Source organism: Quercus robur, chromosome 12, assembly GCF_932294415.1.
Source record: "Quercus robur chromosome 12, dhQueRobu3.1, whole genome shotgun sequence".
NCBI lineage: Eukaryota > Viridiplantae > Streptophyta > Magnoliopsida > Fagales > Fagaceae > Quercus > Quercus robur.
Window position 1 is genome coordinate 2,944,790 of NC_065545.1, and position 144,179 is coordinate 3,088,968.

Below are 144,179 nucleotides of genomic sequence, written 5' to 3' on the forward strand. Positions count from 1 at the left end.
AAATTGTACTTATACTGTAGCTTCGGTTTTTGTCATATTCTTCTTGGCATAATGGCAGTGTTTGCTTAACAAATAGGATGACTTTGTATTCAACTTTGCAATGCAATTTATTTTGCATGATCTAAAAAGATGAAATACCTTTCAAATGTATTTTCACAATTAGTTTGAAACAAATAGAAAATAATAACAAATCACAAATAATTTTTAATTCTCTTCCCCACATTTACAAACTTGTAGACATAGAAAGGAATCATAATAATAAAACCATTTAGTCTTGCTGTCAAAAGCTTATCTTTCAAGCTGTGCATATTTTTAATCTCAGTCTCTCTCCTTCATTTGAAGGCGTCTCTGTTTCTGGATTTTGTGATTCTTGCCATTTTGGTTCTGCTTAAGACTGTATGAGTCCCTATGGTGGGAGGGTTTCCGGTGATGGTGACTGGAAAGTTGAGGCGTGGCCTTGTGCAATGCATGACAGCCTCAGGGTTGCCTCTAGACCCACTGCCCACATCTACCCTCGCAATAGTTGCTGTGTGTTTGATGGTTCTGACCTTGGTTCAAATGGTTTGAAGCTTTTATTAGGGTTTTTTTTTTTTTTTTTTTTTTTTTTAAAAATCGGACTGATGACCGGTTCACAGTTAAACTGGTCATCATGGTTTCGTTTTAAAACTTTGCTAGTAACAAACAAAAATTGTTAAGAACTTCTAAACCAAATAGAAAAAGGACATAAAATTGGTGTCATGAGCCTCTTGTACAACCCATTCTAGAATATCTTGAAATTACCAAATTACCCTAGTGAAACTTAATTAAAACTAATCTTGGAACTTTCCAACCTAAAGAAAGTTGATACTAAAAGTCAAAAATAACTAAGGTAACCTATGAAAGATGCAAAGAATGTCCCACATCAAAATTGGACGACAATTCTTTAGTTTTTGGGTTTTTAATCTTGTTTTTTCTTGATCACTTTGCTGACTGCATCAACATGTTTCTTGCTTGTATGGTTTTGCTGAAAAAGGAAAATAAGGAAGCTTTGGTTTGGTAGAAAGTTGCCATAATGACTAATGGCTTTGTGCCTAATGCCCAAAGGAGTAAAGACTTGTTAATAGAATCTGAAGAGTCAATTTTTGTAAGCCAGTGTTTTAATGTATTTCAGAATGGAGGTGCTTGCACATTTTATTTTACTCGCTAATAGTGTTTTGTTTCCAGTTCTTTAAACAGTGTTCTTTCAAGTATTAACAGTTGTATTTGTGATGGCTATGCATTGGACCAGGTTGCTTCTGTAGATTTTAAAGACGTCATGCTTGTTAAAGCATTATTAACTGCTCGTGACATCTTGCTTGAAGAGCTACTAAAACTTAGCCGAGCAATTGACCAAGCTGTTGATTTGACTGATTTTATATCCAACATGGATGATACAAATTTGTTTGGTTCTGTCCTGAAAAAAAATTTGGGTGCTGCAGATGAAGTTTCAGGACAAGGCAAGCCACGAAATGGTCTTGAGGTCCTTACTTTTCAGCAGAGTATTCTTGATTCTTTTTTTGTAATTTCCTCTGATTCTAAGGTTTTGTAATGCTTACTTAGTAATGTCTTCTGTTCTTGAATAGAGAGCAAATGGTAGTCTAGATTTTCGAAGTGAGGAATTGCTTCGCCGCTTATCTAGGGGTGATTTGTTGAACTCTTTTCATTCACTGGGTGATCAAGTGTCATATTTATGGAATACTTTTTTGCATTTCCACAGGTTAGATTTTCTCCATATCCTTGAAATTGTATATAAACTTTGCCTGATTTTACTAATTTTAATTTCAAAAGTCCATTCAAATTCTAACATTCAGCAGTGTTATTAAAGGATCAAGGTGCATTATTAAGGCTCTAACGTCACTATAGCCTGGGTGCAAAAGCACAAAGCCTAAGTGGAGTAAAATGAATGTTACTAATTGAAAAGTAAATGAAATAGCTCAGAATATAACAGTGAAGTAAAATGAATGTTACTTTAGATATATCTACTAAATTAGTCAATCACACTTTTAAAAGAGATGTCAATCAAACCCTCAAAGCTTAAAATCAGCAGCTGAAATTTTATTAAGTTCAACAATTTCTCTATATGAATTGTATTAAGTGCTGTGGTTATTGGTGGTTCATCCATGAGAATACTTTTAGAGGTCAATATTTATGGGGATTGAGATGGTTAGCTAGTGGCTAAATAGGTTTTTGAGATAATAAAGGGGATTTTTGCCAAGATCCCAAGTGGTTACTTAGATTTTTGATAAATTCCAACTTTCAAAGGAGCAGCCTGAGTTCATTTAAAGAGTTGAATAACCAGCTTGGGACCCCTTTCTTGGTGGATTATGACATCTCTGTCCATGGCCACAAGTTAACAAAATAAAGACTTGAACCTGTGATATGGTGGTTGCCTATGCTCTTTTTAAGCTTTTTTTCATGCCGAACTATAATTCATTATTCTAGGTCTAATGAAAGGAAGATATTGGAATTCCTGCATGATGCATGGGCTAAGGATCGGAGAGCTGAATGGTCAATATGGATGGTACACTCTAAGGTTGAGATGCCTCATCACTATTTAAATAGTGGAGGTGATGAGTCTTCCCATAATGGTTCCCATAAAAGAGTTTCAAGTTTGTGGAAGTTAACTGATGATGTAAGTGCTCATATTTGTACTACATTGCTTTATTACCACTGTTTACATAATGTTAATCTTGGTTTACCCTTTCAACTACATGGATAAATAGTCATTCACTTCAGTGTCTGACGTGGGAACTCTATTTTATCTGTACAGCCTGCCCAAACTGCAGCTACACGTGCTGAGCTTCATAGGCGAAGTATTGCACAGATGAATGTGAGTAATTATTCTCAAATGGATTTCTTTCTTATCCTTGTTTCCTGTATAATTGGATTTCTATAAATAGGTATTGCTTCATGCAGATCAACAATCGGTCAATTCAAGACATGCAAATATTTGGAAATCCATCACATATTCCTATTGTAATTGTAGAACGTGTGATGAATGCTAGGTGGCGCTCTTCTAGTGAAAATTCATACTTGAGACATTTCGATGTGATAGATTCGATGGGCCCACTCACTGGACCCAGCTCTGCAGCTGCCAACAAGAAATCTGGTTCTGGCTCACTCCAAAATGGTCGTGTTTTGAGGATTGTTGTCTTTGTGCACGGGTTTCAGGCAAGTTTTACTCTACAGCCTCGCCTAAATATGAACATGCCATTGCTTTTTTGTATATCATTCTCATTGTGATGTTTCTAGAAGTTGCCACATTGAAAATCTTATTTGCTAATGTAAATTATCTTTTATTTCAAAGTAATACTTGTCAGGGTTCTGAAATCGCTTTTGGTTTGAAGTTGCTTCTTACATAATTGAAATATATTCATGTCTTATGACACTTCAATGAGGTTTCTAGCACTTTGTAAGCCAGTGATGCTCATCAGGGAAATTTTGAAAAGAACCATAAAGCAATGGTACAGTACATTGCGAGCATGCTAGCTCCATTCTAATTTAATTGGTCATAAACATGGTACATTTCACTTCAAGTTAATTTCACCATGCTAGGAAAGGTTCTTGTTTCATTTTACCAGTTTTACAATTATTAGGCTGAAGGGTATTGATAAGATCGAATTTTAACATTACTAAATATAGTCCTTTTTCCTTTTTCCCACGATTCTTTTCTGACAAGAAATGAAATGACACAAGGTGAGTCCAGTGAGATAGGGAAAAGATATTTAAGCTATACATACATACATAGATATATGTATATATATATATTTCGGGTTGGGTTCAAGTTACACCTAGTGTAACTCTAATAAATGTTAGGCCACCTAATAATTTTTTATTGAATTCATATTTTGAAAATCCCACCGTTGGATTACATATTCTATATATTTTTAACTTGCATACCAATTTTTATGTCAATCGAATGTTATTTACCATTTGATCCATATACTTATCTTTTATTTATTATTATAAATTACAAAACCTTAAATTTAAACAATTGATTGATAACATGGTTATTGATATTTGATTATTTTGAAAATTCGCAAGCATGAAGAATACGAAGATAATGTAACCAACAGTGGATTTATCAAAATTCACATCCAATTTAAAAATATTGAGTGGTGTAACATTGTATAAAATTATACTAGGTGTAACTTGAACGCAATCCATCTATTTCACCCTATTTGTGTATCAGTTGCTAAAAGGATAGAACTTTATTTGTTAATTTGCTGGTCACCACAAAATTAAGTTGCACTACCCTAGAAACTCTTCTTTGATAATGAAAATGTCATTTGAGAGCATTCCAGCCAAACACCTTCAAATAAATTACAGAGATTAAATTTCATGCTGTTATAATCGCCACAACCATGTGATGTAGGACAAGGGTAACAAACATAATCTGATTGATAACTGTTCGGGCAGATCTGGTAATACCCCTGTTTTGAGGGTTTAGGGTTAGGTTTTGGTGGGAAATAGGCTAGAAAATAAGAGGGATATTATAGGGTTTCCAAAGGGGACAAGGATTAGTAGGGTTTGGGGATGAAATAAAGGAGAACAATCGAGGTTTGGGTGGCTGTTCCTGTGCTGTGAACAGTGATCCATGAACAGTAAAATAAAATAAAATAAAAGATAAATATCTATGAATCACACCTAGACTTCCTAAGCATCACACCTCAGAGAAGATTGCATCACACAAACCATAAAAGAAAGCTTCATAGCTCTTAAATTCTGAAAACATTCATTCTATATATTTTATCTATCAAAAAAAAAAAAAAAATTTGAAAACATTCATCATCTCAATATAAAGCATTACAACTCTTTAAATAGAAGTCTAATACCTAATCCTAGTTGAACTAGGATTTCTTAAAACCCTAATAAGACTTGGACTTGGACAATTGGACTCCTTAGGCTTTTTACCACTAAGCCTAACTAAATAACCAAACTTAAAATAAAGCCCAAAAGATCTAATGGACTGTTAACACAGCCCATTCCAGAATATTATGAAATTACGAAATTGCCCATGATACATAAAATCAAATAAAATATAATAAATCTGTCTTCCCATTGCCTCCTGCATCATTTATTGTTGGCATGCGTGTATATCTTGTTAGTATTTGAGGTAGGTTTTTATGGTATGTGTCGGTCCTGTTCAATATCGGTAATTTCTTGGATAAAAAAAGTGAAGAGTGTAGACCCAGTTTGGTTATCAGAACATTAATTTTGAAGTCTATTTTATTCATGTTCTGTACTGCATTGTGGGTAAAGCATAGAACAGAAGATTAATTTTACCTGTTACAACTCAAAACACTGTAGGGGCATCACCTGGATTTACGGCTTGTTAGAAATCAGTGGCTTCTGATTGACCCAAAGACAGAGTTTCTTATGTCTGAAGCAAATGAAGACAAAACATCTGATGATTTCAGAGAAATGGGACTAAGGCTTGCTCAGGAAGTGGTTTCTTTCGTTAAAAAAAAGATGGATAAATTTTCAAGATCTGGACGCTTAGGAGACATTAAGCTTAGTTTTGTGGGACATTCTATTGGAAATGTGATTTTAAGAACAGCATTAGCAGGTAGGACCATAGCTTTGGATGCCTTGATGCTTCGTGTTTCTAGTTTGGTTCTAACTCTGCCTTTTCTTTTTTTCTTTTTTTCTTTTTCTTTTTTTAATTTTTATTTTTATTTTTTGCAGAGAGCATTATGGAGCCATTCCTGAGATACTTATATACATATGTTTCTATATCTGGTCCGCACTTGGGATATCTTTATAGTTCAAACTCTTTATTTAACTCTGGGCTGTGGCTTTTGAAGAAGTTTAAGGGCACACAGTGCATTCATCAGCTTACTTTCACAGATGACCCAGATCTCCAAAATACATTCTTCTACAAGCTGTGTAAGGTAATGGACATGTTCTTCTGTTGATCATGTTTAGGTAAAATATACATATATATATATATTATTTAACTTTTCCCCACAAAATAGAAAATGAGAGAGATTGCAACATAATATTTAATTTATTTTCATACCACAACAATGAGATTCAGGCGTTGTGTATTTTTTGCACTCTTGGGAGAAGATATAAAATTGTGATATAAGTTCATATGCAAATTTAATGTATTTTTCTGACTTCCAAAGTGAATAATTGAGGCTAGGACCTATTAGAGAGAGAGGAGGCTATTTTCTTGCAACCTAACTCTTTGTTTGAAGCCTCAAACGGTTCTCTTTCTTATTTCAGCAGAAAACACTGGAGAATTTCAAGCATATCATCCTGTTATCTTCACCTCAGGTATCCCTTCCTATTCAACAGGCTTATTTGGAATGGTCTTATTTCTTCAGACCCTTTGTTTTCAACACATCCATTAGGGTTGCATTCTATCAATATTTCTCTTTTAAATTTGTGTTTGGATTTTGCTAGCACCACTCATACTTTTTCTTTGGTAAAATCTCCCGTCCTAATAATAGTCATGCTCTTATATGCTGGAGCGTTGGGACACAATATTCTGTTCTTCATTTTTACATTTTGGAAGATTTAATGTAGGCCTAATATTGAAAGATATGGTAATGTTACTTTGTATTTAATGATTACCAGACTGACTTTTAGAAGTACTAGATGGAAATGCAACTACATGACAGTGTTCTTTCTTCCCAAATGGAAAAGCTAGGAGGATTTTATGATAAATTTTAATAAATTCTGATTGGATGGAATTCAGTTTCTTTAACATTTCATGAAGTTAAAGTCATTTAGAAAGACTTGCATCTTCTTTTTACTGCTATGACCGTTTTTTGCATTTTCTATGTGAATGTTCTTTTTGATATTTGACTCGTCCAACCTCAAGGGATTGGCTTAGTGGTTCCTAAGGTCTTATGATATCTATGAGATCCTGGTTTGAACCTTTTGGCAACATCTTGGGGCCACCCCCAAGGGACGGGGAGAATACACATGTCTCAGAGAATAGTCAGATATTCGAAGAGATCTGGACACTCTTGTTATAAAAATAAATAAATAAAAGGATATTTGACTCATCCAACAAAGAAAAAAGTCCTTATTGATTACATCAATTTTATATTTGAACCACTTCTGTTTTAGTTGACTGAGCAAGTAGGAAGACCTATTGAGAAACTTTTTTGCCTCTTCTTTTTACCGTTTAGTGTCACTTTTTCTCCATTTAATGGGATGCTATTAATTCATTATCTCTCAGGATGGTTACGTTCCATACCATTCAGCCAGAATTGAAACTTGCCAAGCAGCCTCTTGGGACTTCTCAAAAAAGGGAAAACTATTTCTAGAGATGCTAAATGATTGCTTGGACCAGATACGAGCCCCTTCTTCTGAGCAGCGAGTATTCATTCGCTGTGATGTCAACTTTGATACGTCCTCCTATGGCAAGAATTTGAACTCCTTCATCGGACGTGCTGCTCATATTGAGTTTTTGGAGTCTGACATTTTTGCAAGATTCTTAATGTGGTCTTTCCCTGAATTATTTCGTTAATGGGGATGTGGGGAATCTGACTGTCTTTGGCATTCACACTTTTTGTCTTTCAGCATCAGAGACCAAGAATGATGGCTTTCTGGGGATCAGATGTCTTAATAATTGCAGTCATGTCCTTGCGTATGGGAAGGGCCGGGTCATATGTAGCCATTGACCACTGTAAATTACTGGCTTAAAGCGGGTTCCAAGTGAAGGAAATTGAATATCTGGTTAGCTGAATGTGAATCATGTTACCGAAAGGTCTAGGGGTTGAGCTAAATAGTTCAAACTGGGACGATGTTAAGGTAGACCTTAGTTTATTTCTAGAGACAGGCTTCAAGAAATAGTGATGTAATTACAGAGTAGGTCAGGTAGATTCCTATTTTGTTATTATACTTTTGATGCAGTTACTATTAGATACAAGGATAGTTTATTGTGAACAAGAGTAAGGGCCACGACTCATGCATACAATTTGTATGCAATAATAAAGTTTAGTGTAACGCCTTTCTTTTTGTCCATTGCCTTGAACCTTCTCAATACGCCAGTTTAAAGTGATTGATGAGCATTTTATTGGGACTTTTAGGCAGTTCGAGAGGTTAAGAGCAATATTTATTTATAAAATAGTCTAGCGAGTGACAACCTTTCTTGAGCATTTTCAATCGTTCATGGCTCTTGCCTATATAATGAAAGGCAAAGTTACTCATTGTTGGTTAGTGCGATACCATTTATATGGCAACCTCCCATCCCAATGAAAAGAGGTTGTGAAACTCGTCTATAATTGGACTCCGTATTACTTTCTCCCTAGCTATTTTCAGAGTAGAATTCTTTGGACTAAATAAAAAGGTAATATTAGTAGTAGGGTTGTAAATAAGTTCAGCTATTTTGGACTTTGAGAAAAAATCGTGGAATGTTCATTTATTTAACAAAATTAAGAATCTAATTTGGACTTGGAAAAATTTTGTGTATATTTGTTATGTAGCAAAATCAATATCAAATAAGATTATAAGTGAATTAGAATCGATATAAGTTTCTCTCTCAAATATTATTCTTTATTTATTTTTGGAGAGATCTCTTAGGTATTAATCTATCTAATCTAATTTCCCATTTGCCTAGATTTGTAAAGAACTAAAAAAATGAATCATTGTATTTATTTTATACAAGAAAAAAAGAGTTTATCCAATAGCTCATAAATAAGATCAAACTTATTAAAAAAAATTAAACACCACTCAACCTAAAAACCATCTTAACCAATACTACAATAACTTAAAATAATAAATAATAAAAAATTCACAACAACATTAATGCATCATGAGTAAAGCACGATCTACAATTCCGAAAATGTATATTTTGTATCCGCTACATGCAATTGCTGTGAGTCTCTCATAATATATAAGTTTCACTAATTTGTAGAGTTCACATGTTATAAGAGAGCTTGTAGTATACAAGTATCCTTTTATTTACATGTTACACTTTTAATAATTCTAGTGGCATTAGAACTTGATTTTCTTTTTAAAAATCTTTTTACAATAGGGATGAAAAAAATAACAATATCCAACTTATAAAAAAAGAGGCTGACGTGGCTGACTTTTATTGCTCTATCAACCATACATAGACTCTCTCAAAAGTTTTTTTTTTTTTTTTGTTTGGGCATAAAGTTGACAATTTCAGTCTGCTTTTGTTGTGAAATTAAAAAATTACTCTCTTTGTTCTTGACTATATTGGGTGAATAAAATTTGACTGGGTTATTTCAGATAGATCATGATACAGATTAATTCGTATCCAAATTTATCTCCTGAGTAATTTGTATACTACTAACGAATCACTGCCAAATCACTCGTCCTTATCCTGAAATTCTGCACTTTAATTGGATCTTATAATATTAGTTATTACCTACCTTTCGTTTCAAGCGCCAATATATCCAATACTAAATATAAACACAAACAAAAAAAAAAGAAACAGAGTGAGCTCTGTCAATTTTCCTCAACTTCATTCTAAATTTAAAACTCATCTCTTTTGTCTCTGAAACCCAGATAGAATCACTTAGACTTGGTATTGTGCTCCAATGGAGGAATTGTCTCTCCCTCAAGACTCATACTTTCTTGGATTTGACAGCTCTACTCAGTAAGCCACTATTATCTGATCGCTTTCTTACTCTATTTCTCCCTTCATTCTTTGATTATAATCACCAAATCAGAAGTACCCAGATTGCCATTTTGACTGCTTGATCTTTTTGTGTTAATGGGTTCTTTTAATTTTGATCATATTTCATTCATTGGGAAATTTATGAGGGTTTGGAATTATTTCATACAATGGGATAAGACTGTTATTGATCAGTGGCTTGTCTCTGTTTTTTCTTTTTCTTTGGTCTATTACATTTTTATATTTACAATTATTTGTGTGGGATTGGAATATTTATAATCTGAATTGCATGTTTTTTTTTTTTAAAGGTCCTTAAAGGCAACTGTGTTGGATTCCAATCTCAACATTGTTAATTCAGAGCTGGTTCATTTTGATACTGAGTTGCCTCATTACAAAACCAAAGATGGGGTTTACAGGGACCCCTCTGATAATGGCAGAATAGTCTCACCCACATTAATGTGGGTGGAAGCTTTGGATCTCATGCTTCAAAAACTGTCGAAAAAATTGGATTTTGGGAAAATTGCTGCTGTTTCAGGTAGTGGACAGCAACACGGTAGTGTGTATTGGAAGAGTGGCAGTTCTGCAATATTATCTTCATTGGATCCCAAGAAGGCATTGGTGGATCAGCTTGGCAGTGCCTTTTCCGTAAAGGAATCGCCTATATGGATGGACAGCAGCACTACTGCACAATGTAGAGATATTGAAAAGGCTGTTGGAGGAGCTTTGGAATTAGCTCGACTTACAGGGTCACGTGCTCATGAAAGATATACTGGCCCCCAAATTAGGAAGATATTCGAGACGCAGCCGGAAGTTTATCATGACACTGAGAGGATATCCCTTGTTAGCTCTTTCGTGGCGTCTCTTCTGATTGGCTCTTATGCTTGTATTGATGAAACTGATGGTGCCGGGATGAACTTGATGGACATAAAGCAAAGGGCCTGGTCTAAGTTAGCTTTAGAGGTTTGTTGTACTTTGGGAGATCTTGGTTCATGATAAATCCCATGATTCTTCTGGAATCAATTTTGTTGCTTTTAGAAAAATTGCCTTGGAGCTTGAAAATTAGTTTGATTTTTCCTTTTTAATTAATAATCATTGATTTTTATAATTCTTACAGGCCACTGCCCCTAATTTGGAGGAAAAACTTGGGAAGTTAGCCCCTGCCCATGCTGTTGCTGGTTCTATTGCTTCCTACTTTGTGGAGAGGTTAGCATTATATTTTTTATTAATCATGGTTTTGATGTTCTGTAAAATGCAATTTTTGGGCATTTGATTAATTCCAATTTCGTGTGTTAACTCTTTCTATGCATTAGGAATATATAAACTTATTCCACTCCTGAACAGTTGTATTATTTTAGTTGTAACATAACCTTCGAGTGACATCTGCATTTGATTACCTAAATGGATCAAAATTGCATTGAGAAGTATTGTGAAATTTGGAATAAGTATGTCACAGAGTTATATATGTAAAATTGTGCATCTAGCTTGCAGAATACATTAGATTGACATCTAGAATTTCATTTTATCTACTTTCAGGTTCCACTTCAATAAGAATTGCTTGGTTGTTCAGTGGTCTGGAGACAACCCTAACAGTCTTGCAGGTGCATAACCCTTTTTCATCCATAACTTCTACTTTCATATTTTTTTTATTAGAAAATTCTTTTATACACCTCTAAACATCATACTCTTACCAGGATATATGGTTGATTTCTATGTAATTTATGTTATTATTTTCCAAAGTGCCACTGGTTGCCTTTTTGCTACCTGTTTACTTAAACCACAGGACATGCTTTCCTGACAAATAAACTTAGCTATTTGCAAAGTCAGTACAGAGCATGTTTAATATATTTATTTTGGTTTTTGAGTGAGTGGTATACTCAACAGAAGGTCTTCTCTAAATGTTTGTGTTAAACTTATTTTAAACAACAATTTAAACTCAAATGATATCTCCTTCCCTTGTAAGGATAAGGTGGAGGGTGAGGTCACGGGTTCAAGATCCACCAATTGTGTCTGTAATCAGTCTCTCTGATATTCCCAATGCCAGTTTGGGTATATAATCCGATTTCAAATGTTATAAATATTAAATAAGTGAAGGCTTTTAAAAATGTTCAACTTTAGCTTGTTAAAAAATTTACTATCTTAGACACCAAAGAGCTCTTGTTCAGATGGCACTTCACCCCCTTGTAAGTCCTCAAGGTGGAGGATGAGGTTGTGGGTTCAAGACCCACCAGGTGCTGTTTAACTTACAAGTAAAAAAAATAGTCTTAGACAATTGATGGTTTTTAAATGTGTGAAACTTTTTGAATCAGCTTCTAAACATTGGAAACTTTGTTGAAGATTTGAATTAACTTTTTATCTAACTAATGTATTTTGAATCATACGCTAGCAATGGATCTAATGATCAATGCATAAGATGTTATATAGGTTTTTAGTAATAAGTGATAATTGAAAATCAAAGAAGGCAGTATTTTTTTCCTTTAAAATATTTACAAAAAATTTTCTCTTTAGTAAACTCCTATCAAATTACTAACCATCTGCCCATGTACCCTGATGACTGGAAATGATTAAGGATCGAAATTGTCAGTATACACTGTACAGTGAATTCATAAGTCTCCCAAGTTAGTGTTGCAAGACCTATTCGAACTAAGACATTTGCTTGAGATGGAGAAATTGGCTTATTTATACTTGGCTATTTGTAACGGTTCAGTGCTAGTTGGTTTTCCTTGTTTTTAAACCTTTCACTTTTTCAGCTTTATATCATCTTCCCACCCCCAACCAAAAAATGAAAAATCTCTTCCAAATGTTCTAATATGGCTTGCACTCCTATCATTTTATCATCTAAAAGCATCTTGATCCTGCAGGTTTAACCCTAAATACTCCAGGAGATTTGGCAATTAGTGTTGGCACTAGTGACACTGTAAGTTAAACATACAATCCTAGTTGTCCGTGTTTGAATTCTTAAGCTAGAATGTAGAGTAGTTTATTTTGTGACCACAGACAGAAGCATTCCTTGACAGTTTATATGGAGGTACACATACCATCATCATTAGGTGCTGATTAGTTTTAATATGCATAATATAAGAGTCATAAGCTGAATATTAATGTTACTTTCTTACCACTGAAGTTTCAGTTTCTATCTAGACTGATATAGGTCCCTTTATTGTAATCTCTTCATGCTTATTGCTCAGGTCTTTGGGATCACTAAAGAGCCTCAACCTAGACTGGAAGGACACGTTTTCCCAAATCCTGTGGACCCTGAAAACTACATGGTAATGCTGGTCTACAAGAATGGTTCCCTTACTCGTGAAGGTAATACTTTTTTCTAATACATATTTTTACTAATTCCAACAAGCAATATCTTTTGTTTCTTAGAGTGACTCTTATCTTGTTGTTAGATGTGCGCAACCGTTATGCGGAGAAGTCTTGGGAAGTTTTCAATAAATATCTTCAGCAAACTCCACCTTTGAATGGTATGTTATGTCCTGCTTTGATTACTTATCCTGGAATTAATTGTTATATTTTCGTTCTTTGCTCATTTTAGTGTCTGAACTAGGTGGAAAGATGGGTTTCTACTACAAGGAGCATGAAATTCTTCCTCCCCTCCCAGGTAGGTTTTAGAATGAGGCTATGCATATTTGTCCAATATCTTCTGCTGCTGAATTTCCCCCCTACTTTGGTTTGGTTTTCAATATACAATACTTATACTAAACTTATAAAATGCATTGAAAGCACTAAGATCCACCATTAAGTGGTTTCCACCAGAATATATTATTGGAGAACAACTGGTTAAAATTATGGTTGTTTCTGATCTGACAGGTTCATGAGGATTTAAGTAGACCAATAACGACTCAGTGATTAGTTAGACACTTAGATGGAATTATATTTAGTTCCTCCCATGGGAGTAGGACCAACTATGGGCTCCTTTTTTCTTTTTCTTTTTAGATTTGGTGGCATATCCAAATTGCAGCAATGGCTAATGGTGCATATCCCCTTAATTTTATTGTAAAATTTAAAATGAGAAACTCACTTTCTGTTTATGCTCCCAGTTGGCTTCCATCGCTATGTACTTGAAAATTTCTCAGGCAACACCTTGGAGGGTGTGAATGAGAAGGAAGTAGAGGAATTTGATCATCCTTCTGAGGTCAGTTATTGAATCTTGATTGTTTACTTTGGTAGATGAGATCCTACATGAACTCTTCATGAATTACAACCAACTATTTCCAGGTCCGGGCATTAATTGAAGGTCAGTTCCTCTCAATGCGAGCTCACGCAGAAAGATTTGGGATGCCTTCTCCTCCAAAACGAATAATAGCTACCGGGGGAGCATCAGCAAATCAAAGCATCCTTAGCTCAATAGCTTCCATTTTTGGTTGTGACGTCTATACAGTCAAAAGACCTGGTAAGAAGAATACACCCAATACTGTGATTTCTTGTTTATGTTAACTGTTAGTTTCTTTTTAATCTTATCTACATATGTGAAATAGTAAAAACTTGATCACCCTGCATATCCTTGGTCATATTACTCCTTCAAGACCCCAGTCTAAATAAGTCCCTTTTCTAAGTTTCCCAGTGGCACCATATCCTAATCTCCTGTAATTTTGAGCAGTGCCTGATGGATTAACCTCTGGATCATCTTTTTTTTTCCTCTTAACAGATTCAGCATCCCTAGGAGCTGCCTTGAGGGCTGCTCATGGTTGGCTGTGCAGCAAAAAGGGCAGTTTTGTACCCATCTCATCCTTGTACAAGGACAAGTTGGAGAAGACATCTCTCAGCTGCAAGCTATCAGTGAATGCTGGTGACAAACAACTGGTTTCAAAGTATGCCTTGTTCATGGAGAAAAGGGTCGAGATAGAGAACCGCCTTGTGCAAAAGCTCGGACGTTGGTAAAGTTAAAAACCGGCTATAGTTTAAAATTTCGAATGTAACCACAATGATGTTTCACTAGCATCATTTGGCTACCAAATAAATTTAGCGGAGCATTGAAAAGATTCATCATTGTTTTGAGCTGAATCTTACAAACATTTATTTAATTATATTTCAGTAAATACATAAAGGTGGATATAGGCTTTTGGGGGTTGAATCAAATATTTTTCCGCGTGGTATGGAAATTCTTTTTGAAATATAATTAGTATGATTCTTTTCTTTACTTGTTAGCACTAATTAGTTTTTCAAATCTTGAGAAAGTTAGCTATAAGATTTGAATTTTTCAAAAGAATATTAATAATTCACAAATAGTTTATTTTTGTCTTTTCTTTTTTTGATTAGTCCAAGGAATCTGTTGGTGATGATGCTACAGTTATTACAAACAGGAAAAGTCTAAGATCACATAATTTTTCACAATTTCTTGCCACAATTGTGATGTGGCAGAGTGTAATTGGTAAAGAAAAAATGGTGAGTCCATGTGTAAATGATAATTAACCACTCACAATCTGCTACGTTAGAGTTGTGGAATATTTGTGGTCTTAGAACCACTCTTAAAAACAAATTTCACACCATAATGCTTGCACACTGATATAGTCATTTTTAACACACACAATAAAAATTATTATTAAAACTCTCTCAATTATTTTGTCATCTCATAACATTGAATTGAATAAGAAATCAAAAGAAGGGATGGAAAATACTTGATTAGACGACCTTTGATACTTTGATAAATTGAGAAAGAGATACGGAGATTTCAATTTAAAATTGCTTTTTTTTTTTTTTTTCTTTTTCTTTTTTTTAGGATTTTACAGATTGTCAATTGAGGGAGAGAGGGAATTAGGAAACAGTTGGGCGGTAAAATAGTACCGGCTCATTTTGCATTTTCGCGCGTGGCTTATTGACAAGTTTTCAAAAAAAAAATTGATGTGGCACCTTTTTTAAAACTCAACCGTCGGTTTAAAGAATAGGTGATATGACATTAAAAGCAAAGGGATGTCATGTTATGTATTAGTAGGGGTAGGAGGCAAGTTAGACCCCAAGGGTGTATGTATTCCTCCTCTCACATACGGGTGGAATTCACACTTTTTGAGGTCCATCCCATGTGAGGGGGGATATATGCATGATAGGTTTTCTCCAACCATAAAACTTTTCACAAAACATATGTTGAATACTAATCAACACAAGAAGTGAAAGAAGACCTTCCAACCAAGTTTAACTGTTAGAGCTTGAAAATTTGTTTCCCAGTTGCACCTCCATTACAGTTTTCAATTAACCACAAATGGAATTTGGCACCACGTACTATGTAAGAAATGTTTTTTTTTTTTTTAGATATAAGTTAGATGATAATTTTATTAAGAAAGCCCAAAGGAAAGCACATACAACAGAGAGGGGAATATGTCCATCAACATCCTTACAAGGGGCCTAAAAAGGGGGATGGATAAGATGAGTTGGGATCCCCAAGTTGAACAAAAGGAAGTCCAATAGGCCAAAGAACGAGCTAGGCCATTGGAAGACCTGGGGCAAAAATTAAATTTAACATTAGAGAAAAGGGGGGAGCAAGAGTTGTATATAGGCAATTGTGGCCCTGCATTCCCATAAAGGAGTAGAGCTGGGGGACAATTGAGTCAATAACAGTCTTAGCATCGCCTTCAAAAATAGCCTGATTAAGATCAAAGCGGGCTGCAGTGGAGACTGGAGATTGCTAGGAGAGCCACTTTAGCTTCGGCCCAGGCTAAAGATGAGAATGTCTCTTTTGCAGTGGTAACTTAGAGAGGACTTGATCATTTGAGTCACAGAAAACTGCTAAGAGTAAGTAGTAGAAGCGATGGCTGCATCAAAATTAAATTTCACCCAACCTAAAGGTGGAGGTTCCCAAGTGGGGGCATGAGGGTTTAATTTGGATTTCCAAGCCTGGTTGATATCCATAGCAAACACCATGGGGGATGAGGAAATGTTTTCGAAAATTAACTTTGTTCCAACCCCGCCAAATAAGATCGCAAGTTATTGCTGCCAAGAGAGAGCATGTTCAGCTTGAGAGTTGATGCCGAGATGATGTCATGGGTTGATAATCAATTTGATCCAATCTGGGGCTGGTTTTGTTGGAATTGATGATAGGATGAGAGGTTTGGTTGTCTCCAAACAATGGTGGCATTTGGGCACTCAAAAAGAATATTTAAGAAATTCTTATCATCAAACCAAGATCATTTTTTATTCTATTTAATCACCTTAAAGTTTAAACTACCATGACGATAGGAAATAGAATATGTATCAGAGCGAACAAATTTAGCGAAGCATCACGACATACAACTATTCCAGAGCGAAAGCTTGATAGGTTCCAAATCATAGCAATATAAACATTGATACAACCCCCAGCAACGACATTAAAAGGAAATAACCATGACAAAAACCATCTTATTATTGTAGACATACAAAAGAAATTGCATCCAACTACTAGTATTCATCTCCTTCATCACCGTCCTCTCCCTCAGCAGACTCTGCACCGACCTCCTCATAATCCTTCTCCAGCGCAGCAAGATCCTCACGAGCCTCCGAGAACTCTCCTTCCTCCATACCCTCACCAACGTACCAGTGCACAAAGGCACGCTTGGCATACATGAGATCAAACTTGTGGTCAATCCTAGAGAACACCTCGGCAACACTGGTTGAGTTAGAGATCATGCAAACAGCCCTCTGAACTTTAGCAAGATCGCCTCCCGGAACAACAGTCGGCGGTTGGTAATTGATACCGCACTTAAACCCAGTAGGGCACCAATCAACAAACTGGATTGTGCGCTTAGTCTTGATGGTGGCCACAGCCGCATTCACATCCTTGGGCACAACATCACCACGGTACATCAAACAGCAAGCCATGTATTTCCCATGGCGGGGGTCACATTTTGCCATCATAGAAGAGGGCTCGAAGGCACTATTGGTAATCTCAGCCACTGAAAGCTGCTCGTGGTATGCCTTCTCGGCGGAGATGACAGGAGCATAGGAAGAAAGCATGAAATGGATCCTCGGGTATGGAACCAAGTTGGTCTGGAACTCGGTCACATCAACATTCAAGGCTCCATCAAACCTCAAAGAGGCAGTCAGGGACGAGATCACCTAAATCAAAAAAACACACATCAATCCCCACATTCATATTTCCAAGTAAAACTAGGAGCCGATTATTACCTGAGAGACAAGGCGGTTGAGATTGGTGTAAGTGGGGCGCTCGATGTCAAGGGATCGCCTGCAAATGTCATAGATAGCCTCATTGTCGAGAAGCACGGCGACATCAGTGTGCTCGAGGAGGGAATGTGTGGAAAGGACGCTGTTGTAAGGCTCTACAACGGATGTGGAGACCTGTGGTGAGGGATAGACAGTGAAACCAAGCTTCGACTTTTTGCCATAATCAACAGAGAGACGCTCCAAAAGTAGCGATCCAAGACCAGATCCGGTACCGCCACCAACAGCATTGAAAACCAAGAAGCCTTGTAGACCAGTGCAGTTATCTGCAAGCTTTCGGATCCTATCCAAGCAAAGATCAACAATCTCTTTCCCAACTGCCATAAATTAAACAACACAGAATAATTTGTCAACAAAAGTTAACAATCAAGAGGTAGAACATAGTGTAAAATAGCGGAGTTTCGAAAAAAAATTACTGGTGTAGTGGCCACGGGCAAAGTTGTTGGCAGCATCTTCCTTGCCGCTGATGAGTTGCTCAGGGTGGAATAGCTGGCGGTATGTTCCGGTCCTCACTTCGTCGATGACAGTGGGCTCCAGATCAACAAAGACGGCACGAGGAACGTGCTTTCCGGCACCAGTTTCACTGAAGAAGGTGTTGAAGGCATCGTCTCCTCCGCCGACAGTCTTATCACTCGGCATCTGGCCATCAGGCTGTAAAACAAAACAAAAAAAAAAGCGCGAAAATTCAGCAAATTAAATTTACACATAACTAAAACCTAAAAATTATGATCTACCACAATATACAACAAGATCTAGTTATTCTGTGACAAAATTGAACTCGTTTCGAATCAGATCTAACGAATCGCGTAACAGAAAAGAAAAATTATTACAATGCGAGAAAGGCAGAAGTGAAGAGCAAACCTGAATGCCATGCTCGAGGCAGTAAAGTTCCCAGCAAGCATTCCCGACCTGAATACCGGCCTGACCGATGTGGATCGAAATGCACTCTCTCATTTTTCTCAGATACAAAAATTTAAGAGCTAAACTCACAGAGATTATCAAAAGAAAAAAAAGGAAGATCAAAGATGAGCGGCGTTTATCAAGACGCCTTTCAAAATGTGAGCTGAGAGTGAGACTGAGAGGCTTTGGATTTTATATCTGGAATTTTTTTTTTTTTAACTTGGGTTAGTTGACTGTGGTTAACGAAGGGTTTGTTTTATTGATTTTTTGGGTTGCTGACAGGCTGGACTAATTGACCGTCTAACCGTGGTTAATTGCCGCCGATTTTTTATTTTTGATTTAGGGTGGAAAGAAGGTTTGGGTTTTGATTTAATTGCGAGAGTGCCATTGGGTTATTGTGATTGAAGGGATGAGAGAGAGTGATAATTTTAATGGAGGATAATTGTGTCATTTCGATTGTTAATTATCTGGGACTGGTAGCATGTGATATCTTCTTTCATTGATGGACCTGTATGGCACATGCATGTAGTTGGGCAGGTTGGCTGTCAGGGAAAGGGAGGTCCTGCATTTCTGTCGTTAGGCCCACTACGTTGGGTGAAAGAGTTTGGAAAATAAATAAATAATCTCCTTTTTTTTTGAATAAGTAATGTGCTGAAACAATCATTAAACCTTCTAGGGTCTATGGGTCAGGTTTAGGGTCAAATCGCTGCTCAACCCGATCAACTCGGGTTTGGAGTGAAGCCACTCGTCTGGTTTTGGGTCTTCAACTGCCCTGGCCTCATAAATCCAGCAGTTGGATTTATGGAAACCACTAAGTTATGGCAAAGCTCTAGTTCTCAATAGAATTTTGATGGATCTCTCTAGATTTTGCAAATATTTTGCCAAATCTAACGGATCTCATTAGATCTAACCAAAATCTCAAGAAAAATGATGATGTTTAACAATGAAATTGGTCAGATAAATTGGAATGAGATTCTCTTGCAACGATCCGCCACTCGACTTGTGGGTGTCAAATTTTCTTAGCAAAGACCTGCCATCAACCGTTATCAAATCAATTGATTTCTGGTTCGGATAAGCTCACATCACTCAATTTTGTTGAGTACCAGATCTAGTGCAATGCCTTGTGCATCCATAGTGACATACATGGTAAAGAGTGTTGAATATCTCTTGTTTATCACATAGTTGGCTAACATGCCACCCACCCTACTATACTAGGGATAGCAATTTAAGTAGAAATATCTAAGGATCCTTTACTCTTGATTTAAGGGATTTTATCGCACAAGTTGTAATCCTTTAGTTTCTCCCTTCCTTTTATATATATGTAATGAATTGTTACAAACTACACACCAAGAGAAAGAAATATATTCTATATCACTATGAGAAATAATATGATTTGGTGGATGACAACTAGAAAAGAAGCAATGCTAATCTCACTCTCATTTTTTTTTTTTTTTTTTTGAAAGCAATCTCACTCTCATTTGTTTTTCTCGTCTTGATATTTCTTTTATTTCACAACAAATATGGTGCTTTTATAACCAAACTCATCCATCAACCCATCATATATAATAGGGTCATTAAATGACCCCTGAAATTTTATGAATCACAAGGTGGGTTAGGGTCAATTAGAATGAGGCAATTGGCCCAAGTCCAACATTACCCCAAGGCCATAAAAGATATTTAAAACAAGTTAAGCAGTAACTCAAAGAAAGTGAGCCTATTCATGTCATCTAAAATCCAAAACCCTTATCCTATTGTTTGAGAAAATCTAAAATCACAACTTTGTTATAATTTTAATGTGACAAACTGTGAGTAGTAGGTCTATGTAAAAGTGATAGACAATCACTCATAATTTGCTACATCAGAGTTGTGGCATAAAAAATTGTGGTCTTAAAATTACTCCTATGTATAATAGTCATACAAGCAATGTTATATACATAATAAAAAAATTTAAAAAAAAATTGTCAACATTTTTTAAACCTGCTGATGTGGCAAGTTTGTAACAGTTTTCACAGTGCAATTACCATAATTGCACATTTGCACTGCCCTGAATGTCAAATGTGGAGGTTCGTAAACGGTGGCTTCGGTGATTGTTGTTGGGTTGATTTCCAGCCAAAGAAAAAGAGCTCGTATATTTTCGTTAGGTTGCATTACCTCATATGCTGCAAAAGTGATGCTACCCATATTACAAAGTTTAAACTAGAGTAACTTTACAAATTGATGCATTAACTAATCTAAAAGGTAATAAGAAATTGATTTATTATGTTGTTGTCTGGTAGATAGGTCGTCAATTACGTTTTTACCACTTTAAGTAAAATTGAATCAATTGATAATAGTTTTGACATTTTCTATCGCAGCCTCCAAATTCTATTAGCATAATAAAAATTAAAAGTGATTTATTAATCAAATTGAGTCTGGTCAAGATTCTTGTAACACGATTGAATTTCAAAACTATGCTAATTAAGAAACCACTTATTTGCCAAGAATGTGATGGGAAGCAAAAGGAGAACAAGATAAAAGAGAGAGATCGGTATTCTAGTTCTATAAATACTTAGCTTGATAAACCCGACTGACAAAGATCCCATTCCCTTTCCCAGGCATTCTGTATCTTTTCCATGACCAAAATTTTCTAGGATGGCCAACTTCAATGTGTCACTTTCTATGTAGAACAGATTCGAGCAGTCAATAACTTCAGATCTTGATCTTGCCTTGAAGTTTGCCACCTTTCCAGTTTCCAGGGGACATGCAGGTCCTACATATTAGGGAAAAAAGAGAGAAAAATATAAAAAATTTATTCAATATCACATAAGATCTCTTCATAAATCAATTATTAGAAATATATAAATATAAGATAAAATTGATAGGAAATCTCTTAAATCAATGAGAATTCACCAAAAATATTTTAGAAGATAATGAAATAATACAATGAAAAGATAACAATGGAAAATAGTAATGATGATGATGATATCCAAATTTGTAATATAACAATTCTTGACTATATAAAAAGATTAAATTATTTTCTAAATGCCTGCATCACTAATTTAAATTTTACTGATAGTACTTACAACAATTGTTCATATATATATATATATATATATATAATTTGTCAAAATTAAAATCGATTTGGTCACAAGGATATTATGTGGATTAGGATACCTTATTTTGTATGTCTCATTTGGCATGCCAATTTTGTTCCTCAAAATTTGAGACACCGGTTTGATAATAAGAAGTTTAGTTCCAGTACCTTTTCATAAATAAATCAAAAGAAGCCACCAATAAGAAAATTAGAGTGACATGGCTTATGCCCAATGCACTAGACAGAATCCCATGCAAATTAAGAAACATGAGTTTAGCTATATCACGATAAGGAGCATTGAAAGCAACATTATCCTATTTTGAAAACTGTGAACAAAAATGATTCCAATGCAAATGTAGTACATAGTGGTTGTTAACATCATAATTTGTTCATTTTCAATTTACATGCAAGATTCTAAAAATTCCACACACAAAAAAATCATATTTTAATCATGGGATCATGAAAATGTAAAAAATAATCTAATTTATCCCATTTGAATATTGGTTAAGTTAATCTTCCTGTTTAATAGTCAAAATAACCAAACTACACGTGAATGATCAAACTTTAACTAAGTTGATCGATGGTCAAATGAGCTCAAAATTCCACTCAAACATCAATTTCTATCACTTTACGTCCAAATCAATGTTTTCAAATATTTCCCCGATGGCACATTTCTATTTGTGCTCTCGATGCTCATCTGTGGGGGTGTGTGTATAAGAGTGTATGAAGTAACCGTCAATCATTAAGATTTCTTAAAATTGTGTTTAGTCACCTAAATTTTTAAAAGTGGTGGTTTTTTTCAAAATTTAGTTCCAATACGCTTAAATTAGATAAAACCATATTTGGAAATAGAAAACAAATTCAGGGATTCAGTTAAACATGGGGAGTGTGTTAGACACCCCACGAAATCTGCCCATAGTCGAAACCTAATTTTGATTATCCTTGAAAAAATGTGTGCTCTAATATAGACAAACTACTTGCCCAATCTCAAGGGCACATATCCCATGATATCATGCATGTATCAAGAATATTACATGTGTCTTGATATCCATGGTTTTGATTTAGAAGGAAAAGAAAAAGATTTTAGTTCGAAAACCTTGATTAGCAGGGGTTGATGTCAAGATGAACAAGAATTCTCAACGTTGCCTATTGCAGTCATAATTTGGGGGAGTCCCAACTCCCAACCACCATTAGGATCCCATCATTTTGTGACAAATGATGTGGTATGTCTCTTAATTATATTTGAACTAAAGGATCACACAAAGGGAGACATCATGCATGATCTTATTTGTTACCAAGGTTTTGTGAAAAGGAAAAGCTTAAAACCAAAATTTTGTTTTAAAAAGAATGGTTTTCGAAATGGATAAACCATAACCATAGTTTAATTTTTGAAAAAAATTTAGAGAAATGGAAAACCATGAGAGTTTAATTTTTTGAAAATGTGAACTGTGGAAGTATAAGATTTTTTCAATGGAAAATCATAAAATCATATATTTTTTAGGAATATGATTTTCAGTTAAAAATCAAGAAATCAAGTTGAAAACAGAATTTTAGACACTATTTCGAATCAGAATTTTTGATAGAATTTCTGAATTTGAGAAATGGTTTTTGAAAAATATGATGTTTTCTGTTGAAAAAAAAACTCAGTTGAAAGCATAATTTTAAATAGAATTCTTGCGTTTGAAAAAGGTTTTAAAAATTCTGATTTTTCAGTGAAAAATGAAGAAACCAATTGAAAACAACTTTTTTATACAAAAATTTTACATTTGAAAAAAAAAAAAAAAATTGGTGGAAAATATGAAACCAGTTGAAAGCAGAAATTTTGACAGAATTTCTATATTTGAAAAAAGTTTTGAAATATATATAATTTTTATTAATGGAAAATCAGGAAACCAGATGGAAGCAAATTTTTTCACAGAATTTTCTACATCTAAAAAATGATATATTTTTAATGAAAATTCAAGAAACCAAATTGTTTGAAAAAAAAGAGAGAGCAAAGTTTCAACACTAGCTAATGAAAGGATGTTAGAAAGCATAGCTGGATAACATCTACTCAGCAACACCATCATGTATGCATGGTCATGGTCAACATGAAAGGATGTTAGAGAGCGTACCAAGAGAGCATCAAGATCAAGTCCCAAATGCATGTATGTATGAATGGTCATATTAATATGAGAGCATGTTTTGAAGCAGCGTACTGCGTACCTGTCTAGGTGGACAACATTTACTCAACCATACCATCACGCTCCATCATGTCACAAAAACAACACAACATCAGGACAATCATGCAAATAATGTGTAGTGGCACGGTAACAACCAGAATGTGGGCAAAATTCTGGCAGGATTTTGGTAGGGTGCCAGTAGTCTTGTGAGCAGTGTCTCTATAGGCCTTTTTTAGGGATTGAGATTGCAATTGCACCCCCCAATTAACTCATTTTCTTCACAAAATTTTTTAGACTTTTATTATTTAATGGTTAAGATTAAAAGTTATTTTTTTCAACTCTCAATCTCAACCATTTATTACAATTAGGTCAGGTTCAATAGCTACATGATCTTAATCCGCCTTTTAGTTATAGGGTACTTCTACTAAGCTAATCGCTCCTAAAATGGTAGTAGACTAGTAGCGGTCATGTGGAAATTCATTGGCTCAATTTTTAGTTTTTATATACAATTTTTTAAAACTTCATTTTTTTCCCCCGCATTTTTTTTTTCAAATTTTTATAAGGTACAAGTATACTCTGGCAAACTTTCAACAAAAAAACTAGATAAGTTATTCTCAAATAGACGTCTAAAAGAGCCAACTCACTGCAACAACATGATAGTATTTTCCCAGAGTTTTTGGTCCTATGAAATTTTTTCTAGGCTAATCACCCCTAGGATCATTGTTGTTAAAACCCAAAACTTAAAGCTCCAAGGTCTAAGTGCTTCGCTTGGCCAAAGCAAGGCTCATTTAATAAAGCACGCCTTAAGAACACTTTCTAAAGAAGCACAAAGTACATGTAGACACACTTTTTTTATTTTATTGCTAAAAAATTATGAATGGTTGAAATTTAACTTCTTGATCTTAGAGGTTATGACATGGACCATTAAATTTATTATACAAACACTATTCTTAAGGTGTTGTATTACACTAGAATTTTATTTATTTATTTACATGTCAAAAGACAAACAAAGTTAATCACTATTCTTATACTTTTTGGCCATTACCTTTTAGATATATGTTGATTAAATTATAAACCTCATTTAGTCATAACTATTATGATTATGTATATTTACAAAGCACAAGAGAATTATATAAAATGTTACGTTTAAACTTTCTATGACTAGATTATTATTATATTGTCCATTGATTATTATTTTTAATTTACTATATAAATTTTGTTAAGAAATTGAAATACTTCAGCAAAATTTGAACTTACAAACATTATACAATTGCAGTTAATGTAAAATATAAAAATTTGGAATTTTTATTTTATTTTTACCATATGTTATGATTTCTATAGGAGATTATTAGAAATTATATTTGAAAATGTGCACTTTACTTCAATTAAGCACACGCTTGCACTTTGTTCCTAAGCTCCAAGAGTTTGTGTGCTTTAGCTCGGACATACTAACATTGCCTAGAATGCTCAGCAGTTGTGGTCAAGTGGGACTTGTTTCAGCCACTACTTGAGATAAACTGTAAGAGACTATCACACTACTATATGTAGACATCTCATTTTACAACGTGCATTTAATCTCATCCAAAAAAAATTCACAATGAAAAACCGAAATGAATATCCAACCAAGCAATGCAATACAAGTATGTTACAGGAGCGAGAACTATAAAGTCGAGGCAATTCCAGCATTACGAAATAAAACAGGGACAAACTACTCATAAGAATTAGGAATCTAAAGGCACAGATTAATGCTATGTGACATCATGATTCATAAGAGCCATAGCTACCTCTAAGTTGCCAGATGGACACCAAACAATCAGCTGCAAGTGCATAAGCACAATGCACACTCTTTCTTGACAAACAAGGTGCAAGATAATGCTTGAAAACTGGTAACAATAGATCTAGATGCACTGATGATGTAGCTGCACCATCAGTTTTCCACCCCCCCAACTCCCCAGGCAGCGGGTCTCCTTTTTTCCCAACTACCAGCTGATTTTCATGAAATAGAACAGAATCAACATGAGACTCAATTGGTGGTAGCCAGGCTAGGTATGATCTAAGGGTCAATTTGCCGTATGCAAGACAGAAGCATAAAATGTGAAGTATACTCAGCAACCAGCAAGTCCCATCCAAACATAAAAATTAAGCTAGGTGTAGTTGAAACACAAACTATAAGTAGGTAAGCTAAAAGATAAAGTGGGTAAACAATATCTTTAGTTAGGGTTTCATCCCTTGATATGATAATTTCAGGATTTAAAAAAAAGAAAAAAAAAGTGAAAAGACTAATGTAGTTTTACCTGGTAGGATTTAGATTAAATAAATGCATGAGAAATGAAACAGAGCACCACCATTTAATTACAGAATTGACCTCCACATGCAAGCATGGTTCTTTACACTTTTGTCGACAGAAATCAAAGTGTAGCAAGCAAAAGCATCCAAATTTGAAGCATTCTTTGCCTGTGGCTTTGATTCATAAAGACCATAAGTGGTGCACAGATTCCAAAACAGAACATCAATTTGGCTCACAAGTCTTTCTAGAAAAGTTTTGGAGTTGCATTTTTTACCAAACATACATGAGAATGGACAACAGGACTTTGCACAATCTAAAAATATAAGACAACAGAGAATGCAATGCAATAATAATTTGTGAAGAAGTAACCATGGTCACTTATGACCTTTTCATAAGTCAACCAACTTCAAATTGTTATTGCAGCAATGATTCATTTAGCACCAGCATATGAGTTAGGATGATGTTTTTGACCATCTGTCCATTTATCTTTTTCCAAATATGGTGAGTGGATCTTCGTACATAAGGAATATTGATATGATAAAATACAACAGAGAAAAAGATTTAAAGGTAAATATGAATGCAATAATAATAGTCATACACCACACTCAAGGTTTGTGCTTGGAAAAGCTTTCCACCTTGGACCAAAACAACTATATCATAACGATTATAATAAGAATATGTGGAAGATGCTCAAGTTCCTACCGTCATAAAATATATTCTCCTGTAAATAGCAAGGTGGGATTCATGTCATATTGAAATGGCTCCACTGATATTCCCTAATGTAAAATTAGTAATAGAACTTTTACCAAAACATATTGATGGCAGACATACCAAAAAGATGATAATTTGTAACACAACCAAAGTTAACACCCCCCCCCCCCCCCCCCCAAAAAAAAAAAAAAAAAAGTCTCAGCCCATTTGCTTAGGAACATTTATGGACCAGATTAAATAAAATGATTAATAGCATCAATTTCACAGACTATACAAGGATGGAAGACTAATAGAATCAACTGAAAATTCTAGAAGAAACCCAATAGACTAATTTCAAATGGTTATTAAAAGCAAATTGGTACAGCTTCAACAGTCACCCAAACATAAAGATTTTTTTTTTTTTTTTAACAGTAATAAAAACATGGAAACAAATATTGAGGCAGCAAATAAAAGAACCATATGGTTGTGTCAATAAAACCAACTCTGATCAGTATATGGAAAATTTGAGAAGAACATACATCATCGTCATCATAAGAACATTAACTATAGAAAATCGGGTACATGTAAAAGAAAATACAAAAAAGACATTTTCAAATGTTGTAATACACTTTTCATCTTCTTTCGCATTTCAAATGAATACCCATGATTGTTGATGAACCGTATGATGCTGTTGCTTCTCCTCCTCCTCCTCCTTTCTTTTCAAATCTCAGCAAAGAAGAAAAAAAAAAAACAAAAACAAAAACAAAAAAACAAAAGGGTGTGAAAGTTTTTTGAGAGAAACTATATATTTGATATATGATATATTATAAATATATATAGATATATATATTGCCTGGCTCCATCCTGTCTGCCTTTTTCGACGCAGTGAGAGAGCTACATTGTACTGCTGCTCTCAAATCTGTGTAAACCCAAAAAGGACCTTGGAGTTAGAGATGGATAGTGAGAGTGTACCTCTTTGAGAGCAAAGGGCAGCTTGGTCATTGCTCAAAATGGAAGAGAAAGACGAGTCGTCCTCCACAGCCATTGCACAACAGAGATGCTAAAACGAAAGAGTTAGCCAAGCCCAAGTCCCCAAACCCACAAGCTCTCCCTCTAAACTCTCTGGGTTTTTGTAATTTTTTCTTGGGTTTTTTTTTTTTTTTTGGGTTTTTTTTTTTGGTGTTTTCACAGAAAGAGTGAGTATATAAGGTTCAGTGTGGAATAGAGTGGCTTGTTTATTTGATTGGTTGAGAGAAGTAGTTTTAGGCAGGCATTAAGCATTTTTGGATTTGGGGAGGCCGGTGAAAAGCCATTTTCAACTTTCTCTTTGTTCCTCTCTGCCAAGAGACTCACCGTTTTGTCTTTCTCCCCACTCTCTCTCTCTCTCTCTGTCCATTTATCCAATGCACCCAAAAATATATATTCTTTAAAAGAAAAGAAAAAAAAAAAAAAAAACAAGAATTTTCAAAATTTTAATAGAAAGTACAATAAAACATCACAATATTATTACTTTCTTGTTTCGGTTATGGTGAGTTCTAATATAATAATATTTTTTATTTTATTTTATTTTAACCCAACAAAAGAGTCACACCTTAGCTATGTTATTGTTAAAATATTGTAATAATTTGTTGGGTCGGTATAAGAGCATCTCCAATAGTTTCTCTAAATTTTTGTAATATTTAAAGAATAAACAGTGATATTTAGTTTTTATCTATCCACTTTTTTAAATACACTTCCAACAAATTCTCTATCTCATTTAAATATTATTTTTTTATTCATTATTTATTATTTTTTTAACAACTACATATCTTCTAACATTTTTTTATACAACACATCATTATTATAATAGAAAAAATGTATTTGAAGAATGATGGGCTACAGTTCATTAGCAAAAAATAATTCATGTTTGCCGAAGCTGTTGGAGCATCTACAGTGCACCTCATTCTCCAAATTTTATCTACTAGAGCCAGATGCCCAAACAGTTGGAGATGCTCTAATAAGCAGTAGAATAAAAATGATTAGCCATCTATTTGAAATTTGAAGTTCTGGGTCTGTTTATTTACTATAATTTTTATTAAAGCATAAATCTTTCCAATGTCTGAACTACTAATTTAGTGAAAGCATAAAATGCATGTTGTTATGATTTATTGGTTTCTATGTACAACTTATTAAAAAAAAAAATCAATTTAGTACTAAGAAAGTGATATTTTATCATCCCACACATCATATTAGATTTATTAATTAAATTTATGTTGAAACCCACCATTAAATTGTGTGTTAAATATTACATTTAAGGGCTTGGAGTCAAGTCAAGAGGGACGGTTTTTTTTTTTTCCTAATTTAATTTTTTTAAAGGTGAGTGTAAACTTTGGTTTGGCTTCAAAAGCATGACTTACTCCATAGTTGTCAAACCGTGAATCATATCATGAATTTATTTTTGATTTTTTCATATCGTGTATCGTAAGATACACAAACACTTAATAAAATTTATAAAAAATTATAGATATACACATATAAATGGTATATTCATTATAAATTTTAAATATATTCAATTAATCATTAATTTATTCATCACTTATGTAATAATATTTAACAAGCTAACTAAATAAATCAAACTAGCATGTGTTTATAACATACACATTCAAATTGCTTAAATTCAAAAGTGATAATATATTACAAATGACCCAAAATAATAATTTATTTTCTTCATATTGCCTAATAAATCACATCTAAGTCAATGCTATCATCATGTTTATCATTTTGCATACTTATTTCTTCATTATAATTTTCTTCATCGTCATTAACATTTACTATCTCTTATTGTTCTTTTTATTTTAATAATTAAAAAAAAAAATCTTCTTGGCATTCTAGTTTCTTGGACTTATAACAATAATGACAAAAATAAAAAAAAATATTTATATTGTCAATTAATATCTTATTCATAGATAAATTTGCAAATATTAAAGTGAAGTGTAAGTGTGTATTGTGTAGTCCAAATTTTATAAGAGAAAGAAAAGAGAAAAAAACTCATGAAAATGTTATTTTATTAGACCAAAAGTAAGTAACCTAATAATTTTGTGTTAAAAACAAGTCTAACAATTTGTTAGATTCAAATAAAAGTACAAATTTTAACAAAAAATCTCATTTTAAAGCATTTGTTTATGTATCGTATGATACGTATAATTTTACGATACGATAAATATACATACGATGAAAAAATAAATTTTCTTCATATAAATCATATATATATATATATATATATATTCACATTTTTATCATCTAATCATTTGCATTTTTCCTACTTTCAAGGTTTTTTTTTGTTTTTTTTTTTTTTTTTACTTTTTGTCCCTATAACAAGTGGAGGAAGGGCATTCAAACCTAAGCTATCTTTCTTCGGAGAATTAGGTAGTGCTATTAAGCACCTGAGCTCAAGCAAGGGTTGAACAAGGGAGTTGGAAGGGGGATGGGCAATTGCCCCCTCATGCCCCACCAAAAATTTACCCTCCCCTCTATTTTCTTTATTATTTTATTTTATTTATCCTTTTATTAAAAAAATGTTACCTTCTAAGAGTGTTAAAATTTCAAACTTTTTATGTAATTAGTTATTACTTTTCATAAAAATGAGTGTATAAGTAATAAATTATTTTAAGTCAAACTCTAAGATTTTAGATATACAAATGGTTATCTGTGTTTTAAAATTGTATAATTTAATCGTTTTATGAGTTTAACAAAAACCAACATAAATTGTACTTAAAATTTATCAAATTACTAAAAACCATTACTTGAGACATATAAGTTGAATTTTGATGACGAGAAAATCATAACACGCCTTATTCATATATTTAAAAATAAATAACAATAAAACACAATAGAATGAGTATGTTATCTTTTTTTTTTAATGAATTTTTAACATTAAATACCACTTAAGGTCCATAAAATTGACAATTTATTGTCTAGGTTAGTCCTAAGTATTATTGTTATTATTATTATTATTATCATTGTGGGGGGTTTTTTCCCCGCACACTCAGCTCATTGTCCTCTTTGGGGAGCCAAGCCCGCAAGGATCATGTGGCCGAGTGGTACACCATGCCTTGCTCCAAGGGCTTATAAGGCATGCGTGGGGCGCTTCTCTAACCGATGTGGGACTAAGGGTGTCAAGCCTCAAAGAGGTGAAAATCCCAAAGACCACACTCGGGGACGAGGACAAATCCTTGCGGGCTTGGCTCCCCAAAGAGGACAATGAGCTGAGTGTGCGGGGAAAAAACCCCCCACAATTATTATTATTATTATTATTATTCAATTATTACAACAAGTGGGGATGCAAGATTTGGACTCTGATTCTCATTATAAAGGAGACTAGACAAAATAAAATGGATTGAAAGTAGGAGAATAATAAAATTTAGATTAGAGGGATAGTTAATATGAAAATATAATGAGATAGATTTGAAATTTAATTTGTGACACTCAATGCAAAATTAGAGTGAATTAAATTAATTTTTATTGAAATTTTCATTTAATTACTTAATATAGATAATGTGGTGGGCCTTTTTTGCATCTGTAGGTTGGGTTGTCTCCTGCCACTTTACGACCCAATGATTCTAGGTAGGAGAGTCAGGACTGGATTGACTGTAACACACCCCAAACCAGCTTGTGCACAAGCTAGAACCCCTTTACTAAGACCTTGGACACGTGCCCATGGCGAAGGAAACTGTTACAAAAAAATTATGGTAGACAGGTGTAATATGACAATAATAAGAAGAATATGTTTACTGTCAACCAGAAAAAAAAAAATGAAAAAAGAAGAAGAAGAAAAAGAAGAGAAAAGCTAAATCATGATCTTAATAAAGGAGGAGATAGTGTAGTGATATGAATGCAGCAAAAATGAGTTAATAACCATGATAAAAAGAAAAGGAAATAATATTAATGTTTGATCAATAAAATAAAAGGAAGGATGGTTAGTCTGCTGTGCTTGATTTCTCAACGGAGTCAAGTCCAAGAAGGGAACCACCCTTCAATATGGGCAATCTCACTAGGACGTCTTGCCACAGAAATTGCCCACTTTGAGAGAATGGATCTAGATGGCTTTTCCTCCAATTCCTTAATCTTCACTAGAGAGTAGGCTTTTAGAGGGAGAAGGGGAAAAACTTATTTTGGGGTTCTTGCTTAGGCTCTTTTAGGGGAAATGTTTTGCTGGGATGACATACCTTCTCTTACCTCTAACTCATGGCCCACCACTCTTGAATTGGCTGGGTACAAGTGAGTGGTGCCTGAGCCTTGTGCGTGCTCCATTTCCATGTGTGTCCATGGCTTGTTTGTTGGTCATGCGTTTGTCATGACTTGAGGGCTTGTCTGCACGTTTTGCTACTCATTCTTGACCTCTTATGGCGTGGATGAGTCTCTAGGCTTTCATTATATATGTCTTACTTCTTTCCTGGGCTGGGTCTTGCTTGGTTGTGGGCCTATCCTTCTTCAATCCATCCCTTAACCTCTTTACAAGTCAATTGACACTCCTGCCATGCCATCCCGTTGTTCCTGCCATGTTATTATTTGACTTGTGCTTGCTGGATCTCTTTTGGATTTGCTGTATGCTTTCCTTCTGCTTAATTCCAGCAGCCCAGTACTATCATTGGGCTTGTACTCATGCTATTTTGGACTTCTTTGGCCCATTTCATCGCTTTCGAGCTCCCTTGGCCCATTTCATTTCCTTGGGCATCCCTGACCCATTCCAATCCTTCATTCCCATGGGTTTTTGCTAAGTCTTTTGGGCTTTCTTGGCCCAAATTACCATATCCTTTACTTTTGGGGCTTATAGGCTTTTCCACCAACCCCTATTTACTTAATTCCTTTCTTTGGGTTCTTTCGGTCCATTCTTGCTTGCTTTCCATTTCTCATAATGCCCATGAATTTACTACTTCTTTCTTTGGGCTTCTTAGGGCCTGCTTGCTTTCTTTGAGACCCTTCTGCTATTTTACAGATCTATGATCCATTATTCCTGTCATTCGAGTTTAATAGTTTTTTTTTCTCAATTTGCTAATTCTTCTTCTTTATTCCCTCCCATAATGCTGGAATTCTTCCTATTATTGGGTCTCATTGCCAAAGTGGGCATCGACAGATACCAATTCCAATAAATAGTCCAAAACTTATTAATCTTATGAATAATCCAAAAATAACCAAAATGTTTCGCGGAGAATGAAAGTTTAGATCAAATGTTGAAATTCATAAAATTTATAAAACGATTATAAGTCTTAGTCTCTTACCCTTATGATAATTTTTAGTGTTCATTGGTTGGTGTGGTCGATTTTAAGAGATGATTTTGGGCCGCAATGACCTAGTCAAATTTCATAAAAATTGAACCATTGCTGTATAGGTGGCTTTCCAATGAGGGCTACGAAAAAGAAAAAGAAAAAAATTTAATATTGTTTGTTGATTGACTTTTGGAGAGAGAGAGATAGATAGAAAAGCATATGTTAAAAAAATAACTTAAAGATATGCTTTGTAGGTGAACGACTTAGAAAGATTTTGGAGGTGGTCGTTTTTCACAATGTGGCAATGATTTTTGGATGGAAAGGGAAGGCAAAATTAATTTTTGAAGGAGTGGAAAGATTAGTCCATTTTTATTAAAATTTTTTTTTTGGAGGTAATTTTTGATAGTTGTCAAAACCTGCCACCAACTACTATGGCTTTTTAATTTTTATCACTAATCACTCTCAAAGCCGTCGTTGTAGGTCGGCTAGGTTTTTAATTTTTATATTTTATTTTAGGAAAGGAACAAGAAGATATTATTCATTAGAAACAAAATTTATTTACAGGTAACTAATACCTCCATTGGCCATTGCTGTTTATATAAATATGTGAGATGGGCAGGCATAACGCGTGGGACCACCAAACAAAAAGACAAATAAGAAGCCCCAGTCCCCGCAGACAGAATTGTTGCTCCAAACGTGGAGGATGATTTGATTTGGTGGTGTTTTTTGTCAAGTATGAAATTTACTCACAAACGTGCACATTGAAAAAATAGGGATTGGTTATTACCTTTTTTTTATTTTTATTTTTTTTATTGAAATATCTTTTTGTTTTAATGAATAACTGCCACATCATTCAAAAATTAAATAAAATGTGAAAATTAAGACTCATTACCATTTGTCATTGTATATTTAAAACAAAAAGATATGTCGAGTTAAAAAAGTATTGAAAATAACCTAAATCTGAAAAAATATACACTAAGTATGATTTTGGATAGTGGTGGGAGTGACGTTTTGCGCGTTTGTGTTTTTTTGGTGAGGTCCGTGCACTGTTCAAGAGACTCGCAAATATGAAATTTAGCAAATTTTTCTTTAAAACTGGGTCTCACGACACTATTCACACATTTAAAAATTATTTTGATACAGTGTTTTCAGTAATAAACGGTATCCAAACAAACTCTAAATAGTTTTGTAAACACAAGCTAAATTTATAAAGCAAATATTGTAGTAACAACTATAAGTTTTTATTTTTTATTTTTTTATCCAGGACATATATTAACCATTCATTTTAAGAAATATTTTATGAAAAATTGAAAAAGTTATCAAAACAGTTAATTAATTTTTCGTTTTTTTTAAAAAGTTTTTTAAAATGGTTTACTAATGTATGCTTTAAGGATACATGTTACTAATTTTTTAAAAAAATTATTTTATTATTTTATTTATAGTAACAAGTAACAACCATAGTTCATTAAAGGAAATATGGAGAGGTAGGGTGTAGTCAATGAAGTGTTTAATCTTTACTAAAAAAAAATAAAAATGAAGTGTTTAATTATTATTAAGAAGTGTTTTGTAATAAGACAGCCAGACCTTTTTAAAATTTTTTGGTGTGTGTATAGAGCATCCACAGCAGTGGAGCTAAATTTTTAGCAATTTAGCTCCACCAAAAGTTACTTTATCTATTTTACCTACACACATATTGCAGCAGTGGATCTATTTTAGCTTTCAGCATAATAAAATAATATAAACATCACAATAAAATATTATAACCACTACAATAAAATAATATATTTCACTACCAAAAAAATATTACACCACCAACCTCAACCACAGGCACAACCACCACCACCACCACTACCGGCAGTCCACAGCCAAAAAAAAAAAAAAAAAAAAAAAAAAACCACAACAAGCACAAGCCCACTGCCACAAACACAAACACAAACACAAGCCGACTTGTATCATCGCTGGGCAGCGAGGAGTGAATGGTAGAGGTGGGCGCTGGGTTGGGCTTCGATCGGCGATCGGCGCTGGGCAGCGAGGAGTGGTCGGTGCTGGGCTGGGCTTCGATCAGCGATCGGTGCTGAGGAGTGGTCGACGTTGGGCTGGGCTTCGATCGGCGATCGGCGCTGGGCAGCGAGGAGTGGTCGGCGCTGGGATGGACTTCGATCGGCGATCGGCGCTGGGCAGTGAGGAGTGGTCGGCGCTGGGCTTCGGAGGACTGAGCAGAGAGGCTGGTTTGATTAAAATGGAGGACTGGAAGATGAAGAAAGAGGAAGAAAGAAGTGACACCGGAGAGAGAGAGAGAAAAGAAAGAAAAAGGAAAAAATATTTTTTTAATAAAAGAAGAGAGAGAAATTTAATATAATAATATTTTTTTTTAGATGTTATGAATAGTGCACATCTATTTATAGATGTGCACTGTAGCAATGGAGCTAAATTTTTTAGATTTAGCTCCACTGCTGCAGCAAGGTTTTTGTGTTTGTGGAGCTAAATTTTAGCATTATAGCATTATAACTCCACTGCTGTGGATGCTCTTAGAAAGCTGCTGCTGTTGTGTCTTAATTTTGAACTGGGTTTGCGATTATTGTCAGGAAAGCGCAAGATCCGAATCCCCAGCATTTAGGGCCAGCCTGCCAGGGGCCTAAAAAAGAAGCACCCCTGGTTAGAAATGGAAAGCATGGGTTGCATGACAAAAAGTCTCTGCCATCACATTCACACACTGATACACAACAATTTTTTTATCATTTTGTTGTTTAAGTTTCTGTGTTTCGTTTTATGTTAAAAGTACCTTTTAGTAGGACAAAGTGATAAAATTATGGCCTGCAACGGGTACTTACTAGTTATTAGGCACTTTTGACTTACCTCAGCCATGAACTTCAAATCATCTTCTCTACGTTTTATGTTAAAAGTACCTTTTAGTAGGACAAAGTGATAAACATTATGGCCTGCAACGGGTACTTACTAGTTATTAGGCACTTACCTCAGCCATGAACTTCAAATCATCTTCTCTACGTTTTATGTTAAAAGCACCTTTTAGTAGGACAAAGTGATAAACATTATGGCCTGCAACGGGTACTTACTAGTTATTAGGCACTTACTTACCTCAGCCATGAACTTCAAATCATCTTCTCTACGTTTTATGTTAAAAGTACCTTTTAGTAGGACAAAGTGATCAACATTATGGCCTGCAACGGGTACTTACTAGTTATTAGGCACTTTTGGCTTACCTCAGCCATGAACTTCAAATCATCTTCTCTACGCATTTTCTTTCCTCTTCTATTTTTTTAATTTGCCAATAGTTGAAGCGTGTTCAATTTGCTAAAGCTTGAATTCAACTTAATTTTTTGAATTGTCTTGCCTGCAAGCTTTTTAATCAAATGAATATATTGTACTGTCTTTGGAGACTTGTTTTTTATTTATTTATTTTAATTATAATGTATATTTGCTTATCAAAATGAAAGTAATGTATTTGGTTTTTAATACGCGGGGATAGCCAAATAAAAAGGCCAATATTGAAATCTCTCAACCTCGTTTAGCGTGAACCTAAGGAATAATCCAAGTATATGACTATGAACGAAGAGTACGACCACTTGAGCCTAAGCACAATGAGTTTAGAATGTTGATGATATAAATTATTGTGAGCTACTTGTTTAGACAGAGCCCAATGAAAAGATTTGTTAAGGTAAGGGCATACAATCAAAGTGGCACCAATATAATATCAACCTAAACTTTTTTTTAATATTTAAGTCAAAACTTAGTGAAACCCAATATCAAGAAAATATAATTAATTGTAAGGGTTTTTCTCTCATACCTTAGAATGGTATGATATGGTGTTTATATAGGGCCTAAGTTGGACTATTTTTCCCACAATTTCCTTCATTTTCCATAATGGTGGTGTGCAAAGATGCATCAACTTCATTCCTGGGTGAGAATCTTGGGGTTTGCCCCATGTCTAGCACTTTTGGGTTTATAGGGCGAGGATCACATTCTCGAGTCTAGGGATCGTGCTCTTTTTTTTGAGAAACAATCGTGCTCTTTCTGATTTGCAAGATGTCATCCTTCTTGCCATTGTCCACTTGCGGCTTGACAACAATATTAGACACATGGAGAATTCTTCGATGAGTATCATATAGGCAACCATTACCCCAATTATGAGAATTTGTAATTACATGGCCAAACTCTTGGTCATGATGGAGATGATTGCGCCAGTTACTAGGCCCGTTTGTAAGATAAATTTAAAGTTCAGCGGAAAGTCAAAACAAATAACAAACATAAACATACGTTCAATCATAGTTGTTGAAGTGTTTAGAGAAAAAGAAGATTCATTATATGTTAGTGTATCTATAAAAAATGTTTTCTAGTCTATGACCTTTACCTTACATATATCATTTTAATGGAGACAGACTCTATATATAGGCTAAATTAGGGACTCTTTTAAATTAAGATTTATTCCATAAACTCCTTCCATCATGGAGTTTAAAACTTGTAACTTCAAGGTGTTTATTAGCAAAAGGGGTTATACCAATTGAGAGTTATTTAGAAATTGTTATTCATCATTACGTCTTTCAAATAAAATCCTTAAGACATAAATTTTCATTTATCATTTAAATGTGGGTCACATAAAGTTTTCTTAAAATCTTACACCGTTATGACCGAAATACCCATAAAACTATCAAAGGAATTAAAATACCCCAAAATTTCAAAATAAACAAAATACCCCTACCAATAGCTCTGTAGCTGGTTTGTATCTACTAATATTTCCAAATTAAACATCCAAAGTTCAAATCCTATTTTTCCAAATTATCGAATTATCAATTAAAAAAAAAAAACCCTTAAACATCCAAAGGAACCATTTTGTTCATTTACTTGGTAACAATTAAGGGACAACTTGTTTGCAAATCCTGTAACGTTGTATCACTATGTAGTATTATTCATTTTAATGTTATTATTAAGACTTGTAAGTAATAAATCTTCAGGCCTAGATCTCTGAGGTTTTTTTTTTTTTTTAAACAAAAAATTCTTTAGTTACAATAAATGTGGGGGATCTAAGCCATAAACATTTTTAATAAAAACACTAAGAAATGCTAATCGAGTTACAACACTCTTGGCAACACTAGTAAGAAGTTAGATTTTTATTTTTTGAAATCATAAGAAATTAGAAGTATTGGTATTTTTTTTAGACACAAATTGATTTTTGGTGAAGGTGAAAATTGAATCTCAATATTTTTTATTCAACAATTTGAACTAACCGAAACTTAGTACCGGTATTTTTTTTTTTTTTTTTGAGAAACTACTGTTTTTTTATTTTTTTAGCTTGGTTAGAAATATTACTCACTAGGTACGGTCCGGACTAATGAGTGCAATAAGCGTCCATCAATTTGTATCATTGAGCAATTTGGGCTCTACTTAAAAAAATGAAATTTGGGCTTTACTGATCCAATAAGCAAACAGTGAGGATATTTTTTGTCCGACTCAATTCACAATACAAATTGTCAATTTTGGGCAATAGGCTTGGTTTTATAAATTAAAAATCCAAGCAGTGAGCTCCACTCTAGATTCATGGCTCCTCGTATTTGGGAGAATTGGACTTTTGGCCCAGTGGCAGTGGAATAGTTGGCTTGCTGACCTAGAATCCATACTCCTCGTATTGCAATTGTGCAACCAAAGGTTCTTGATTCTAACAAGGAGTAAAATATTCTTGATTTCCTAAAAAAAAAGGGTTCTTGATTCTAACAAGGATTAAAATATTCCTTGGATACCTATCAAAAAAAAAAAAAAAAAAAAAAAATTCTTTGGATAAAATCATCATTTGAGGTAAAATATTAATACAAATTAATGGTAATTTTGATTTTGAATGCGCCTCACCATTGTACGGTACCCATTTTCGAATTTTTTAAAATTATTTTTTATAATGCACATAACATATTTGAAACATTGTCTCGATGCATCCTCAACCATTTAAACCCACTCCTCTATCAACTTTAGAAGCGCATGCATCATGTTTCTTTTGAAAAAGGAAAAATCATTAAAAGGGTATCTACAACTTTTTTAAGTGCGGCTAAAAAAACTATTTATTCTTATTTTTGATGATGTCAATTTTAGGCCACATGCACTATAAGAACAGTGAATCAATTGTCCTATGGGGTAGAGAAACAGATTACCTATTTACTGGCTCTTCTTGCCAGTATTGTCAATCTATAACAAAAGCAACCCAATAGGGGTGCATTTCTTATCGTGGCACCATGGAACACACTCATTACACTTATAAATAATAATGGCTTGCATTCATAGAATTTTTTTTTTACATATACTATTTTGTGTCTCACTAGTCGAGTCCATAATCATTGTCTTTAATTTGTTTGCCAATGTCAGTGTGTAGCCTATAGTTACTTTAAATTACTCTACTAAATTGTCATTTCAGGCAGTGGGAATGGCATTCAGATTAGAATTTTCTTTTTGTGCAAACAGGTAAAATTCAAAAAAACATAGATTACTTTAATTAATTGATTCGATTAGGTGTTTTAAGTGAAAGTTATCATTAGATCCTTCTATCATGGCAAACAATTTAGAAAGTGAAGAATATGGTTCTGGTTTTTATGATACTACTATATTCATATTGTACAGGACGTGTACTAAAACTAAATGTGCTGAGTTCCCTGTAGTTGATCATTTTGCTTCCTGTACTTATGGAGGACATATCTGTCCCGAAATGTAGCTTGTTATTACAGCCAGTCATGCCTTGACAGAGTTGATACCCTGTCTTTTCATTCAAGAACTATTCGTTTCATCAAAATTCCTCGCTTTTGTTTATGGACTGTCCACCAAGCCAAAAGAAATATTTGCCTCCATGAATCTATTCTTCCGAGGGACCCCGCAGACCACTTGCAAAGTTGGGACTTGGGACACACATAGTCACACACACATACACGTGCAATGTGCGCCCTCGTGTTTACATAATCGGATGAGAAACACGACGACTTGTTGCCAGGATATATGCCTGTCACAGGTTGCCTTCATGGAGAATGAATAAAAAGTACAAACTCCATGATTAGCTGTTGAATTTTGAACTCTATATTGTACTTTGTTATTAAAGGACTTTTGAGTTTTTGTTTTTAGTCTCGGAAGAAATGGTTAGGAAGAAAAGAAAGGGAAGGACATCATTGTGGACTCGCTAAACGAATAAAAATATCTGCAAGTTGATCAATTACTAGATCAGCTTAAAAGTTGTCTAAAATGTTACCTAGTTATTAACTTATAGCTGCATATATAAAACTAGGTGTAAGATATCTAGGTGAAATGCATTGCAGACAGAGTATTCGAACTTATAAATAAAAAACGTTGTTGTAGCCATGACTTAGATGTTACACCAAGTCATGACTACACTTGTAATGGAATGCATTGTAGACATCATAAGATATTACAGTAGCATAAAACTATAGAGCATTAATATTGGTGGTGCTAAAAAACTATATTGTTATTTTTAGCACAATCAAATACAAATTTATGGCTATATTGATGGAGTCAAAACCAAATAATTTGGCTCTACTGCATAGCAAAAAGTGGTTGGGCACAATAGCACCATAGCAAAAAGTGGTTGTGCACTGTAGCTCATAGGTTAAAAAAAAGTATTAGTATTAAAATTTGTGTTCACACTATTCTGTATTAAATATATCATTTTATTCATATGTTTACACTACTTTTTAGTAAATATATTATTTTATTGTAATGGATATATTATTTTATTTTATTTTGTAAAATGATAAAGTAAAATAAATAAAATAACTTTTGGGGGAGCCATGTTGTTAAATTTATAGCTCCACATTGCTCTAATAGAAATATAAACTTAATGCATTTCAGACAAGCAAAAGAATCCAGTGTCTCACTCAGAACACCTTTGATGAAAAAGTGCGTTCCAACTTGTAAGTGGGGGCTCATGGCTCACTATCTACGGTGAAACAAGGTTGGTGCTTTTCCATCCATATACCTTCATTCTAACAAAATAATTCAAACCCAATACAAAAAGAAAGAAACAGGAAAAAGAAAAACAATAAAAGTTGTTCAAAGAATAAAAGCTCTGCTTTCTCCTGTGTCTCTAATTCTTAAATAGATACAAAAATGCTTATCAATCAATCAAAGCCCATTTTGTTTCCAATGGATAGCTTCCATGAAGCGGGGCCTCCACATACCAATCATGCCTTAATTTTAATTCATAATCTGGACCTAGCTACTTTGATGCAAAAAGATGCTCTTTGCAAATCACAACCTTCAATTTCTGACCAATATATCTGCCCTTGGTGGAGTTTCTTTTTGGATGAGTGTCATGAAAAAAAAAGCAAAGATAAAGAGAAAAAAACAAAGTTCTCAAAAGCTAGGATATGATATCAGTTGTGGGTCTTGGAAATATAGATGCTGTGCGTTACTTAAAGCAGTTACTACGATTAATTTCTTCAAATCCTTAAAAAAGCAGAAAACAAAATAAAAAAGAAGTATATAGATTAAAGACAGAATCTACAAGCTATTGTTAAAAATTACATAGCAAGTTTCCCTTTATGATGAGTCTCACTCTCTCTCTCTTTAGCGTAATTTGAGAGACTATATTTCTATAGATATATTACATCAACTTGAACCTTGCAAACTCCTCATGGAATCATAAATCAAATTGGTTCTTTATTTTAGTGACATTTGGTGTTTCTTTGGTCTTATTTGACAACTTGCAAGAATCGAATCTGCATGGGGTTGCCTCAAATAGAGACTGAACTACTTCCTTCATAGTTGGGCGACGGGCTGGTGACTTGTAGGTACAGCGAATGGCAATCCGAAGAACCTGGATCATCTCGTCCCTGAATGACCCTGATAATCGATTGTCTAAGACCTCCAAAGCTCCTTCTTTGGAGTCCACTTTGTTTGAGACCCAATATGTGATATTCTTGCTCTCACCAAACTCTGGCTCTACTGGCTTCTTCCCCGTTATCAGTTCCATTAGCACTACTCCGAAACTGTAGACATCACACTTGGTTGTTGCTTTTGGAGAATATGCATATTCTGTCACAAAACATTAATCAATTAAATTGAGAAAAGAAATTAAATATAAATGTAACATTTGGTGATAAAGTTGTCAACACAAAATTGGACAAAATGAATAAATTAAATTAAAAGGAGAAGTGGCAAATGGAAAATTTTCAACACAAAGTTGGTATTCATAGGATTTATATATGCCTTGCGATGCAACTTAGTATATTATGGAATCAAATATTTTTTCAGATTACTTGAGTCAAAACGACTAACAACATTTGTAACTGCTAAAAATAGAATTGAAAAACAACTCTATGATCAATCATGTATGTTCATGGTACAGAAAATAAAGCGTTAACATTTTAACATCATAAAATTCATGTCGATTAAATTGCAATCCTTTTGAGTTTCTTAGAAAATTACCTGGTGCCAAGTAACCGTAAGTCCCAGCAATTACTGCAGTGGTTGAATCCTTCCCTCCTCTTGCTTGTAAAACCTTGGCTATGCCAAAATCTGCAACCTTTGGCTGGTACTCACTATCTAGGAGGATATTGGTGGACTTGATGTCTCTGTGAATGATAGGAGGGAGCAGATCATGGTGGAGGTATGCCAAACCCTGTGCGATCCCTAGCGCGATCTGATGGCGAGTTGGCCAATCCAAATGAATCCACCCTTTGTGAAGGGCGTCCCAAAGGTTACCATTTGGCATGTATTCATAAACCAGCAGGCTGCAATCTAAACTTGAGAAGTAGCAGTACAGCTTGACTATGTTTTTGTGCCTTATACTTCCCAGAGTCTCCACCTCAGTTTTCAACTCCTTGTCTAAAAACAACTGATCCTCTGAGGCTGTGTCTTTTGCTTTTCGACTCCACAACCTCTTCACTGCAATAACGTCCCCACTACTCAAATCAATCTTATACACAGTCCCAGATCCTCCTTGTCCCACTATGTTTTTGTCAACCATGGCTTCAATGACCTCACGTTGGTCGAAATTTATTCGATGGAAGCTTTTTACATCATATGAGAAGAATGAAGAAGACATGGTCTCATCATGTTCCATGGAAGCTCTTTGTTGACTAAATCGACGCTTGAGGAAAAGGACAGCTCCAAGCACAATGAGAGCTATTGAAATTCCGATAACCCAGATGGAGTTTAGCTTCTTTCGGTTGGAAGGCTGTGGACAAGTGGGAAAATTTTGATCGGATGAATAGACATTGACTGACACACACAGACCTGGGTTGCCTGAAAAGCTCTCGACCAACCCTCCCTTTACTAAAGACACAGGAATTGGACCAGAAAGGTTATTGTTTGATAAGTTGATGGAGTTCGGTAACAATTCAGATAGGCTTTCTGGGATACTTCCTGTCAAAAGGTTGTTTGAGAGATCAAGGACATTGAGAGATTTCAGCCAAGAAAGTGAACTTGGGATGGAAGATGAAAGCTTGTTGCCTTGTAAAAACAGTGTATTTAGCTTTCTCAAATTGCCAATTTCAGAAGGTATTGGACCAGACAGGAGATTATTACTAAGATCAATTTTTACCAGGTTGGTTGCTCGAGAGATACTAGGAGGTATAGCACCCGAAATCTTGTTTCCCTGCAGAAGCAGTTCTGACAAGTTTCTAGGATATCCAATTGTATCAGCAATGGGACCAGTGAAGTTATTGTCACCCAAGTCAATGATTGAAGCATGGGGAAGACTGAGAAGTCCTTCAGGTATGGACCCCTCTAAACGGTTCTTACTGACTCGAAACCTTAAAACAGACTCGCATTTTGTGTAACTTTCAGGCAAATTTCCAGAGAACATATTTTGAAGGAAAAGAAGGTAAAGCAATTGGCCTCCCTTGCAAACCTCTGGTGGCAAAGGACCTGTCAGATTGTTTTCTGACAGGTCTAGAACAACCATCGATGATGATTGTCCCAGATTTTGTGGAACTTCACCTGTCAGAAAATTGCCATAAAGTGACAAAGTAGTTAAGGTTGTTGAGTTTGCAATCACACCTGGGATTTCTCCACTGAGGCTGTTGTTGTAAAGCTGCAAGACTTGGAGCTTTGGAAGGGTGCAAATGGACTCGGGGATCTTGCCCTGTAATTTATTCACTGACATGTCCAAGTCTATGAGCTCTGTCAGATTTCCTATCTCCTCTGGTATGTAACCAGTAAGTTGGTTGTAGTAAAGCTCAAGCAGTTGCAAGTTCTTCAACAAACCAATCTCTTTTGGAATTTGACCCACAAGGAAATTTCCACTCAATTCAAGATCAACAAGGGATGTCATGTCTCCTATTGTTGCAGGGATTAGACCTTGCACCTTGCATGTTGACAAGACCATACGTTTGAGCTTTGTCAGCCTTGAAATATTCTCTGGAAGTTGCCATAAGTTGAAGCCCGGGTTTTCATTGAAGCTAAGCACCTCAAGATTGGTCAGGTTAGTTACCGAGATAGGGAAGTTACCCCCAAAATGGTTGTCTGACAAATCAAGTATCCTTAAAAATTTCAAGGGTGAGAAATCAGGGAGTGGTCCTGTTTGATTCAGGCGATTCATGCTAAGCTCTTCTAAGACCGAGCAGTTGACGATGCTGTAAGGAAAGTTGCCAATGAATCTGTTGTAGCCGAGACGGAGCACACGCAACTTTGGCAAGTAAGAGCATGCATCTGCTGGGAAGTGACCAAAAAGTCCCCAATCAGTGACATCAATCTGGATAACATAACCTTGATCATCACAACCAACTCCACGGAAGTTGCAGTAAGGTTTTCCTTCAGCTGAGACATTCCACTCAGCCAAGGATTTCCCGGAGACAGACTGTTTCATGAGGGTGAAAAACTGAGGCTGCTTGTCAGTGTTGATTGCTTGAGAGAGATAAGAGAGTGATAAGAGTAATACCATCCCAAAAAGGAAGGTAATAGACTGAGGAGCCATTTGGGAGAGAACTGGGGAGGTTGAGAGGCTGTTAAGGTGGTTGTTGCAAGGAAGGAAGTGAGGAAGAGAAGCAAGTATATAAGTGGAATGATTGTGGGGATCATTGGGTGCAGCAGTAATAAGCCTTGATGATGAAAAGCAATGTTCGTGCAGTAGTACTGAGGGTGATAGCTAGAGAGAGAGAAAGAGGTGCATATCTTTGCATAAAGAAGCTTTATGTTTATACTCCACTAACTTATGTAGAGAATATAACTTCAGTGCAAGTTCTTTACACTGATAAGACCTCTGTACATATACTGATAGAGGACAAATTTGTACTTCTCACTGGATTGGGCCTCTACTTTCTCTTCCTGGAGCGTTCTGCTCTTGATTGTTATTTACACGCACGTCTGCACGTGTATGGAATTTGTTGATTTTTATTTTTTTTGCTCGGTGTGTAGATTCCTGACTAGGTGGAGTGGCTATATTTGGAATAACATCCTATTACAAAATACTAGTTGGGTATCACTATTTTTGCATTAGAAGATACCATATTCTTTATTTTGTTTGGTCTGATTTAGGGATCATATTCAAAGGTATTTCTCATGGTATAGATTCTATGTCGTTCACTTAGGACAACTTTGCTGAGACATTGATCTGTTAGCACCAGATTGTTTGAAACAAAAAACTTTTCTTTTATCATTAGCTTTTGCTTGGATCTCAGGAAAGATAATGGTGGAGACAGGAAAGATTAATATGGCGTACATTTCCCGTTTTCCTTGTGTCATTTGTTTAGCATTTTTTCCCCAAGTGCTTCCAACTTAAGCAGTTAAGTCTGGATGTGGAAAACTTATCTCATAAGACTGTCTTATAAAATATGCATCTCACAATATATGAGTTTCATAAGTATGTAGAAAGTCTAATAAATATGAGAAGGAAGCTCCATGTGATTGTCATGAAATACTTTATCTTGGATGTACTTGACATGTATGTAGACTGATTTCAATGGGCTTGAGCAAATTTGATCATTGGACCTCTAAACCTTCGACCAACGACTTATTGCAGTCTACCTAAAATGCCCATATATTCATTATGTGGAAAAAAGAAAGGCCAAGCATAATCAGTATTCTCAAAGCAAGGTTGGAGTTCTTATGAAAGTGAGTCGTATTAATGATTTTAAAGGAGAAATGTATTGGCAAAAAAAGGTATTAATTTCCTTACCCATGTATGAAGTCTAAGCAAAGTTTTGAATTTCGTTTTGTATTGTATGTCAAGAATTTTCTATTTTTTTATTTGATGGGAGAGTTTTCTATTTCAGTATGTAAACCAATACAATAATACCTCATATTCGATTTTAGTACAATTTTTTGTACCGGTCATTCTTGTTAAATTCCAACTAAATTTTGGCCTTTCAAACTATACTTTTATGTATTAATATTTTATGAAATATTGTTTGACATCCTTAAATTATCTGATAGTATATGAAATGGTACTCAAACAAAATTCGAAATATTGCTTCTAAGAAGTGTTGTTTGGAGATTAATGAAAGCTTTGTTAAGATTTCTGTTTAAGAACTTTAGAAGAAGGGGAAATTTTGAAAAGCCAAGAGCAGTTACCACACAACACACACCCCACCCCCCCCCCTCTCCCTGCCAATGATTATGGGAAGTGAATCAAGTGATTGTCGATGATTCTCACTTTTTTTTTTCTTTCTTTTTTTTGTCAAAAAGTTTAGAGTTTTAATTTGGTTGAATTTCTATTAGTCCACAATTTTGGGGATCTTTTTAGGGTGAGGGAGAGAGTGCACAGATGACCTATCACTGAAGTTGAATCCAAGTTGGATCATTTTGATGAGCCAATTATATTTTTGAACCTCCTAGTGCAAGCATACGCATCACCTTGAGGTCAAGATAAAGATCATCTTCCTTTGTTTGTTAGTTTTTTATTTTTTTTATTTTTAGGCAGAGTAGATCATATTCCTTCAGTCTATATACACTTTCCTCACTTGGGTGGAAGCCGCTAAAATTCTATACTCCTACTAATAATACTACTAGTTGCTGACTGAAATAGGAAAAAAAAGAAAGAAAAACTCATAAAAATGATTATGCTACCCCTTATGGAAGCAACATCTTACTAGAACCTTTTTTTTTTTGGTTGGGGGGGGGGGGGGGGGTTATTTTGGAAATAAAGATAATATTGTTTCAATACTCGGTGTCCATTTAGTAAAGATTATTTTTGCCAACTTATTTTACTATTCAGCTTATTTTTGCTACTATTCATGGTTTCACTGCATTTTTTGGTACTATTCATAAGTCTTACTGTACTTTTTCAGTTAACTTTTACATTTATCTACAGTATTTTCAGTAAAAAGTTTTCAATTTCAGTAAAATAAGCGGATCCCAAATAGACCCTCAGTATGTATGTTTTTACACTTTCCTGCTAAGGGTTTTGTAGCCCTGATGAGTCATGGGAGAGAGAACAATCCGAGAGTTTCATCCACTGCTTATAAAAATAAATTTTTTTTTATTCTTTCCTCTTATGATAGATATAGTATGTGTACATATAAAGAAATGCGACAATAATTATTTTTGAACAATACTAAGGGATATTATTTCAAGTCAAGAAAATTCTCTCAGCTTTTCAGTGTTGAGACTAGAATTATCTCAAATTACTAAATAAATTGGTATTGCTCATGCTCTATTGTTGTTGACTGTATAATTAGTGGATTCTACATATAATTTTTTCTATTTCACTTGTCGTTAGTTTGAAAATTGTTTATTTTCAGTAACTTATTTACATAGTATTTATTAAAATATATAAATTTTGATAAATTTTATGTTAAATGCGTGACAAAAAACTAAAGGTGAATTTATTAATACAAAAAAAAAAATTAAAAGTTAGATTATTTACCAAAAAAATAAAAAGACAATTGAGACAAAAAAAAAAAAAAAAAAGAAGTAGAAGAAGAAGAAGAAGAAGGGAAAACCATAAAACAAATAAACATTTGCCAACGCACACTTGGTCCCACAACTTGCCAAATGTCATGTTCTATAGTTGGAGTCTAGTACAGGCCAGTAAGAGAGGCCCAAAAAGTTAACTCAGCTCATGTATAATTAATGAGTTCACAACATTTTACATAACTTTTGTCGCAATACTTGGACTCAAAATTTTTTTCTCCACTATTGTTCATAATTTGCAATGTGGCAAGTTTTGATAAAAATCGTGTAAAATATTATGGTGTTAGCATTGCTCATAATTAATGGGAATCTCTGTTGGATAGGAGTGCTCAATGATGATGCGCAAAGCTAAAGATGCCCACTCTTCAAAAGTACCGGGAATTGATTTGCCAAATGGGAATTTGCTCAAATCCGACATGGCCAGTCCTTATAGGTAGCTGCTGCTTTTTTCACCGACGTTTTCTTTTGGATGGGCTAACAAGAGCCTGAATCATGAGCGCACAATAGCAAGTGCATTACTGGAAAAAAAAAAATTCTTTTAGTGCATTTTTGACAAATTGCAAATAGGACAGCCAATTAGTTCACTGGTTTGATTGGTTATTTTCCACTGGAAAAGTGAAAGAAAATCAAAGTTGGAATTTGAGGATAAGAATAAGCACACGCATCTAATAAGCTTCTTTCTTTCATGCTGCGGGGGGCCGCGTCCCACCACATCATGGCAAACTTATTCTCTGGAATTGAGATTACTTTGGAAAGTCAATTCCTCTCTAATATTATATTTGTTTACATGATAGAATAGGGTTTTGCTTTGGAGAACCTATTCACTATTATAATGTGCAATATAATACCAATAAAATTTACAAGTATTCATCATTAGCGTAAGCATTCTCTCCGTCACGCTCACAAATGTAAGTGCGCATACAACAAACAAACAAATAGGAATATTCTACTGCGAAAAAATGGTATTTTATTTTTCTTTATTCAAACTTCAAATGTTTTATCATGATATCCCAAATTTAACAACGTGTTACGATGGGGAAGAGTATAGGAAAGCAGAGGGGATGGTGTATTGGGGGGGGGGGGGGGGGGGGAGGGGTGTAGAAAGTAGAAATTTTGCAAATAATTACAAGAAGCCACGTACTATTTAGTGGGCCTTATTGTTGTTGTTTAGAGACCAATAGAAATATTTCAAGTGTTTCTAAATAAAAATTATAAAGAATACTTAAGGGCTAATCTCACATCGACACATGTTGATATTTAATTTTTTTTAAAAACACATGACGGCTTTAAAAAAAAATTAAAAGCCGTCATGTGTTATTTTAAATTAAAATACTTTTATTAATCAAACTAGCCTCTGAGCACGCGCTCAGGCGTGTGCTCAGAAACTCTTCTATTTTTTAGGTAAGGGTTAATTTAGAGTATTTATTATACTTTGAGATTACTACATTTTTCAATCACAAAAAAAACCTAGGAGTGTGATGAAAAATAATTTTACCACACATAATACTCATCACACCCCTAGGTTTTTTTTATATATTTTTTTTTGTGATTGAAAAATGTAGTAATCTCAAAGTATAATAAATGCTCTAAATTAACTCTTACCCAAAAAAAGATCTTGCAATTTTTTTTTAATGATAGGATTTTTTATTAAAATTTCAATAGCAAAATTCAGTGCTTGAATTTAGGAGAAGTTTGTTGTAGTTAGTGACCACTGTTACTGGGCTGTTAGTAATATTTAGTAGGAAGTTATTGCAAGGAACACGTGGAGAGTTTTCTTTATGGAGTGTTTTTTTTTTGTGGATATGGATAAGGAAAAGAAAAAAGTAAGAGTTTAAAAAAAAAAAAAAACCAAATTAACGTGAAGGAGAGGAAAAAAAAAAAGATCTTGCAAATTTTTTTTTTTTTTTAATGATGGGATTTTTTATTAAAATTTCAAGAGCAAAATTTGGTGCTTGAATTTAGGAGAAGTTTGTTGTAGTTAGTGACCATTGTTACTGGGCTGTTAGAAATATTTAGGAGGAAGTTATTGCAAGGAATACGTGGAGAGTTTTCCTTATGGAGTTTTTTTTGGATATGGATAAGGAAAAAAAAAAGTAAGAGTTTTTTTTTTTTTTTTTTTTTAAAAATTTTTTTTTTATAAAAAAAAACAAAACCAAATTAACGTGAAGGAGAGGAAAAAAAAAAGATCTTGCAATTATTATTATTATTTTTTTAATGATGGGATTTTTTTATTAAAATTTCAATAGCAAAATTCGATGTTTGAATTTAGGAGAAGTTTGTTGTAGTTAGTGACCACTGTTACTAGGCTGTTAGTAATATTTAGTAGGAAGTTATTACAAGGAATACGTGGAGAGTTTTTGTGATGGAGTTTTTTTTGGATATGGATAAGGAAAAAAAAAAGTAAAGAGTTTTTTTTTAAAAAAAAAAAAAAAACCAAATTAATGTGAAGGAGAGGGGAAAAAAAAAGATCTTGCAATTTTTTTTTTAATGATGGGATAAGGATAATAATTATAAAAAAAGGGATAAGAATAAGGGTTTTTTCCCCATAAAAAGAAGTAAGGAACAGCCTCTTAAATAGTAGTATAGATAATGTCATGTGTAAGGACACGATTTGTAACGACCCATAATAATATTGGGTTCGCATGTAAAAATGCCCATACAATATCATTTATAGAGCGTGGGTATGAAAGGCTAGGCCTCAGTCACAAGACAGTGGTTTTCCATGGTGTTCGTACATAATTAAATCGTGATCGCCATAGGAGTTTTTCTCCTGGAGGCGGGCTAGGAGGCTCTGGTTTTTGGCCATTTTTCCCAGCCCCCTTCTTGGTGCATTAACCTTTACATTATATAGCCCTTCTTGGTTGATCTTATCCCTCCACTTGTTGGTCAGGCAGGTGCCTACTTCTGTACCCGTCCCATCAGCTATCCCTCCTTGCTTTCTGTTAGTTGCGATGATCGAAGTCGCCCTGCCCAGGCATCTTTTCTCATTAACATGGTCAGGACGCTGGCTGGTGTATTTAATGCGGAGGGGACGTGTTTACCCTGAACCAGTTTTGCACCGTACCCACATGTGGGTCCTATTCTACTCGCATCTCTTTCAGGGGGCTTTTTGGGGGCATCTTTCATCAAGACGTTGCTCTTCCCCCTGAGGTCCTGGAGTGCCGAGGACAGGGTCGTCCTCAGTTATTCCCCTCGACACTTCGGACTTTCCCCATTTGTCCTCGGCACATACCCTCCTCGGCACGGGCCCCGAGCCCTAATAGGGCGTGGGTCGGACCATAGGTTCCCTGGCCCCACATCATGTATCCCTTGGAGAAAATTGAAGAACACACAAAGAACACGAAGAATGAGAAGAACAAGAAATCTCAAACAAGCACATAGCCAGAAATTTATCACAATTTTGTTCCAACGACGTTTCAATCCACTTTCCAATCCAAGTGGAGGATATCTTGTGTTTGAGTCAAGACTACACTGACGTAATACTTGAATTGAAGACTTTTCCAATGAGATTGAGTTAAAGGATTATTCTATTGTATTAGAATCTAAATATAGAGAATTGTACTTACAAATTCATCAATACAAAATTATATTTGTGAAACTATTTAGATTATTTGATTTTCAAACTTGAGATTTTTGTATTTATAAGGGGTTATAAGTTATAACTTTACATTATCCCTATTACCAATACTCCATCTTGAACCACTTCAAATAAGATCTTTCACTTGTGCAATACTCAGCTATGCAAAAGATGAGTTATTAGAAACTTCAACCTCTAAATAAGAACAATGACGAAAATATTGAGCTTTGAAAACATGATACAACAAGGAGTTTGTCCTAAGTAATAGTTTTCATCATTGTTTGATTAACAAAACTAAATTAAATGCCTTCAAGCGCGCCCCCCCCCCCCCCCCCAATCATCTTTAATATGCATAGTTTACTCCATTTCATTAAATAACCTTTTTATTTCATGAGATTTCTGACCCTAACAAAACTATATTAAATGCCTTCAAGCCTTTAAATCCCAACCCCCCACCCCCCATCATCTTTAATCTGCATAGTTTACTCCATTTCATTAAATAACCTTTTTATTTCATGAGCTTTGTGATCCCATCAAAATTGACTCATCATTTAATTAGTTCTAAGCACAATTTCTTAGGTAACCATAAACAGATCATGGCATAGATTTGAATAACATGTACCACTATCTTCAATTGAATCTATCTCTCAACCTGAGATTATAATTTCTTTCTTCCATCCTTGTAATCGCTTCTAAATCTAGTGTTTTTTATTATTATTATAATAGATAATGCCTTATGTCTTGTGGTTTTAAATCACACATTGCCTCCTCTCCACTCTCTCTCCCTCTCTCTCTCAACCTAATATGTTATTCTCTCTCTCTCAACCTAAAATGTTATGGACTAAATCCCAATTAATTTGGGCTCATCTCTCTCTCACAACCTAAAATGTTATGGACTAAATCCCAATTAATTTGGGCTCATTGGGAACAGATTGTGTATAGGCCCGCTTCAATACTGATGGCCTTAGTCTATCAAGCGAATTTAGGCAGAAGAGTTATGGAGTGGTTTCATAAGTTTCTCTCTCGTAGTAAGTATAACAGTTACAGTATTGAGTCCCAAACACTGTGAAGATGATTTCATAGAACCACTAATTGAGATTTCTCCTCCATTGGTTATGGGCTTATTGCGTGGGCCTTCAAATACTTTTAGCCCCCATTTTCTATCAGTTTTCCTAATAACAATCTTACAAGTATATCGGATTTAAAACTTTTCCTCAGACCCAACAAGTCCAAAACCTTTATTATAAGTTATTGGATTCATAAATGGTCCAAGTCTTTTGTTTGATCCCTTAAGCAGCCCATTTGATAACCAATTTGGGGATATGGATTTAGTGCCTGTGCGGCTGTGCCTGTACTCGCCTCTTTTCCTTTTTTATTTTTATTTTTTTTAAAAAAAATAGAGAGGAAATGTTATTTTAACACAAAGACACGTCATAAATTCTACTCAAAAGTCGTAATAGACTCAAATCTCCATTCTAATTAATATTTTGTTCCTTAACTTACAACAGCCGACTTTTAACAAACTCGTAATAAAAAAAAATAAAAAATTTCTAACAAACTGACATTAGTGTGTGGGTTGTTAGAATGTCTTTATTGTGAGGACTTTACTCTTTAGTCTTTACATATACATATATATATATATATATATTTCCTTTTATTGAATGGCTTTACACTTATATTTGTAGAGTCCAAAAGGAGTCATATTAGGTATATCTTAAAAGTTTGTAAAATAAAAAAGAAAAGAGTTATATTAGGTGTATCTTAAACACATCTTTTAAAAAAATTTATTTCTACTTTTATGCACACATCTGACACCTCCAATTACAGTGTATGTGCAAAACATTTCACACCTTAATGGTGACCTTAACACCCTAACATAATACGAGTTCCAATATGAGTTCACCAATTTTTAGGGAAGGTTGGTGAAAGTTCAAAAACGTGTACAAAACACCTTTGAACGTTTAGACCCCCAAATTACAACTTAACCAATACAAGTAATATGTCAAACAACTAGTGTGCGGAAACTTAACACATGCTATAATACGAAATTGGTTAAAGAATCTAAGCCAATTAAAAACACATCCATAGCAGAAAATAAAAGGCAAAGATAAAGGGAAGAGAGATGCAAACACAAGGACAACACACGATGTGTTATCGAAGAGGAAACCGAAGCCCTCGGCGTAAAACCTCTTCGCCGCCCTCCAAGCGGTCAATAATCCACTAGAAAATGTAGTTGGGATACATGAACAGCAATAGACCCTCCAAACCTAATCTACCCGATGTACCTAAGCCCTCCAAGCTTCTTGCTCCAACGAGGTTGCGCCGAACCTTTTTCTTTTCTAGCTTACCGGATTCCGCTACTAGACCGTAGCATCCGCCATCCTTGGCATCCTCCAATGCTTCCCAAAACTCCACAAACACTCAACACTCTAAATTGGTGTGGGTAGTGTTTGGATAGAAATCTCATCTCAATAGGTATGACAATGAGAGAGGGAATGAGAAGAGACTACAAAGGTTTCTCTCTAAGAATGAGTAGCTCTCTCTAATTGGGTGGGTGTTTTGAAGAAACCTCTCTTAGGGTTTTTCTTTCTGAATAGCCACACATATCTTGTGGGAATGAGGGGTATTTATACTGGTGTGAGAATGGAATACGAAGAGTCAGTTTTTCCAAAAACAGGGCTGGCTGGCGACTTGACCTCGTGACTTGACTGAGTCGCGAGTTCAAGTCGCGAGCTAACTTAATGGCCAGTCTGGATTTTTGTCGTGTAGTGCTCCAGGTGGCGTGACTGTTCAGCTCCCCTGCATGCTCTGCACGTGAGCAACTTTTGGCGGCTTGCAAGCCGCGAGCCACTCGCGAGTCCTAGCCGCGAGTCTCTGCTTCACTGCACTGTCTTGAGCATTTCTTCACACTCTCTCACACACTACCCTTACATGATTCCCACCTAAATACAAGGTTTCTAAGTGCTATATTACAAGCAAATTTGTCATGGAATAAAGCCAACACATGGTTGATTAAATTCAACCTTACAGTTGGATATAATAAATGACTTTTTGTTTTGTTTTTTGTTTTTTAATTTCCCAATATGTTATATTAATTTTTCTCAGTATTTACTATGGTATATGTACAAAGCATTTGTCCTTTTCAAAAATGTAGTGTTTGTAATTTTTTTTTTTTAAAGACTAAATATTTTAGATGTATCAAGTTAACATAAGGGAACGAGACAATGGAAGTATGAGTTCAATGTTGATTTTCATTTTAGTTGACTTGTGCAGTTTCTTTTACATATTGGGTGTATGGCAACGTAGCAGTTGAGCAAGGGCGGCCCAACATTATTTAGAGCCTAAGATAAAAAATTAATGTAGGGCTTTTAATATGTAAATATTAATTAAACAAAATTATTTAATACTAATCAAATCAAGATTAATTTGATACATTAAATACATAATTTGATGAATAATACCAACTAAACTAATGTTAATTTCATATGGAGAATTGAATATTATAATTGAACCATAAATATTAATAAAAAGAAATATATGATTAAAAAAAATACTTTATTTTGGATATATCAATACATAGTTAAATAAAGTTAAAATCTAATTTTTAATTTTATATCTTGTTTTTAAGAGAGGGAAATAGATATTATTTGGTGTGTGGCTTTGTAGGCTATTAGCTTACAAAAATTAAAGTCTCAAACTATTAGGGGAGATTAATCTATAATTAATGATTTAACACATTTGCAACATTTTTTTGGAAACATTTTAGAGTTTCAATTGGGTTAGGATTTTATTGATCTCGTACATTGAGAGTTTTAATAGAAATGAAAAAGAAAAATGCGCTAAAAGCATTATAAAATGTTTATAATATGATGTGACATTGGCCCCCATTGATGAAATTCATCAATCTAATTAATGAATGTTTAAATCACTTTTTTGTGATTAGTAAAATGGTGATTTGTAAGCCAATAGTAAAATTTGTAGTATTCTTAACATTACTAATAAAAAAAATGTACAACCTTTAAAAAATATATATATATATTTATATAATTTTATAAAAATTTAGGTCTTTAATCATTGGAAGTGGGGCCTTTTTCCCTAAGGGGAATTTGTTTTTTGGGTGGGGCCTTAGGCCGGCCCTGCAGTAGAGATTGCACTAACCTTTCCATCTCAATTGAGAAGGTTGTTCAAAACCCAACTGTTTGCAAAAGTTTACCGGTCAGCTTCCTCTCAATTTCAACCTTTCCTAAGATATTCAAAACTGCTATTGATGTAGTGATTTTTTAGTCTAAGGAATGAAATATACCTTCTTAGCAATATGGAAGAACGTAGCCCATGCATTACAACTTTCATATGTAATTCACTTAATTGGTGACTAAGTGGTTGAAAGAATTAATCATACCTTCTTGGTACCATGGAAGAATGTAGCATGTATATTACAACTTCAGTATGGTTTATGCATATGTATGTGGCATTTTCAAGTTGAACAAGTGAAACCATGAAAATGAGTAATTTGCATGACATTGTTGGAAAGAGTTCATAAAGATGAGTCAATTAATTATACCTTCTAGTGCGTGTCTTTCCTTCATACTCCAGTGAGGTCATGTTAGTATTAGTCAATTGATTTCTAGAAGAAAAAATGCCCCGTACTTGAGAAAAGAATAATCACATATAGTAGGAGCATCACAAACATAAAAAGAGTTTACATAACATCACATATATGAAATATGATCAATGTTTAACTATAAGTTACTAAAACATGCACATATATAAACCAACATGATTGATTCACTTCATAAGTAGATCACAAAAACTATCCAAAAAGCTGCTACAAGCGTACTCAAACATGCATGTATAAATTCCAACACGTTTGAATCACTTCATAAGTAGATTACAAATATTGTTCAGAAAGCTATTACAAGACGTGCATAAAACTATCTAATATTTTAGCTGAATGAGACAATTCCAATCCGTTGAAGCAGCTAATGGAGCATTATTCCATATGTCAAAAGCTTGGGTTTGTGAGGTTGAGACTTGGACAATTATGAAGCCACCATAGGAATCGGCAGCGTGCCCTCTATGACTAGACATGGATTCGTCAATTGCAGAGCAGGTCGTCATCAATGACACCACGATGTTTTGGCTCAACAACATCCTATATATAAAAGTGTCAATACCCCTACAGTGTTTTGTTACTGTGCATCCAACATTTTTCACTGTTTATCTACAGTGCAATTTTGGTGAGTCCCTCTATTTTGTCTTTTTGTGAAGCCAAAATGGTTCATTTGGCTGAAATGTGAAAACCAAATAAAAAAGAAAAGAAAAGAAAAGGAAGGTAGAGATAGAGGGCGAGAGGGCTAGAGACTAGAGAGTTTTGGAATCTGGAACTCTCTCTGCCTCTCAACCTCTATTTTTCTCTCTTTCTCAATGTCTAGAGAATTTTTGGAACGAGAGAGCAAGCCATGGTTGCCGATGGCTTTTTTTGGACATCTATGGTGGTATATCGGCCGATCTGAATAGAGCAAAGGGGGATGGATAGATCGGAGTGAGGGAAGGCTTTGAGTTGAAAGGTATGATCTTTTGCTTTCTTCCTTTTTGCTTCTATATACTTTGCTTTTTTTTTTTCTTTCTTTCTTTCTTTCTTCCAGATTTTTGATATGTGTTATGGGTAGGTGTGGAAATGTTTCTCAAAAAAGCACAAACTTTGTGACTCACCATTTACTTATCTTCTTCTTCTCTCTCTTTACACACGAAGATTCAGAAAAAAGAAAAAAAAAAGAAAAGTGAAGCTCAAACGCTGTTTGTGATATCTGGGGATTGGTGGATGTGTGAGAGATAGACGGTTGCAGGTTTGAAACTCTATTTTATTTACTTATTTTTTTGGTTTTTGGTACTACAAAATCATGGTTTCTGGAAAAATTAGGGACTATTGGAATTAAACGGAAGGAAATTGAGGATTTTTGGTTTTCGTCTGATTTGAGTTTTTGTATGAAAGTTTGATTTTTTACTCAGATGGGTCAGAATATTTTGTGTTATATGTAGATTATATGAATGAAAGTGAAAGTTTGGATTTTTTTTTTAGTCTGATTGGTTGAATTTGTGTTGTGTTTGCTATATGTAGGTGTTCTTTGAATTTATCTTTGCACGTGGGGTTCACAGTTTGGATTTTTACTCAGATTAGATAATTTTGTGTGCTAATATTTGCTATTAGATGTTCTTTTGTCATATCATGTATATAATTATGTATGTATATGAATGAAAGTTTGGGTTTTTATTTTTTTATTTTTTATTTTTACTAATATCTGATTAATTTGGTGTATATAGGTGTTCTTTCTGTCGAGTAGGATTGGTTTTTCATAAATGAATCACTGTAATCTGTAATCTTCAATAGAATGCCTTTTTGGTTGTTGGAGGTAAAGAGATTAGAGGCTTTATCTCTGATCTGAAAGGGGCCCTCTGGTTTGCCATAAGCTTCAGTTAGTCGGGGTTTTGGCTAACAATCTACTGTGGTCCTTGAGATGGCACTGTGTTAAAAAAATTTGTGACCTATTCTTTATATTTTCATGGTTTTGTTGAATGTTATAGGCTTTTGAGGGTTTTAGATTTAGAGGTTTTTGTTTTTGTTCACACTCATTGTCATCAATCAGAGGTTTGTGATTCCCTGCACCAGATTCCTAGGCTTCAACAGAGCAAGATTGAGTTGTAATTTGAATGTTTGCTTTGATTTCAAGTTTAAATGCTTAAAACTTTTAATATATGAAGAACGGGCTTAGTTTATTTTTGTTTTGTGTATAACTAGTTGTTTAGATTTTATTTGATATGACTAGGCATGACTTTGTGTAATTGAACAATCATCTTGATTCAACCAATGGATGAATTACTGTTGTTTATACCCTTATTTTGATTGATCAGAAACCTCTACCTTAATTTTGGCCAAGCAATATGATCATTATTTGAAGGTTTATCTTTATGGCTTTGTTTAGAGTTGTATATCCTTGTTGTTTATACTTTTTACTCCCTATTGTCTCAATTGTTTATTTTATATTTTTTTTATATGACTTAGTGGTTTTCTATTCCCTTGTCAGATAAAGGTAAAATACCACTGTAATTATCAATTTTTAGGTTCCTTTAACAGATTATACTTCTCCAATGCAAACGAATTAGTTTGCTTGGTTGTTCAGTTTGAATATTCTTACTGATTGTTTTTTTTTTTTTTTTAATTGCAATGGTTGAACAATTTGTTTAGGAAGAGAAGCAATGGCAGACTGCCTTTTGAAAATGCACATTATAAATGATAGATTTTGCTTTTAGCATTTGCTTGACTAATTACTCTTTAAAATATATTTGCTTCTCATTATAAATGATAAAAATGTTAGAATTTAATCAAAGCAAGTCATAATAGAGTCAACGCATCATTTGCTGTGAATATTTGTAATGGTGTTTTTTTAGGTGCATTTGCACATATGGCACAACCATACGCGCTCCTCCAACCACCTCCTTCTGTTTTCCACCCCTTTATTGCCAACCTTCCCTACAACCACAAGTTCTCTCTTACAAAATCTTTTATGTGTATTGTGTACAAATATTTTTCATTTGCCATTTCTTTTTTTGGTTTAATATGGATGTATTAGATATCTATTTGTTTCAGATGAGTTGAGTTTTTTATTTCTTTCTTTTTTTTGGTGATGTGTTAGATTGAATGGTTTCTTCAAAATGATCTATTACGGCTATAGATTCTTTTGTGTGGTGATGTGTGTGTGTAAAATTGAAATAATTTTGAATTTGCTATTTTCAATTGTAAAATTAAGAAATTGAGGTGCTTCCTTGGTACTGGAAATCGTGTTTGTTGTACATGTATGCTGATTGACGAAAGCTTCCAATGTTAAATAGCTACTCTAAGTTGAACTCTCTCTTTCTTATATAAAAAAAAAAAAAAAAAAAATTAGCTACTCTAAGTTTGTGCATAATCAAAATTCTTATATTACTCAGATTAGTCTTGTATGAATTATTTGTACATGATTTTATACTTTTTCAAATAGAAGCTTTATTTTAATTTTCTCATCCAAGAGGCAGCACGTGCCTTGCACGTGCTGTCCAAACTAGTTAACATTAGAATCTCCAATCCTCTTTTTAATAATTGCTTCCTCCTTAGTGTCTAAGCACTCAAGTCACTGCCGCAGACCATAAGGCCCACAACTGAAATACAAAGTAGCATGCCCATGGTTAGATATATTACACTCCCATGCCATTAACTGACCAAAAATTAACTCAAACAGAAGCAACCTATGAAGTTATTTACACCACAGTATCAAGGAATTCTTTTTTTAAGAAATAGTATCAAGGAAACTAGAGCAAGCAAAGGCACATATATCATGATGCCATAAACAAGAAACAGAATTTGATAAGATGAACTTGTTCTACTTTTAATCTGAATGAGATGCCATCAAAAATAAATAATCTTACTAAGGATTTTTAATGTCTATGCTTGAGGCATAACCAATGTAGTACAAATATAGTAACCTGAATTTAGAACATGATTCTATTAGAAGTATAAGAACTATATCCCAATCTAACCTAGTAAACTTCATGTTCTATAACAGAAGAGAAAGGCACTTAGCTGGGCATTGGCTTTGTTGAAAAATAAATGGAGATCAGCTCCAATAGAGGCCTTAAACTAGCAATGATTTCTTTATAGTACAAGCTTCTTAGCTCAGTTAGAGATATTATAATAGGCAATAACTCCTTACACTACATCTTTTTCGACTTTGAGCATAGTTGGGGGACACTCCATTGACTCATCTCAGGCAGAAAATTAATTCAACAAGCAAATTAGGAATTTAAAAATAAAAAATCCGTCCCCTTTTTGTTTTCCTCTAAAATTCCTTAATAACACAACTACAAAACATTTTAAACCGCAGGCCATTACCAAAAAAGAACCAGTAAAAATACTAGAGCTCCCATCTTAATCAGCAAACTTAACAAAACATTTTAAACTGCAGGCCATTACCAAAAAAGAACCAGTAAAAATAGTAGTGCTCCCATCTTAATTAGCAAACTTAAGAGAAAAGAAAAAAAAAATGACACAATCTTAACAAATGAAACTCATCAGTTTATCAAAACTGAATAAACTCAATTCAGGAAACAGCAATCTAACTAAATCCCATCAATCAGGCTTGTTAAAAATTGCCTATAAATCACATTCATGGTGGAGAACAAGACTGGCGAACAAATCTGGGAAAACAAATCATCATAATCGCCGGAGACAATGACAGAGTGAGTGGAGAAGAGTAGGAGAAAGGGGGGAGGGGGAGAGAGAGATATGAAAATGGGAACAGGTTGGAGAGAGAAGAAAATTCTAGAATACTTTGGTGGGCAATTGAGGGCCTGTTTGGTACATGTGTTTAAACACATGTTTTCAGTTTTTAAACAACATTATACATATTTCTACACACTTTTTCACTTACATGTATTTTCAAAAAATACAAACAACGTTACTAGAACAACATTACCAAATGGGTCTCAAATTTTGAGGGGTAACGTCGAGTTAGATTTTTTTTTTTTTTTTTTTTACACATTTCAGTCATTCATTGGTTTGTCCCACCAGATTGGAATGTTGACCTAGGGAGAGTGTCGTATAAGATATTTTCTCGTTTTTTACTATCACACGACTTAGTAGGTGTTCTTTTAAATTTTAAATATCATTCATTTCTCGTTTTCTCAGAATTAACTATGTTAATTTGAAAGAGGACATGTATTTTATCCACAAATGTGTCCAAAACTGAGGGTCTGTTTGGTACATGTATTTAAACAACAGTTTTCAGTTTTTAAATAACATTACACGTATTTTCCACACGTATTTCCAAAAAATACAAACATTCAAACAGCCCCTGAAAAAAAAAAAAAAAAAAAATTCAGCTCTGCCTTCCTTGAGTTCCCTCACTCCGATCTACCCATCCCCACTTTGCTCTATTGAGATCTGCCTTCCCTTCTTTATCTCTCTCTATTTTACTTTGACCAAACGAACGGTTTTGGCACATCTTTATTTTTTTTAATGTCTAAAACACAAAAACTTTTTTTTTGGTTGTGACTTGTCAAAGGGAAGTTACGCACTTACATGACATAAGTTAGCCAAGCTTGCTAGCCAAAATAGTAAATAGTTACTTATTTCAAGTAACAGTCACCATTTCGGGTAAAATCATATCTCCCTCCAATTTTCAAAGGTCAATTTTCTTTAGCATTTCTACAACGGTCCTCATTGTGGGTCGAAGGTTTGGAAGCGATTCTGTGCAGAGCTTTGCAACTTTCAGTACCCGGACCGCCTCTTCCTTTAAAACCTCAGGAATCCTAGAATCCACCACACTCAATAATGCACCGTCCCGGCTGCAAACCCATTTCACTATATCAATACTCTCACCGTATTCCAGCTCTAATGGCTTTTTCCCGCTCACCAGCTCCATCAGTACCACTCCGAAACTATACACATCGCTCTTTTGGTCCACTCTGTATGTGTAGGCATATTCTGCACAGCACAATCAAAAGCTGGGATTACTCTGTAACTGATTTTTGAATGTATTCTATTCTATGCCAGAGTTAGTTAGTTTAGGCGCCAAGTATTTCTCCATCAGTTATGTATGCATGTGTATATAAGCATTGTGAATCTAATAATTCATTAATGTTTAGCAACTGAAAATTCACTAACCAGGAGCAATGTAGCCATGCGTTCCCACAATGAGATGGGATGAATCCTCACCACCATTGGCTTGAACAGTCTTAGCAAGTCCAAAATCAGCAATCTTTGGCTTCATATTCTCATCCAGCAATATATTACCGGACTTGATATCTCTGTGAATCACATCACACCCATGATGTAGATACTCTAATCCTTTGGCTATCCCAACTGCAATCTCATACCTCGTATCCCAAGCAAGCTGCTGCATCGGCTGGGACGTGTGCAGTCGATCCCACAAGCTCCCATTTCGTAAATACTCATACACCAACAAACTTGAGTCCTCACCGGTAATACTACAATACAGCTTCACCACATTCACATGCCTTATTGAACTCAAAGTCCGCACCTCGGAGTCAAATTCCTTTAATTTCCTAGAACAGTTAGTATTCAATATGTGCTTAACTGCACGTAGTTTAGTACCATTACAGACTAAAGCTTTGTACACATTCCCTGACCTACCTCTTCCAATTAGGTTCTCTTGCTTGATGGAATCCAGAATCTGATCCTCTATGAAGGTCAACATATGGAAGGAATTTACGTTCCAAGATTTGTCCTTTAACGAACGGTCTCGATCTTTTTCACTCTTCTTTAACTTGAAGCAGAACACCAAAGCTGCAACCAAAAGGAGCAAACCCAATGCTAAGCAAATGATGATAATTACCATGATATCCTTGGACAACTGTGAATCGTATAATCTGTTGTGAGAAAGATCCCGAATACTTAGCGGAAGAGATGCGAAACTCCTCGGAATTTCACCGGAAAGTTGATTATACGACAGGTTCAGAAAGTAAAGAGTCTTTAGAGACCCCAATGAAGATGGGATATGGCCAGAAAGCAAATTATTAGCAAAGTTTATGTCGATGAGATACTCACAAAAACCAACTGTCTCTGGGATTGGGCCAGATAGCTTGTTGTTCTGAAAATGAAGAACGCTCAATCGCTTCAAATCTCCAATGCCGGTGGGAATATTTCCTGAAATCTGATTGTCATTCAACTTAATCGAAACCAGAGACGTGGCTTCAGAAATCTCTGTGGCCAATGCACCGGATAAACAATTGTTTGATGCAAATATCTGTTTCAGAGACTTGGCATTTTTTATATCAGAGGTAATTGCACCTTCAATACTATTCAAGCTGATATCAATAATGCTCAAGTTTGGTAATCTCCAGATTCCAGTAGGGACAGTGCCAGAAAGGAAGTTGTTGTTGACTCTAAACGATATAGCGTGGAGCATTTGGCATAAGTTACTGGAATTTTACCTGTGAGATTATTTTGAAGCAGGAGAAGCTCTCTCAAAGTACCTTGCTTGCACATATTTGGTGGAATTGGACCATTAAAGAAATTCTCCGATACGTCGATGAAACCGAGTTTGGCCCAAGTGCCGAGGTTCTGAGGCAGGGGGCCAGTGAAGCTGTTCCTATATAGTGTAAGGTTTACAAGCCAGTTGAACTTGCCAAACTCGGATGGGACTTGGACAGAGAGCTTGTTTTCATGTAGTTGCAGAGACACCAACTTATTCAATAATCTCAACTCAGATAGATCGCCTTCAAGATAGTTTCGCGAAGCATCGAACAGCTCAAGCTTTGTGATATTTCTTAAACCGATGGGAAGCTTTCCTGTGAATGAGTTGTTGAAGAGCTAAAGGTTCCGGAGGTTGACGAGTTTTCCAATCTCTGTAGGTATTTCTCCGGTCATGTTATTGTCGGAAAGTTGCAAGATAGTTAGCTGTTTCAGGTTTCCAATCCCAGCTGGGATTGCTCCTTGGATGTTGCAATAGGAGAGGTACAAGCATTTCAGATTGGTAAGCTGTAACACATCGTTTGGAAATTGAAAATCTTCTCTGAATAAGTTGTTTCCTAAATCCAAATAATGCAACTTGACACAATCTTGCAATTCTGCAATAATTTGACCTTTCAAATGGTTGAACCCCAGTGAGAGCTTTTCTAGTGATTGGAGCAGGCATATTAAATCAAGAGGAACAACCCCGGTTAAATTTTGGTCTGAAAGTTCGATTTCTGTAACTAAACCGTTTGAATTGCAGGTGATTCCAGTGAAATTTTTGCACATAGAATTGCTGGATTCCCAGGAATCGAAGACACCGGTGTTAGGTGTTTGAAGGGTGGATTTTGGTTTATGAGATTTTGAAGATCATTGGATTGGATCCCGGAGAGAAGGGAGAAGAAACCAAAAACGAAATGAAAGTGGAAGAGGGAAGGCCGTGACGACATGTCGTGTGGTGGAGACCAACGGAAAAATGAGAAAGTGGGGTAAATCCGTAAATGTATCAAAATGTAAGGAAGAGATGAAGTGAGGCCATCGGGTGGGAATTGGGTATTGGTTGAGAAAGGAGTTCCCAAAAAGGGTATAAAAAGTAAACTGAAAAGAAATGGTGAAAAGTTGCTTATTTATTTTCTATTCTAATTTCTAACATGCACCCAACCTTTTTGTTTTCCCAAGTTATTTTCCATAAAATCAGCGATACCTAAGTCAATTACTATAGCTTCAACAAATGCCATTAGAGTATCAATCAACAAAGAGTGAAACCCGTGACCAGTGGCCTGTTCTACTAAACATATTAGGATGTGGACACATATTTAACTTTGGATACATTCATCTCTTAGCGTGTCTAATAGAACAGGCTACTAAATATAAGTCATATCCATTAACAAAAGCATTATTTTACTTTTGCTTTTTTTCCTAATTTTGTATATAGTAAAAATATAAGATAAGTGATAGTACTCGAAGATATCTAAGGCTCCAAGCATGTTTTGTTATTCTTTTTAGATTATTTCTTTACACTTTACTCTTTCCTATATATAGGCTATAGTTTTAATAGACAAGAAATGAAGAATGCTTCTCAATCTTCCTAGTGTGTCTAATAGCATATAAAAGGGGCAAAGTTAGGATTAGTAATCAAACTTTCACCATGCACCCAAATCCCCCAGCCAAATATGGTTGGATCTGGCACCCTTGCAATCAAATGCTGGTTTTTCCTAAATAAAAATAAATAGGTAAATAAATAAATAATAATAATTATAAAAAATAAATAAATAAAAGGAGTCAAAAATTAGATGTCTATTTTTTTACTAAACTGAGAGAGATATTACCACAAAGAAAATTATAATCAAGGATAACATCAAATGGCAAAGCCTAGGGCAATCCAAAGGTGGTCATGGGCCCTGGTGATTTGACTCATGACTAAGGACCATTTATTAGACAGTACATTGACATTTTTTTTTTTTTTTAAGCAACAAACACATACATAAGGAAAAGGGATACCGTAACTTCACTAAAAATTCATGGTAACTTTAATGGAGAGTGGGGCAAATTATACTATATACAAGACACTCTCTTAAATAACAAAAAAGTGTATTCATGAGATCCAGATTTCGAATCTTCCCCCTCTAATCAACATTGACATAATTTGAATTGTATTTAACAAGACAATGACAACTTGCACTGGCAATTAAAAATGCACATTTTTTGTATTAAAATTTAAATTGAGTAAAACAAAATTGAAATTCCACGGTGACTATGGTTCTTCTAAATATCTAAAAATTTGAATAGTAAACAATAATTAGGTGTTGCTTTCAGCCACTCAATAACAACTATGCATTTCACTAAAAATAGAAAATAACAAGTGTCTAGGCTTCTATAACTTCTTTATATGGAAACATTTACATTTTTTTTTTTGATAAGTATAAACATTATATAAGACAAGAACTGAGCACTTGGATTAGATTTCGATAAAAATGAAAATTGAAAGTTTGGGTCAATAATCATTTTCTTTGTACTGTGACATAGATTTGATGTCACATACAGCCCGAATGTCAAACACTATAATTTGATATCACAGTATAAATGTGTTTTCCTGAAATTCTTTTACACAATGGTGTCTATTCTAATTTCTAACATGCACCCAACCTTTTTGTTTTTCCATGTTATTAACCATAAAATTAGGGGTAATTAAGTCAATTACTATAGCTTCAACAGATGCAATTAGAGTATCAATCAACAAATAGTGAAACTCGTGACCAGTGGCCAGTTCTACTAAACATATTAGGATGTGGACACATATTTAACTTTGGATACATTCATCTCTTAGCGTGTCTAATAGAACTAGCTACTAAACACAAGTCATATCCATTAAAAAAAGCATTATTTTACTTTTGTATTTTTCTTAATTTTGTATATAGTAAAAATATAAGATAAGTGATAGTACTTGAAGATATCTAAGGCTCCAAGCATGTTTTGTTATTCTTTTTAGAATATTTCTTTACACTTTACTCTTTCCTATATATGGGCTATAGCTTTAATAGACAAGAAATGAAGAATGCTTATCAATCTTCCTGGTGTGTCTAATAGCATATACAAGGGGCAAAGTTAGGATTGGTAATCAAACATTCACCACGCACCCAAATCCCACAGCCAAATATGGTTGGATTTGGCACCCTTGCAATCAAATGCTGGTTTTTCCTAAATAAAAATAAATAGGTAAAAAAAAAAAATAATAATAAAAAATAAATAAATAAAAGAAGTCAAAAATTAGATGTCTATTTTCTTACTGAACTGAGAGAGATATAACCACAAAACAAAATTATAATCAAGGATAACATCAAATGGCAAAGCCTAGGGAAATACAAAGGTGGTCATGCGCCATTGTGATTTGACTCATGACTAAGGACCATTTATTAGGCAGTACATTGACATTTTTTTTTTTTAAAGCAACAAACACAAACATAAGGAAAAGGGATACCGCAACTTCACTAAAAATTCATGGTAACTTTAATGGAGAGTGGGGCAAATTATACTATATACAATACACTCTCTTAAATAACAAAAAAGGGTATTCCTGAGATCCAGAGTTCGAATCTTCCCCCTCTAAAAAACATTGACATAATTTGAATTGTATTTAACAAGACAATGACAACTTGCAACGGCAATAAAAAATGCATATTTTTTGTATTAAAATTTAAATTCAGTTAAACAAAATTGAAACTCCATTGCAACTCTGGTTCTTCTAAATATCTAAAAATTTGAACAGTAAACAATAATTAGGTGTTGCCTTCAGCCACTCAATATCAACAATGCATTTTCACTAAAAATAGAAAATAAAAAGTGTCTAGGCTTCTATAACTTCTTTATATGGAAACATTTACTTTTTTGTTGTTGTTATTGTTGATAAGTATAAACAATTATATAAGACAAGAACTGAGCACTTGGATTAGATTTCGACAAAAATGAAAATTGAAAGTTTGGGTCAATAATCATTTTCTTTGTACTGTGACATAGATTTGATGTCACGTACAGCCTGAATGTCGCACACTATAATTTGATGTCACAGTGCAAATGTGTTTTCCTGAAATTATTATACACAATGGTGTCTACTCTAATTTCTAACATGCACCCAGCCTTTTCGTTTTTCCACGTTATTTTCCATAAAATCAGGGGTACTTAAGTATATTACTATAGCTTCAACAGATGCCATTAGAGTATCAATCAACAAATAGTGAAACCCGTGAGCAGTGGCCAGTTCTACTAAACATATTAGGATGTGGACACATATTTAACTTTGGATACATTCATCTCTTAGCGTGTCTAATAGAACTAGCTACTAAACAGAAGTCATATCCATTAACAAAAGCATTATTTTACTTTTGTTTTTTTCCTCATTTTGTATATAGTAAAAATATAAGATAAGTGATAGTACTTAAAGATTTCTAAGGCTCCAAGCATGTTTTGTTATTCTTTTTAGATTATTTCTTTACACTTTACTCTTTCCCATATATGGGCTTTAGTTTTAATAGACAAGAAATGAAGAATGCTTCTCAATCTTCCTGGTGTGTCTAAGAGCATATATAAGGCGCAAAGTTAGGATTGGTAATCAAACTTCACCACGCACCCAAAACCCCCAGCCAAATATGGTTGGATCTGGCACCCTTGCAATCAAATGTTGGTTTTTCCTAAATAAAAACAAATAGGTAAAAAGTAAATAATAATAATAAAAATAAAATAAATTAAAGGTGTCAAAAATTTGATGTCTATTTTTTTATTGAATTGAGAGAGATATTACCACAAACAAAATAATAATCAAGAATACCATCAAATGGCAAAGCCTAGTGAAATCCAAAGGTGGTCATGGGCCCTTGTGATTTGACTCATGACTAAGGACCATTTATTAGGCACTACGATGACATTTTTTTTTTTTGAGCAACAAACACAAACATAAGGAAAAGGGATACCGTAACTTCACTAAAAATTCACGGTAACTTTAATGGAGAGTGGGACAAATTATACTATATACAACACACTCTTTTAAAGAACAAAAATGTGCATTCTTGAGATCCAGAGTTCGAATCTTCCCCCTCTAATCAACATTGACATAATTTGAATTGTATTTAACAAGACAATGACAACTTGCAATGGCAATAAAAAATGCACATTTTTTTGTATTAAATTTTAAATTGAGTTAAACAAAATTAAAACTCCATTGTATCTCTTGTTCTTTTAAATATCTAAAAATTTTAACAGTAAACAATAATTAGGTATTGCCTTCAGCCACTCAATATCAACAATGCATTTACACTAAAAAGGGAAAATAACAAGCATCTAGGCTTCTATAACTTCTTTATATGGAAACATTTACTTTTTTGTTGTTGTTGTTGTTGATAAGTATAAACAATTATATAAGACAAGAACTGAGCACTTGTATTAGGTTTTGACAAAAATGAAAATTGAAAGTTTGGGTCAATAATCATTTTCTTTGTATTGTGACGTAGATTTGATGTCACGTACAACCCGAATGCCACACACTATAATTCGATGTCACAGTGCAAATGTGTTTTCCTGAAATTCTTTTACACAATGGTGTCTATTCTAATTTCTAACAAGCACCAAGCATTTTTGTTTTTCCATGTTATTTTCCATAAAATCAGGGGTACTTAAGTATATTACTATAGCTTCAACATATGCCATTAGAGTATCAATCAACAAATAGTGAAACCCATGACTAGTGGCTAGTTCTACTAAACATATTAGGATGTGGACACATATTTAACTTTGGATACATTCATCTCTTAGCGTGTCTAATAGAAGTAGCTACTAAACACAAGTCATATCGATTAACAAACGCATTATTTTACTTTTGTTTTTTTTCCTAATTTTGTATATAGTAAAAATTTAAAATAAGTGATAGTACTTGAAGATATCTAAGGCTCCAAGCATGTTTTGTTATTCTTTTTAGATTATTTCTTTACACTTTACTCTTACCTATATATGGGCTATAGTTTCAATAGACAAGAAATGAAGAATGCTTCTCAATCTACCTGGTGTGTCTAATAGCATATACAAGGGGCAAAGTTAGGATTGGTAATCAAACTTTCACCACGCACCCAAAACCCCTAGCCAAATATTGTTGGATCTGGCACCCTTGCAATCAAATGTTGGTTTTTCCTAAATAAAAATAAACAGGTAAAAAGTAAATAATAATAATAAAAATAAAATAAATAAAAGGTGTCAAAAATTTGATGTCTATTTTTTTACTGAACTGAGAGAGATATTACCACAAAACAAAATTATAATCAAGAATACCATCAAATTGCAAAGCCTAGGGAAATCCAAAGGTGGTCATGGGCCCTTGTGATTTGACTCATGACTAAGGACCATTTATTAGGCACTACATTGACATTTTTTTTTTTTTAAGCAACAAACACATACATAAGGAAAAGGGATGCCGAAACTTCACTAAAAATTCATGGTAACTTTAATGGAGAGTGGGGCAAATTATACTATATACAACACACTCTTTTAAATAACAAGAATGTGTATTCTTGAGATCTAGAGTTCGAATCTTCCCCCTCTAATCAACATTGACATAATTTGAATTGTATTTAACTAGACAATTACAACTTGCAATGGCAATAAAAAATGCACATTTTTTGTATTAAAATTTAAATTGAGTTAAACAAAATTGAAACTCCATTGTAACTCTTGTTCTTCTAAATATCTAAAAATTTGAACAGTAAACAGTAATTAGGTATTGCCTTCAGCCACCCAATATCAACTGTAAGGTTGAATTTATTCAACCATCTAATTGGCTTTATTCCGTGCTAAATTTGCTTGTAATTCAACATTTAGTAACCCTGTATTTAGGTGGGTTTGTTGTAAGGGTAGTGAGTGAGATAGCGTGAAGATTGCTCAAGAGTGTGCAAGAAAACAGAGACTCGCGGGTGACTCGCAGCTGCAAGCCGCCAGAAGCAGCACACGTGCCAAGCATGCTGGAAGATGAACAGTCATGCTAGCTGGAGCACTACAGGACAAAACAGGACAACTGGCCATACGGTTAACTTGCGACTGGATCTCGCGACTTAGTCAAGCCGCGAGGTCAAGCCGCGAGCCACCCCTGTTTTGTAAAACCTGACGTTTCACATTCCTCTCCCACTCCAGTATAAATACCCCTTTTACCCACGATTGAGAGAGCTTCCAGAGAGAATTTTGAGAGAGAAACCTTAAAGAAAAACAAGATTGTTTCACCCACAATCTATACCTTAGCGTCTCTTCAAATTCCTCTACTTTCTTCCTCTCCAGTGTCAAATCCTTGAGAGGCATTATACCAAACCTGGTTCTCACCATCATCATCACTGTGAGACAGTTGTTTGGATTTCTGGGAAGCAGTTAGGAAGGAACCAATCTTCATTGGTTAATGCTACGGTCTAGTAGCGGAATCCGGGAAGCTAGAAAAGAAAAAGGTTCGGCGCAACCTCGTTGGAGCAAGAAGCTTGGAGGGCTCAGGTGCACTGGGTAGATTAGGCTTGGAGGGTCTATTGCTGTCCTTGTATCCCAACTGTATTTTCTAGTGGATTGTTTACCGCTTGGAGGGCGGCGGAGAGGTTTTTCGCCGAGGACTTCGGTTTCCTCTTCGATAACACATCGCGTGTTGTCTTTGTGTTTGCATCTTCCTTCCTCTCTATCTTTGCCTTTTTATTATCTGCTGTGGTGTTATTTTGTTATGGCTTAGATAGTCTTTAACCAATTTCGTATTATAGCATGTGTTAAGTTTCCGCACACTAGTTGTTTGACATATTGCTTGTATTGGTTAAGTTGTAATTTGGGGGTCTAAACGTTCAAAAGTGTTTTGTACACGTTTTTGAACTTTCATCAACTATGCATTTCCACTAAAAAGGGAAAATAAAAAGCGTCTAGGCTTCTATAACTTCTTTATATGGAAACATTTACTTTTTTGTTGTTGTTGTTGTTGTTGATAAGTATAAACAATTATATAAGACAAGAACTGAGCACTTGTATTAGATTTTGACAAAAATGAAAATTGAAAGTTTGGGTCAATAATCATTTTCCTTGTATTGTGACGTAGAGTTGATGTCACGTACAACCCGAATGTCACACATTATAATTTGATGTCACAGTGCAAATGTGTTTTCCTGAAATTCTTTTACACAATGGTGTCTATTCTAATTTCTAACCTGCACCCAGCCTTTTTGTTTTTCCATGTTATTTTCCATAAAATCAAGGGACTTAAGTATATTACTGTAGCTTCAACCTATGCCATTAGAGTATCAATCAACAAATAGTGAAAACCATGACTAGTGGCCAGTTCTACTAAACATATTAGGATGTGGACACATATTTAACTTTGGATACATTCATCTATTAGCGTTTCTAATAGAACTAGCTACTAAACACAAGTCATATCCATTAACAAAAGCATTATTTTACTTTTGTTTTTTTCCTAATTTTGTATATGGTAAAAATATAAGATAAGTGATAGTACTTGAAGATATCTAAGGCTCCAATCATGCTTTGTTATTCTTTTTAGATTATTTCTTTACACTTTACTCTTTCCTATATATGGGCTATAGTTTTAATACACAAGAAATGAAGAATGCTTCTCAATCTACCTGGTGTGTCTAATAGCATATACAAGGGGCAAAGTTAGGATTGGTAATCAAACTTTCACCACACACCCAAAACCCCCAGCCAAATATGGTTGGATCTGGCACCCTTGCAATCAAATGTTGGTGTTTCCCAAATAAAAATAAATAGGTTAAAAGTAAATAATAATAATAAAAAAAATAAATAAAAGGTGTCAAAAATTACATGTCTATTTTTTTATTGAACTGAGAGAGATATTACCAAGAAATAAAATTATAATCAAGAATACCATCAAATGGCAAAGCCTAGGGAAATCCAAAGGTGGTCATGGGCCCTTGTGATTTGACACATGACTAAGGACCATTTATTAGGCACTACATTGACATTTTTTTTTTTTAAGCAACAAACACATACATAAGGAAAAGGGATACCGCAACTTCACTAAAAATTTATGGTAACTTTAATGGAGAGTGGGGCAAATTATACTATATACAACACACTCTCTTAAATAACAAAAATGTGTATTCTTGAGATCCAGAGTTCGAATCTTTCCCCTCTAATCAACATTGACATAATTTGAATTGTATTTAAGGAGACAATGACAACTTGCAATGGCAATAAAAAATGCACTTTTTTTGTATTAAAATTTAAATTGAGTTAAACAAAATTGAAACTCCATTGTAACTATTGTTCTTCTAAATATCTAAACATTTGAACAGTAAACAACAATTAGGTATTGCCTTCAGCCACTCAATATCAACTATGCATATCCACTAAAAAGGGAAAATAACAGGCGTCTAGGCTTCTATAACTTCTTCATATGGAAACATTTACATTTTTGTTGTTGTTGTTGTTGAGAAGTATAAACAATTACATAAGACAAGAACTGAGCAATTGTATTAGATTTTGACAAAAAAGAAAATTGAAAGTTTGGGTCAATAATCATTTTCTTTTTACTGTGACGTAGACTTGATGTCACGTACAACCCGAATGTCACACACTATAATTTCATGTCACAGTGCAAATGTGTTTTCCTGAAATTCTTTTACACAATGGTGTCTATTCTAATTTCTAACATGCACCCAGCCTTTTTGTTTTTCCATGTTATTTTCCACAAAATCAGGGGTACATAAGTATATTACTATAGCTTCAACATATGCCATTACAGTATCAATCATCAAATAGTGAAACCCATGACCAAAGGCCAGTTCTACAAAACAGATTAGGATGTGGACACATATTTAACTTTGGATACATTCATCTCTTAGCGTGTCTAATAGAACTAGCTACTAAACACAAGTCATATCCATTAATAAAAGCATTATTTTCCTTTTGTTTTTTTCCTAATTTTTTTTATAGTAAAAATATAAGATAAGTGATAGTATTTGAAGATATCTAAAACTCCAAGCATGTTTTGTTATTCTTTTTAGATTATTTCTTTACACTTTACTCTTTCCTATATGTGGGCTAAAGATTTAATAGACAAGAAATGAAGAATGCTTCTCAATCTACCTGGTGTGTCTAATAGCATATACACGGGGCAAAGTGAGGATTGGTAATCAAACTTTCACCACGCACCCAAAACCGCCAGCGTAATATGGTTGGATCTGGCACCCTTGCAATCAAATGTTGGTTTTTCCTAAATAAAAATAAATAGGTAAAAAGTAAATAATAATAATAAAAATAAAATAAATAAAAGGTGTCAAAAATTTGATGTCTATTTTTTTATTGAACTGAGAGACATATTACCACAAAACAAAATCATAATCAAGAATACCATCAAATGGCAAAGCCTTGGGAAATCCAAAGATGGTCATGGGCCCTTGTGATTTGACTTATGACTAAGGACCATTTATTAGGCACTACATTGACATTTTTTTTTTTTAAGCAACGAACACATACATAAGGAAAAGGGATACCGCAACTTCACTAAAAATTCATGGTAACTTTAATGGAGAGTGGGGCAAATTATACTATATACAACACACTCTCTTAAATAACAAAAATGTGTATTCTTGAGATCCTGAGTTCGAATCTTTCCCCTCTAATCAACATTGACATAATTTGAATTGTATTTAAGGAGACAATGACAACTTGCAATGGCAATAAAAAATGCACATTTTTTGTATTAAAATTTAAATTGAGTTAAACAAAATTGAAACTCCATTGTAACTCTTGTTCTTCTAAATATCCAAAAATTTGAACAGTAAACAATAATTAGGTATTGCCTTCAGCCACTCAATATCAACTATGCATTTCCACTAAAAAGGGAAAATAACAAGCGTCTAGGCTTCTATAACTTCTTTATATGGAAACATTTACTTTTTTGTTGTTGTTGTTGTTGATAAGTATAAACAATTATATAAGACAAGAACTGAGCACTTGTATCAGGTTTTGACAAAAATGAAAAATGAAAGTTTGGGTCAATAATCATTTTCTTTGTACTGTGACGTAGATTTGATGTCACGTACAGCCCGAATGCCACACACTATAATTCGATGTCACAGTGCAAATGTCTTTTCCTGAAATTCTTTTACACAGTGGTGTCTATTCTAATTTCTAACAAGCACCCAGCCTTTTTGTTTTTCCATGTTATTTTCCATAAAATCAGGGGTACTTAAGTATATTACTATAGCTACAACATATGCCATTAGAGTATCAATCAACAAATAGTGAAACCCATGACTAGTGGCTAGTTCTACTAAACATATTAGGATGTGGACACATATTTAACTTTGGATACATTCATCTCTTAGTGTGTCTAATAGAACAAGCTACTAAACACAAGTCATATCCATTAACAAACGCGTTATTTTACTTTTGTTTTTTTCCAAATTTTGTATATAGTAAAAATTTAAAATAAGTGATAGTACTTGAAGATATCTAAGGCTCCAAGCAAGTTTTGTTATTATTTTTAGATTATTTCTTTACACTTTACTCTTTCCTATATATGGGCTATAGTTTCAATAGACAAGAAATGAAGAATGCTTCTCAATCTACCTGATGTGTCTAATAGCATATACAAGGGGCAAAGTTAGGATTGGTAATCAAACTTTCACCACGCACCCAAAACCCCTAGCCAAATATTGTTGGATCTGGCACCCTTGCAATCAAATGTTGGTTTTTCCTAAATAAAAATAAATAGGTAAAATCTAAATAACAATAATAAAAATAAAATAAATAAAAGGTGTAAAAAATTTGATGTCTATTTTTTTACTGAACTGAGAGAGATATTACCATAAAACAAAATTATAATAAAAAATACCATCAAATTGCAAAGCCTAGGGAAATCCAAAGGTGGTCATGGGCCCTTGTGATTTGACTTATGACTAAGGACCATTTATTAGGCACTACATTGACATTTTTTTTTTTTAAGCAACAAACACATACAGAAGGAAAATGGATACCGCAACTTCACTAAAAATTCATGGTAACATTAATGGAGAGTGGGGCAAATTATACTATATACAACACACTCTCTTAAATAACAAAAATGTGTATTCTTGAGATCTAGAGTTCGAATCTTCCCCCCCTAATCAACATTGACATAATTTGAATTGTATTTAACTAGACAATTACAACTTGCAATGGCAATAAAAAATGCACATTTTTTGTATTAAAATTTAAATTGAGTTAAACAAAATTGAAACTCATTTGTAACTCTTGTTCTTCTAAATATCTAAAAAATTGAACAGTAAACAATAATTAGGTATTGCCTTCAGCCACTCAATATCAACTATGCATTTCCACTAAAAACGGAAAATAACAAGCGTCTAGGCTTCTATAACTTCTTTATATGGAAACATTTACTTTTTCGTTTTTGTTGTTGTAGATAAGTATAAACAATTATATAAGAGTAGAACTGAGCACTTGTATTAGATTTTGACAAAAATGAAAATTGAATGTTTGGGTCAATAATCATTTTCTTTGTACTTGATGTCACGTACAACCCGAATGTCACACATTATAATTTGATGTCACAATGCAAATGTGTCTTCCTGAAATTTTTTCACACAATGGAGTCAATTCTAATTTCTAACATGCATCTAGCCTTTTTGTTTTTCCATGCTATTTTCCATAAAATCAGGGGTACTTAAGTATATTACTATAGCTTCAACATATGCCATTAGAGTATCAATCAACAAATAGTGAAACCCATGGCCCGTGGCCAGTTCTACAAAACGTATTAGGATGTGGACACATATTTAACTTTGGATACATTCATCTCTTAGCGTGTCTAATAGAACTAGCTACTAAACACAAGTCATATCCATTAGCAAAAGCATTATTTTACTTTTGTTTTCTTCCTAATTTCTTATATAGTAAAAATATAAGATAACTGATAGTACTTGAAGATATCTAAAGCTCCAAGCATGTTTTGTTATTCTTTTTTGATTATTTCTTTACACTTTACTCTTTCCTATATATGGGCTATAGTTTTAATAGACAAGAAATGAAGAATGCATCTCAATCTACCTGGTGTGTCTAATAGCATATACAAGGGGCAAAGTTAGGATTGGTAATCAAACTTTCACCACGCACCCAAAACCCCGAGCCAAATATTGTTGGATTTGGCACCCTTGCAATCAAATGTTGGTTTTTCCTAAATAAAAATAAATAGGTAAAATGTAAATAACAACAATAAAAATAAAATAAATAAAAGGTGTCAAAAATTTGATGTCTATTTTTTTACTGAACTGCGAGAGATATTACCACAAAACAAAATTATAATCAAGAATACCATCAAATTGCAAAGCCTAGGGAAATCCAAAGGTGGTCATGGGCCCTTGTGATTTGACTCATGACTAAGGACCATCTATTAGGCACTACATTGACATTTTTTTTTTTTAAGCAACGAACACATACAGAAGGAAAATGGATACCGCAACTTCACTAAAAATTCAGGGTAACTTTAATGGAGAGTTGGGGCAAATTATACTATATACAACACACTCTCTTAAATAACAAAAATGTGTATTCTTGAGATCTAGAGTTCGAATCTTCCCTCCCTAATCAACATTGACATAATTTGAATTGTATTTAACTAGACAATTACAACTTGCAATGGCAATAAAAAATGCACATTTTTTTGTATTAAAATTTAAATTGAGTTAAACAAAATTGAAACTCCATTGTAACTCTTGTTCTTCTAAATATCTAAAAATTTGAACAGTAAACAATAATTAGGTATTGCCTTCAGCCACTCAATATCAACTATGCATTTCCACTAAAAAGGGAAAATAACAAGCGTCTAGGCTTCTATAACTTCTTTATATGTAAACATTTACTTTTTCTTTGTTGTTGTTGTAGATAAGTATAAACAATTATATAAGAATAGAACTGAGCACTTGTATTAGATTTTGACAAAAATGAAAATTGAAAGTTTGGGTCAATAATCATTTTCTTTGTACTTGATGTCACGTACAGCCCGAATGTCACACACTATAATTTGATGTCACAATGCAAATGTGTCTTCCTGAAATTTTTTTACACAATGGTGTCAATTCTAATTTCTAACATGCATCTAGCCTTTTTGTTTTTCCATGCTATTTTCCATAAAATCAGGGGTACTTAAGTATATTACTATAGCTTCAACAGCCATTAGAGTATCAATCAACAAATAGTGAAACCCATGGCCAGTGGCCAGTTCTACAAAACATATTAGGATGTGGACACATATTTAACTTTGGATACATTCATCTCTTAGCGTGTCTAATAGAACTAGCTACTAAACACAAGTCATATCCATTAGCAAAAGCATTATTTTACTTTTGTTTTCTTTCTAATTTCTTATATAGTAAAAATATAAGATAAGTGATAGTACTTGAAGATATCCAAAGCTCCAAGCATGTTTTGTTATTCTTTTTTGATTATTTCTTTACACTTTACTCTTTCCTATATATGGGCTATAGTTTTAACAGACAAGAAATGAAGAATGCATCTCAATCTACCTGGTGTGTCTAATAGCATATACAAGGGGCAAAGTTAGGATTGGTAATAAAACTTTCACCGTGCACCAAAAACCCCCAGCCAAATATGGTTGGATCTGGCACACTTGCAATTAAATGTTGGTTTTTCCTAAATAAAAATAAATAGGTAAAAAGTATATAATAATAATAAAAAAAATATATAAAAGGTGTCAAAAATTGGATGTCTATTTTTTTATTGAACTGAGAGAGATATTACCACAAAACAAAATTATAATCAAGAATACCATCGAATGGCAAAGCCTAGGGAAATCCAAAGTTGGTCAGGGGCCCTTGTGATTTGACTCATGACTAAGGACCATTTATTAGGCACTACATTGACATTTTTTTTTTTAAGCAACAAACACATACATAAGGAAAATGGATACCGCAACTTCACCAAAAATTCATGGTAACTTTAATGGAGAATGGGGCAAATTATACTATATACAACACACCCTCTTAAATAAGAAAAAAGTGTATTCTTGAGATCCAGAGTTCGAATCTTCCCCCTCTAATCAACATTGACAGAATTTGAATTGTATTTAACAAGACATTGACAACTTGCAATGGCAATAAAAAATGCTCATTTTTTGTATTTGAATTTAAATTGAGTTAAACAAAATTGAAACCCCATTGTAACTCTAGTTCTTCTAAATATCTAAAAATTTGAACAGTAAACAATAATTAGGTATTGCCTTCAGCCACTCAATATCAACTATGCATTTCCACTAAAAACGGAAAATAACAAGCGTCTAGACTTCTATAACTTCTTTATATGGAAACATTTACTTTTTCGTTGTTGTTGTTGTAGATAAGTATAAACAATTATATAAGAATAGAACCGAGCACTTGTATTAGATTTTGACAAAAATGAAAATTGAAAGTTTGGGTCAATAATCATTTTCTTTGTACTTGATGTCACGTACAGCCCGAATGTCACACACTATAATTTGATGTCACAATGCAAATGTGTCTTCCTGAAATTTTTTTACACAATGGTGTCAATTCTAATTTCTAACATGCATCTAGCCTTTTTGTTTTTCCATGCTATTTTCCATAAAATCAGGGGTACTTAAGTATATTACTATAGCTTCAACATATGCCATTAGAGTATCAATCAACAAATAGTGAAACCCATGGCCCGTGGCCAGTTCTACAAAACGTATTAGGATGTGGACACATATTTAACTTTGGATACATTCATCTCTTAGCGTGTCTAATGGAACTAGCTACTAAACACAAGTCATATCCATTAGCCAAAGCTTTATTTTACTTTTGTTTTCTTCCTAATTTCTTATATAGTAAAAATATAAGATAAGTGATAGTACTTGAAGATATCCAAAGCTCCAAGCATGTTTTGTTATTCTTTTTTGATTATTTCTTTACACTTTACTCTTTCCTATATATGGGCTATAGTTTTAACAGACAAGAAATGAAGAATGCATCTCAATCTACCTGGTGTGTCTAATAGCATATACAAGGGGCAAAGTTAGGATTGGTAATAAAACTTTCACCGTGCACCCAAAACCCCCAGCCAAATATGGTTGGATTTGGCACCCTTGCAATTAAATGTTGGTTTTTCCTAAATAAAAATAAATAGGTAAAAAGTATATAATAATAATAAAAGAAATAAATAAGAGGTGTCAAAAATTAGATGTCTATTTTTTTATTGAACTGAGAGAGATATTACCACAAAACAAAATTATAATCAAGAATACCATCGAATGGCAAAGCCTAGGGAAATCCAAAGGTGGTCATGGGCCCTTGTGATTTGACTCATGACTAAGGACCATTTATTAGGCACTACATTGACATTTTTTTTTTTAAGCAACAAACACATACAGAAGGAAAATGGATACCGCAACTTTACCAAAAATTCATGGTAACTTTAATGGAGAGTGGGGCAAATTATACTATATACAACACACCCTCTTAAATAAGAAAAAAGTGTATTCTTGAGATCTAGAGTTCGAATCTTCCCCCCCTAATCAACAATGACATAATTTTAATTGTATTTAACTAGACAATTACAACTTGCAATGGCAATAAAAAATGCACATTTTTTGTATTAAAATTTAAATTGAGTTAAACAAAATTGAAACTCCATTGTAACTCTAGTTCTTCTAAATATCTAAAAATTTGAACAGTAAACAATAATTAGGTATTGCCTTCAGCCACTCAATACCAACTATGCATTTCCACTAAAAAGGGAAAATGACAAGCGTCTAGGCTTCTATAACTTCTTTTTATGGAAACATTTACTTTTTCGTTGTTGTTGTTGTAGATAAGTATAAACAATTATATAAGACAAGAACTGAGCACTTGTGTTAGATTTTGACAAAAATGAAAACTGAAAGTTTGGGTCAATAATCATTTTCTTTGTATTTGATGTCACGTACAGCCCGAATGTCACACATTATAATTTGATGTCACAATGCAAATGTGTTTTCCTGAAATTTTTTTACACAATGGTGTCAATTCTAATTTCCAACATGCACCTAGCCTTTTTGTTTTTCCATGTTATTTTCCATAAAATCGGGGGTACTTAAGTATATTACTATAGCTTCAACATATGCCATTAGAGTATCAATCAACAAATAGTGAAACCCATGGCCAGTGGCCAGTTCTACAAAACATATTAGGATGTGGACACATATTTAACTTTGGATACATTCATCTCTTAGCGTGTCTAAAAGAACTAGCTACTAAACACAAGTCATATCCATTAACAAAAGCATTATTTTACTTTTGTTTTTTTTCCTAATTTTGTATATAGTAAAAATATAAGATAAGTGATAGTACTTGAAGGTATCTAAGGCTCCAAGCATGTTTTGTTATTCTTTTTAGATTATTTCTTTACACTTTATTCTTTCCTATATGTGGGCTAAAGATTTAATAGACAAGAAATGAAGAATGCTTCTCAATCTACCTGGTGTGTCTAATAGCATATACATGGGGCAAAGTGAGGATTGGTAATCAAACTTTTACCACGCACCCAAAACCCGCAGCGTAATATGGTTTGATCTGGCACCCTTGCAATCAAATGTTGGTTTTTCCTAAATAAAAATAAATAGGTAAAAAGTAAATAATAATAATAAAAATAAAATAATAAAAGGTGTCAAAAATTTGATGTCTATTTTTTTTATTGAACTGAGAGACAGATTACCACAAAACAAAATTATAATCAAGAATACCATCAAATGGAAAAGCCTTGGGAAATCCAAAGATGGTCATGGGCCCTTGTGATTTGACTTACGACTAAGGACCATTTATTAGGCACTACATTGACATTTTTTTTTTTTAGCAACGAACACATACATAAGGAAAAGGGATACCGCAACTTCACTAAAAATTCATGGTAACTTTAATGGAGAGTGGGGCAAATTATACTATATACAACACACTCTCTTAAATAACAAAAATGTGTATTCTTGAGATCCTGAGTTCGAATCTTTCCCCTCTAATCAACATTGACATAATTTGAATTGTATTTAAGGAGACAATGACAACTTGCAATGGCAATAAAAAATGCACATTTTTTGTATTAAAATTTAATTGAGTTAAACAAAATTGAAACTCCATTGTAACTCTTGTTCCTCTAAATATCTAAAAATTTGAACAGTAAACAATAATTAGGTATTGCCTTCAGCCACTCAATATCAACTATGCATTTCCACTAAAAAAGGAAAATAACAAGCGTCTAGGCTTCTATAACTTCTTTATATGGAAACATTTACTTTTTTGTTGTTGTTGTTGTTGATAAGTATAAACAATTATGTAAGAGAAGAACTGAGCACTTGTATTAGGTTTTGACAAAAATGAAAATTGAAAGTTTGGGTCAATAATTATTTTCTTTGTACTGTGAGGTAGATTTGATGTCACGTATAGCCCGAATGCCACACACTATAATTCGATGTCACAGTGCAAATGTCTTTTCCTAAAATTCTTTTACACAATGGTGTCTATTCTAATTTCTAACAAGCACCTAGCCTTTTTGTTTTTCCATGTTATTTTCCATAAAATCAGGGGTACTTAAGTATATTACTATAGCTTCAACATATGCCATTAGAGTATCAATCAACAAATAGTGAAACCCATGACTAGTGGCTAGTTCTACTAAACATATTAGGATATGGACACATATTTAACTTTGGATACATTCATCTCTTAGCGTGTCTAATAGAACTAGCTACTAAATACAAGTCATATCCATTAACAAACGTGTTATTTTACTTTTGTTTTTTTCCTAATTTTGTATATAGTAAAAATTTAAAATAAGTGATAGTAATTGAAGATATCTAAGGCTCCAAGCATGTTTTGTTATTCTTTTTAGATTATTTCTTTACACTTTACTCTTTCCTATATATGGGCTATAGTTTCAATAGACAAGAAATGAAGAATGCTTCTCAATCTACCTGATGTGTCTAATAGCATATACAAGGGGCAAAGTTAGGATTGGTAATCAAACTTTCACCACGCACCCAAAACCCCTAGCCAAATATTGTTGGATCTGGCACCCTTGCAATCAAATGTTGGTTTTCCCTAAATAAAAATAAATAGGTAAAATGTAAATAATAATAATAAAAATAAAATAAATAAAAGGTGTCAAAAATTTGAGGTCTATTTTTTTACTGAACTGAGAGAGATATTACCACAAAACAAAATTATAATCAAGAATACCATCAAATTGCAAAGCCTAGGGAAATCCAAAGGTGGTCATGGGCCCTTGTGATTTGACTCATAAATAAGGACCATTTATTAGGCACTACATTGACATTTTTTTTTTTTTAAGCGAAAAACACATACAGAAGGAAAATGGATACCGCAACTTCACTAAAAATTCATGGTAACTTTAATGGAGAGTGGGGCAAATTATACTATATACAACACACTCTCTTAAATAACAAAAATGTGCATTCTTGAGATCTAGAGTTCGAATCTTCCCCCCCTAATCAACATTGACATAATTTGAATTGTATTTAACTAGACAATTACAACTTGCAATGGCAATAAAAAATGCACATTTTTTGTATTAAAATTTAAATTGAGTTAAACAAAATTGAAACTCCATTGTAACTCTTGTTCTTCTACATATCTAAAAATTTGAACAGTAAACAATAATTAGGTATTGCCTTCAGCCACTCAATATCAACTATGCATTTCCACTAAAAAGGGAAAATAACAAGCGTCTAGGCTTCTATAACTTCTTTATATGGAAACATTTACTTTTTTGTTGTTGTTGTTCTTGATAAGTATAAACAATTATATAAGACAAGAACTGAGCAGTTGTATTAGGTTTTGACAAAAATGAAAATTGAAAGTTTGGGTCAATAATCATTTTCTTTGTACTGTGAGGTAGATTTGATGTCACGTATAGCCCGAATGCCACACACTATAATTCGATGTCACAGTGCAAATGTCTTTTCCTAAAATTCTTTTACACAATGGTGTCTATTCTAATTTCTAACAAGCACCCAGCCTTTTTGTTTTTCCATGTTATTTTCCATAAAATCAGGGGTACTTAAGTATATTACTATAGCTTCAACATCTGCCATTAGGGTATCAATCAACAAATAGTGAAACTCATGGCCCGTGGCCAGTTCTACAAAACATATTAGGATGTGGACACATATTTAACTTTGGATACATTCATCTCTTAGCGTGTCTAATAGAACTAGCTACTAAACACAAGTCATATCCATTAGCAAAAGCATTATTTTACTTTTGTTTTCTTCCTAATTTCTTATATAGTAAAAATATAAGATAGGTGATAGTACTTGAAGATATCTAAAGCTCCAAGCATGTTTTGTTATTCTTTTTTGATTATTTCTTTACACTTTACTCTTTCCTATATATGGGCTATAGTTTTAATAGACAAGAAATGAAGAATGCATATCAATCTACCTGGTGTGTCTAATAGCATATACAAGGGGCAAAGTTAGGATTGGTAATCAAACTTTCACCACGCACCCAACCCCTAGCCAAATATTGTTGAATCTGGCACCCTTGCAATCAAATGTTGGTTTTTCTTAAATAAAAATAAATAGGTAAAATGTAAATAACAATAATAAAAATAAAATAAATAAAAGGTGTCAAAAATTTGATGTCTATTTTTTTACTGAACTGCGAGAGATATTACCACAAAACAAAATTATAATCAAGAATACCATCAAATTGCAAAGCCTAGGGAAATCCAAAGGTGGTCATGGGCCCTTGTGATTTGACTCATGACTAAGGACCATTTATTAGGCACTACATTGAAATTTTTTTTTTTAAGCAACAAACACATACAGAAGGAAAATGGATACCGCAATTTCACTAAAAATTCAGGGTAACTTTAATGGAGAGTTGGGGCAAATTATACTATATACAACACACTCTCTTAAATAACAAAAATGTGTATTCTTGAGATCTAGAGTTCGAATCTTCCCCCCCTAATCAACATTGACATAATTTGAATTGTATTTAACTAGACAATTACAACTTGCAATGGCAATAAAAAATGCACATTTTTTGTATTAAAATTTAAATTGAGTTAAACAAAATTGAAACTCCATTGTGACTCTTGTTCCTCTAAATATCTAAAAATTTGAACAGTAAACAATAATTAGGTATTGCCTTCAGCCACTCAATATCAACTATGCATTTCCACTAAAAAGGGAAAATAACAAGCGTCTAGGCTTCTATAACTTCTTTATATGTAAACATTTACTTTTTCTTTGTTGTTGTTGTAGATAAGTATAAACAATTATATAAGAATAGAACTGAGCACTTGTATTAGATTTTGACAAAAATGAAAATTGAAAGTTTGGGTCAATAATCATTTTCTTTGTACATGATGTCACGTACAGCCCGAATGTCACACACTATAATTTGATGTCACAATGCAAATGTGTCTTCCTGAAATTTTTTTACACAATGGAGTCAATTCTAATTTCTAACATGCATCTAGCCTTTTTGTTTTTCCATGCTATTTTCCATAAAATCAGGGGTACTTAAGTATATTACTATAGCTTCAACAGCCATTAGAGTATCAATCAACAAATAGTGAAACCCATGGCCAGTGGCCAGTTCTACAAAACATATTAGGATGTGGACACATATTTAACTTTGGATACATTCATCTCTTAGCGTGTCTAATAGAACTAGCTACTAAACACAAGTCATATCCATTAGCAAAAGCATTATTTTACTTTTGTTTTCTTCCTAATTTCTTATATAGTAAAAATATAAGATAAGTGATAGTACTTGAAGATATCCAAAGCTCCAAGCATGTTTTGTTATTCTTTTTTGATTATTTCTTTACACTTTACTCTTTCCTATATATGGGCTATAGTTTTAACAGACAAGAAATGAAGAATGCATCTCAATCTACCTGGTGTGTCTAATAGCATATACAAGGGGCAAAGTTAGGATTGGTAATAAAACTTTCACCGTGCACCAAAAACCCCCAGCCAAATATGGTTGGATCTGGCACACTTGCAATTAAATGTTGGTTTTTCCTAAATAAAAATAAATAGGTAAAAAGTATATAATAATAATAAAAAAATATATAAATGTGTCAAAAATTAGATGTCTATTTTTTTATTGAACTGAGAGAGATATTACGACAAAACAAAATTATAATCAAGAATACCATCGAATGGCAAAGCCTAGGGAAATCCAAAGGTGGTCAGGGGCCCTTGTGATTTGACTCATGACTAAGGACCATTTATTAGGCACTACATTGACATTTTTTTTTTTTAAGCAACAAACACATACATAAGGAAAAGGGATACCGCAACTTCACCAAAAATTCATGGTAACTTTAATGGAGAATGGGGCAAATTATACTATATACAACACACCCTCTTAAATAAGAAAAAAATGTATTCTTGAGATCCAGAGTTCGAATCTTCCCCCTCTAATCAACATTGACAGAATTTGAATTGTATTTAACAAGACATTGACAACTTGCAATGGCAATAAAAAATGCTCATTTTTTGTATTAGAATTTAAATTGAGTTAAACAAAATTGAAACCCCATTGTAACTCTAGTTCTTCTAAATATCTAAAAATTTGAACAGTAAACAATAATTAGGTATTGCCTTCAGCCACTCAATATCAACTATGCATTTCCACTAAAAACGGAAAATAACAAGCGTCTAGACTTCTATAACTTCTTTATATGGAAACATTTACTTTTTCGTTGTTGTTGTTGTAGATAAGTATAAACAATTATATAAGAATTGAACTGAGCACTTGTATTAGATTTTGACAAAAATGAAAATTGAAAGTTTGGGTCAATAATCATTTTCTTTGTACTTGATGTCACGTACAGCCCGAATGTCACACACTATAATTTGATGTCACAATGCAATTGTGTCTTCCTGAAATTTTTTTACACAATGGTGTCAATTCTAATTTCTAACATGCATCTAGCCTTTTTGTTTTTCCATGCTATTTTCCATAAAATCAGGGGTACTTAAGTATATTACTATAGCTTCAACATATGCCATTAGAGTATCAATCAACAAATAGTGAAACCCATGGCCCGTGGCCAGTTCTACAAAACATATTAGGATGTGGACACATATTTAACTTTGGATACATTCATCTCTTAGCGTGTCTAATAGAACTAGCTACTAAACACAAGTCATATCCATTAGCAAAAGCATTATTTTACTTTTGTTTTCTTCCTAATTTCTTATATAGTAAAAATATAAGATATGTGATAGTACTTGAAGATATCTAAAGCTCCAAGCATGTTTTGTTATTCTTTTTTGATTATTTCTTTTCCCTTTACTCTTTCCTATATATGGGCAATAGTTTTAATAGACAAGAAATGAAGAATGCAACTCAATCTACCTGGTGTGTCTAATAGCATATACAAGGGGCAAAGTTAGGATTGGTAATCAAACTTTCACCACGCACCCAAAACCCCTAGCCAAATATTGTAGGATCTGGCACCCTTGCAATCAAATGTTGGTTTTTCCTAAATAAAAATAAATAGGTAAAATGTAAATAACAATAATAAAAATAATATAAATAAAAGGTGTCAAAAATTTGATGTCTATTTTTTTACTGAACTGCGAGAGATATTACCACAAAACAAAATTATAATCAAGAATACCATCAAACTGCAAAGCCTAGGGAAATCCAAAGGTGGTTGAAAGTTCAAAAACGTGTACAAAAACACTTTTGAACGTTTAGACCCCCACAAACCAATTTAATCAACACAGCAATATGTTAAACAACTAGTGTGCGGAAACTTAACATATGCTATAATATGGAATTGATTAAACAACTATCTAAGCCACAACAAAATAAACCACAGCAGATAATGTAAAGGCAGAGATAGAGAGGAAGGAAGATGCAAACACAGCGATAACACCAGATATGTTATCGAAGAGGAAACCGAAGACCTCGGCGAAAAACCTCTCCGCCGCCCTCCAAGCGGTAATCAATCCACTAGAAAATACAGTTGGGATACAAGGACAGCAATAGACCCTCCAAGCCTAATCTACCCAGTGCACCTAAGCCCTCCAAGCTTCTTGCTCCAACGAGGTTGCGCCGAACCTTTTTCTTTTCTAGCTTCCCGGATTCCGCTACTTCACCGTAGCATCAACCAATGAATATTGGCTCCTTCCTAACTGCTTCCCAGAACTCCAAACGACTGTCTCACAGAGATGATAATGGTGAGAACCAGGTTTGGTATAAAGGCCTCTCAAGGATTTGACAATGGAGAGGAAGAGAGTGAGGGAATTTGATGAGACTCTAAGGTAGAGATTGTGGGTGAAACAATCTGGTTTTTCTTTAGGGTTTCTCTCTCAAAATTCTCTCTGGAAGCTCTCTTTCAATCGTGGGTTAAAAGGGTATTTATACTGAAGAGGAGTGGAATGCGAAACGTCAGGTTTTTCCAAAACAGGGGTGGCTCGCGGCTTGACCTCGCGGCTTGACTGAGTCGCGAGTTCCAGTCGCGAGTTAACCGTATGGCCAGTTGTCCTGTAGTGCTCCAGCTAGCATGACTGTTCATCTTCCAGCATGCTTGGCTCGTGTGCATCTTCTGGCGGGTTGAAGCCGCGAGTCCAGTCGCGAGTCCCAGCCGCGACACTCTGTTTTCTTGCACACTCTTGAGCAATCTTCACACTATCTCACTCACTACCCTTACAACAATCCCACCTAAATACAGGGTTACTAAATGCTGAATTACAAGCAAATTTGGCACGGAATAAAGCCAATTAGATGGTTGAATAAATTCAACCTTACAATCTCCCCCTTTGGCTATTCCGTGACAAAACCCTAAAACAGACTCTAGACTTAACATGTGAGTTGGGAACAGTTGATCAAAACTCACTCACACCTAATTCTAGAAGCTGTGAAGCACTTGAATCATATGAACATAAACTCCTGAAACACAACAATACACCATGATCATTGTAAGCAGAAAATGATAAATGCATATGAAACAGGCAATATAAGATCAAGCATAAGATGGAGTTAATGAACAAACCATGGCTTGATCAACCAAGTGAACACCACAAAGTAGTGATCACAGTGTTCATTCACACTTGGAATGAACACAAGGACATACAAGTTAACAAGCACAAGGCAAGACACTTGTATGTACAACACTCAACCAATGCATAGCACACAAGGCATATGCATCTAGGAACAATCCTACAAGGGCACAAGAGTGACAGTACATAAACCACAATGCGGAACATTTAGATTTAAAATACTGATTTCACATAGCATAAAGGCTGCACTTAAGCATGGTACAAACCACAAGGCCTACAAACTATGCATAAAACATAAACCCTCAAAGCTTACAAAAGCATATGGGTACAAACCAACAAATACCTGAATAACATCATCAAACATATATAAAAGTTTATCCAAGAGTATATGAAAAGATTTAGAAACAGTTATACACCAAAACCCAGTGTATTAAAACCATAAAAACCATAAAAACACTAATTACTCCCCCTCAACAAATTACTCCCCCTTAAGAGCTGCTTTTCTGCTTTTCAATTATCAATGAACTTTCTCCCCCTTTTTGACATGGAATGGCCAAAGGGTCACTTGTCATGCTGAGTTGTGAAGCTGTCAAGTGTAGCAGCCAAGACATCAATTTGATCTTGCATGGCTCTCATCCTGTCAGAATGCTCAGTCTGGACTGCCCTGATCCCATCAAGCCTTTCCAGAATGATCTGGAAAGCATCTGGAGGTGCATCTGCAGAAGTTGAAGCTCTGGACCTCTTGCCACTCCTCCTTGGTGTTGAGGTGGATGCATGCCCTGCTGCCTCTGCATCAGTCTCCATTGGGACTTCCTCTCCTTCATCACCTTCATCTTCTTCTCCTGGAAGCCTAACACTGATCCTTTTGCAGGTAAGTTTGTTGATTGCAGAGGGTGTGGACATGTGACTGATGTCTTGAGGAATTGGAACACCCTTCCTTCGAAATATCCTCATTAGGAGATTGGGAAAGATCAGTTTTGGTCTAGATGTTGTTCTTGTCTCATCCACAATGATGTCAAAGATGTGGGAACTTATATCTATGAAGTTCTTTTCTTTGAGATTCATCAGAAAAATTGCTTTAGCACAATTGATTGTGGTCAATTTCTTAATAGGATAAAGGTTAAACATCATGATTATGGTTAGAACCCTCATGTCCACTGGAAAGGCAGTGGTATTCAAACACTTCCCTTCTCTCTGCCCACCTATCCTCTGTTGAACTGTTTCAATAGAGACACTCCTATCCTTGAAATTGAAAAACTCCTCAGCATCCAAACCCTCAAGTCCTAGTACATCATCTATGACATGTGCATCCAAAATGAATTCTTTCCCTCTAACCCAGCAATTTAACTCATTCTCCTTTATCACAGCATTTGAATAAAATTCTCTAATCAGGGGTTCACACACCAAAGGGAAATCACTCAAAAGTTTGTCCCATCCTCTTCCTTCAAAACAACTGGGAATAAAAGTTTGCCTTAAATCTTCCAAATCCACAAATCTCTCTTGAATGATTCCTGCATTCAAGAAGTTATCCTTGTATCTCTCAAAATGGTGAACTGACCTAAACAATCTAGGATCCATCTTAAGTCTTTTGTCAGCCCTTTTAGCTGTAGATTTCTTCTTCTGGGGTGAAGGAGCCATCTGTGAACAATCAGAAAAGGCCACAACAACATATAACAATATATGTGCATAACCAGTCAGTACCATGTAGTTAACAGAGAGAGATATCAATCAAACAAGTGAACTTCAAACACTTAAACAGCAAGCAATTTAGTTCAAACATATGGATAAACCAAGCCTAGGATAGGAAACACATGAACAACATGGTGAAGCTATCCTGAAGGCAAATAAATGACATTGAGGCAGATTATGGAAAATGATATGGCATACACACAATATATTGAGCCTAACAGAATCTTCCCACAGATTAACAATCTAAGACATGCAAATCTAGCAAAGGAAAACTCACAACCTCAAACAGAACCAAGAGTAACATCAACAGCTCAAAGTTCAGATTGAAATGAAAGGAATACTTAGCTAAGCACAAGAGCAATAGGAATAAGACTATCATTAACACAACCTATATCAACAACATCCACACGCAAAGCAAGAACAAGAAGCAGAGACCGAAACTCAAACCCATTTCAAACACACAATCAAATGCGAAAAATCAAGGGTAAAAGCACAAAATCAAGTAGAAAAGAGTGAAAATCAGAAAACCCATACCTGGAACTCGACGATTTTGGGCTGGAAGAATGCAACACAAGAGATTTGAAAAAGGGAGCACGGAGTGTTTGGGAGGGAGAGTGTTTAGAGAGAAGATGAACAGTCACAAAAATTCGAGGGAAAAACTGAAAAAGTTTAAAAACTGCTCCTGTTTCTGCAAAACACGCGATTTTCGCGACTGGTTCAAGTCGCCACACAGTCGCCAGCTCAAGCCGCCAAAGCACACAAGAGGAAAATTTTGAAAAATTTTTCTAAGTGTTTTTCGCGACTGGAAGGTCTACCCGCGAGTGAGTCGCGAGCTGAGCCGCGAAAATCTCTGAGTGAATCTCGCGACTGGACCTTCCACTCGCGAACAAGTCGCCAAAACTGACCAGCGAAGATGCGGCTGAGGCTCGCGACTTGACATACCCGCGACTGAGCCGCCAAAACAGGGCAAAACTGTATTTTTGAAATTTTCAGATTTTTCAGCAAAATACTTTCCAAAAACACCTAAAACACTCAAAAATCTTTTTGTGCTTGAATTAACAAAGATTGAGCATGTGAAAACACATTTTATCAAGTACAATCACACAAATGAATATGGCATTTATCAAACATAAACTTGTGTGTTGTGTGTGGATATCAACAATGAAATAGTCCTTTGTCTAATGTGAAGCTTCAATGATCAATTCAACCAAGGCATACACAATTAGCACTAGATCATGTGACCAATCTCAATTATAGAAATATGAATATATGACTTCCCACACAACTTGATAACATAACTTGGAGCCTTTCATTTGACTCCACTTTCAGCCATAACCTTTGATCTTTTGAGGCAATCATCTCTCATTGTGAGAGGTATAGACAACATTTTTCTTTGAAGAACAGGCCTTTGGCCTTTTTAAAAGAAATTTCACTTTTGATATAAGGTCGCTTACCCTTTTTCCTAGTCAAATACTAGAATGTGCGACAGGCTTTTGCAGCTCAATATCTCTTTTCATTTGGAGATTTACATTTAGTGAGCTCTTTTTAGCAAAAAAATAAAAAATGGGAAGAGATATAGACACAAGTCTATGCATGTTTCAAGATCAACATAACCATTCACTAATCATTCATGACAAGTTTGAAGATCTATTTACAACCATCACATAGATTTCAAGATTTTTCCCATAGTGATATGAGTGCATGAAAACAAGCAATGCTCGAAAATGCACAAAGCCATTAGCACAAAGGTACAAGGCAAAACGAGTTTTTAAGACAAAACTCAACAAAGTCAATCAAGCCTTTTTGATTTTCAAATTTTTATGTAATTTTTGGATTTTTGACTCAAGAAACAAAAAGATTGATAAAACACAATTAAGAAAAATTCACAAACAAACAAACAAAATCAAAAGCAACAAGCATACCGAACAAACATAGTCACAAAGCATAGGAAGTATTAATGCATGGACATGTTGTAATGCTTATGCATGAGTACCCCTTTTCACCCACACGGCACTTGCGTTTTGGGTGATTTCCTTAAAGGATTGGGTACGGGAGTTGGGGCTTTCAAACCTTCGTGAGAAGCTTTCCAAGCAGTTGGTGAATGCACCAATCATCTTCATCACGTCCATCATTCCGGGATCTCCGTTTTGCTCTCTAGGTTGATCCCCTGCCCACGTTCTCCTATCAACTCTTGGTCCTCCTGACCTTTGAGGAGTAGCACTGTTCTTTGCTCTCAGCTTTTGGCAATTTGGTCGAGTGTGCCCTTGAAGTCCACAGTAATGGCACACATACATTCCTCTAGGACCTCTTTGTGGTCGAGGACGTGACTTGGCACGAGACTCAGACCTTCCCACATACTGATTATGATGATTCAGCATCTGTTGGTCCACCACATTCTTCTTCTCCTCCACCTTGAGCTTCACACCAGTAGAGTCAGCTACAACTGGATCTTTGGCTTTGACAAACTTCACTTCTTTGGTGACATTTCCAGTTGAACTACTTTCTCCGCTATAACCCAGTCCGGATTTGTCTGAGAAGCTCTTTTGAGAAGATATAACATCGTCTAGCTTCTTGGTGGTGACCCTCTCTATTTTTGCATTTGCTTGAACAACCTCACTTTCAAGAAATCTCACTTTAGTGTAAGCTTCGGAGAGCTCACCATTCAAAGTTTCAATCTCGCATTTGGCCTCCCTATACCGGATTAGGAGACTTTTGTAGTCCTCCTCAGCCTTCTTCATCTTTCTCACAGCAGCCTTGGCCACCCTTGTGTATTCGCCAGATTTCTCCAAAAGTGAGTTGTAATTTTCTTGAAGAGTAGCTGTGCTTTCTTCTTCTTCAGCTTCTGATTCTTCAACAATTCCTAGTGAGTCATTCTCACTATGTTCTCCAAGGTCTTGAACAAGCAAATTCAATTCATCCGAAGACTCAACATGAGCAATAGTCATGAAAGCTGAGTAGTTCCCTTCTCCATCACAGCTTTCTTCAGATTCTGAGTCGGACGAGTCTGAATCACTCAAAGTCGTGGCATACACCTTGCCTTTCGATTTCAAGTAATTAGGACATTCCTTCTTGAAGTGTCCATGCCCGTTGCATTCAAAACAAGTAACACCTTGTGTGGATTGGGATTCTTTTCCATCTTTCCTCTTGAAATCCCTCTTCTCCCTTCCAGAATTTTGGAAATTTCTCTTATCATCAAATTTTCCATTGTTTTTGAATTTCAAAAACTTCTTGAAATTTTTAACAAGATAGGCTACATCCTTGTCAACCATATCTTCTCCCGAAGAGCCTTGATCTTCCACCTTCTCATTAACGGTCTTTAGAGCAATGGATTTACCCTTCCGTTGATTTGGCAGCGACATTTCATAGGTCTGTAGAGAACCAACCAGCTCCTGCACCTTGATGTCGTCAAGATCCTTGCTCTCTTCAATGGCTGTCACTTTAGCACGGAAGCTTTCCGGCAATGATCGAAGGATCTTCCTTACAATCTTAGAGTCCTCCATCTTCTCCCCCAAGTTAAACTTGCTGACAACTACTTCATTTAACTTCCCATAGAACGAGTCGAAAGACTCATCCTCACTCATTTTGAGCTCCTCAAACCGAGTGGTCAGCATTTGTAACTTGGTATCTTTCACCTTCTTCGTGCCTTCATAAGTTGTTTCCAGAATCTCCCATGCATCTTTGGCAATAATAATGTGAGAAATCCTGTGAAATTCATCTGGAGACACACCACAGAAAATAGCATTTAGTGCTATACTGTTAGCATTAGATGCAGTAAGTGCTGCCTTATCCCATGTGGATTTGGCTGCTTCAGGTTTGGTCCAACCCATCTCAACAGCATCCCACACGGATTCATCAATAGAACATAAAAAGGCTCTCATACGAACCTTCCAAAATGCATAATTACTTCCATCAAAATATGGAGGTGCATTAAGGGATTGAGACCTATCCATCTCAAAAAGAAAGGGAGTCAAGGATCACACAATGGTAATGACACCAAACAGATGTGTACCTGCTCTGATACCAATTGAAAGTTCAAAAACGTATACAAAAACACTTTTGAATGTTTAGACCCCCACAAACCAATTTAATCAACACAGCAATATGTTAAACAACTAGTGTGCGGAAACTTAACATATGCTATAATATGGAATTGATTAAACAACTGTCTAAGCCACAACAAAATAAACCACAGCAGATAATGTAAAGGCAGAGATAGAGAGGAAGGAAGATGCAAACACAGCGATAACACCAGATATGTTATCGAAGAGGAAACTGAAGACCTCGGCGAAAAACCTCTCCGCCGCCCTACAAGCGGTAATCAATCCACTAGAAAATACAGTTGGGATACAAGGACAGCAATAGACCCTCCAAGCCTAATCTACCCAGTGCACCTAAGCCCTCCAAGCTTCTTGCTCCAACGAGGTTGCGCCGAACCTTTTTCTTTTCTAGCTTCCCGGATTCCGCTACTTCACCGTAGCATCAACCAATGAATATTGGCTCCTTCCTAACTGCTTCCCAGAACTCCAAACGACTGTCTCACAGAGATGATAATGGTGAGAACCAGGTTTGGTATAAAGGCCTCTCAAGGATTTGACAATGGAGAGGAAGAGAGTGAGGGAATTTGATGAGACTCTAAGGTAGAGATTGTGGGTGAAACAATCTGGTTTTTCTTTAGGGTTTCTCTCTCAAAATTCTCTCTGGAAGCTCTCTTTCAATCGTGGGTTAAAAGGGTATTTATACTGAAGAGGAGTGGAATGCGAAACGTCAGGTTTTTCCAAAACAGGGGTGGCTAGCGGCTTGACCTCGCGGCTTGACTGAGTCGCGAGTTCCAGTCGCGAGTTAACCGTATGGCCAGTTGTCCTGTTTTGTCTTGTAGTGCTCCAGCTAGCATGACTGTTCATCTTCCAGCATGCTTGGCACGTGTGCATCTTCTGGCGGGTTGAAGCCGCGAGTCCAGTCGCGAGTCCCAACCGCGACACTCTGTTTTCTTGCACACTCTTGAGCAATCTTCACACTATCTTACTCACTACCCTTACAACAATCCCACCTAAATACAGGGTTACTAAATGCTGAATTACAAGCAAATTTGGCACGGAATAAAGCCAATTAGATGGTTGAATAAATTCAACCTTACAGTGGTCATGGGCTCTTGTGATTTGACTCATGACTAAGGACCATTTATTAGGCACAACATTGACATTTTTTTTTTTTAAGCAACAAACACATACAGAAGGAAAATGGATACCGCAACTTCACTAAAAATTCAGGGTAACTTTAATGGAGAGTGGGGCAAATTATACTATATACAACACACTCTCTTAAATAACAAAAATGTGTATTCTTGAGATCTAGAGTTCGAATCTTCCCCCCCTAATCAACGATGACATAATTTGAATTGTATTTAACTAGACAATTACAACTTGCAATGGCAATAAAAAATGCACATTTTTTGTATTAAAATTTAAATTGAGTTAAACAAAATTGAAACTCCATTGTAACTCTTGTTCTTCTAAATATCTAAAAATTTGAACAGTAAACAATAATTAGGTATTGCCTTCAGCCACTCAATATCAACTATGCATTTCCACTAAAAAGGGAAACTAACAAGCGTCCAGGCTTCTATAACTTCTTTATATGGAAACATTTACTTTTTCTTTGTTGTTGTTGTAGATAAGTATAAACAATTATATAAGAATAGAACTGAGCACTTGTATTAGATTTTGACAAAAATGAAAATTGAAAGTTTGGGTCAATAATCATTTTCTTTGTACTTGATGTCACGTACAGCCCGAATGTCACACACTATAATTTGATGTCACAATGCAAATGTGTCTTCCCGAAAGTTTTTTACACAATGGTGTCAATTCTAATTTCTAACATGCATCTAGCCTTTTTGTTTTTCCATGCTATTTTCCATAAAATCAGGGGTACTTAAGTATATTACTATAGCTTCAACATATGCCATTAGAGTATCAATCAACAAATAGTGAAACCCATGGCTAGTGGCCAGTTCTACAAAACATATTAGGATGTGGACACATATTTAACTTTGGATACATTCATCTCTTAGCGTGTCTAATAGAACTAGCTACTAAACACAAGTCATATCCATTAGCCAAAGCTTTATTTTACTTTTGTTTTCTTCCTAATTTCTTATATAGTAAAAATATAAGATAAGTGATAGTACTTGAAGATATCCAAAGCTCCAAGCATGTTTTGTTATTCTTTTTTGATTATTTCTTTACACTTTACTCTTTCCTATATATGGGCTATAGTTTTAACAGACAAGAAATGAAGAATGCTTTTCAATCTACCTGGTGTGTCTAATAGCATATACATGGGGCAAAGTGAGGATTGGTAATCAAACTTTTACCACGCACCCAAAACCCCCAGCGTAATATGGTTGGATCTGGCACCCTTGCAATCAAATGTTGGTTTTTCCTAAATAAAAATAAATAGGTAAAAATTATATAATAATAATAAAAGAAATAAATAAAAGGTGTCAAAAATTAGATGTCTATTTTTTTATTGGACTGAGAGAGATATTACCACAAAACAAAATTATAATCAAGAATACCATCGAATGGCAAAGCCTAGGGAAATCCAAAGGTGGTCATGGGCCCTTGTGATTTGACTCATGGCTAAGGACCATTTATTAGGCACTACATTGTCATTTTTTTTTTTAAGCAACAAACACATACAGAAGGAAAATGGATACCGCAACTTTTCCAGAAATTCATGGTAACTTTAATGGAGAGTGGGGCAAATTATACTATATACAACACACCCTCTTAAATAAGAAAAAAGTGTATTCTTGAGATCTAGAGTTCGAATCTTCCCCCCCTAATCAACAATGACATAATTTGAATTGTATTTAACTAGACAATTACAACTTGCAATGGCAATAAAAAATGCACATTTTTTGTATTAAAATTTAAATTGAGTTAAACAAAATTGAAACTCCATTGTAACTCTAGTTCTTCTAAATATCTAAAAATTTGAACAGTAAACAATAATTAGGTATTGCCTTCAGCCACTCAATATCAACTATGCATTTCCACTAAAAAGGGAAAATGACAAGCGTCTAGGCTTCTATAACTTCTTTTTATGGAAACATTTACTTTTTCGTTGTTGTTGTTGTAGATAAGTATAAACAATTATATAAGACAAGAACTGAGCACTTGTGTTAGATTTTGACAAAAATGAAAACTGAAAGTTTGGGTCAATAATCATTTTCTTTGTATTTGATGTCACGTACAGCCCGAATGTCACACATTATAATTTGATGTCACAATGCAAATGTGTTTTCCTGAAATTTTTTTACACAATGGTGTCAATTCTAATTTCCAACATGCACCTAGCCTTTTTGTTTTTCCATGTTATTTTCCATAAAATCGGGGGTACTTAAGTATATTACTATAGCTTCAACATATGCCATTAGAGTATCAATCAACAAATAGTGAAACCCATGGCCAGTGGCCAGTTCTACAAAACATATTAGGATGTGGACACATATTTAACTTTGGATACATTCATCTCTTAGCGTGTCTAATAGAACTAGCTACTAAACACAAGTCATATCCATTAGCCAAAGCTTTATTTTACTTTTGTTTTCTTCCTAATTTCTTATATAGTAAAAATATAAGATAAGTGATAGTACTTGAAGATATCCGAAGCTCCAAGCATGTTTTGTTATTCTTTTTTGATTATTTCTTTACACTTTACTCTTTCCTATATATGGGCTATAGTTTTAACAGACAAGAAATGAAGAATGCATCTCAATCTACCTGGTGTGTCTAATAGCATATACAAGGGGCAAAGTTAGGATTGGTAATAAAACTTTCACCGTGCACCCAAAACCTCCAGCCAAATATGGTTGGATCTGGCACCCTTGCAATTAAATGTTGGTTTTTCCTAAATAAAAATAAATAGGTAAAAAGTATATAATAATAATAAAAGAAATAAATAAAAGGTGTCAAAAATTAGATGTCTATTTTTTTATTGAACTGAGAGAGATATTACCACAAAACAAAATTATAATCAAGAATACCATCGAATGGCAAAGCCTAGGGAAATCCAAAGGTGGTCATGGGCCCTTGTGATTTGACTCATGACTAAGGACCATTTATTAGGCACTACATTGACATTTTTTTTTTTAAGCAACAAACACATACAGAAGGAAAATGGATACCGCAACTTTACCAAAAATTCATGGTAACTTTAATGGAGAGTGGGGCAAATTATACTATATACAACACACCCTCTTAAATAAGAAAAAAGTGTATTCTTGAGATCTAAAGTTCGAATCTTCCCCCCCTAATCAACAATGACATAATTTGAATTGTATTTAACTTGACAATTACAACTTGCAATGGCAATAAAAAATGCACATTTTTTGTATTAAAATTTAAATTGAGTTAAACAAAATTGAAACTCCATTGTAACTCTAGTTCTTCTAAATATCTAAAAATTTGAACAGTAAACAATAATTAGGTTTTGCCTTCAGCCACTCAATATCAACTATGCATTTCCACTAAAAAGGGAAAATGACAAGCGTCTAGGCTTCTATAACTTCTTTTTATGGAAACATTTACTTTTTCGTTGTTGTTGTTGTAGATAAGTATAAACAATTATATAAGACAAGAACTGAGCACTTGTGTTAGATTTTGACAAAAATGAAAACTGAAAGTTTGGGTCAATAATCATTTTCTTTGTATTTGATGTCACGTACAGCCCGAATGTCACACATTATAATTTGATGTCACAATGCAAATGTGTTTTCCTGAAATTTTTTTACACAATGGTGTCAATTCTAATTTCCAACATGCACCTAGCCTTTTTGTTTTTCCATGTTATTTTCCATAAAATCGGGGGTACTTAAGTATATTACTATAGCTTCAACATATGCCATTAGAGTATCAATCAACAAATAGTGAAACCCATGGCCAGTGGCCAGTTCTACAAAACATATTAGGATGTGGACACATATTTAACTTTGGATACATTCATCTCTTAGCGTGTCTAAAAGAACTAGCTACTAAACACAAGTCATATCCATTAACAAAAGCATTATTTTACTTTTGTTTTTTTTCCTAATTTTGTATATAGTAAAAATATAAGATAAGTGATAGTACTTGAAGGTATCTAAGGCTCCAAGCATGTTTTGTTATTCTTTTTAGATTATTTCTTTACACTTTACTCTTTCCTATATGTGGGCTAATGATTTAATAGACAAGAAATGAAGAATGCTTCTCAATCTACCTGGTGTGTCTAATAGCATATACATGGGGCAAAGTGAGGATTGGTAATCAAACTTTTACCACGCACCCAAAACCCCCAGCGTAATATGGTTTGATCTGGCACCCTTGCAATCAAATGTTGGTTTTTCCTAAATAAAAATAAATAGGTAAAAAGTAAATAATAATAATAAAAATAAAATAATAAAAGGTGTCAAAAATTTGATGTCTATTTTTTTTATTGAATTGAGAGAAATATTACCACAAAACAAAATTATAATCAAGAATACCATCAAATGGCAAAGCCTTGGGAAATCCAAAGATGGTCATGGGCCCTTGTGATTTGACTTAGGACTAAGGACCATTTATTAGGCACTACATTGACAGTTTTTTTTTTTAAGCAACGAACACATACATAAGGAAAAGGGATACCGCAACTTCACTAAAAATTCATGGTAACTTTAATGGAGAGTGGGGCAAATTATACTATATACAACACACTCTCTTAAATAACAAAAATGTGTATTCTTGAGATCCTGAGTTCGAATCTTTCCCCTCTAATCAACATTGACATAATTTGAATTGTATTTAAGGAGACAATGACAACTTGCAATGGCAATAAAAAATGCACATTTTTTGTATTAAAATTTAAATTGAGTTAAACAAAATTGAAACTCCATTGTAACTCTTGTTCTTCTAAATATCTAAAAATTTGAACAGTAAACAATAATTAGGTATTGCCTTCAGCCACTCAATATCGACTATGCATTTCCACTAAAAAGGGAAAATAACAAGCGTCTAGGCTTCTATAACTTCTTTATATGGAAACATTTACCTTTTCTTTGTTGTTGTTGTAGATAAGTATAAACAATTATATAAGAATAGAACTGAGCACTTGTATTAGATTTTGACAAAAATGAAAATTGAAAGTTTGGGTCAATAATCATTTTCTTTGTACTTGATGTCACGTACAGCCCGAATGTCACACACTATAATTTGATGTCACAATGCAAATGTGTCTTCCCGAAAGTTTTTTACACAATGGTGTCAATTCTAATTTCTAACAAGCATCTAGCCTTTTTGTTTTTCCATGCTATTTTCCATAAAATCAGGGGTACTTAAGTATATTACTATAGCTTCAACATATGCCATTAGAGTATCAATCAACAAATAGTGAAACCCATGGCCAGTGGCCAGTTCTACAAAACATATTAGGATGTGGACACATATTTAACTTTGGATACATTCATCTCTTAGCGTGTCTAATAGAACTAGCTACTAAACACAAGTCATATCCATTAGCCAAAGCTTTATTTTACTTTTGTTTTCTTCCTAATTTCTTATATAGTAAAAATATAAGATAAGTGATAGTACTTGAAGATATCCGAAGCTCCAAGCATGTTTTGTTATTCTTTTTTGATTATTTCTTTACACTTTACTCTTTCCTATATATGGGCTATAGTTTTAACAGACAAGAAATGAGGAATGCATCTCAATCTACCTGGTGTGTCTAATAGCATATACAAGGGGCAAAGTTAGGATTGGTAATAAAACTTTCACCGTGCACCCAAAACCTCCAGCCAAATATGGTTGGATCTGGCACCCTTGCAATTAAATGTTGGTTTTTCCTAAATAAAAATAAATAGGTAAAAAGTATATAATAATAATAAAAGAAATAAATAAAAGGTGTCAAAAATTAGATGTCTATTTTTTTATTGAACTGAGAGAGATATTACCACAAAACAAAATTATAATCAAGAATACCATCGAATGGCAAAGCCTAGGGAAATCCAAAGGTGGTCATGGGCCCTTGTGATTTGACTCATGACTAAGGACCATTTATTAGGCACTACATTGACATTTTTTTTTTTAAGCAACAAACACATACAGAAGGAAAATGGATACCGCAACTTTACCAAAAATTCATGGTAACTTTAATGGAGAGTGGGGCAAATTATACTATATACAACACACCCTCTTAAATAAGAAAAAAGTGTATTCTTGAGATCTAGAGTTCGAATCTTCCCCCCCTAATCAACAATGACATAATTTGAATTGTATCTAACTAGACAATTACAACTTGCAATGGCAATAAAAATTGCACATTTTTTGTATTAAAATTTAAATTGAGTTAAACAAAATTGAAACTCCATTGTAACTCTAGTTCTTCTAAATATCTAAAAATTTGAACAGTAAACAATAATTAGGTATTGCCTTCTGCCACTCAATATCAACTATGCATTTCCACTAAAAAGGGAAAATGACAAGCGTCTAGGCTTCTATAACTTCTTTTTATGGAAACATTTACTTTTTCGTTGTTGTTGTTGTAGATAAGTATAAACAATTATATAAGACAAGAACTGAGCACTTGTGTTAGATTTTGACAAAAATGAAAACTGAAAGTTTGGGTCAATAATCATTTTCTTTGTATTTGATGTCACGTACAGCCCGAATGTCACACATTATAATTTGATGTGACAATGCAAATGTGTTTTCCTGAAATTTTTTTACACAATGGTGTCAATTCTAATTTCCAACATGCACCTAGCCTTTTTGTTTTTCCATGTTATTTTCCCTAAAATCGGGGGTACTTAAGTATATTACTATAGCTTCAACATATGCCATTAGAGTATCAATCAACAAATAGTGAAACCCATGGCCAGTGGCCAGTTCTAGAAAACATATTAGGATGTGGACACATATTTAACTTTGGATACATTCATCTCTTAGCGTGTCTAAAAGAACTAGCTACTAAACACAAGTCTTATCCATTAACAAAAGCATTCTTTTACTTTTGTTTTTTTTCCTAATTTTGTATATAGTAAAAATATAAGATAAGTGATAGTACTTGAAGGTATCTAAGGCTCCAAGCATGTTTTGTTATTCTTTTTAGATTATTTCTTTACACTTTACTCTTTCCTATATGTGGGCTAATGATTTAATAGACAAGAAATGAAGAATGCTTCTCAATCTACCTGGTGTGTCTAATAGCATATACATGGGGCAAAGTGAGGATTGGTAATCAAACTTTTACCACGCACCCAAAACCCCCAGCGTAATATGGTTGGATCTGGCACCCTTGCAATCAAATGTCGGTTTTTCCTAAATAAAAATAAATAGGTAAAAATTAAATAATAATAATAAAAGAAATAAATAAAAGGTGTCAAAAATTAGATGTCTATTTTTTTATTGAACTGAGAGAGATATTACCACAAAACAAAATTATAATCAAGAATACCATCGAATGGCAAAGCCTAGGGAAATCCAAAGGTGGTCATAGGCCCTTGTGATTTGACTCATGGCTAAGGACCATTTATTAGGCACTACATTGTCATTTTTTTTTTTAAGCAACAAACACATACAGAAGGAAAATGGATATCGCAACTTTCCAGAAATTCATGGTAACTTTAATGGAGAGTGGGGCAAATTATACTATATACAACACACCCTCTTAAATAAGAAAAAAGTGTATTCTTGAGATCTAGAGTTCGAATCTTCCCCCCCTAATCAACAATGACATAATTTGAATTGTATTTAACTAGACAATTACAACTTGCAATGGCAATAAAAAATGCACATTTTTTGTATTAAAATTTAAATTGAGTTAAACAAAATTGAAACTCCATTGTAACTCTAGTTCTTCTAAATATCTAAAAATTTGAACAGTAAACAATAATTAGGTATTGCCTTCAGCCACTCAATATCAACTATGCATTTCCACTAAAAAGGGAAAATGACAAGCGTCTAGGCTTCTATAACTTCTTTTTATGGAAACATTTACTTTTTCGTTGTTGTTGTTGTAGATAAGTATAAACAATTATATAAGACAAGAACTGAGCACTTGTGTTAGATTTTGACAAAAATGAAAACTGAAAGTTTGGGTCAATAATCATTTTCTTTGTATTTGATGTCACGTACAGCCCGAATGTCACACATTATAATTTGATGTGACAATGCAAATGTGTTTTCCTGAAATTTTTTTACACAATGGTGTCAATTCTAATTTCCAACATGCACCTAGCCCTTTTGTTTTTCCATGTTATTTTCCCTAAAATCGGGGGTACTTAAGTATATTACTATAGCTTCAACATATGCCATTAGAGTATCAATCAACAAATAGTGAAACCCATGGCCAGTGGCCAGTTCTACAAAACATATTAGGATGTGGACACATATTTAACTTTGGATACATTCATCTCTTAGCGTGTCTAAAAGAACTAGCTACTAAACACAAGTCATATCCATTAACAAAAGCATTCTTTTACTTTTGTTTTTTTTCCTAATTTTGTATATAGTAAAAATATAAGATAAGTGATAGTACTTGAAGGTATCTAAGGCTCCAAGCATGTTTTGTTATTCTTTTTAGATTATTTCTTTACACTTTACTCTTTCCTATATGTGGGCTAATGATTTAATAGACAAGAAATGAAGAATGCTTCTCAATCTACCTGGTGTGTCTAATTGCATATACATGGGGCAAAGTGAGGATTGGTAATCAAACTTTTACTACGCACCCAAAACCCCCAGCGTAATATGGTTTGATCTGGCACCCTTGCAATCAAATGTTGGTTTTTCCTAAATAAAAATAAATAGGTAAAAAGTAAATAATAATAATAAAAGAAATAAATAAAAGGTGTCAAAAATTAGATGTCTATTTTTTTATTGAACTGAGAGAGATATTACCACAAAACAAAATTATAATCAAGAATACCATCGAATTGCAAAGCCTAGGGAAATCCAAAGTTGGTCATGGGCCCTTGTGATTTGACTCCTGACTAAGGACCATTTATTAGGCACTACATTGACATTTTTTTTTTTAAGCGACAAACACATACAGAAGGAAAATGGATACCGCAACTTTACCAAAAATTCATGGTAACTTTAATGGAGAGTGGGGCAAATTATACTATATACAACACACCCTCTTAAATAAGAAAAAAGTGTATTCTTGAGATCTAGAGTTCGAATCTTCCCCCCCTAATCAACAATGACATAATTTGAATTGTATTTAACTAGACAATTACAACTTGCAATGGCAATAAAAAATGCACATTTTTTGTATTAAAATTTAAATTGAGTTAAACAAAATTGAAACTCCATTGTAACTCTAGTTCTTCTAAATATCTAAAAATTTGAACAGTAAACAATAATTAGGTATTGCCTTCAGCCACTCAATACCAACTATGCATTTCCACTAAAAAGGGAAAATGACAAGCGTCTAGGCTTCTATAACTTCTTTTTATGGAAACATTTACTTTTTCGTTGTTGTTGTTGTAGATAAGTATAAACAATTATATAAGACAAGAACTGAGCACTTGTGTTAGATTTTGACAAAAATGAAAATTGAAAGTTTGGGTCAATAATCATTTTCTTTGTATTTGATGTCACGTACAGCCCGAATGTCACACATTATAATTTGATGTCACAATGCAAATGTGTTTTCCTGAAATTTTTTTACACAATGGTGTCAATTCTAATTTCCAACGTGCACCTAGCCTTTTTGTTTTTCCATGTTATTTTCCATAAAATCAGGGGTACTTAAGTATATTACTATAGCTTCAACATATGCCATTAGAGTATCAATGAACAAATAGTGAAACCCATGGCCAGTGGCCAGTTCTACAAAACATATTAGGATGTGGACACAAATTTAACTTTGGATACATTCATCTCTTAGCGTGTCTAAAAGAACTAGCTACTAAACACAAGTCATATCCATTAACAAAAGCATTATTTTACTTTTGTTTTTTTTCCTAATTTTGTATATAGTAAAAATATAAGATAAGTGATAGTACTTGAAGGTATCTAAGGCTCCAAGCATGTTTTGTTATTCTTTTTAGATTATTTCATTACACTTTACTCTTTCCTATATGTGGGCTAAAGATTTAATAGACAAGAAATGAAGAATGCTTTTCAATCTACCTGGTGTGTCTAATAGCATATACATGGGGCAAAGTGAAGATTGGTAATCAAACTTTTACCACGCACCCAAAACCCCCAGCGTAATATGGTTGGATCTGGCACCCTTGCAATCAAATGTCGGTTTTTCCTAAATAAAAATAAATAGGTAAAAATTATATAATAATAATAAAAGAAATAAATAAAAGGTGTCAAAAATTAGATGTCTATTTTTTTATTGAACTGAGAGAGATATTACCACAAAACAAAATTATAATCAAGAATACCATCGAATGGCAAAGCCTAGGGAAATCCAAAGGTGGTCATGGGCCCTTGTGATTTGACTCATGGCTAAGGACCATTTATTAGGCACTACATTGTCATTTTTTTTTTTAAGCAACAAACACATACAGAAGGAAAATGGATACCGCAACTTTCCAGAAATTCATGGTAACTTTAATGGAGAGTGGGGCAAATTATACTATATACAACACACCCTCTTAAATAAGAAAAAAGTGTATTCTTGAGATCTAGAGTTCGAATCTTCCCCCCCTAATCAACAATGACATAATTTGAATTGTATTTAACTAGACAATTACAACTTGCAATGGCAATAAAAAATGCACATTTTTTGTATTAAAATTTAAATTGAGTTAAACAAAATTGAAACTCCATTGTAACTCTAGTTCTTCTAAATATCTAAAAATTTGAACAGTAAACAATAATTAGGTATTGCCTTCAGCCACTCAATATCAACTATGCATTTCCACTAAAAAGGGAAAATGACAAGCGTCTAGGCTTCTATAACTTCTTTTTATGGAAACATTTACTTTTTCGTTGTTGTTGTTGTAGATAAGTATAAACAATTATATAAGACAAGAACTGAGCACTTGTGTTAGATTTTGACAAAAATGAAAACTGAAAGTTTGGGTCAATAATCATTTTCTTTGTATTTGATGTCACGTACAGCCCGAATGTCACACATTATAATTTGATGTCACAATGCAAATGTGTTTTCCTGAAATTTTTTTACACAATGGTGTCAATTCTAATTTCCAACATACACCTAGCCTTTTTGTTTTTCCATGTTATTTTCCATAAAATCGGGGGAACTTAAGTATATTACTATAGCTTCAACATATGCCATTAGAGTATCAATCAACAAATAGTGAAACCCATGGCCAGTGGCCAGTTCTACAAAACATATTAGGATGTGGACAGATATTTAACTTTGGATACATTCATCTCTTAGCGTGTCTAAAAGAACTAGCTACTAAACACAAGTCATATCCATTAACAAAAGCATTATTTTACTTTTGTTTTTTTTCCTAATTTTGTACATAGTAAAAATATAAGATAAGTGATAGTACTTGAAGGTATCTAAGGCTCCAAGCATGTTTTGTTATTCTTTTTAGATTATTTCTTTACACTTTACTCTTTCCTATATGTGGGCTAAAGATTTAATGGACAAGAAATGAAGAATGCTTTTCAATCTACCTGGTGTGTCTAATAGCATATACATGGGGCAAAGTGAGGATTGGTAATCAAACTTTTACCACGCACCCAAAACCCCCAGCGTAATATGGTTGGATCTGGCACCCTTGCAATCAAATGTTGGTTTTTCCTAAATAAAAATAAATAGGTAAAAAGTAAATAATAATAATAAAAATAAAATAATAAAAGGTGTCAAAAATTTGATGTCTATTTTTTTTAATGAACTGAGAGACATATTACCACAAAACAAAATTATAATCAAGAATACCATCAAATGGCAAAGCCTTGGGAAATCCAAAGATGGTCATGGGGCCTTGTGATTTGACTTCTGACTAAGGACCACTTATTAGGCACTACATTGACATTTTTTTTTTTAAGCAACGAACACATACATAAGGAAAAGGGATACCGCAATTTCACTAAAAATTCATGGTAACTTTAATGGAGAGTGGGGCAAATTATACTATATAAAACCCACTCTCTTAAATAACAAAAATGTGTATTCTTGAGATCCTGAGTTCGAATCTTACCCCTCTAATCAACATTGACATAATTTGAATTGTATTTAAGGAGACAATGACAACTTGCAATTGCAATAAAAAATGCACATTTTTTGTATTAAAATTTAATTGAGTTAAACAAAATTGAAACTCCATTGTAACTCTTGTTCTTCTAAATATCTAAAAATTTGAACAGTAAACAATAATTAGGTATTGCCTTCAGCCACTCAATATCAACTATGCATTTCCACTAAAAAGGGAAAATAACAAGCGTCTAGGCTTCTATAAGTTCTTTATATGGAAACATTTACTTTTTTGTTGTTGTTGTTGTTGATAAGTATAAACAATTATATAAGACAAGAACTGAGCACTTGTATTAGGTTTTGACAAAAATGAAAATTGAAAGTTTGGGTCAATAATCATTTTCTTTGTACTGTGAGGTAGATTTGATGTCACGTATAGCCCGAATGCCACACACTATAATTCGATGTCACAGTGCAAATGTCTTTTCCTAAAATTCTTTTACACAATGGTGTCTATTCTAATTTCTAACAAGCACCCAGCCTTTTTGTTTTTCCATGTTATTTTCCATAAAATCAGGGGTACTTAAGTATATTACTATAGCTTCAACATATGCCATTAGAGTATCAATCAACAAATAGTGAAACCCATGACTAGTGGCTAGTTCTACTAAACATATTAGGATATGGACACATATTTAACTTTGGATACATTCATCTCTTAGCGTGTCTAATAGAACTAGCTACTAAACACAAGTCATATCCATTAACGAACGTGTTATTTTACTTTTGTTTTTTTCCTAATTTTGTATATAGTAAAAATTTAAAATAAGTGATAGTAATTGAAGATATCTAAGGCTCCAAGCATGTTTTGTTATTCTTTTTAGATTATTTCTTTACACTTTTCTCTTTCCTATATATGGGCTATAGTTTCAATAGACAAGAAATGAAGAATGCTTCTCAATCTACCTGATGTGTCTAATAGCATATACAAGGGGCAAAGTTAGGATTGGTAATCAAACTTTCACCACGCACCCAAAACCCCTAGCCAAATATTGTTGGATCTGGCACCCTTGCAATCAAATGTTTGTTTTCCCTAAATAAAAATAAATAGGTAAAATGTAAATAATAATAATAAAAATAAAATAAATAAAAGGTGTCAAAAATTTGAGGTCTATTTTTTTACTGAACTGAGAGAGATATTACCACAAAACAAAATTATAATCAAGAATACCATCAAATTGCAAAGCCTAGGGAAATCCAAAGGTGGTCATGGGCCCTTGTGATTTGACTCATAAATAAGGACCATTTATTAGGCACTACATTGACATTTTTTTTTTTTAAGCGACAAACACATACAGAAGGAAAATGGATGCCGCAACTTCACTAAAAATTCATGGTAACTTTAATGGAGAGTGGGGCAAATTATACTATATACAACACACTATCTTAAATAACAAAAATGTGCATTCTTGAGATCTAGAGTTCGAATCTTCCCCCCCTAATCAACATTGACATAATTTGTAGGTTATTTAACTAGACAATTACAACTTGCAATGGCAATAAAAAATGCACATTTTTTGTATTAAAATTTAAATTGAGTTAAACAAAATTGAAACTCCATTGTAACTCTTGTTCTTCTACATATCTAAAAATTTGAACAGTAAACAATAATTTGGTATTGCCTTCAGCCACTCAATATCAACTATGCATTTCCATTGAAAAGGGAAAATAACAAGCGTCTAGGCTTCTATAACTTCTTTATATGGAAACATTTACTTTTTTGTTGTTGTTGTTCTTGATAAGTATAAACAATTATATAAGACAAGAACTGAGCACTTGTATTAGGTTTTGACAAAAATGAAAATTGAAAGTTTGGGTCAATAATCATTTTCTTTGTACTGTGAGGTAGATTTGATGTCACGTATAGCCCGAATGCCACACACTATAATTCGATGTCACAGTGCAAATGTCTTTTCCTAAAATTATTTTACACAATGGTGTCTATTCTAATTTCTAACAAGCACCCAGCCTTTTTGTTTTTCCATGTTATTTTCCATAAAATCAGGGGTACTTAAGTATATTACTATAGCTTCAACATATGCCATTAGGGTATCAATCAACAAATAGTGAAACTCATGGCCCGTGGCCAGTTCTACAAAACATATTAGGATGTGGACACATATTTAACTTTGGATACATTCATCTCTTAGCGTGTCTAATAGAACTAGCTACTAAACACAAGTCATATCCATTAGCAAAAGCATTATTTTACTTTTGTTTTCTTCCTAATTTCTTATATAGTAAAAATATAAGATAAGTGATAGTACTTGAAGATATCTAAAGCTCCAAGCATGTTTTGTTATTCTATTTGATTATTTCATTACACTTTACTCTTTCCTATATATGGGCTATAGTTTTAATAGACAAGAAATGAAGAATGCATCTCAATCTACCTGGTGTGTCTAATAGCATATACAAGGGGCAAAGTTAGGATTGGTAATCAAACTTTCACCACGCACCCAACCCCAAGCCAAATATTGTTGAATCTGGCACCCTTGCAATCAAATGTTGGTTTTTCCTAAATAAAAATAAATAGGTAAAATGTAAATAACAATAGTAAAAATAAAATAAATAAAAGGTGTCAAAAATTTGATGTCTATTTTTTTACTGAACTGCGAGAGATATTACCACAAAACAAAATTATAATCAAGAATACAATCAAATTGCAAAGCCTAGGGAAATCCAAAGGTGGTCATGGGCCCTTGTGATTTGACTCATGACTAAGGACCATTTATTAGGCACAACATTGACATTTTTTTTTTTAAGCAACAAACACATACAGAAGGAAAATGGATACCGCAACTTCACTAAAAATTCAGGGTAACTTTAATGGAGAGTTGGGGCAAATTATACTATATACAACACACTCTCTTAAATAACAAAAATGTGTATTCTTGAGATCTAGAGTTCGAATCTTCCCCCCCTAATCAACAATGACATAATTTGAATTGTATTTAACTAGACAATTACAACTTGCAATGGCAATAAAAAATGAACATTTTTTGTATTAAAATTTAAATTGAGTTAAACAAAATTGAAACTCCATTGTAACTCTTGTTCTTCTACATATCTAAAAATTTGAACAGTAAACAATAATTAGGTATTGCCTTCAGCCACTCAATATCAACTATGCATTTCCACTAAAAAGGGAAAATAACAAGCTTCTAGGCTTCTATAACTTCTTTATATGGAAACATTTACTTTTTCTTTGTTGTTGTTGTAGATAAGTATAAACAATTATATAAGAATAGAACTGAGCACTTGTATTAGATTTTGACAAAAATGAAAATTGAAAGTTTGGGTCAATAATCATTTTCTTTGTACTTGATGTCACGTACAGCCCGAATGTCACACACTATAATTTGATGTCACAATGCAAATGTGTCTTCCGGAAAGTTTTTTACACAATGGTGTCAATTCTAATTTCTAACAAGCATCTAGCCTTTTTGTTTTTCCATGCTATTTTCCATAAAATCAGGGGTACTTAAGTATATTATTATAGCTTCAACAGCCATTAGAGTATCAATCAACAAATAGTGAAACCCATGGCCAGTGGCCAGTTCTACAAAACATATTAGGATGTGGACACATATTTAAATTTGGATACATTCATCTCTTAGCGTGTCTAATAGAACTAGCTACTAAACACAAGTCATATCCATTAGCAAAAGCATTATTTTACTTTTGTTTTCTTCCCAATTTCTTATATAGTAAAAATATAAGATAAGTGATAGTACTTGAAGATATCCAAAGCTCCAAGCATGTTTTGTTAATCTTTTTTTATTATTTCTTTACTCTTTACTCTTTCCTATATATGGGCTATAGTTTTAACAGACAAGAAATGAAGAATGCATCTCAATCTACCTGGTGTGTCTAATAGCATATACAAGGGGCAAAGTTAGGATTGGTAATAAAACTTTCACCGTGCACCAAAAACCCCCAGCCAAATATGGTTGGATCTGGCACACTTGCAATTAAATGTTTGTTTTTCCTAAATAAAAATAAATAGGTAAAAAGTATATAATAATAATAAAAAAAATATATAAAAGGTGTCAAAAATTAGATGTCTATTTTTTTATTGAACTGAGAGAGATATTACCACAAAAAAAAATTATAATCAAGAATACCATCGAATGGCAAAGCCCAGGGAAATCCAAAGGTGGTCAGGGGCCCTTGTGATTTGACTCATGACTAAGGACCATTTATTAGGCACTACATTGACATTTTTTTTTAAGCAAAAAACACATACATAAGGAAAATGGATACCGCAACTTCACCAAAAATTCATGGTAACTTTAATGGAGAGTGGGGCAAATTATACTATATACAACACATCCTCTTAAATAAGAAAAAAGTATATTCTTGAGATCCAGAGTTCGAATCTTCCCCCTCTAATCAACATTGACAGAATTTGAATTGTATTTAACAAGACATTGACAACTTGTAATGGCAATAAAAAATGCTCATTTTTTGTATTAGAATTTAAATTGAGTTAAACAAAATTGAAACTCCATTGTAACTCTAGTTCTTCTAAATATCTAAAAATTTGAACAGTAAACATTAATTAGGTATTGCCTTCAGCCACTCAATATCAACTATGCATTTCCACTGAAAACGGAAAATGACAAGCGTCTAGGCTTCTATAACTTCTTTATATGGAAACATTTACTTTTTCGTTGTTGTTGTTGTAGATAAGTATAAACAATTATATAAGAATAGAACTGAGCACTTGTATTAGATTTTGACAAAAATGAAAATTGAAAGTTTGGGTCAATAATCATTTTCTTTGTACTTGATGTCACGTACAGCCCGAATGTCACACACTATAATTTGATGTCACAATGCAAATGTGTCTTCCTGAAATTTTTTTACACAATGGTGTCAATTCTAATTTCTAACATGCATCTAGCCTTTTTGTTTTTCCATGCTATTTTCCATAAAATCAGGGGTACTTAAGTATATTACTATAGCTTCAACATATGCCATTAGAGTATCAATCAACAAATAGTGAATCCCATGGCCCGTGGCCAGTTCTACAAAACATATTAGGATGTGGACACATATTTAACTTTGGATACATTCATCTCTTAGCGTGTCTAATAGAACTAGCTACTAAACACAAGTCATATCCATTAGCAAAAGCATTATTTTACTTTTGTTTTCTTCCCAATTTCTTATATAGTAAAAATATAAGATAAGTGATAGTACTTGAAGATATCCAAAGCTCCAAGCATGTTTTGTTATTCTTTTTTGATTATTTCTTTTCCCTTTACTCTTTCCTATATATGGGCAATAGTTTTAATAGACAAGAAATGAAGAATGCAACTCAATCTACCTGGTGTGTCTAATAGCATATACAAGGGGCAAAGTTAGGATTGGTAATCAAACTTTCACCACGCACCCAAAACCCCTAGCCAAATATTGTTGGATCTGGCACCCTTGCAATCAAATGTTGGTTTTTCCTAAATAAAAATAAATAGGTAAAATGTAAATAACAATAATAAAAATAATATAAATAAAAGGTGACAAAAATTTGATGTCTATTTTTTTACTGAACTGCGAGAGATATTACCACAAAACAAAATTATAATCAAGAATACCATCAAACTGCAGAGCCTAGGGAAATCCAAAGGTGGTCATGGGCCCTTGTGATTTGACTCATGACTAAGGACCATTTATTAGGCACTACATTGACATTTTTTTTTTTTAAGCAACAAACACATACAGAAGGAAAATGGATACCGCAACTTCACTAAAAATTCAGGGTAACTTTAATGGAGAGTGGGGCAAATTATACTATATACAACACACTCTCTTAAATAACAAAAATGTGTATTCTTGAGATCTAGAGTTCGAATCTTCCCCCCCTAATCAACGATGACATAATTTGAATTGTATTTAACTAGACAATTACAACTTGCAATGGCAATAAAAAATGCAAATTTTTTGTATTAAAATTTAAATTGAGTTAAACAAAATTGAAACTCCATTGTAACTCTTGTTCTTCTAAATATCTAAAAATTTGAACAGTAAACAATAATTAGGTATTGCCTTCAGCCACTCAATATCAACTATGCATTTCCACTAAAAAGGGAAAATGACAAGCGTCTAGGCTTCTATAACTTCTTTTTATGGAAACATTTACTTTTTCGTTGTTGTTGTTGTAGATAAGTATAAACAATTGTATAAGACAAGAACTGAGCACTTGTGTTAGATTTTGAAAAAAATGAAAACTGAAAGTTTGGGTCAATAATCATTTTCTTTGTATTTAATGTCACGTACAGCCCGAATGTCACACATTATAATTTGATGTCACAATGCAAATGTGTTTTCCTGAAATTTTTTTACACAATGGTGTCAATTCTAATTTCCAACATGCACCGAGCCTTTTTGTTTTTCCATGTTATTTTCCATAAAATCGGGGGTACTTAAGTATATTACTATAGCTTCAACATATGCCATTAGAGTATCAATCAACAAATAGTGAAACCCATGGCCAGTGGCCAGTTCTACAAAACATATTAGGATGTGGACACATATTTAACTTTGGATACATTCATCTCTTAGCGTGTCTAAAAGAACTAGCTACTAAACACAAGTCATATCCATTAACAAAAGCATTATTTTAATTTTGTTTTTTTTCCTAATTTTGTATATAGTAAAAATATAAGATAAGTGATAGTACTTGAAGGTATCTAAGGCTCCAAGCATGTTTTGTTATTCTTTTTAGATTATTTCTTTACACTGTACTCTTTCCTATATGTGGGCTAAAGATTTAATAGACAAGAAATGAAGAATGCTTCTCAATCTACCTGGTGTGTCTAACAGCATATACGTGGGGCAAAGTGAGGATTGGTAATCAAACTTTTACCATGCACCCAAAACCCCCAACGTAATATGGTTTGATCTGGCACCCTTGCAATCAAATGTTGGTTTTTCCTAAATAAAAATAAATAGGTAAAAAGTAAATAATAATAATAAAAATAAAATAATAAAAGTTGTCAAAAATTTGATGTCTATTTTTTTTATTGAACTGAGAGACATATTACCACAAAACAAAATTATAATCAAGAATACCATCAAATGGCAAAGCCTTGGGAAATCCAAAGATGGTCATGGGCCCTTGTGATTTGACTTATGACTAAGGACCATTTATTAGGCACTACATTGACATTTTTTTTTTTTAAGCAACAAACACATACATAAGGAAAAGGGATACCGCAACTTCACTAAAAATTCATGGTAACTTTAATGGAGAGTGGGGCAACTTATACTATATACAACACACTCTCTTAAATAAAAAAAATGTGTATTCTTGAGATCCTGAGTTCGAATCTTTCCCCTCTAATCAACATTGACATAATTTGAATTGTATTTAAGGAGACAATGACAACTTGCAATGGCAATAAAAAATGCACATTTTTTGTATTAAAATTTAAATTGAGTTAAACAAAATTGAAACTCCATTGTAACTCTTGTTCTTCTAAATATCTAAAAATTTGAACAGTAAACAATAATTAGGTATTGCCTTCAGCCACACAATATCAACTATGCATTTCCACTAAAAAGGGAAAATAACAAGCGTCTAGGCTTCTATAACTTCTTTATATGGAAACATTTACTTTTTCTTTGTTGTTGTTGTAGATAAGTATAAACAATTATATAAGAATAGAACTGAGCACTTGTATTAGATTTTGACAAAAATGAAAATTGAAAGTTTGGGTCAATAATCATTTTCTTTGTACTTGATGTCACGTACAGCCGGAATGTCACACACTATAATTTGATGTCACAACGCAAATGTGTCTTCCCGAAAGTTTTTTACACAATGGTGTCAATTCTAATTTCTAACATGCATCTAGCCTTTTTGTTTTTCCATGCTATTTTTTATAAAATCAGGGGTACTTAAGTATATTACTATAGCTTCAACATATGCCATTAGAGTATCAATCAACAAATAGTGAAACCCATGGCCAGTGGCCAGTTCTACAAAACATATTAGGATGTGGACACATATTTAACTTTGGATACATTCATCTCTTAGCGTGTCTAATAGAACTAGCTACTAAACACAAGTCATATCCATTAGCCAAAGCTTTATTTTACTTTTGTTTTCTTCCTAATTTCTTATATAGTAAAAATATAAGATAAGTGATAGTACTTGAAGATATCCGAAGCTCCAAGCATGTTTTGTTATTCTTTTTTGATTATTTCTTTACACTTTACTCTTTCCTATATATGGGCTATAGTTTTAACAGACAAGAAATGAAGAATGCATCTCAATCTACCTGGTGTGTCTAATAGCATATACAAGGGGCAAAGTTAGGATTGGTAATAAAACTTTCACCGTGCACCCAAAACCTCCAGCCAAATATGGTTGGATCTGGCACCCTTGCAATTAAATGTTGGTTTTTCCTAAATAAAAATAAATAGGTAAAAAGTATATAATAATAATAAAAGAAATAAATAAAAGGTGTCAAAAATTAGATGTCTATTTTTTTATTGAACTGAGAGAGATATTACCACAAAACAAAATTATAATCAAGAATACCATCGAATGGCAAAGCCTAGGGAAATCCAAAGGTGGTCATGGGCCCTTGTGATTTGACTCATGACTAAGGACCATTTATTAGGCACTACATTGACATTTTTTTTTTTAAGCAACAAACACATACAGAAGGAAAATGGATACCGCAACTTTACCAAAAATTCATGGTAACTTTAATGGAGAGTGGGGCAAATTATACTATATACAACACACCCTCTTAAATAAGAAAAAAGTGTATTCTTGAGATCTAGAGTTCGAATCTTCCCCCCCTAATCAACAATGACATAATTTGAATTGTATTTAACTAGACAATTACAACTTGCAATGGCAATAAAAAATGCACATTTTTTGTATTAAAATTTAAATTGAGTTAAACAAAATTGAAACTCCATTGTAACTCTAGTTCTTCTAAATATCTAAAAATTTGAACAGTAAACAATAATTAGGTATTGCCTTCAGCCACTCAATATCAACTATGCATTTCCACTAAAAAGGGAAAATGACAAGCGTCTAGGCTTCTATAACTTCTTTTTATGGAAACATTTACTTTTTCGTTGTTGTTGTTGTAGATAAGTATAAACAATTATATAAGACAAGAACTGAGCACTTGTGTTAGATTTTGACAAAAATGAAAACTGAAAGTTTGGGTCAATAATCATTTTCTTTGTATTTGATGTCACGTACAGCCCGAATGTCACACATTATAATTTGATGTCACAATGCAAATGTGTTTTCCTGAAATTTTTTTACACAATGGTGTCAATTCTAATTTCCAACATGCACCTAGCCTTTTTGTTTTTCCATGTTATTTTCCATAAAATCGGGGGTACTTAAGTATATTACTATAGCTTCAACATATGCCATTAGAGTATCAATCAACAAATAGTGAAACCCATGGCCAGTGGCCAGTTCTACAAAACATATTAGGATGTGGACACATATTTAACTTTGGATACATTCATCTCTTAGCGTGTCTAAAAGAACTAGCTACTAAACACAAGTCATATCCATTAACAAAAGCATTATTTTACTTTTGTTTTTTTTCCTAATTTTGTATATAGTAAAAATATAAGATAAGTGATAGTACTTGAAGGTATCTAAGGCTCCAAGCATGTTTTGTTATTCTTTTTAGATTATTTCTTTACACTTTACTCTTTCCTATATGTGGGCTAAAGATTTAATAGACAAGAAATGAAGAATGCTTCTCAATCTACCTGGTGTGTCTAATAGCATATACATGGGGCAAAGTGAGGATTGGTAATCAAACTTTTACCACTCACCCAAAACCCCCAGCGTAATATGGTTTGATCTGGCACCCTTGCAATCAAATGTTGGTTTTTCCTAAATAAAAAATAAATAGGTAAAAAGTAAATAATAATAATAAAAATAAAATAATAAAAGGTGTCAAAAATTTGATGTCTATTTTTTTTATTGAACTGAGAGACATATTACCACAAAACAAAATTATAATCAAGAATACCATCAAATGGCAAAGCCTTGGGAAATCCAAAGATGGTCATGGGCCCTTGTGATTTGACTTATGACTAAGGACCATTTATTAGGCACTACATTGACATTTTTTTTTTTTAAGCAACGAACACATACATAAGGAAAAGGGATACCGCAACTTCACTAAAAATTCATGGTAACTTTAATGGAGAGTGGGGCAAATTATACTATATACAACACACTCTCTTAAATAACAAAAATGTGTATTCTTGAGATCCTGAGTTCGAATCTTTCCCCTCTAATCAACATTGACATAATTTGAATTGTATTTAAGGAGACAATGACAACTTGCAATGGCAATAAAAAATGCACATTTTTTGTATTAAAATTTAAATTGAGTTAAACAAAATTGAAACTCCATTGTAACTCTTGTTCTTCTAAATATCTAAAAATTTGAACAGTAAACAATAATTAGGTATTGCCTTCAGCCACTCAATATCAACTATGCATTTCCACTAAAAAGGGAAAATGACAAGCGTCTAGGCTTCTATAACTTCTTTTTATGGAAACATTTACTTTTTCGTTGTTGTTGTTGTAGATAAGTATAAACAATTATATAAGACAAGAACTGAGCACTTGTGTTAGATTTTGACAAAAATGAAAACTGAAAGTTTGGGTCAATAATCATTTTCTTTGTATTTGATGTCACGTACAGCCCGAATGTCACACATTATAATTTGATGTCACAATGCAAATGTGTTTTCCTGAAATTTTTTTACACAATGGTGTCAATTCTAATTTCCAACATGCACCTAGCCTTTTTGTTTTTCCATGTTATTTTCCATAAAATCGGGGGTACTTAAGTATATTACTATAGCTTCAACATATGCCATTAGAGTATCAATCAACAAATAGTGAAACCCATGGCCAGTGGCCAGTTCTACAAAACATATTAGGATGTGGACACATATTTAACTTTGGATACATTCATCTCTTAGCGTGTCTAAAAGAACTAGCTACTAAACACAAGTCATATCCATTAACAAAAGCATTATTTTACTTTTGTTTTTTTTCCTAATTTTGTATATAGTAAAAATATAAGATAAGTGATAGTACTTGAAGGTATCTAAGGCTCCAAGCATGTTTTGTTATTCTTTTTAGATTATTTCTTTACACTTTACTCTTTCCTATATGTGGGCTAAAGATTTAATAGACAAGAAATGAAGAATGCTTCTCAATCTACCTGGTGTGTCTAATAGCATATACATGGGGCAAAGTGAGGATTGGTAATCAAACTTTTACCACTCACCCAAAACCCCCAGCGTAATATGGTTTGATCTGGCACCCTTGCAATCAAATGTTGGTTTTTCCTAAATAAAAATAAATAGGTAAAAAGTAAATAATAATAATAAAAATAAAATAATAAAAGGTGTCAAAAATTTGATGTCTATTTTTTTTATTGAACTGAGAGACATATTACCACAAAACAAAATTATAATCAAGAATACCATCAAATGGCAAAGCCTTGGGAAATCCAAAGATGGTCATGGGCCCTTGTGATTTGACTTATGACTAAGGACCATTTATTAGGCACTACATTGACATTTTTTTTTTTTAAGCAACGAACACATACATAAGGAAAAGGGATACCGCAACTTCACTAAAAATTCATGGTAACTTTAATGGAGAGTGGGGCAAATTATACTATATACAACACACTCTCTTAAATAACAAAAATGTGTATTCTTGAGATCCTGAGTTCGAATCTTTCCCCTCTAATCAACATTGACATAATTTGAATTGTATTTAAGGAGACAATGACAACTTGCAATGGCAATAAAAAATGCACATTTTTTGTATTAAAATTTAATTGAGTTAAACAAAATAGAAACTCCATTGTAACTCTTGTTCTTCTAAATATCTAAAAATTTGAACAGTAAACAATAATTAGGTATTGCCTTCAGCCACTCAATATCAACTATGCATTTCCACTAAAAAGGGAAAATAACAAGCGTCTAGGCTTCTATAACTTCTTTATATGGAAACATTTACTTTTTTGTTGTTGTTGTTGTTGATAAGTATAAACAATTATATAAGACAAGAACTGAGCACTTGTATTAGGTTTTGACAAAAATGAAAATTGAAAGTTTGGGTCAATAATCATTTTTTTTGTACTGTGAGGTAGATTTGATGTCACGTATAGCCCGAATGCCACACACTATAATTCGATGTCACAGTGCAAATGTCTTTTCCTAAAATTCTTTTACACAATGGTGTCTATTCTAATTTCTAACAAGCACCCAGCCTTTTTGTTTTTCCATGTTATTTTCCATAAAATCAGGGGTACTTAAGTATATTACTATAGCTTCAACATATGCCATTAGAGTATCAATCAACAAATAGTGAAACCCATGACTAGTGGTTAGTTCTACTAAACATATTAGGATATGGACACATATTTAACTTTGGATACATTCATCTCTTAGCGTGTCTAATAGAACTAGCTACTAAACACAAGTCATATCCATTAACAAACGAGTTATTTTACTTTTGTTTTTTTCCTAATTTTGTATATAGTAAAAATTTAAAATAAGTGATAGTAATTGAAGATATCTAAGGCTCCAAGCATGTTTTGTTATTCTTTTTAGATTATTTCTTTACACTTTACTCTTTCCTATATATGGGCTATAGTTTCAATAGACAAGAAATGAAGATTGCTTCTCAATCTACCTGATGTGTCTAATAGCATATACAAGGGGCAAAGTTAGGATTGGTAATCAAACTTTCACCACGCACCCAAAACCCCTAGCCAAATATTGTTGGATCTGGCACCCTTGCAATCAAATGTTGGTTTTCCCTAAATAAAAATAAATAGGTAAAATGTAAATAATAATAATAAAAATAAAATAAATACAAGGTGTCAAAAATTTGAGGTCTTTTTTTTTACTGAACTGAGAGAGATATTACCACAAAACAAAATTATAATCAAGAATACCATCAAATTGCAAAGCCTAGGGAAATCCAAAGGTGGTCATGGGCCCTTGTGATTTGACTCATAAATAAGGACCATTTATTAGGCACTACATTGACATTTTTTTTTTTAAGCGACAAACACATACAGAAGGAAAATGGATACCGCAACTTCACTAAAAATTCATGGTAACTTTAATGGAGAGTGGGGCAAATTATACTGTATACAACACACTCTCTTAAATAACAAAAATGTGCATTCTTGAGATCTAGAGTTCGAATCTTCCCCCCCTAATCAACATTGACATAATTTGAATTGTATTTAACTAGACAATTACAACTTGCAATGGCAATAAAAAATGCACATTTTTTGTATTAAAATTTAAATTGAGTTAAACAAAATTGAAACTCCATTGTAACTCTTGTTCTTATACATATCTAAAAATTTGAACAGTAAACAATAATTAGGTATTGCCTTCAGCCACTCAATATCAACTATGCATTTCCACTAAAAAGGGAAAATAACAAGCGTCTAGGCTTCTATAACTTCTTTATATGGAAACATTTACTTTTTTGTTGTTGTTGTTCTTGATAAGTATAAACAATTATATAAGACAAGAACTGAGCACTTGTATTAGGTTTTGACAAAAATGAAAATTGAAAGTTTGGGTGAATAATCATTTTCTTTGTACTTGATGTCACGTACAGCCGGAATGTCACACACTATAATTTGATGTCACAATGCAAATGTGTCTTCCTGAAATTTTTTTACACAATGGTGTCAATTCTAATTTCTAACATGCATCTAGCCTTTTTGTTTTTCCATGCTATTTTCCATAAAATCAGGGGTACTTAAGTATATTACTATAGCTTCAACAGCCATTTGAGTATCAATCAACAAATAGTGAAACCCATGGCCAGTGGCCAGTTCTACAAAACATATTAGGATGTGGACACATATTTAACTTTGGATACATTCATCTCTTAGCGTGTCTAATAGAACTAGCTACTAAACACAAGTCATATCCATTAGCAAAAGCATTATTTTACTTTTGTTTTCTTCCTAATTTCTTATATAGTAAAAATATAAGATAAGTGATAGTACTTGAAGATATCCAAAGCTCCAAGCATGTTTTGTTATTCTTTTTAGATTATTTCTTTACACTTTACTCTTTCCTATATATGGGCTATAGTTTTAATAGACAAGAAATGAAGAATGCATCTCAATCTACCTGGTGTGTCTAATAGCATATACAAGGGGCAAAGTTAGGATTGGTAATCAAACTTTCACCACGCACCCAACCCCTAGCCAAATATTGTTGAATCTGGCACCCTTGCAATCAAATGTTGGTTTTTCCTAAATAAAAATAAATAGGTAAAATGTAAATAACAATAATAAAAATAAAATAAATAAAAGGTGTCAAAAATTTGATGTCTATTTTTTTATTGAACTGCGAGAGATATTACCACAAAACAAAATTATAATCAAGAATACCATCAAATTGCAAAGCCTAGGGAAATCCAAAGGTGGTCATGGGCCCTTGTGATTTGACTCATGACTAAGGACCATTTATTAGGCACTACATTGACATTTTTTTTTTTAAGCAACAAACACATACAGAAGGAAAATGGATACCGCAACTTCACTAAAAATTCAGGGTAACTTTAATGGAGAGTTGGGGCAAATTATACTATATACAACACACTCTCTTAAATAACAAAAATGTGTATTCTTGAGATCTAGAGTTCGAATCTTCCCCCCCTAATCAACATTGACATAATTTGAATTGTATTTAAGGAGACAATGACAACTTGCAATGGCAATAAAAAATGCACATTTTTTGTATTAAAATTTAAATTGAGTTAAACAAAATTGAAACTCCATTGTAACTCTTGTTCTTCTAAATATCTAAAAATTTGAACAGTAAACAATAATTAGGTATTGCCTTCAGCCACTCAATATCAACTATGCATTTCCACTAAAAAGGGAAAATAACAAGCGTCTAGGCTTCTATAACTTCTTTATATGTAAACATTTACTTTTTCTTTGTTGTTGTTGTAGATAAGTATAAACAATTATATAAGAATAGAACTGAGCACTTGTATTAGATTTTGACAAAAATGAAAATTGAAAGTTTGGGTCAATAATCATTTTCTTTGTACTTGATGTCATGTACAGCCCGAATGTCACACACTATAATTTGATGTCACAATGCAAATGTGTCTTCCTGAAATTTTTTGACACAATGGTGTCAATTCTAATTTCTAACATGCATCTAGCCTTTTTGTTTTTCCATGCTATTTTCCATAAAATCAGGGGTACTTAAGTATATTACTATAGCTTCAACAGCCATTAGAGTATCAATCAACAAATAGTGAAACCCATGGCCAGTGGCCAGTTCTACAAAACATATTAGGATGTGGACACATATTTAACTTTGGATACATTCATCTCTTAGCGTGTCTAATAGAACTAGCTACTAAACACAAGTCATATCCATTAGCAAAAGCATTATTTTACTTTTGTTTTCTTCCTAATTTCTTATATAGTAATAATATAAGATAAGTGATAGTACTTGAAGATATCCAAAGCTCCAAGCATGTTTTGTTATTCTTTTTTGATTATTTCTTTACACTTTACTCTTTCCTATATGATGAGGATAAAATTATGATAGCCAGCGTGACGGTACATACCTGACAAGAGCGACGGTGAAGACCTGAAAAGGGCGACGGTGCATGCCTTGCAAGGGTGAAGATGCAGACTTAACAAGGGTGACGAGACGGTCTTGCCGTCAGCATACCTTCGAGGCTGACGGTGACCTAAGGCAAAAGAACTCCACATAAAGCCGAACATCCTGAAGCTTACGGGATAAGTGTAGACTGACGGGATGACATAGACTGACGGCGTCAGTCTATGAGATACCTATTCTGCACGCTTACATGTACAAATAAATAACTTGCTCCCCACGTTTCGTGGAACCTAAGGACTTCTATATGGAAAGGATTCCGTAAAATACGCCCAAGAAGACTCCGATAAGGAAAAGACTTCTACTCCAAGGAAAAGAGGGTCAACCCTCTCTACTATAAAAACCCAAGCACCCTCACAAACTAAGGTACGCATAATTTACCCTCTCTAGCACTCTAGAGTAGTGAGAATATTTCTAACTTGACCTTCGGAGGGTGTTTGGCCGGTACCACACCGGTACCCACCGCTAGGTTATTCCTTTTCGTTGTGTAGGTGCCATTCGCGATCATACGAGGGACGTGTGACTCACTGGTGGGAAAATTTCCGGCATCATCAGTTGGCGCCGTCTGTGGGAAACGCTTTAGCACGTTCTCGCTTTCAAGACAAGAGAGTTACATGGTACTCACTCGCTCAATGGCGACCAACAACGACATTCAAGAAGAAGAAACTCCTACAACTGCGCTCGAAAGACAGGTGAGGACACTCGCCGCCGCCGTGGAGCGCCTCACAAAGCAAAATCACGACCTAGAAGAGCAACTGAGACAGAAGAATGCAGCTCCCAACAACCCAGGAGCAGAGCAAGAAGGAACCAGCGCTGACAGGAGAAACCAGGAAGGACCCCAGGCCAGCAACGCCCCAAGCAAACCTGAACGACAGAACACGAGCATCCCCTCCCTCGCGGAAACCACTCCGCCCCTCGTCCTCGCGGAGATGCAAGCCATGAAGGAACAGATGGAGGTTATGATGAATGCTCTCAAGGGACGAGTATCGAGCGACCTTGATGACCTTGTCAACCGAACGGACTCACCGTTCACCACTACCGTCAACTCCTACCCCTTGCCAAGTAAGTTCCGCATGCCGTAGATAGACAGTTATGACGGGGTCAAGGACCCACTAGACCACCTGGAGACCTTCAAAACCCTAATGCACCTTCAAGGAGTAGCGGATGCCATCATGTGTAGGGCCTTCCCTACAACGCTAAAGGGCGCAGCAAGAATTTGGTTCAGTCGACTGGCCCCAAACTCCATCAGCACCTTCAAAGAACTCAGCGCTCAGTTTACCGCACACTTTATTGGAGGCCATCGGTACAAGAAGTCTACGGCTTGCTTGATGAGTATGAAGCAGCGAGAAGACGAAACTCTAAGAGCCTACATCTCCCGCTTCAACAAAGAGGCGCTCTCGATCGACGAAGCTGACGACAAGATACTTGTCACGGCATTTACAAATGGTTTGAAGAAGGGCAAGTTTTTGTTTTCCATATACAAAAACGACCCAAAAACCATGTCAGAAGTGCTTTATCGTGCCACAAAGTATATGAACGCTGAAGATGCACTCTTAGCTCGGGAAGAGAGGCCTAGAAAAAGAGAACGGCAGGAAGACAGTCGGCAGGACCAAAGCCGAAAGAAGGCAAGAACCGCGGACCGAAGGGACGAAAGACGCCCAAAGCCCCTGGGGGGAAGGTTCACGAACTTCACTCCGCTAACAGCCCCAATAGATCAAGTCCTTATGCAGATCAAGGTCGAGGAATCGCTGACATTCCCAGGAAAGCTGAAGAGTGACCCCAACAAACGTTCCCGAGATAAGTACTGCCGATTCCACCGCGACCACGGCCACGACACAGCTGATTGCTATGACCTCAAGCAGCAGATAGAAGCCCTTATTAGACAAGGAAAGCTGCAGAGATTCGTTAGCAAGGAGAGAGCGGATCCCCCCGCACAAGACCAGCACCCCCGACGGGACAATGAGCGACCAAGGCCCCCAATTGGGGATATAAGGATGATCGTAGGAGGGATGACCGCCGCCGGGTCATCCAAGAAGGCCCGTAAGACTTATCTTCGGATGATACAGAATGTTCAACTGACGGGAGCCGTGCCGAAGATACAAAGAAGAGAAGGTCCCGTAATCGGATTCTCAGAAGAAGACGCACGACGCCTTCACCATCCACATGACGACGCACTCGTCGTCAGCTTGCGTGTAGGAGATTACAATATGCATCGGGTGCTCGTCGACAATGGCAGTTCAGCAGACATCTTATACTACACCGCGTTCCAGCAGATGAGGATCGACAGGGGGCGACTGATCCCGACGAACGCCCCACTTGTCGGCTTCGGCGGGAGCCGAGTATTCCCCCTGGGCGCGGTCACCTTATCCGTAATTGTGGGTGATTACCCCCAACAGATAGCCAGGGACGTGACATTCTTGGTTGTTGATTGCTCATCAGCCTACAACGCTATCCTCGGGCGACCCACGCTCAACTCATGGAAGGCAGTAACCTCCACCTACCACCTGATGATTAAATTCCCAACTGACTACGGAGTAGGGGAGTTGCGCGGGAATCAGATGGCCGCGCGCGAATGTTACATAGCCATGATGGAAATGGAGGATCAGGTTCAGACTTTAAGTATAGAAGAGCACTGGACGGTAACGGAGCCGGTTGAGAAGCTAGAAGAAATACCCCTTGACAGTTCCGATCCTGGCCGAACGACAAAAATTGGGACGCTCGCTAACCCCACGACCCGTCAAGAGCTCATAACATTCCTTAGATGCAATCAAGACGTATTCGCATGGGGTCATGAAGATATGCCAGGGATAGATCCTTCAATCATGGTGCACAAGCTGAACGTGTCGCCCGCCTTTTCACCCGTCAGACAAAAGAAGAGGGTGTTTGCCCCGGAGCGAGACCGAGCCATAGCAGAGGAAGTTAGAAAGCTATGGGAAGCAAGCTTCATCAGGGAAGTATACTATCCCGACTGGTTAGCAAATGTAGTAATGGTGAAGAAAGCAAGCGGGAAATGGCGGATGTGTGTGGACTTCACCGACCTTAACAAAGCCTGCCCCAAGGATAGCTACCCCCTACCGAGGGTCGATGTCCTAGTAGACTCCACGGCCCAACACCAGTTGCTGAGCTTCATGGACGCTTTCTCGGGATACAACCAAATCCGAATGCACGAAGCCGACCAGGAGAAAACGTCGTTCGTAACCAGCCAAGGCTTATTCTGTTACAAGGTCATGCCCTTCGGCCTAAAGAACGCAGGAGCAACGTACCAAAGGCTCGTGAACAAAATGTTCGCGCAACAGATTGGGAGGAATGTCCAGGTCTACGTAGACGACATGCTAGTTAAGAGCCGGAGGGAGGAAGATCATCTAGGAGATCTCAAAGAAACATTTGATACACTCCGCTCCTACAATATGAAGCTCAACCCAGGGAAGTGCGCCTTTGGAGTGACGGCAGGAAAATTCTTGGGATTCATGGTGTCTCAAAGGGGAATCGAGGCGAACCCGGATAAGATCCGAGCCATTATGGAAATGACACCGCCGAGAAGTATAAAGGAAGTACAGAGCCTAAATGGAAAAATAGCGGCACTTAACAGGTTCGTGTCGAGAGCAACGGACAAGTGTTTGCCCTTCTTCCGGACATTGAAAAAATCCTTTGAATGGACCAACGAATGCCAGCAAGCATTCGAAGAATTGAAGATTTACCTCTCATCTCCACCGTTGTTGAGCCCGTCGCAGCCGGGAGAAGAGCTTTTTCTCTATCTGGCCGTCTCCCCCGCAGCTGTTAGCGCAGCCTTGATGAGAGAAGAAGAAAGAGTGCAAAAACCCGTATACTACGCAAGCCGAGTGCTTCGTGGTGCCGAGGAAAGATACCCGCCGATGGAAAAACTTGCCTTCGCATAGGTTACGGCAGCCCGAAAGCTCAAACCGTACTTCCAAGCTCATACGGTAAATGTCCTGACTGACAAGCCTTTACGGCGAGCAATGAGCAGCCCCGAGGCCGCGGGCCGACTGGCATTATGGGCGATCGAGCTGAGCAAATTTGACATTCAGTATCGTCCGCGGACCGCCATCAAGGGACAGGCTGTCGTCGACTTTATAGCTGAGTTCACCCATGACGAGGACCAGGGGGCAGCAGAGTCCCCTCAATGGAGCATACATACGGACGGATCATCCAACAGGCAAGCCGCGGGGGCCGGCGTTGTGTTGCTATCACCTGAAGGAGACACCATTGAATGTATGGTCCATCTAAACTTTCCCGCCACCAACAATGAATCAGAATATGAGGCTCTGATAGCAGGACTCGACCTTGCCAAAGCAGCAGGAGCCGCAAGGGTAGTCGTCTACTGCGATTCACAGGTTATCACCAACCAGATAAATGGAGACTACGAGTGCAAGAGCGAAAAGATGAAGAAGTACCTTGACGAAGTAAGGACAAGAGTGGGCGACCTAGAAGCCAAAATCATCCAGATTCCCAGAGAGGAAAACGAGCGAGCAGACCGTCTCGCGAAGGCCGCCTCAGCAGAACGAATGGTCGTCCCTGGTAATGTACTCTCCTTTGTACAGCTTTCCCCGCTAATAGATCTCAGCAAAATGCAGGAAATATGCTCCGACAGCGGCTGGGCAGCGCCGTTGGTTTCATACCTAAAAAACGGGGTCTTACCGGACGGGAAGGAAGCCGCAAAGAAACTTAAAGTCCAGGCGGCAAGGTTCGTCCTGATAAAAGACGTCCTATACAAGAGAGGTTTCTCCCGACCGTATTTGAGATGCTTGGGTGCGGAAGAAGCAGACTACGTCATGAGAGAAGTACATGAATGAATCTGCGGAAACCACTCAGGGTCCAGATCATTGGTACACAAGCTTGTACGAGCAGGGTATTATTGGCCCACCATGCAGAAGGACGCCGAAGCCTATGTCAGGGCCTGCGACAAATGCCAACGGTTCAGCAATATTATTAGACAACCAACCGAAGAGCTGACCCCAATGACAGCCCCATGGCCGTTCGCACAATGGGGATTAGACATTATGGGACCGTTCCCTACAGCTACGCGGCAGCTGAAATTCCTGGTAGTAGGCATTGACTATTTCACGAAATGGGTGGAAGCTGAAGCTTTAGCCACGATTACGGAGAAAAACGTTCGGAGCTTCGTCTGGAGATGCATCGTATGCAGGTTTGGCATTCCTAGAGTCTTTGTCTCGGATAACGGGAGACAGTTCGACAACGACCATTTCCGAGATTTTTGCTCACAGTTGGGAATAAAGAACCACTACTCCTCCCCCGCCCACCCTCAAGCTAATGGATAGGTCGAAGTCACAAACCGATCCTTGCTCAAGATCATCAAGACTCGGCTCGAGGGGGCAAAGGGTATATGGCCCGAAGAATTGCCAAGTGTACTATGGGCATACAGGACGACGGCAAGAACACCCACAGGAGAGACACCGTTTCGCCTGACGTACGGAAGCGAAGCAGTCATCCCGGCCGAAGTTGGACTTGCAAGCTACAGGGTACACAACCACGATGAGAGCAGAAACGATGAGGCTATGCGACTACAGCTTGACCTAGTGGACGAGATCAGGGCAGCAGCAGAACAGAGGCTCGCTAGGTACCAGGATCACATGGCCAAATCCTACAACTCTCGGGTCCGACACAGAGACTTCCAAGTCGGAGACCTTGTTCTTAGAAAAGTCATGGGCGCCGCTAGGGACCCTACCCAAGGGAAACTCGGCCCCAATTGGGAAGGTCCTTACCGAGTCTTGTCATGGCAGAGAAAAGGTACTTACCACCTTGAAACATTGGAGGGACAGAAACTACCACATCCATGGAACACCGAGCACCTACGGAAGTACTACCAATAGGAGCAGCAGCATGAAGACCAACTCCTTTTTTGGCTTTTTAGCAAATTATAGTTCAACTCCTAAAATTTATCGTTTATTTTAGTTTTTTCGCAACAACTTTTTTAGCCCAAGGGGCAGAATTTGTTTTTAATTACTTTTATTTAAATGCATGGCAATAAGAGGAGTTTTATTCAGAAATTGCTGAAAGTGTATTTTCCTTCCGACGGTCCACTAAGTTTGCAGCCCAAAAACGACTAAGTCCTCAAAACTGACGGACCAAAAAGATGTCAAATGACATCAAGGCCAAGGCCAAGAAACCGACGGCCCAAAAAAGGCTAAAAGCCAAAAGGCTGACGGTCCAACAAGATGGAATAACCATCGTAGGAACAGTCCTCAAAACTGACGGACCAAAAAGATGTCAAATGACATCAAGGCCAAGGCCAAGAAACTGACGGCCCAAAAAAGGCTAAAAGCCAAAAGGCTGACGGTCCAACAAGATGGAATAACCATCGTAGGAACAGTCCTCAAAACTGACGGACCAAAAAAGATGTCAAATGACATCAAGGCCAAGGCCAAGAAACTGACGGCCCGAAAAGGCCAACAGCCAAAGGGCTGACGGTTCAATAAGATGGAATAACCATCGTAGACAAGGTCCTCGAAAATGACGGACCAATAAAGAGATGACGTACAAACTGACGGTCGTAAAGCTGACGGGATATTCAACAGTTTAAAGAAATGACGTATTACAAGCAGACGGGAATTTCCAACAATTTTGTCTAAAATAAATAGATAAAAGCAACAGAAATGAAATACGTGCAATTATACAAACGACAAGGGCACTTGAACATTACAATTGTTTAAAACTACAATTGTTTAAAACTACAACTGTTTAAAACCAAAAATAACAACTGTTCCTGAAAATTTGAAAAAAGAAAAAAGGAACAAACTGCCTAAGTACATAGCTATAATTAAGCAGCAGGAGGGTTGCCGTCAGCAGGACGGTCCTCAACGTCCACGATAACCGCCGGAGAATCAGAAGCTGTAGGATTGACGGCAGGCTGGGCCAGGACGACGCTGTTGTCATGCTCCGGAGTAGGTTCGGGCTGAAGAGAGACGTCGTCTCCATCGTCCATTGTAATCCCAGACAAGTCCAGATCCGGGAAGGCCGACGCGACCTGTCGAAGGCAGTCATCAAACCCAGTGCCGTAATACTGACCACATGAGTCGATAAAAGACTGCGACGTTTTGAAATCTCTGATCGCGTCAGCCCCCGCCGTCTGTAGCTTCTCCTCCAAAGCCGTCACCTCTCCTTGGAGCTTGACGTTCTCGCCACTGGCCTCCGTCAGCTTAGTATTAACATCTTTCAACTCCTGGTTAAGGACACGGACGACTTCCTTGTACTGAGCCTGCTGATTCAACAAGTTCTTGTTGTGGCTGCGAACTCGACTGACGACCCCCTCCTTCGCCTCGCAACGGTCACGAAGGGCTTTGACACGAACCAAGGCCTAAAAGAGCGTATCCATCAGATGAAAAATACATCAAAACAAGATATGGCATGTTCAAACCAAAAAACGTGAGAAACTTACCCTGGAGAGATCAAAGAGGGCCGACGCCCCTAAATCTTCCGTCCCTACTTGATCACAGGGCTCCATGTCCGTCGGTTTTATAAGAGATTCAACCTCCCCGACGGCGTATTCCTTGTGGGTTAGGAGACGGCACGGGCCCTCGTTGACGGGACCAGTGGAAGTCATCACCCCCTTTCCCGCGCCGTGGCCAGACGTCGGAGGGGACTTCTCCTTCAATGGCTCGACTGACGGAGTGACGGCAGCCTTTTTTGCTGGACGGCCATCACTCCCGTCAGGTTTCCTCTTCGACACCTTGGCGACGGCCACGGGGGTTGACGAGGCGTCCCCCCTGCTTCCTTGGCCCTCCTCTCTTCTTTCTGACGAGCTGCGGCGGCCCGTATCCTTTGTTTCGCGGATTCCATCTCTACAAAACAAAGAAAGACTAATTAGGGAAAGTGACGGAAATAATTAAACTGACGGGAGTGGAAGTCTACTTACGTCGGCGCGCAAACTCCTCCAACCTACGAGCTTCCGCTGATGGATCTGGGCCCCCACAGTATAAGTGGAGGGTGTCAAGGGTGATCAAATCCTGGCACTTACGGTCTTCCAAAGGGATCTCTAGAATCCGTTGGATGAACCCCTCCTGCTCGTCAGTTATCTGCGGACGGATATAAGCTGAAAAAGAAAAAATAACAAGTGTTACTACCGTCACTTCAAAAAACACACGAGCCTCATGAATGACGGGATTGACCTGAATCTTTGACAAAGGCCCATGTGTTGTCAAAATAACCACTGGGCATCGTCGCCCACTCCTCCTGACGGCAGACCCAGTCCGTCCCCTCAACAAAGAAATACCTACTCTTCCAATTTCTATTTGAGTCAGGCATATCTGACACTAACCGTAGCCCTTTTTCTCGGGCGTTAAAATGATACGTCCCCTTGGACGAGGCAATATGGTGAGGCCTGTAACAATAAAAAAACTCTCCTAATGTAAGCTGACGGTGTCCTCCGCTAAGATTGCCCCATAGGATTTCAGCTCCTATAAAGGTCCTCCAGGCGTTTGGGGCAACCTGGGTGACGGATATTCCAAGGAAATCAGCTAGTTGACGGTGCAACGCCGTCAACGGTAACCTCAGGCCCGCAGCAAACATGGCGTCATACATACCAACGTCAGCTGTCCGCCCGGAGTAACACCTCTCACCCTCTCTAGGGAGACGGATGGGAATGTGGTCTGGGATCTGATAACGAACCCGTAACTCCCTAAAGACCTTACCGCTCATCCCAGGCAAAAATTTGTTGACGGCCCAATCCTCAGGAAGAATGAAGGGACGGTTATCTCCGGAACCCTCCGAGGTTCCTTCACTAGATCTCTCATCCCCGTCACTATCTTCCCCGTCAACATCTATTCCATCCTCGTCAACGTTTATTCCGTCCCCATCAACATCCATTCCATCCCCGTCATTTTCATCCCCTCTTCCCTCATCCCCATCTCCCTCAACAAAACTCTCTTCACCGTCGGGAGATTGGGCTGACGACTCTCTCTCTGACGGGAGGGAGAACTCTGACTCATTTCCAGAACCAAAGGTCTCGTCGTAGCCCGCTCCCTCGCGGACTGACGACTCGTCACAAGACGCGTCACTCGACATCTGACTACCTACAAGTGACGGGTTCAAACTAAGTACCTAGGCTGACGACCTCACTAATGAGGCAAAAAAAAAAAAAAAAAAAAGAGGAAGGAGAGAGGATGAAAACTTACCGGTATGGAAGCCTTCTGGACGGCAACAGCAAACGGATAAACTGACGGAAGTGAAGCTGACGGAATGTGAGCGACGGTCTGTCTCTCCACAAGCTCAGCAAGGATGAAATAGTGGAAAAATGACTGGAAACGCTGTTTTTATATGGAAAAAGTGGCGCGGAAGACGAAGCGACGTCTCGTCAGAAGTGAGGCCAATGGGAACGAGCCACCTGTCCAAGGCATTAAATGCTCAGATCCACGCAAACGATATTTCTGCCTCTTTCAAACACTCCATAGCCCGTCAGTACAAAGGGTGACGGAGTTATGGAGTAGGGGGCAAATGATGAGGATAAAATTATGATAGCCAGCGTGACGGTACATACCTGACAAGAGCGACAGTGAAGACCTGAAAAGGGCGACGGTGCATGCCTTGCAAGGGTGAAGATGCAGACTTAACAAGGGTGACGAGACGGTCTTGCCGTCAGCATACCTTCGAGGCTGACGGTGACCTAAGGCAAAAGAACTCCACATAAAGCCGAACATCCTGAAGCTTACGGGATAAGTGTAGACTGACGGGATGACATAGACTGACGGCGTCAGTCTATGAGATACCTATTCTGCACGCTTACATGTACAAATAAATAACTTGCTCCCCACGTTTCGTGGAACCTAAGGACTTCTATATGGAAAGGATTCCGTAAAATACGCCCAAGAAGACTCCGATAAGGAAAAGACTTCTACTCCAAGGAAAAGAGGGTCAACCCTCTCTACTATAAAAACCCAAGCACCCTCACAAACTAAGGTACGCATAATTTACCCTCTCTAGCACTCTAGAGTAGTGAGAATATTTCTAACTTGACCTTCGGAGGGTGTTTGGCCGGTACCACACCGGTACCCACCGCTAGGTTATTCCTTTTCGTTGTGTAGGTGCCATTCGCGATCATACGAGGGACGTGTGACTCACTGGTGGGCAAATTTCCGGTATCATCACTATATATGGGCTATAGTTTTAACAGACAAGAAATGAAGAATGCATCTCAATCTACCTGGTGTGTCTAATAGCATATACAAGGGGCAAAGTTAGGATTGGTAATAAAACTTTCACCGTGCACCCAAAACCCCCAGCCAAATATGGTTGGATCTGGCACACTTGCAATTAAATGTTGGTTTTTCCTAAATAAAAAGAAATAGGTAAAAAGTATATAATAATAATAAAAAAAATATATAAAAGGTGTCAAAAATTAGATGTCTATTTTTTTATTGAACTGAGAGAGATATTACCACAAAACAAAATTATAATATAGAATACCATCGAATGGCAAAGCCTAGGGAAATCCAAAGGTGGTCAGGGGCCCTTGTGATTTGACTCATGACTAAGGACCATTTATTAGGCACTACATTGACATTTTTTTTTTTTAAGCAACAAACACATACATAAGGAAAATGGATACCGCAACTTCACCAAAAATTCATGGTAACTTTAATGGAGAATGGGGCAAATTATACTATATACAACACACCCTCTTAAATAAGAAAAAAATGTATTCTTGAGATCCAGAGTTCGAATCTTCCCCCTCTAATCAACATTGACAGAATTTGAATTGTATTTAACAAGACATTGACAACTTGCAATGGCAATAAAAAATGCTCATTTTTTGTATTAGAATTTAAATTGAGTTAAACAAAATTGAAACCCCATTGTAACTCTAGTTCTTCTAAATATCTAAAAATTTGAACAGTAAACAATAATTAGGTATTGCCTTCAGCCACTCAATATCAACTATGCATTTCCACTAAAAACGGAAAATAACAAGCGTTTAGACTTCTATAACTTCTTTATATGGAAACATTTACTTTTTCGTTGTTGTTGTTGTAGATAAGTATAAACAATTATATAAGAATAGAACTGAGCACTTGTATTAGATTTTGATAAAAATGAAAATTGAAAGTTTGGGTCAATAATCATTTTCTTTGTACTTGATGTCACGTACAGCCCGAATGTCACACACTATAATTTGATGTCACAATGCAAATGTGTCTTCCTGAAATTTTTTGACACAATGGTGTCAATTCTAATTTCTAACATGCATCTAGCCTTTTTGTTTTTCCATGCTATTTTCCATAAAATCAGGGGTACTTAAGTATATTACTATAGCTTCAACATATGCCATTAGAGTATCAATCAACAAATAGTGAAACCCATGGCCCGTGGCCAGTTCTACAAAACATATAAGGATGTGGACACATATTTAACCTTGGATACATTCATCTCTTAGCGTGTCTAATAGAACTAGCTACTAAACACAAGTCATATCCATTAGCAAAAGCATTATTTTACTTTTGTTTTCTTCCTAACTTCTTATATAGTAAAAATATAAGATAGGTGATAGTACTTGAAGATATCTAAAGCTCCAAGCATGTTTTGTTATTCTTTTTTGATTATTTCTTTTCGCTTTACTCTTTCCTATATATGGGCAATAGTTTTAATAGCCAAGAAATGAAGAATGCAACTCAATCTACCTGGTGTGTCTAATAGCATATACAAGGGGCAAAGTTAGGATTGGTAATCAAACTTTCACCACGCACCCAAAACCCCTAGCCAAATATTGTTGGATCTGGCACCCTTGCAATCAAATGTTGGTTTTTCCTAAATAAAAATAAATAGGTAAAATGTAAATAACAATAATAAAAATAATATAAATAAAAGGTGTAAAAAATTTGATGTCTATTTTTTTACTGAACTGCGAGAGATATTACCACAAAACAAAATTATAATCAAGAATACCATCAAACTGCAAAGCCTAGGGAAATCCAAAGGTGGTCATGGGCCCTTGTGATTTGACTCATGACTAAGGACCATTTATTAGGCACTACATTGACATTTTTTTTTTTTTAAGCAACAAACACATACAGAAGGAAAATGGATACCGCAACTTCACTAAAAATTCAGGGTAACTTTAATGGAGAGTGGGGCAAATTATACTATATACAACACACTCTCTTAAATAACAAAAATGTGTATTCTTGAGATCTAGAGTTCGAATCTTCCTCCCCTAATCAACAATGACATAATTTGAATTGTATTTAACTAGACAATTACAACTTCCAATGGCAATAAAAAATGCACATTTTTTGTATTAAAATTTAAATTGAGTTAAACAAAATTGAAACTCCATTGTAACTCTTGTTCTTCTAAATATCTAAAAATTTGAACAGTAAACAATAATTAGGTATTGCCTTCAGCCACTCAATATCAACTATGCATTTCCACTAAAAAGGGAAAATAACAAGCGTTTAGGCTTCTATAACTTCTTTATATGGAAACATTTACTTTTTCTTTGTTGTTGTTGTAGATAAGTATAAACAATTATATAAGAATAGAACTGAGCACTTGTATTAGATTTTGACAAAAATGAAAATTGAAAGTTTGGGTCAATAATCATTTTCTTTGTACTTGATGTCACGTACAGCCCGAATGTCACACACTATAATTTGATGTCACAATGCAAATGTGTCTTCCCGAAAGTTTTTTACACAATGGTGTCAATTCTAATTTCTAACATGCATCTAGCCTTTTCGTTTTTCCATGCTATTTTCCATAAAATCAGGGGTACTTAAGTATATTACTATAGCTTCAACATATGCCATTAGAGTATCAATCAACAAATAGTGAAACCCATGGCCAGTGGCCAGTTCTACAAAACATATTAGGATGTGGACACATATTTAACTTTGGATACATTCATCTCTTAGCGTGTCTAATAGAACTAGCTACTAAACACAAGTCATATCCATTAGCCAAAGCTTTATTTTACTTTTGTTTTCTTCCTAATTTCTTATATAGTAAAAATATAAGATAAGTGATAGTACTTGAAGATATCCAAAGCTCCAAGCATGTTTTGTTATTCTTTTTTGATTATTTCTTTACACTTTACTCTTTCCTATATATGGGCTATAGTTTTAACAGACAAGAAATGAAGAATGCATCTCAATCTACCTGGTGTGTCTAATAGCATATACAAGGGGCAAAGTTAGGATTGGATATAAAACTTTCACCGTGCACCCAAAACCCCCAGCCAAATATGGTTGGATCTGGCACCCTTGCAATTAAATGTTGGTTTTTCCTAAATAAAAATAAATAGGTAAAAAGTATATAATAATAATAAAAGAAATAAATAAAAGGTGTCAAAAATTAGATGTCTATTTTTTTATTGAACTGAGAGAGATATTACCACAAAACAAAATTATAATCAAGAATACCATCGAATTGCAAAGCCTAGGGAAATCCAAAGTTGGTCATGGGCCCTTGTGATTTGACTCATGACTAAGGACCATTTATTAGGCACTACATTGACATTTTTTTTTTTAAGCAACAAACACATACAGAAGGAAAATGGATACCGCAACTTTACCAAAAATTCATGGTAACTTTAATGGAGAGTGGGGCAAATTATACTATATACAACACACCCTCTTAAATAAGAAAAAAGTGTAATCTTGAGATCTAGAGTTCGAATCTTCCCCCCCTAATCAACAATGACATAATTTGAATTGTATTTAACTAGACAATTACAACTTGCAATGGCAATAAAAAATACACATTTTTTGTATTAAAATTTAAATTGAGTTAAACAAAATTGAAACTCCATTGTAACTCTAGTTCTTCTAAATATCTAAAAATTTCAACAGTAAACAATAATTAGGTATTGCCTTCAGCCACTCAATACCAACTATGCATTTCCACTAAAAAGGGAAAATGACAAGCGTCTAGGCTTCTATAACTTCTTTTTATGGAAACATTTACTTTTTCGTTGTTGTTGTTGTGGATAAGTATAAACAATTATATAAGACAAGAACTGAGCACTTGTGTTAGATTTTGACAAAAATGAAAACTGAAAGTTTGGGTCAATAATCATTTTCTTTGTCTTTGATGTCACGTACAGCCCGAATGTCACACATTATAATTTGATGTCACAATGCAAATGTGTTTTCCTGAAATTTTTTTACACAATGGTGTCAATTCTAATTTCCAACATGCACCTAGCCTTTTTGTTTTTCCATGTTATTATCCATAAAATCGGGGGTACTTAAGTATATTACTATAGTTTCAACATATGCCATTAGAGTATCAATGAACAAATAGTGAAACCCACGGCCAGTGGCCAGTTCTACAAAACATATTAGGATGTGGACACAGATTTAACTTTGGATACATTCATCTCTTAGCGTGTCTAAAAGAACTAGCTACTAAACACAAGTCATATCCATTAACAAAAGCATTATTTTACTTTTGTTTTTTTTCCTAATTTTGTATATAGTAAAAATATAAGATAAGTGATAGTACTTGAAGGTATCTAAGGCTCCAAGCATGTTTTGTTATTCTTTTTAGATTATTTCTTTACACTTTACTCTTTCCTATATGTGGGCTAAAGATTTAATAGACAAGAAATGAAGAATGCTTTTCAATCTACCTGGTGTGTCTAATAGCATATACATGGGGCAAAGTGAGGATTGGTAATCAAACTTTTACCACGCACCCAAAACCCCCAGCGTAATATGGTTGGATCTGGCACCCTTGCAATCAAATGTTGGTTTTTCCGAAATAAAAATAAATAGGTAAAAAGTATATAATAATAATAAAAGAAATAAATAAAAGGTGTCAAAAATTAGATGTCTATTTTTTTATTGAACTGAGAGAGATATTACCACAAAACAAAATTATAATCGAGAATACCATCGAATGGCAAAGCCTAGGGAAATCCAAAGGTGGTCATGGGCCCTTGTGATTTGACTCATGACTAAGGACCATTTATTAGGCACTACATTGACATTTTTTTTTTTTAAGCAACAAACACATACAGAAGGAAAATGGATACCGCAACTTTACCAAAAATTCATGGTAACTTTAATGGAGAGTGGGGCAAATTATACTATATACAACACACCCTCTTAAATAAGAAAAAAGTGTATTCTTGAGATCTAGAGTTCGAATCTTCCCCCCCTAATCAACAATGACATAATTTGAATTGTATTTAACTAGACAATTACAACTTGCAATGGCAATAAAAAATGCACATTTTTTGTATTAAAATTTAAATTGAGTTAAACAAAATTGAAACTCCATTGTAACTCTAGTTCTTCTAAATATCTAAAATTTTGAACAGTAAACAATAATTAGGTATTGCCTTCAGCCACTCAATATCAACTTTGCATTTCCACTAAAAAGGGAAAATGACAAGCGTCTAGGCTTCTATAACTTCTTTTTATGGAAACATTTACCTTTTCGTTGTTGTTGTTGTAGATAAGTATAAACAATTATATAAGACAAGAACTGAGCACTTGTGTTAGATTTTGACAAAAATGAAAACTGAAAGTTTGGGTCAATAATCATTTTCTTTGTATTTGATGTCACGTACAGCCCGAATGTCACACATTATAATTTGATGTCACAATGCAAATGTGTTTTCCAGAAATTTTTTTACACAATGGTGTCAATTCTAATTTCCAACATACACCTAGCCTTTTGGTTTTTCCATGTTATTTTCCATAAAATCGGGGGTACTTAAGTATATTACTATAGCTTCAACATATGCCATTAGAGTATCAATCAAAAAATAGTGAAACCCATGGCCAGTGGCCAGTTCTACAAAACATATTAGGATGTGGACACATATTTAACTTTGGATACATTCATCTCTTAGCGTGTCTAAAAGAACTAGCTACTAAACACAAGTCATATCCATTAACAAAAGCATTATTTTACTTTTGTTTTTTTTCCTAATTTCGTATATAGTAAAAATATAAGATAAGTGATAGTACTTGAAGGTATCTAAGGCTCCAAGCATGTTTTGTTATTCTTTTTAGATTATTTCTTTACACTTTACTCTTTCCTATATGTGGGCTAAAGATTTAATAGACAAGAAATGAAGAATGCTTTTCAATCTACCTGGTGTGTCTAATAGCATATACATGGGGCAAAGTGAGGATTGGTAATCAAACTTTTACCACGCACCCAAAACCCCTAGCGTAATATGGTTGGATCTGGCACCCTTGCAATCAAATGTTGGTTTTTCCTAAATAAAAATAAATAGGTAAAAAGTAAATAATAATAATAAAAATAAAATAATAAAAGGTGTCAAAAATTTGATGTCTATTTTTTTTAATGAACTGAGAGACATATTACCACAAAACAAAATTATAATCAAGAATACCATCAAATGGCAAAGCCTTGGGAAATCAAAAGATGGTCATGGGGCCTTGTGATTTGACTTCTGACTAAGGACCACTTATTAGGCACTACATTGACATTTTTTTTTTTTAAGCAACGAACACATACATAAGGAAAAGGGATACCGCAACTTCACTAAAAATTCATGGTAACTTTAATGGAGAGTGGGGCAAATTATACTATATACAACCCACTCTCTTAAATAACAAAAATGTGTATTCTTGAGATCCTGAGTTCGAATCTTCTCCCCCTAATCAACATTGACAGAATTTGAATTGTATTTAACTAGACAATTACAACTTGCAATGGCAATAAAAAATGCACATTTTTTGAACAAGCGTCTAGGCTGAGTTAAACAAAATTGAAACTCCATTGTAACTCTTGTTCTTCTAAATATCTAAAAATTTGAACAGTAAACAATAATTAGGTATTGCCTTCAGCCACTCAATATCAACTATGCATTTCCACTAAAAAGGGAAAATAACAAGCGTCTAGGCTTCTATAACTTCTTTATATGGAAACATTTACTTTTTTGTTGTTGTTGTTGTTGAGAAGTATAAACAATTATATAAGACAAGAACTGAGCACTTGTATTAGGTTTTGACAAAAATGAAAATTGAAAGTTTGGGTCAATAATCATTTTCTTTGTACTGTGACGTAGATTTGATGTCACGTATAGCCTGAATGCCACACACTATAATTCGATGTCACAGTGCAAATGTCTTTTCCTAAAATTCTTTTACACAATGGTGTCTATTCTAATTTCTAACAAGCACCAAGCCTTTTTGTTTTTCCACGTTATTTTCCATAAAATCAGGGGTACTTAAGTATATTACTATAGCTTCAACATATGCCATTAGAGTATCAATCAACAAATAGTGAAACCCATGACTAGTGGCTAGTTCTACTAAACATATTAGGATATGGACACATATTTAACTTTGGATACATTCATCTCTTAGCGTGTCTAATAGAACTAGCTACTAAACACAAGTCCTATCCATTAACAAACGCGTTATTTTACTTTTGTTTTTTTCCTAATTTTGTATATAGTAAAAATTTAAAATAAGTGATAGTAATTGAAGATATCTAAGGCTCCAAGCATGTTTTGTTATTCTTTTTAGATTATTTCTTTACACTTTACTCTTTCCTATATATGGGCTATAGTTTCAATAGACAAGAAATGAAGAATGCTTCTCAATCTACCTGATGTGTCTAATAGCATATACAAGGGGCAAAGTTAGGATTGGTAATCAAACTTTCACCACGCACCCAAAACCCCTAGCCAAATATTGTTGGATCTGGCACCCTTGCAATCAAATGTTGGTTTTCCCTAAATAAAAATAAATAGGTAAAATGTAAATAATAATAATAAAAATAAAATAAATAAAAGGTGTCAAAAATTTGAGGTCTATTTTTTTACTGAACTGAGAGAGATATTACCACAAAACAAAATTATAATCAAGAATACCATCAAATTGCAAAGCCTAGGGAAATCCAAAGGTGGTCATGGGCCCTTGTGATTTGACTCATGACTAAGGACCATTTGTTAGGCACTACATTGACATTTTTTTTTTTAAGCAACAAACACATACAGAAGGAAAATGGATACCGCAACTTCACTAAAAATTCAGGGTAACTTTAATGGAGAGTGGGGCAAATTATACTATATACAACACACTCTCTTAAATAACAAAAATGTGTATTCTTGAGATCTAGAGTTCGAATCTTCCCCCACTAATCAACATTGACATAATTTGAATTGTATTTAACTAGACAATTACAACTTGCAATGGCAATAAAAAATGCACATTTTTTGTATTAAAATTTAAATTGAGTTAAACAAAATTGAAACTCCATTGTAACTCTTGTTCTTCTACATATCTAAAAATTTGAACAGTAAACAATAATTAGGTATTGCCTTCAGCCACTCAATATCAACTATGCATTTCCACTAAAAACGGAAAATAACAAGCTTCTAGGCTTTTATAACTTCTTTATATGGAAACATGTACTTTTTCGTTGTTGTTGTTGTAGATAAGTATAAACAATTATATAAGAATAGAACTGAGCACTTGTATTAGATTTTGACAAAAATGAAAATTGAAAGTTTGGGTCAATAATCATTTTCTTTGTACTTGATGTCACGTACAGCCCGAATGTCACACATTATAATTTGATGTCACAATGCAAATGTGTCTTCCTGAAATTTTTTTACACAATGGTGTCAATTCTAATTTCTAACATGCATCTAGCCTTTTTGTTTTTCCATGCTATTTTCCATAAAATCAGGGGTACTTAAGTATATTACTATAGCTTCAACAGCCATTAGAGTATCAATCAACAAATAGTGAAACCCATGGCCAGTGGCCAGTTCTACAAAACATATTAGGATGTGGACACATATTTAACTTTGGATACATTCATCTCTTAGCGTGTCTAATAGAACTAGCTACTAAACACAAGTCATATCCATTAGCAAAAGCATTATTTTACTTTTGTTTTCTTCCTAATTTCTTATATAGTAAAAATATAAGATAAGTGATAGTACTTGAAGATATCCAAAGCTCCAAGCATGTTTTGTTATTCTTTTTTGATTATTTCTTTACACTTTACTCTTTCCTATATATGGGCTATAGTTTTAACAGACAAGAAATGAAGAATGCATCTCAATCTACCTGGTGTGTCTAATAGCATATACAAGGGGCAAAGTTAGGATTGGTAATAAAACTTTCACCGTGCACCAAAAACCCCCAGCCAAATATGGTTGGATCAAGCACACTTGCAATTAAATGTTGGTTTTTCCTAAATAAAAATAAATAGGTAAAAAGTATATAATAATAATAAAAAAAATATATAAAAGGTGTCAAAAATTAGATGTCTATTTTTTTATTGAACTGAGAGAGATATTACCACAAAACAAAATTATAATCAAGAATACCATCGAATGGCAAAGCCTAGGGAAATCCAAAGGTGGTCAGGGGCCCTTGTGATTTGACTCATGACTAAGGACCATTTATTAGGCACTACATTGACTTTTTTTTTTTTTAAGCAACAAACACATACATAAGGAAAATGGATACCGCAACTTCACCAAAAATTCATGGTAACTTTAATGGAGAGTGGGGCAAATTATACTATATACAACACACCCTCTTAAATAAGAAAAAAGTGTATTATTGAGATCCAGAGTTCGAATCTTCCCCCTCTAATCAACATTGACAGAATTTGAATTGTATTTAACAAGACATTGACAACTTGTAATGGCAATAAAAAATGCTCATTTTTTGTATTAGAATTTAAATTGAGTTAAACAAAATTGAAACTCCATTGTAACTCTAGTTCTTCTAAATATCTAAAAATTTGAACAGTAAACAATAATTAGGTATTGCCTTCAGCCACTCAATATCAACTATGCATTTCCACTAAAAACGGAAAATGACAAGCGTCTAGGCTTCTATAACTTCTTTATATGGAAACATTTACTTTTTCGTTGTTATTGTTGTAGATAAGTATAAACAATTACATAAGAATAGAACTGAGCACTTGTATTAGATTTTGACAAAAATGAAAATTGAAAGTTTGGGTCAATAATCATTTTCTTTGTACTTGATGTCACGTACTGCCCGAATGTCACACACTATAATTTGATGTCACAATGCAAATGTGTCTTCCTGAAATTTTTTCACACAATGGTGTCAATTCTAATTTCTAACATGCATCTAGCCTTTTTGTTTTTCCATGCTATTTTCCATAAAATCCGGGGTAGTTAAGTATATTACTATAGCTTCAACATATGCCATTAGAGTATCAATCAACAAATAGTGAAACCCATGGCCCGTGGCCAGTTCTACAAAACATATTAGGATGTGGACACATATTTAACTTTGGATACATTCATCTCTTAGTGTGTCTAATAGAACTAGCTACTAAACACAAGTCATATCCATTAGCAAAAGCATTATTTTACTTTTCTTTTCTTCCTAATTTCTTATATAGTAAAAATATAAGATAAGTGATAGTACTTGAAGATATTTAAAGCTCCAAGCATGTTTTGTTATTCTTTTTTGATTATTTCTTTACACTTTACTCTTTCCTATATATGGGCAATAGTTTTAATAGACAAGAAATGAAGAATGCATCTCAATCTACCTGGTGTGTCTAATAGCATATACAAGGGGCAAAGTTAGGATTGGTAATCAAACTTTCACCACGCACCCAAAACCCCTAGCCAAATATTGTTGGATCTGGCACCCTTGCAATCAAATGTTGGTTTTTCCTAAATTAAAATAAATAGGTAAAATGTAAATAACAATAATAAAAATAAAATAAATAAAAGGTGTCAAAAATTTGATGTCTATTTTTTTACTGAACTGCGAGAGATATTACCACAAAACAAAATTATAATCAAGAATACCATCAAATTGCAAAGCCTAGGGAAATCCAAAGGTGGTCATGGGCCCTTGTGATTTGACTCATGACTAAGGACCATTTATTAGGCACTACATTGACATTTTTTTTTTTTAAGCAACAAACACATACAGAAGGAAAATGGATACCGCAA

The 144,179-nt window shown here is 34.7% G+C and overlaps 4 protein-coding genes, 1 long non-coding RNA gene and 1 pseudogene across 11 annotated transcripts in view; 3 read left to right on the forward strand and 3 right to left on the reverse strand.

Moving 5' to 3' along the window:
- LOC126710531 (uncharacterized) overlaps positions 1-7,995 on the forward strand; it is a 12,246-nt gene extending 4,251 nt beyond the window's left edge. For 3 of the 4 annotated variants that reach the window (XM_050411038.1, XM_050411037.1, XM_050411041.1), the window contains 9 exons: positions 1,268-1,498; positions 1,602-1,735; positions 2,461-2,650; positions 2,789-2,848; positions 2,935-3,189; positions 5,329-5,587; positions 5,707-5,912; positions 6,250-6,300; positions 7,214-7,995. In XM_050411038.1, coding sequence (XP_050266995.1) covers positions 1,268-1,498; positions 1,602-1,735; positions 2,461-2,650; positions 2,789-2,848; positions 2,935-3,189; positions 5,329-5,587; positions 5,707-5,912; positions 6,250-6,300; positions 7,214-7,504 — 1,677 coding nt within the window. In that variant the 3' untranslated portion in view covers positions 7,505-7,995. The remainder of the gene's footprint in view (positions 1-1,267; positions 1,499-1,601; positions 1,736-2,460; positions 2,651-2,788; positions 2,849-2,934; positions 3,190-5,328; positions 5,588-5,706; positions 5,913-6,249; positions 6,301-7,213) is intronic. The other variant, XM_050411040.1, reaches the window with a different exon arrangement.
- Positions 7,996-9,400: 1,405 nt separating this feature from the next.
- On the forward strand, positions 9,401-14,765 carry LOC126710532 (xylulose kinase 2). The gene is made up of 11 exons (XM_050411042.1): positions 9,401-9,604; positions 9,931-10,582; positions 10,737-10,825; positions 11,156-11,220; positions 12,481-12,536; positions 12,808-12,928; positions 13,015-13,089; positions 13,173-13,226; positions 13,666-13,760; positions 13,844-14,018; positions 14,274-14,765. The coding sequence occupies exons 1-11, from the start codon at positions 9,546-9,548 to the stop codon at positions 14,504-14,506; spliced, it is 1,674 nt and encodes a 557-aa protein (XP_050266999.1). The 5' UTR covers positions 9,401-9,545; the 3' UTR covers positions 14,507-14,765.
- A 2,059-nt stretch (positions 14,766-16,824) lies between these two features.
- LOC126710533 (tubulin alpha chain-like) lies at positions 16,825-18,855 on the reverse strand. The gene is made up of 4 exons (XM_050411043.1): positions 18,635-18,855; positions 18,190-18,424; positions 17,720-18,090; positions 16,825-17,650 (listed from the first exon to the last, which is right to left on the reverse strand). Exons 1-4 carry the CDS (start codon positions 18,725-18,727, stop codon positions 16,994-16,996), a joined length of 1,356 nt encoding a protein of 451 aa, XP_050267000.1. The 5' UTR covers positions 18,728-18,855; the 3' UTR covers positions 16,825-16,993.
- A 22,742-nt stretch (positions 18,856-41,597) lies between these two features.
- Positions 41,598-45,250, reverse strand: LOC126708895 (receptor protein-tyrosine kinase CEPR1). The gene is made up of 2 exons (XM_050408895.1): positions 42,560-45,250; positions 41,598-42,166 (listed from the first exon to the last, which is right to left on the reverse strand). Exons 1-2 carry the CDS (start codon positions 45,048-45,050, stop codon positions 41,772-41,774), a joined length of 2,886 nt encoding a protein of 961 aa, XP_050264852.1. The 5' UTR covers positions 45,051-45,250; the 3' UTR covers positions 41,598-41,771.
- An 11,517-nt stretch (positions 45,251-56,767) lies between these two features.
- On the forward strand, positions 56,768-59,292 carry LOC126709853 (uncharacterized). Of its 4 annotated transcripts, none has more exons than XR_007649492.1 (3): positions 56,857-57,130; positions 57,233-57,409; positions 57,885-59,292. It is a non-coding gene; the product is annotated as an uncharacterized LOC126709853 (long non-coding RNA). The 4 variants fall into 4 exon arrangements; XR_007649493.1 differs by having other exon boundaries at positions 56,861-57,130; positions 57,316-57,409; XR_007649490.1 differs by lacking the exon at positions 57,885-59,292 and having other exon boundaries at positions 56,768-57,130; positions 57,233-57,641.
- Positions 59,293-61,774: 2,482 nt separating this feature from the next.
- Positions 61,775-64,517, reverse strand: LOC126710234 (receptor-like protein kinase 7; annotated as a pseudogene).
- Positions 64,518-144,179: the final 79,662 nt, after the last annotated feature.

Excerpts from the sequence above, each read along its gene's own strand:
- LOC126710532 (XM_050411042.1), top strand. The coding sequence starts at position 9,546 with ATGGAGGAATTGTCTCTCCCTCAAGACTCATACTTTCTTGGATTTGAC. Across the intron at positions 10,583-10,736 it reads GGTCTAAGTTAGCTTTAGAG|GCCACTGCCCCTAATTTGGA; the intron begins GTTTGTTGTACT and ends TAATTCTTACAG. Across the intron at positions 13,227-13,665 it reads AATTCTTCCTCCCCTCCCAG|TTGGCTTCCATCGCTATGTA; the intron begins GTAGGTTTTAGA and ends TTATGCTCCCAG.
- LOC126710533 (XM_050411043.1), bottom strand. The coding sequence starts at position 18,727 with ATGAGAGAGTGCATTTCGATCCACATCGGTCAGGCCGGTATTCAGGTC. Across the intron at positions 18,091-18,189 it reads TGCCCGTGGCCACTACACCA|TTGGGAAAGAGATTGTTGAT; the intron begins GTAATTTTTTTT and ends AATTTATGGCAG. Across the intron at positions 17,651-17,719 it reads TCAACCGCCTTGTCTCTCAG|GTGATCTCGTCCCTGACTGC; the intron begins GTAATAATCGGC and ends TTTTTGATTTAG.
- LOC126708895 (XM_050408895.1), bottom strand. The coding sequence starts at position 45,050 with ATGGCTCCTCAGTCTATTACCTTCCTTTTTGGGATGGTATTACTCTTA. Across the intron at positions 42,167-42,559 it reads TTACGGTTACTTGGCACCAG|AATATGCATATTCTCCAAAA; the intron begins GTAATTTTCTAA and ends GTTTTGTGACAG.